General features: G+C 40.8%; 1 long non-coding RNA gene across 1 annotated transcript; it reads right to left on the bottom strand.

Moving 5' to 3' along the window:
* Positions 1-54,043: 54,043 nt before the first annotated feature.
* On the bottom strand, positions 54,044-128,276 carry LOC134350122 (uncharacterized). Its single transcript, XR_010018821.1, has 3 exons — positions 128,124-128,276; positions 87,421-87,506; positions 54,044-54,988 (listed from the first exon to the last, which is right to left on the bottom strand). It is a non-coding gene; the product is annotated as an uncharacterized LOC134350122 (long non-coding RNA).
* Between the last annotated feature and the right edge of the window lie 15,903 nt (positions 128,277-144,179).

Raw genomic sequence — 144,179 nt, 5'->3', positions numbered from 1 at the left:
CTGGATTGGGGACTACTCCTCCCACCTGTGCTGCCTTCCAGTGTTCATTTGGTGGTAGAACAAGATGGTTTGGGATAATCTACAGTTATGCCACTCAGGGACTTGGGCTATATTAATTTTTTCTTTATGACTGCGTGTTTTTTTCTCAAATTGTAATGATAGATGCTATTTGTGCTATGTGATATGTGCAGTGTGCTGTGCGCTATTGGTAATGCTTTAGGCACCTCGGCCCCAAAGGAATGATGTTTCATTTGGCTGTATTAAGTACGTATGTTTGAATGACAGTTGAGCTTGAACTCAAAAATAAAAGGATGCTTGTTTGTTCATGCACTGAAGCTTGACCGCAAATGTTATTTATATCTTATCACCAGGCACGCTTCATACAGTAGCTGCAAGAAGAATGGATTTAATCTGCACCTTGATGACAAAAATGGTTTTCTGTGTTGGTTTGGAATCTTTTTCCACAGGTGAGCTCATGCTAGAGGTTATGTTCCAGAACTGGCTGTCAGCACTGAACACATTCGCAAGTGCCAAGAATTTTCACTGAAGGCTGAAATCACCAATGACTATCATTTATCCTTGATGTACCATGATAAGAGTTGTCACAAAGCAGGAACTTTACACTCCATGAGTATTACCACAGGCTTGACTTGGTGTAGATCCCTTACGACATTTATACAGCAATGCTATCTGAATATGTACGCAGAGGTAATTCTGTGTAAAATATGTTTACGTTGGATTGGTTGTACTGTATGTAAGTAAAGGAGTTGGGAATTCGGGTGTTATAGTGTGCTATGTCCTAAAGGAAGTACTGATGTGTATATGCTGGGATGTGGATAGGCAATGCTGATGTGGATAGGCAATGCTGGGAAGTGTAAACCTTTTACTCTGCTTGGGGTTGACTTACCGATATGGTTAATGCATTGATTTAATGCCCTGTTGCTTTATGAAAGATTTGTTAATTAGAAGTGTTGAATGTAGATTAAGTTAAAGGCAACTTTACCATGAACGTTGTGCTAAAGTGCAATGAAATCATACCTGACAGATCCCAGACAAGTTTCACTTCATCCCTTGCCTGAGCTTATCTACCCCCAAACCCCCATCAGATCCAGCACTCTTTCCTCAGGAGAAGTGGATTGAGGTTGATTCCACCCCATGTATGGAGGCCAGCCTACAGCTCCTTGTAACATTCATCTGCAATGATTTTCATTTAATTAATGTGACAGTGTGGCATTCTTGCCTAAATTTATGGAATAATCATGGAGTGAGGGCAGGCATAGGAATGTTGAGTGATTAACTAAGTGAGGGACATGAACTGTGGAGGCCAAGGCATTGGGTAAATTTAAAGCGGAGGTTGATAAGATCTTGATTAATAAAGGCGTCAAAGATTATGGGGAGAAGACAGGAGAATGGGATTGAGAGGGATAGTACATCAGCCGCAATGGATTGGTGGAACAGACTCAAAGGGCTGCATAGCCTAATTCTTCTCCTATGTTTTATGATCTACTGCTAAGCCAGTTTAAATGAGTGACAGAAAAATGGCGGGCTACATAGGAGGGAAGGGTTAGATTGATCTTAGACCAGGTTAAAAGGCTAGCACAACATCATGGGCCAAGTGGCCTGTACTGTGCGTAATGTTCTATGCTTTATCTTCATTCTCTATTCATAGAAATATTATTGATTGAGGATGTGGATGATGATAATATTACGCCAGTGACCATGAAGGCAAAAAGTGGAACTGCTTTTGTTGAAGATATTCACCATATTGCACAAATTTTGTTGAGCTCTTGCAATATCTAGACACAAGAGATTCTGCAGGTATTGGAAATCCTGAGTAACACACAAAATGGTGGAGGAACTAAAGGGCCTCTGGCCAAAACATCAACTGTTTATCCCTCTCCATTGATGCTGCCTGACACCCTGAGTTCCTACGTCATTCTATGTGTGGTGTCGTGTCTGTGTCCATGGTGCCTCAGTCTGAGCTTCCATTCAATAGATTAGGAGCATCCATTAAGAGGGCTTTGCCCTCAGGCATTCTGGGAGTTTTTAGGGGTCCCCATCACTCTCGCTTCTTCCCAAGGCCATACCACCATTGACTTCGACTGGGTGAACCACACAGTCCCTCGTTTAAATTCGGTATCCAGCCCACTGCTGCCACTCACTTCCTCAAAAGCAGCTCGAAACACTGGGTGCACGGACAATGTCCCCAAAAAGCTCTCACCCACCTTCTTGCAGGCCCCCATGAGCGTCCTCACAAGAGGGGTGTTGGTCCCCACCAGAATTGAAACGCTGCCCGTTTCAACAGGGTCCAGACAAACTAGCACCACTGTATCAACAACCTCAGATGCTCCCACATCGGCCTCCGAGGACTCCAGCTTCACTGACAATTAACCATCATGTAGATAATCACCAGCACTGAGACCCCAAATCACCAGTGCATTGAATGGTGTCAGGGGTAAATGCTTCAGATACCGGTTGTAAAACGAACGGTACAGTAACGTGACCTGCGACCCGATGTCGAGTATGGCTTTAGTGTACATACCCTCTGTTCGTAGTAACACACTGGAGCATGGTCCCACTAAGCCTTCAGGAGTACGGTCTTTTGCTCTCGGTAGTTCCTTGGTACATTGCTGGGAACTTGTTCCCCAAGAGTTACCAGGCCATTCCCTCACTGAGTCTCCTCTAAGTTTTCCCAACGACTCTCTGTCATGGTCCGGTCCGTGAAGTCCGCATTCTGGTTCACGGTCCGGTCCGTGGACTCAGCACTCTGGGTCTTCCAGCTGTCCCTTGTTTGAGTTAATCATAGGCACCTGATTCCCATCTTTGGGCTTGCAATATAAGTAGCCTTGGGATTGCGTGTGGGCTGCTGGTTTGTCTTGTCAGTCCCCCTTGGAGCAACCTGCTGATGGAAGGCTAGTGACACCATTTGTGATCTCCAGGCCTGGTTGGAGGACCACTGCTTCATGGAGCCTTGTTGCCAATCGTTGGAGTGGTCTTTGCGGTATGGATTCGGCTGTTTCCCGTGCCAGCTGAGTGGCTGCCAGCCATTCCGAGCTAGGTAGGGATCCGGCTGTTTCTGTAGCCAGCTGAGGTTGCTGGCTGAACTGAGACTTGGAGCTACCCCGGAGCAGAGATGGAACTGTCTGTTCTTTGGTGTTTGTCTCTTCTTGTCTTCGCCTCTGTGGGGGAAGTCAGGCTGTTTTGCTGTTGCCCTACGGGTGGATCTGTCTGGTCTAGTCCTTTTCTCTCTTGGGTAAGTCTGGCTGTTCTGCCATTACCTGATGGAGAGATCTGTCCCACCTTGGTGTGGAGAGGAAGTTGAGTCCCAGGTTGTCTATGGATAAGTCCTGGCTCTATGTCTATGTTCTATCCTGTCTCATGTTAGTGTCGTGTTAAAGATGAGTCCCGGCTTGTCAAAGGATAAGTCCCGGCTTTGTGTTGATGTTTGGTTCCCAGTCTGTCTCCAAGCTCCAAGACCCCAAGCCTTGAGGATCCAGCAGCCGAGCTCCAAGACCCCCAGCCTCGAGGATCCTGCGGCCGAGCTCCAAGAACCCCAAGCCTCGAGGATCCCGCGGCCGAGCTCCAAGAACCCCAGCCTCGAGGATCCTGCGGCCGAGCTCCAAGACCCCAAGCCTCGAGGATCCTGCGGCCGAGCTCCAAGACCCCAAGCCTCGAGGATCCTGCGGCCGAGCTCCAAGACCCCAAGCCTCGAGGATCCTGCGGCCGAGCTCCAAGACCCCAAGCCTCGAGGATCCCGCAGCCGAGCTCCAAGAACCCCAGCCTCGAGGATCCCACAGCCGAGCTCCAAGACCCAAGACCCCAAGCCTCAAGGATCCCACAGCTGAGATCAAGACCCACGACCCCAGCCTGTCTCCAAGCTCAGGCCTCTAGACCCCAGCCACGTCCTGTCCTGTAGCCATATCATGTCCTTGCCTGGTTCCGGGGTCCGAGCCCAAGGCAAGACCCAGTCTCGGGCTCAGAGTCCAAGCCTTGTCTCCTAGTCCATGGTTCCTAGTCTTGGTCCCGCTTTCCCTAGCCCAAGTCTGCATTCTTGTCCCTGCTCCTTGCCTGAATCCTGTCATGTCCCTACTCTGGTCAAGTCCTGTTCCTTGTACTTCAGTGCCTGTGTCTTGCATTTGGGTCCATTCCCAGCACCCCATTGTGACACTCTCCCTGCTTAGATACCCGGGGGCTCACTCTCCGAGGGGCTTCCTGCCACTCACATTCCCGCCAGCAGTGTCCCTCTTCGCCGCAGTTACAGCACACGCTAACGGCCGCCCCTCTTATCGCAGAACCCCGGTCACCCGCAGCCCTCTGTGTAGTCCGTCCCCTTGGGGGAGCCGCTCTCTACCAGTCCTATCATACGGAGGGTCCACACATGCTGTTAACACCCGGGACATCTCAGTTCTCAGCTCTGTAACCATCTCCTTTACCATTTCCCAGGTTGGGCTGGCCCCTGTCACTTCACCACAAGGGGCTACTACTGAGGATTGTACCCTACTGACAGAGTCCTCTCACACCCCAATGCATTCTCCTCCTCCCGCACTTCTCTGATTAGCTGAACAAATGAGGGAGGGGAACGTGTTTTACGGGACTGTTGGAGACCCCAAGCAATCATGTCCTGGGGCTGGGCACGCTTGGTTATCTGGTCCATACTTAACTTATCCACCTCCCCCCCCAGCGCCGCAAACAATTTAGTTGCCTCTCTAGTCAAAGAAGGTATGCAGAATTCTTCTCCCCTTTCTCCTGACGCACACATTAATTACCGGCAATCCCACAGAGGCGCACCACTGCTCTACCCCAGCAGCATCCATACCAGCACAAATTTAAACAGGGCAATCACACAGCATCCAACGGAATCAATCCAGGAAGCAGCCCCCACAATTGTAACCCTCAGGCTCGCCCAGCTCGTGTTCGTCCAGGGGAAACAGCCTTTGGCCCCGCCAAACTGGGTAATCGCGTTTGTGTGAATGCTGTGTAATGTACCCCCAGTTACAAACCAACAATGCAAAATATCAGACAGTACACCATATGCAATTACATGACTGAACTTTATGAATCTTAATCTGAATATAGGGTTTGTAATGAAAAATAAAAAAAGGGCCCAATTCAAGTCAAATTTCACTTTGGAGCTCACTCAGTCGTCATTCTTCCACCATCGGTCTCCTCTGAGTGTCACTGACCTTCAAACCCTCAGATCCCAGTCCACTCCGTCCGGTGGTCTACCAGTACCCTCCACACGTGTCCTCCCTCTTCCTCTCTCCTCGACAAAAGAACGTAAAAACAACATCCTTCCAGGTACACAAGACAAAACAACGATCTCCAATTGGCTAACATGCATACTACAGTCCTGTTATCTCCAGCCATAACCCAAACATTGCTGCTACAAAGAAACCGTTACCTCAGCAGTGAATATTACAGAGAAGCCATTACCTTAGCCTTAGCAGGGAAACATTACAAAGAAGCCATTACGTTTATCATCTTACTGCATCTCATTCTAGTCTTCTTCCTTTGTCCCAGATGACCCACCTTCAGTTTGAAATCTAGAGGACATAGTGGATATAAATTACTCTGCTCAATTCCAAGCAAATTTTAAATCATGAAAGATCCCTTCAAATGGTTTCTTCCTGCTGTTCAGACTGTTTCCTGTGCGTGTCTCACTGCAGGAGGTAGAGGTACACAGCCCAGATTTACCCAGTCACAAGGATTGATGTCAGCACCTACTTCCAGCAATTGTGCATTGCAAATGTGGCAATTAGCAGCAGGTGTCTTAGTTTGGTAATTTGCAAATGAAATTGCCCACAAATGCAGACCTGCAGCAGCTAAAAAAAAGGCATGAAGTAATTCATGTTGTTTTAACTTACTCATTGCCCCACAAACTTCATTTAGCTTGTGCCATTATAGCACTACAGTGGCAGAAACAAGCCATTTGGCCCATCTAGTCCATGCCAAACTGTTATTCTGCCTAGTCCCATCGAAACAGACCTGGACCATAGACATCCATATCCCTCCCAACCATGTAGTGATCCAAATTTTTCTTAAATGTTGACATTGAACCCACATCCACTACTTCTGCTAGTGGCTTGTTCCACATTCTCACCATCCTCAGTGAAAAAGCTCCCCCCGCAGGTTCCCCGTAAATAATTCAGTTTTCACCCTTAACCTATGATCTCTAGTGCAATCTTTCCTTACCTCAGTGGATAAAGCCTGTTGTCATTTACCCCATCTATACATGTCATGATTTTGTATACCTTCATTGTAGAAACATTGTTTTGTCACTAGTTGCAAATGTTGCTAGTTTGACTTCGATAGCTTTTAATATCTTGGACAGTTTTTCTCCTGTATAAGCTTAGCCATAAAACCAAAATGTGCAGCCTCCCTGGAGAGTTTACTCAATCCCAGATTAAAAACACATTTATGTGTACTTATGTTCTCAGGATGTGGCCAATGCTGCAGGCTTAACCATTCAGCTCACCCTTCTTTCCTGTCGGGGCCCAGGGCACTGGCGAATGCTGGAGCCAGTGCTCCCTTGTTTGCAAAGGGAGTTTTGCTGTTGCTCAAAGGAGAACTACATCACAAATATAAATTACAAAGATTAAGTCAAATACCAGCACTCTCCGCAATGCCCTAAATCATGAGTCTGGCTTTGACTTCAGAGAATGCAAAAATATTGAGAAATATTGAGGAAAGAAATATTCTCAGAAACTATAACCAGCCCCTTATATTCCCAAAGGTAGAGAGGCACAGGTAGTTCAGCCTTCCTTACAGGGACAAAGGAGCAAGATAATCCAGTTCACAAGAAAAGGAGATTCATATCCAAAGACGTACTGGTTGGTGGGGTGGTAGGTTAATTGGATATTATAAATTGTCCTGTGATTAGATGGGTGGGTTGCTGGGCAGTGCAGATTGTTGGGCTGGGAGAACCTGATCGATCCACACTGTTCATCTAAATGAATAAAGTAAAATATAGCAAATTATTCCACCAGTAAACGAATACATACCTACCCCATCCTAAACCCACCTTTCACACCCAAATATATACCTGAATTGAGACTATATATGCAACACTGCATTCCCATTCACTAATTTGGGATAATTCATGGTCTAAGTAAACTTTAGTGTAACTTTTATGGGTTTAATATAGACTCCGAACATTAAATGCAATCTGCTGTGATACAGTGGCATCTATATACCTCAGTGCAACTGGAATTAAGGTTTACAACTTTGAACAAATTAAGCCATTGCATGTTGCATGTGCTCAATTCATCAGTGAATGGCTTATAATTAGGCTTAGCTTTCCCTTACACATAATAAATTGTCAGTGAAATAAAATTAATTTCTTGGCTGAAGAAATTGTATTTCAATTGCTTGATTCTTTATAGGTAAGCCATTTTTCTCCACTTTCAGACATACAGTATAAGAGGAAATATTTACATCAAGGACAAATGGATTGAGGACAGAGAGTCAAAGTTTTTGAGACTGCAGTCCTGTTTCACATGGGTCAATAGGAGGCAGAAACATTTGTAAGATTAAATCATTGTAAAAGTCAAGAATTTAATTATTGAATACCGTTAAATATTTATTGTTGCAAATAACATCCTCAGGTAACGTTATAGACCTTTTTGCAAAGTGATTGTGAAATTGTTTACTGGTTTCGTATTTCTTCGTATACACAGAATATTCCAGTTAACCACACGTACATTATATGTACCAGGACTAACAATTATGTGGATAGGCCATCTGATCTCAGTAGCCTTTCAAGTGGGTATGATCTAACTTCACCTGATAGTTCTCAGGGCTAAAAGAGGCCATGCGCTGCTTACGTGCATCATGATGGTAACCAAGAGTTCTCTTAACCTTCAAAAGATGGCCATCCACAAGATGAGGTTCAATAAGGAATGTGATAGATTCACTGAGGACTTGCACACAGTGGCACTTCAACATTGCACAAGATACTGTTCTGGGAAGCAGCACAAGGGGCTTGATTATTGGAGTATAGAGGATACCAGTTTCAATCTTCCTCAAGCCACACATCAGAAATGCAGCAGTGAAACTCTACAGGCATGACCTCAACACCCCGCGTAATGTCAAAGTAAGTAATCAGAATATCGAAATGTGTTTCAGCTGTCTCGATAGATCTGGGGGCGTGCTTCAGCATTCATTGTGGATCTCCTGAATGGTGGACAGCTTCATGCTGAGGTGCTGAAGGGAGTGTGAATGGAGCAGGAGGATGAAGGAACGTGTCCTTTATCTTTGGTGAAACCTGGAGGACAAAGAGAAAGCTGTCAAACCCAATCACTGGCAAAGCTGCTTGAATTGCTGTAATTCCACAAAGAGTCACCTCATTTGCTTCATACTGTATATGCTGAAAACATTATTATGATGCCTTTGTAAAGAGCTGGTTATTGCCTTTAGGAAGAGGAGCAGTGCACACCTCCTGTCTGCATCAACAATGCTGAGGTTACAAGAGTTGACAGCTTCAAATTCCTAGGAGTGAGCATCATCCATAGCCTGTCCTGAACCAACTAAGCAGACACCATGGCCAAAAAAGCTCACCAACACCTCTACATCTTCAAGAGGCTAAAGAAATTTGACATGTTCCTGTCAACTCTTACCAGTTTTTATTGATGCACCATAGAAAGCATCTTATCTGGGTCCTGACGAAGGGTCTCGGCCTGAAACGTCGACTGCGCCTCTTCCTATAGATGCTGCCTGGCCTGCTGCGTTCACCAGCAACTTTGATGTATGTTGCTTGAATTTCCAGCATCTGCAGAATTCCTGTTGTTTATCTGGGTGAATGACAGCTTAGTGTTACTGCTGCTCTGCCTGTGACAGCAAGACACTGCAGAGGATTGTGGACACAGCTCAGTACATCACAGAAGGCAGCCTCCTCTCCTCTCCATCTTCATTTCTCGATGCCTCAATAAAGCAGACAGTATAAACAAAGAGCCCACCCATCCCAGACATTCCCTCATCTCCCCTCTCCCATCAGGCCGCAGATACAAAAGCCTGAAAGCAGGTACCACCAGACTCAAGTACCGCTTTTAGTCCACTGTTATCAGACTCATGAACAGATCTCTTGTATGATTAGATGGGCTCTTGGCTTCACAATCTACCTCATTATGATCCTGCATTTTATCACTTACCTGAACTGCACTCTTTCAGTAGATTTTGCACTTTATTCTGCATTGTTATTGTTTTATCTTTTTCTAGCTCAAAGTACCATGTAATGATTTGATCTGTATAAACAGTATTGAAGACAAGTTTTTGGTATATCTTGGCACATATGACAATAATAAACCAATAACAATAATAATACCCTCAGTGATACACCATCTTTATTGTTTGAGAAGCTTCCCCAACCAACTCAGCCCCTCTCTGTGCCATGGAGGAAGGATCATAACCTTTGGCCTGTTCTAACAGAGGCTTAGCATTGGTGGTGAGGATTGGTAGTGAATGTGATCATGAAGTTGGAGGATCAGGCTCTAATGGGAAGCTTTGGTGTCTTATTGTAGGAATGTCATTTTTTGATGGCTACATGTTTATCCTAGGGTGGAAGTGACTTCTTATGGGTTATCAATGAGGCATAGAAAAATTGAAATTAGGCCCTGTAATGTGTGAGAGGCTTTAACTGTGATGCACTATTCTAATATCAAATCTCCTCATTTTGTATTTGTGACCAGCATATCTGCCTCATCCAATACTGCAGATGACTGAAAAAAAAAACAATATCTGGGAACTAAATTGAAGACTGAATTGTCAGTCAGTATTCTGGGGATCAATGCACCAGCATCTTCATCATGTTCCCTTTGAGCCAGGATTCAGCATATCCAGATCTGATCTGTTCTTGTAAGGGGGGCAATCTGGGTTCAACAGGTTTCCCTATTGGAAACAGAAGATTTAGTCAGCAGATTTGATTGATGCTACAACATGACTCTTGAGCATATTACATATGCTGAAAAAGCAGCAATATTTGGCCTTAGTCACCCAATAACCTATTCCTTGTTCTGCTGCTTGTGATTTTCTGGTGAAATCTAACCTTCCTCCTTTCATCCTTTCCCTAAAGCATGCATGCATACAGGAATGAAGAGCATCTATCCTTCTGAGAGAATGAACATGTTCCCATCGTGTTCACAGGAGTTCCCTCCACAGCTAGATTTTTTTTAAATTTCCCAGCTCCCTAGCTCCAGGTCTGAGTAGATTATTGATACAGATCAAACTACTGCAGAATCTTATGTAGAATTCTGCCTGCTTGGTATCAGGTCCAGTTTGTCTGAACTCACTTATGTTTATATTCTTGTCAGATGTGAGATATCATGTTCTTTGCTGAAATTAAAAACAGAAAATACTGGAGGTATCCAGTTGGTCAGATTGTATGCAGAGAGAGAAAATCAGAGTTAACATTTCAGGTCAATGACCACACATCAGAAGCTGGAAAAATTAGGAGACAGGCATGATTAAACCTGCGTAAAAGGAGAAGGGTGGAGAGAAGCTTAGGAACTAAGAAAAAAATAAACCCTATTGCAACTAGCTGCTGGAACCTCAAGATTCAGAATACAGAGCTGATGGAAAAATTAAATAAAAACAAAAGCTGGGAAACCCCAACCGGGCAAGCAGCATCGCTGGAAATATAAAAACTCAGAGAACACAGTTTCATCAGGACAGGATAGGAATTGAAAAGGAGATAAACTGCAGATGCTGGAAGCCTGAAACAAAAATGCTGGAAATTTTCCAAAGGCCAGGCTGGCCAAAATTTTCCTGGAATTGACGAGGGGTTCTTGACCTGAAATATTAGCTCTGTTTTTCCCTCGCTACAAATGCTATCAGAACTGCAGAGGATTTGCAGCAAATTCTGTGTTATTTCAGATTTACAGTTTTTATGTTTTAATTTTTGCCTTCTCGGGCTAGAGTGGATTGTGCCTTTTACTCTTTCCCATTTATAAACACAGAGCTAACCCATCTGGTCCTCCAATACACCCGACATACACTTGGGCCGGCTAGCAGAGAGACAAGAGGGAGTTTATGCAGGTAAAACAATACAAAGAGGTTGCCTTTGAATTCCATTTCTTATAAAGCTGTTCTCATTTTTAGCAGGCCTTTCATCCAGTCAATTACACAGCTGTTTGCAGTAAAGTAATAATTCCTAGTAAAGAACATAAGGAAATTTTTAAGCCATTAACTCATGCAGTCATTATACATGTCACCTTTACTATAAATCCTTGCTTGAGTCAACACCGGAACAAACAATTCTGTTTAGTGATACCATCTGATTTTCAATTCCATGTATCTTGAGCAACCAAACTTTTTGGTATGAAAACAGCTGAGTATTTTTCTTGTTTATCAAATAAACATATTACAATATTCTTAACAAGTTAAAATTATTAAAGAAGAGGAAAATACCTTGAGCTTGGAAAGAAAAGAACTTCCCAATAGCTACATCTGTACGAAGTCCTTTGACCATGCAAAGGAACTGGAGGTGCTACTCGATGACACATACAGTAAAATGACGAGGTGACAGATAGGAGCTACAGGGTGGTAGTCACCTATAAATTGCAGGAGGCATGTACCCGGATGACTGTCAGGCGAGAGAAAGGGAATTGGCAGCCAGAGCAGAGTACCCCCGTGGCCATTCCCCTCAATAATAAGGACACAACTTTGGAATCTGTTGTGGGGGAGTGGGGGGGGTCAATCTACCAGGGGGAAGCTACAGCCACTGGGTCTGGCACTGAGTCTGACTGTGGCTCAGGAGGGAAGGTGGGAGAGGAGGACTGCAGTACTGATAGGGGATTCCATTACTTGAGAAGGGAAGGTGGGAGAAGAAGATTCCATTACTTGAGAAGGGAAGGTTGGAGAGGAGGTCTGCAGTATTGATAGGGGATTCCATTTCTTGAGAAGCAGAAAGTAGGTTCTGTGGATGTGAAGATGGTATGTTGCCTCCAGGTGCCAGGGTCAGAGATGTCTTGGATCGGGGTCACAGAATTCTAAAGGGGGAGGGTGAACAGCTGGAAATTGTGGTACATATTGGTACCAACGACCATAAATAGGAAAACAGAGATCCTGAAGGGCAAATATAGTGAGATGGGCAGAAGGCTGAAAAGCAGGATCTCCAGGGCAACGATCTCTGGCTGGCAGCCTATGCTGCAAGCCAGTGAGGTTAAGAATAGATGATTTGGCAGATGAATCCATGCTGAAGAATTGGTGCGGGATGGGGGTGGGGGGCAGGGTTTCGGGTTTCTGGATCACTGGGATCTTTTCTGGGGAAGGTATGACCTGTACAAAAAGGACGGGTTACACCTGAAATTGAGGAGGACCGACATCCTTGCGGGCAGATTTGCTAGAGCTGTTGATGTGAGTTTAAACTAATTTGGCAAGTGGATGGAAGCAGGAGTGATAGGACTGAGGAGGGGCCATACATTGATGCAATGTGTAGTAAGACTGTGAGGAAGGATAGGCAGATAATACAGCAAAATTGTGGTCAGTGGGATGAGTTAAAGTGTAACAGGGGCAAAACCAAAAAGGCTGATGAATGCAGAACAGAAGACGTTATATCTGAATGCATGCAGTATACAGAATAAATTAGATGATCTTGTAGAGCATTTAGAGGTCAGCAGGTATGAAGTTGTGGACATCTGTGAGTCATGGCTCAAAGAAGCTACTAGTTAGGAGTTCGCCATGATGGATTGGTGGAGCAGACTCACTGGGCTGAATGGCCCAGTTCTGCTCCTACTTCTTACAGTCTTATGGTCTAATATCAACATTTTCAAGAATTACTCATCTCTAGCTCTGGTTATAAGCTCCAAATGATCTCATTCCTTCAAGAGCAGGTGATAAGCCTTTACACATTATAGTTCAAGAATCGATTGACTAAGTTATTACTTTTGGATTGATCTATCTGCATTGAGTATATTCCACTGTAATAATTCGAGATACTGTGTGGACAGGTGTTTGGTACCATTAAGCATGCATTGTCATACATTTCCTTTTAATGATGTTTTCTCCTAACTTGACATTAGGAAATACTCTTCTTCAGTATAAATGCTAGTAGGTTCAAGTAGCTTCCTAACTGCTAAGTATTTTCTGCTGAGATGAATGTGAAAAATAATAAGCACATCCAAGGAAGAGAACAGCAGCCTGTCCATTATTGATTGGCACAGCTTCAGTGAAGAATATACACAATGGAACAATAATACAGACTACAAGCAGCTTTCGAAAGCAATGGTAAAGAACATGCTGTATGATACTTAACCCTTAGGCAACAAGATTGAACAAGCCAGCCCTAAAGCCAGTTATAGTCTTTCACGGGATCTTAATTATTTTCAGGACATATGTATTGACTTTGAACATCAGTTATCTGAACATTGTTTGCCCGCCTATCTGATCACCTGCATACTCTAAGGTGCTTCTTTTCCTGGGACCCCTGAAATTTCAAGAGCAGTAAAGGTACACGCACAATGCATTACATAGCCATAGGGAAAACCTGGTGTGTGTTTTCCCAACTGGTCTTGACTATTCAAACAAATTGTCTATCTGAACACCCTCTGGTCCCAATTAGTTTGGATAATTGACGCTCTCTATTCTGTTGTTCCCTGGAAGAAAATTGTTACTTGCATCCTTTGCAGATAGTTTCTAAACCACAATGATTTCTGCACTTCATTTTAACAATAACAAAAAATAGGATGCAGTAGATGAGGTGAAGCAAATTATTGTTTATTATTACAACTTGTATGAATGAAATTAATATAGGCAGTCGTTATATGTAACATCAGCATTTCTTCTTTGAAAGAATATGTGATATTTTATTCAATTCATCCTTGAAGGAGCATCATTATGACACTTAAAACACAATATTTCTATGGCATTTCAACATGTAAAGTGGCATTAGGAAAAATCTGAAGTATGAAAGAAGCACATCTGTTGCAAAACTATGTAACAAACGACACCAAACACTGTGAGTTTTCAACAGCCATTTACCTGTATATTATACATACACAGCAATTTGCTTCACACTAAGTATAGTACAATCATATTCCGATTAATGCACACAATAAATATAGTCACTCATTTTTCATGGTCTATTATCCAAGCAACTGGACTCCAGACATTGGTCTTAGGGAGCTGCAAATGATCTTTACTTTCATTGGCTTAATAAAAACCCCAGGAGGGAATTTTTGAAAACGTAAGTTATTATGGTAGTTCTAGAAAGCTGTGCCTGTAAACGGAGGCCACTGTGTATTTGCTTGGTTGATCAATCAGATTCTTCTAGAGAAGCATTGGAGTTCCCAGCCCTTTTTCAGTGATTCTATTACTATGGTGATCTAAACACAAAGCAAGGAGAGGTATTTGTAAAATGTCTTGATGCTCAGGCTCCTGATGTTCGCTTTGGGAGGGAACAGTTAGAAATTAAAGAAAAACTCAGTGAAATAGTGTAAGGTATTTTCTGCACAATTATCTTTTCTATAAAATTTACTTTCTATAAAACCTCAAAAATTAGTAATCAACAAATTAAACAAAACAAGCAAGATAAAAATGTAATAAATTAAAACAATGGCTAAAAAATATATCCACTTTCCAAACTGAAGATGAACTGAAAAATCAGCAAGTAACTGTGCACCTCATACCTTAAAGTGTACTGCCTTTTGATATTGGCAAGCAAAATAGTGCATTAATAGAACATAATTTCGATCCTCAATCTTTTTGTCATATTGCAAGTCCCTAAGTGCACTTGTGATCTGGTTAAGTCCTCTATCAGATGTATATGCTTTCCCAGCTGGAAGATATGGTTTGGCATATAATTTCACAGGACTTCATGTGGGAGAACCATATCTCCTTCATTAACAAAAAGGCTCGGCAGAGGATGGACATCTTGCGGCAGATGGTAAAATGTCATCTTCCCCAGAGCATCCTGGTGCAATTCCACACTGCCATCATAGAGATCATCCTAACATCAGCCTTTACTATCTGGTTTTGTGTAACCACATCCTCTCACGATATATGAACACGAGTGAACTGCCAGGTCAGCAGAAAAGGTCATTGGCTGCAGTCTGCAATCACTACAGGACTTGTATGTGTCCAGGACAAGGAAGCATGCAAAAAGGATCATTGTGGACACTAACCCCACCCTCCTGGCCCCAGTAAACTGCCTTTTACAAAAGCTCCCTTCTGGAAAGTGCTATAGGGTAATTAAGTAAAAAGACACTATCTCAAGAGTTTCTTCCCCAGGCAGTTAAACTGATAAACAATTGTAGTTAGCACCTACCAACTCCCTCTATTACCTCAGCCGTTGCACTACCCTGTAAGATTCAGGATTCAAAATTGTTTAATGTTGTTTCCAGTACACAAGTGTGAAGAAGAACAAAATAGCTTTTACTCCAGATCCAATGCAGCACACACAAAAATACACAGTAAGGTGAAGAACACAATAATAAAAAAATATAAATACATACGATAGTTTATATGCAGAGATTGACTGTATGTCCATAAAATAAGGTTAGGCACAAGAGTATCGTTACATAGGTGACTGACAGGAAATTAGTGGTGGTGGAATGTGTGAAGGGTTGGGCTAGTGGGTGGAGGTGTTGATCAGCCTTACGGCTTGGGGAAAATAACTGTTTTTGAGTCTGGTGGTTCTGGTGTGGATGCTATGTAGCTTCTTAAGGGGAGTGGGATGAACAGTCCATGGGCAGGGTGGGTGGGACCCGTGATGATGTTACTGGGCCCTTTTTCAGCACTTTTCTGTATATACTGTATGTCCTTGATGGTGGGTAGGCCGATGCCAGTGATGCATTGGGCAATTATGACTACCCATTATGGAGCCTACCTGTCCAGCGCAGTATAGCTTCTGTATCAAGCAGTGATGCATCATGTTAGGATGCTCTCTACTGTGCATCTGTAGAATGAAGTGAGTATAGATGTGCATAGTCCAGCTCTCTTCAGCTTCCTCATAAATTAGAGGTGTTGTTGAGCTCTCTTGATTGTGTGGAAAAAAACCTTAAACCATTTTTTATACATAATACTGCTTACAATGTAAATATACATATGCTGGTATTTATGTATTTATGCATATTTTATTCTATAGCCATGCTTTAATCTCTCACTCTATTTTTATCAAATTCTTGTTCCTTATAATTATCGAATGTTTTTTTTCTGCAGGTCATGCCAACTCACCAGAGCAAATTCCTAACACATGTACAGTAAAGATATATGTCAAATAAGGTTGATCATTCATCCTTGATAATTACAAAAACATGTCATCTACCAGTTTTTTTTTAGTTCTACCAGATCCTCCACTCAAAGAATCTTTATGAAAGAAAGAACAGCCACAGAAAGAAAAGAATATGCACTTGGACTGAACTTGAATAATTCCTTCTGTTCCTTTTTATATAGATTGTACCAATTTCTAAGTGTAAGTTGTCTGGATTTGATGTGGCTTTTATTTAAAATGTTTTTCAAAACTTCACACAGTTATTACAGATGGATTTTTAGTATCCAGGGATGAGGCATTGTTTCGACAATATACATCGGGTCATAAAAAACTTCACAAAAATATAACCCTGGTTTAAATTTCTCATAGAGCACCAGCTTGCTAGAGAAAGAGTAACTTGTATTTAATATTGGGGCTGTAACAACAATTAGTAATTGTTGTTCCAGAGGTGGATGATGTGTTTTGTCTTTGATAGTCTTTAGCAGATGCTGTGGCAGTATTTATAAATGGTTTTTGCACTTTATATGGCATCATATTGGAGATACTTTCCACTTCAACTGGTGAAAGAATGGCATTTCAATTTGTTTAAGAAAGTCCTGTGCTAACGTCACTGGGATCATTCTCAAGTTTTGTAAATACTGCTCTAGAAGATCTTAATATCAAAATATTATCCTGCTGCTGTTCACACAATGGTAAGAAATTGTAAGTACTCCAAATGGTCAAAACTCCTTTATTGCTTTTGGCAGTTATTATATTCCTGAGAAATAGTCAGATTGTAAGCCTCTTTCTACATTAATGGTTTGCAATTGCATTATTTAAAGGAATTCAGATTTTCTGCTGCACATTTGCCTGGGATTTCTATCATGTCTGAACTTGCCCTATGGAAATTATTTTAATGGATGTCATTTTTGTGATACTTTCTCATCAGAAAGTAGATTGCTAAGCATTATAGGTAGCCAAGACAATGCTGGGCAGCACTGGTAGAATGCTCTCTGCTCTGCATTTATGAAATAAACTTACAGTATCTCCAATTTAAGTTGCAATGATCAACAGGAAGAAAATACTATCATGATGTGTCTCAAAATTCTTAGGTTCTCTGTTTTGATGAATATGAAATCTCTTAGAAACAAACTGTTACTGCATATAGTAGTCACAGACTGCTTGCCAATGCATTCACTTCTATTATCTGATTATGGTGCACAATTTTATCAATGTGTGATTGCGAGGTATCCACGGTACACACACAACTGCTTATCAGCCTTTCAATCCTAATTAAATGGAGCAAAGATTAAGTGCTGGAGAATAGCATTACATGTATTTTTTGTCATCAAGAAGTGTTATAATCAGCTGGTACAGAAGCAGTTTGATTAGAGCAGTCACATTAATGCGCTTCTCTCTGGAATGGTAGCCACAGTATGCCAAAGGGAGTCATTGGTTCTGTTTGCCTTTGTGCTGTTGCACAGGACCTGACTGCTTTACTCACATTTTTCTGACCTTTCATCATCTCAATTTATGTTCTTCATTTTTCGGTAATTATCTGATATCTTTTTTTAAGTAATGTTGCTGAATGTATGAACAAAATATCTCTTTAAACCTTTTCCTTTAGGACTGATTTTTCCTTGTTGGATTGTGATTCTACCCATTTGGATCCAGATAATGCAGGCAAACCGATGTCTGTATTCTCCATGGTTACAGATTTAACTATCAGTAGAAATAATCTTTCAGAATTAATCTACTCAAAACATTTCAAACTTATACCAAGCATTGGAATTTAAACCAACAAGTAAGCAGGAAAAAAATATCTCATGGTTGTTTATGTATGTAACACAGATGTTTTGTTTTGGTTGGTTTGATATATGACATATAAGAAACCTATTGTGTGTAAGACTCTAACTCAATCTGTTATGAAATTCCCATGAATAAGGGTTTCTGCCTGTCTGATATAGAGTATACACTCCCTGAAGGAATACATTTCACTTAAACAAATCCACAGACCTTTTTGCCCTGTGCGCAAGAGGGTATTCCTGTAGCCTGTGAAGTAAAACAATATAGCATTCAAGCATGAGCACTAATAAGCTCCCTGCCAGGACCATCCCATCCATTAGACATGCGTTTGCCTGCATTATCGGGATCCGAAAGGGTAGAATCGCAATCCAACAAGGAAAGGTCCAGCTTCCATTAAAGAGACAAGACTGTCAAAAACAGCATCTGCCTGGATCAGATTGTTACATTTGCAACAGAGCTTACTTTCTTCAAATTTCCCTGTAACATCATCTTGATATTGCTAACAATATCACCCACTGGGAAGAAAATTGTGGGCAATAGCCAGGAGATTATCATTTATCACCTACTTATTGTTTATTGCTGTTCTATCCCATGTCTTAAATATGGGAAGATTACAAAACACCCAATTAGCTTTTGGCAATAATGGAATGTTTGGCTATATAGTGGTCTTCTGGAGGTCTGAGGTATTGGGACAGGGTAACGTGAATAGAGAAAGATGTAGCAACACCTAATACACAGCATGTCATCAGCAGTTAATTGAAATTATTCTAACATGATTACAGGCCTGTTGATAAGTGTCTAAGCAGTTTTCTTGGTAGCTCACAATATTGTTTTCTACTTTATTTTTCTGATTCACAGATGTTTCCTTCTTAATCCTTCTCTTTTCTAAAATATAATAATTCATGCCTAAGTGCAGCTCCACACGACTTCAACAACTCATCTTTCATCCAGGTACTCTCTGCTACTTCAGCACAAATGATTTATCTCAGCACAAACCTGGTACCAAACCAGAAAGCTTGCCTTTGGTAGCTTTGGCCTGGTCATGGTGATCAGAATGCAACTCAATAATGGTGAAATCTTGGCAGTCCATCTGAAGTAAGAAAATGTCCAATTATACATGAAAATCCAAACACTGTTGTCAGTGACTCCCTGTGTGTTTGTCAGCGACTATAATCAGCAGAAGTCAGATAACGAACATGAAGTTTTGGTACTTATAAACCACTCTTAATGTCAAAATCTCTGAAAATGTTGTGCTATATTGCACAAGAAGCCAGAGTTTTGAATATAAGTTATGATTTAATTATTGATTATAAAATCTGAACCATAACTAGAACTAATTTTATGTGTGTGGATTGTTGATTTCTCAGATAATTAATTATAAATTCAATATGATTCTTAGAAATATCATATGCTTATAATTATTTTTATTAGAACAAAACATTTGCTTTTATGCTACATTAGTGCTGCCTTAATCTTCACTGCATGCTACCATCAGTAGTTTGGTAGGTAAGTTAGTTTATCATTATCACATGTACTGAGGGACAGAGAAAATCTTTGTTTTGCTTGGCATCCACACAGATTATTTCAATACATCAGTACATTGAGGTGGTAAAAGGTAAACCTATAACAGAATACAAAATAAAGAGTTGCAGTTACAAAGAAAGTGCAGTTCAGGTAAATAATAAGGAGCAAGACGATAACGAGGTAGATTATGAAGTCAAGAGATCATCTTATTGTACTAGAGAACTATTCAATAGTTTTATAACATTGGGGTAGAGGTTGTCCTGAGCCTAATGGTACATACTTTCAGGTGTTTGTATCTTTTGCTCGATGGCAAGGAGGAAAAAAGAGAATGATCAGGATGAGTGGGTGGGGATCATGTTGGCTGCTTTACTGAGGCAGTGAGAAGTGTAGACAGAGCCCATGGAGGGGAAGCTACTTTCCATGATGTGCTGAGCTACGTCCACGGCTCTCTGTAGTTTCTTGTGGTTTTGGCCAATGCAATTGCCATAACGGGCCATATTGCATTCAGATAGGATGCTTTCTATCGTGCTACTATTAAAATTGGTGAATATCAATGGGAACATGCTTCTGGGGAAGTAGAGGTGCTGGTGCACTTTCTTAGCCATCATATTTACATGGTTGTACTATGTACTACATAATACACATGAATTAAAATGTAGCTAAGTGTTGGTGCATGGCCAAGTGGTTAAAGCGTTCGTCTAGTGATTTGAAGGTTGTTAGTTTGAGCCTTGGCTGAGGCTCAAGGTGTTGTGTCCTTGAGCAAGGCACTTAACCACACATTGTTCTGCGACGACACCGGTGCCAAGCTGTATCGGTCCTAGTGCCCTCCCCTTGGACAACATCGGTGGCATGGAGAGGGGAGACTTGCAGCATGGGCAACTGCCGGTCTTCCATACAACCTTGCCCAGGCCTGTGCCCTGGAAACCTTCCAAGGCACAAATCCGTGGTCTCACGAGACTAACGGATGCCTATGTATATAAAATGTAGTTAACAATTATATCATTTCCTCCTGACTTGCTATTTGTGAGAATCCTTCAAAATGGATGGCTGCTCAACCTTTGATGACATCACTACTGCCAGACATATTTTATTTATTTTACAGGACATGAGCTTGAGTGGCAAGGGCAGCTTATAATGATTATTCCAATTACCACCGAGAACAGCAGAGTTCCTTCAGGTGAAGGTGAAGGTGTCTCCACTATTGCTGTGGATAGAGAGCTTCAGGATTAAGACTCAATGCTGATGAAAGAAGAGTGACAAATTTTCAGATCAGAGTGGTGTGCAGCTTGGAAGTGAACCTGCAGGTTGTGGTATCCCTACACACTTGCTGGCCTTGACTTTCTTAGTGACAGAGGTCACAGGTTTATGGACCTTGTTCAAACAGACTGCCAGAGATCTGTGAGAACTGATGTTTAACAGCAACTGATAATGAGATGTCACAAAGAATCTTGCGGAGAGCACTTCACCATTGACAGCAAAATCCTAGTCACATCGGTTCCATTCATATCTTATCCACCAAAAAGGTTTTATTTTACATTGCAGGTCATTTTGAAGATTGAAGCATAGAATCCCTTACAAATATAGCAGCTCCAAGTATTGTTACCTGCTGAAAATCTCTGCTGTCAGGAGTAGTAAAAGTATTATGCTTCATATCAACAAACTTCAATTTGTTTCAACATAGTTTGAATATCTGGCCTGTCGAGCCTGCTCCGCTATTCAATAAGATCATGGCTGATCTGGCCATGAGCCCATCTCCACCGACCTCTCTTTTCCCCATAACCCTTAATTCCCCTACTATGCAAAAATCTATCCAACCTTGTCTTAAATATATTTGCTGAGGTTGCCTCCATTGCTTCATTGGGCAGAGAATTCTTCAGATTCACCATTCTCTGGAAAAGCAGTTCCTCGTCATCTCTATCCCAGATCTATTCCCCAGAATCTTGAGGCTATGTCCCCTAGTTCTAGTCTCACCTACCAGTGGAAACAACTTGCCTGCCTCTATCTTATCTATCTCTTTCACAATTTTATATGTTTCTATAAGATGAAGTCACGATTTTTGTAAGTGTAAAAAACTTACCTCTGATATCCCCCCTATATTTTCTCCAGTCATCTTAGCATGCTCCCTCTTGACCTCACATCTACATTGCTATGACCTATCTATTGGCACTGCACTTTCTCTGTACTATAACACTTTATACACTTACAGCTACCACCATTCCGGTGCCCAAGAAACCAATGGTAGCTGACCTAAATAATTACTGCCCAGTGCCACTGACCATAATCATGAAGTGCTTTGAGGAGCTGGTTATAAAATCCCACCTTCCAGCTTCATTGGACCCTTTCCAGTTCACCTAAAGCTAAAACCAGTCCATTGATGCCATAGCCTCAGCTCTCCGCACTCTCCTGTCGCAGCTAGAAAATGATACCTCACACGCCAGGATGTTGTTCATCGACTTCAGCTCAGCGTTTAGCATGGTCATTCCTCAGAGGCTGGTGGGTAAACTGTTTTTATTGCGACTCAATACCCCTCTCTGTAACTGGATCTTGGACTTCTTGATGGAAGGACTGCAGTCAGTCCAAGTTGGCAGTGACATCTCAAACTCCATCATGCTGAGCACTGCTGTCTCCCAGGGCTGTGTGCTCAGTCCACTGCTGTTCACGCTGCTGACTCACAACTGTACTGCCAGATGGAGCTCAAACCACATCATCAAGTTTGCTGATGATACAACAGTGATTGTCCTCATCTACAACAATGATGAGTCAGTATACAGAGAGCTGGTAGAGAGGTTTGCCAAATGGTGTGAGAACATAGTCAAGACAAAGAGATGATTGTGGACTTTAGGAAGACGCAGGCCAACCACTCTGCATTACACATCAATGGCTCTGCCGTGGAGAGAGTGAAGAGCACAAAGTTCCTCGGTGTGCACATGATGTACAATCTAACTTGGTCCCACAATATTTCCTCACTAGTTAAGAAGGCACAATTTCTGAGGAGATTGAGGCATTTAAGGCTCCCTGCCTCATTCTAACCATTTCCTACAGGAGCACCTTCGAGAGTGTTCCATCTGGCTGCATCATTGTGCAGTATGGAAGCTGTAAGTCACGAGACTGCAATATTCTACAAAGTGTAGTAAAAACCACCAAGAATATCACTGGGGTCTCCCTTCTCTCTTCCCCTCTCCCCCCACCCTTCATTTGTGATTTTTACCGGGAGCATTGTATATGAAGGCCCGAAGCATTGTTGAGGATCCCTACCGCCCATGCAACAAGCTCTTCAGCCCACTGTCATCAGGAAAGAGGTACAAGAGCAACAGGACTAGAACTGCCAGCCTGGGTAACAGCTTCGTCCCCCAGGCTGTGACAGAAATGAATACCCTGCCACCACCGAGGTCTCATCACGAGAACAGCAAGTTGTTCACTGTTTACTGTTTCCTTGTGCTGCAGACTTCACCTGCATTTTCAGTTATATTTCACTAACTTACTTGTGGTGATATTTTATTTTACGTGCTGCATGTGATAAATGTATTGTGGGTGCACTGCAGTCCAGAGGAATTTCGTTTTGTTTGGTTGTATATGTGTACAGTCAGATTGCAATAAACTTGAACTTGACATCAGCTGACATACAGAAGACATGTACTTCAAAAGTAGCTGCAGCACAGGAAATCTGTTGCAGTATCATTCAACAATGACATCTGCCTAATAAAATAGAAAAATGTTTATCTATGTGCAGTATGGCGAAGAGGATAAATCTAACTGCACCTAATTACTATCCAAACAGAATACCTACATTCATCAGCAAAATAAGGTATTGTTTTCAATGTGATCACTTAGCTCCACAGCTCATTATACCTCAATATGGCCTTGGTCCAAATGACAAAGATCGGAATTCCAGAAGTTAGTGGGCTTGATTGACTGAGGGCCAATTCAAGGATTCCCCATAAAATTGAAATCAATTACAATTTGGAGGTAAAGTTTTGCACTCATACCTTGCATAATGGAAAATGTTGTGGTTGATTAAACTTTGGGATATTGGGCTGGGAGTTCGATCTGGCAATGCGTTAATTATTGATCATCTGCAGCTGCATCATCTAGCAGAATATCAGAAGCAGGATGCTTTGTTGATTTCTATGATTTTCCCTCCTACCCTCTCCCCTCCTACCCCTCCTCACAGTCCCCCACACTGCTCTCGTGACTATACCCCTCCCCCACACGAAACCACCACGGTGGGCTTTACGGCTGAACAGGTGAGAAGACAGCTGAAACGTCTCAACCCAAGCAAGGCTGCAGGACCGGATGGTGTCAGCATCAGGGTGCTCAAAGCCTGTGCCCCTCAGCTATGTGGAGTACTTCGCCAAGTATTCAACATGAGCCTGAGGCTCTGGAGGGTTCCTGTACTGTGGAAGACATAGAAACATAGAAACATAGAAAATAGGTGCAGGAGTAGGCCATTCGGCCCTTCGAGCCTGCACCGCCATTTATTATGATCATGGCTGATCATCCAACTCAGAACCCCGCCCCAGCCTTCCCTCCATACCCCCTGATCCCCGTAGCCACAAGGGCATATCTAACTCCCTCTTAAATATAGCTAATGAACTGGCCTCAACTGTTTCCTGTGGCAGATAATTCCACAGATTCACCACTCTCTGTGTGAAGAAGTTTTTCCTAATCTCGGTCCTAAAAGGCTTCCCCTTTATCCTCAAACTGTGACCCCTCGTTCTGGACTTCCCCAACATCGGGAACAATCTTCCTGCATCTAGCCTGTCCAATCCCTTTAGGATTTTATACGTTTCAATCAGATCCCCCCTCAATCTTCTAAATTCCAACGAGTACAAGCCCAGTTCATCCAGTCTTTCTTCATATGAAAGTCCTGCCATCCCAGGAATCAATCTGGTGAACCTTCTTTGTACTCCCTCTATGGCAAGGATGTCTTTCCTCAGATTAGGGGACCAAAACTGCACACAATACTCCAGGTGTGGTCTCACCAAGGCCTTGTACAACTGCAGTAGTACCTCCCTGCTCCTGTACTCGAATCCTCTCGCTATAAATGCCAGCATACCATTCGCCTTTTTCACCGCCTGCTGTACCTGCATGCCCACTTTCAATGACTGGTGTATAATGACACCCAGGTCTCGTTGCACCTCCCTTTTTCCTAATCGGCCACCATTCAGATAATAATCTGTTTTCCTATTTTTGCCACCAAAGTGGATAACTTCACATTTATCCACATTAAATTGCATCTGCCATGAATTTGCCCACTCACCCAACCTATCCAAGTCACTCTGCGTCCTCTTAGCATCCTCCTCACAGCTAACACAGCCACCCAGCTTCGTGTCATTCGCAAACTTGGAGATGCTGCATTTAATTCCCTCATCCAAGTCATTAATATATATTGTAAACAACTGGGGTCCCAGCACTGAGCCTTGCAGTACCCCACTGGTCACCGCCTGCCATTCTGAAAAGGTCCCGTTTATTCCCACTCTTTGCTTCCTGTCTGCTAACCAATTCTCTATCCACATCAATACCTTACCCCCAATACCATGTGCTTTAAGTTTGCACACTAATCTCCTGTGTGGGACCTTGTCAAAAGCCTTTTGAAAATCCAAATATACCACATCCACTGGTTCTCCCCTATCCACTCTACTAGTTACATCCTCAAAAAATTCTATGAGATTCGTCAGACATGATTTTCCTTTCACAAATCCATGCTGACTTTGTCCGATCATTTCACTGCTTTCCAAATGTGCTGTTATCACATCTTTGATAACTGACTCCAGCAGTTTCCCCACCACCGACGTTAGGCTAACCGGTCTATAATTCCCCGGTTTCCCTCTCCCTCCTTTTTTAAAAAGTGGGGTTACATTAGCCACCCTCCAATCCTCAGGAACTAGTCCAGAATCTAACGAGTTTTGAAAGATTATCACTAATGCATCCATTATTTCTTGGGCTACTTCCTTAAGCACTCTAGGATGCAGACCATCTGGCCCTGGGGATTTATCTGCCTTCAATCCCTTCAATTTACCTAACACCACTTCCCTACTAACATGTATTTCACTCAGTTCCTCCATCTCACTGGACCCTCTGTCCCCTACTATTTCTGGAAGATTATTTATGTCCTCCTTAGTGAAGACAGAACCAAAGTAATTATTCAATTGGTCTGCCATGTCCTTGCTCCCCATAATCAATTCATCTGTTTCTGTCTGTAGGGGACCTATTTGTCTTTACCAGTCTTTTCCTTTTTACACATCTATAAAAGCTTTTACAGTCCGTTTTTATGTTCCCTGCCAGTTTTCTCTCATAATCTCTTTTCCCCTTCCTAATTAAGCCCTTTGTCCTCCTCTGCTGAACTCTGAATTTCTCCCAGTCCTCAGGTGAGCCACTTTCTCTGGCTAATTTGTATGCTTCTTCTTTGGAATTGATACTATCCCTAATTTCTCTTGTCAGCCACGGGTGCACTACCTTCCTTGATTTATTCTTTTGCCAAACTGGGATGAACAATTGTTGTAGTTCATCCATGCAACCTTTAAATGCTTGCCATTGCATATCCACCGTCAATCCTTTAAGTGTCATTTGCCAGGCTATCTTAGCTAATTCACGTCTCATACCTTCAAAGTTACCCCTCTTTAAGTTCAGAACCTTTGTTTCTGAATTAACTATGTCACTCTCCATCTTAATAAAGAATTCCACCATATTATGGTCACTCTTACCCAAGGGGCCTCTCACGACAAGATTGCTAATTAACCCTTCCTCATTGCTCAAAACCCAGTCCAGAATAGCCTGCTCTCTCGTTGGTTCCTCGACATGTTGGTTCAAAAAACCATCCCACATACATTCTAAGAAATCCTCTTCCTCAGCACCTTTACCAATTTGGTTCACCCAATCTACATGTAGATTGAAGTCACCCATTATAACTGCCACCTCCGACCTCACTACTACTGTTAGGTGGCCTGTACACAACTCCCACCAGCGTCTTCTGCCCCTTAATGTTATGCAGCTCTACCCATATTGATTCCACATCTTCCCGGCTTATGTCCTTCCTTGTTCCTGTGCTGAAGACGCCGCGCCCCAGCGGCCTCAATGACTACAGACCGGTGGCATTGACCTCCCACATCATGAAGACCCTGGAGAGACTTGTTCTGGAGCTGCTCCGGCCTATGGTCAGGCCACACTTAGATCCCCTCCGGTTCACCTACCAGCCCCGACTAGGAGTTGAGGATGCCATCGTCTATCTGCTGAATCGTGTCTACGCCCACCTGGACAAGCCAGCGAGCACTGTGAGGGTCATGTTTTTTGACTTCTCCAGTGCGTTCAACACCATCTGCCCTGCTCTGCTGGGGGAGAAGCTGACAGCGATACAGGTGGATGCTTCCCGGGTATCATGGATTCTTGATTACCTGACTGGCAGACCACAGTACGTGTGCTTGCAACACTGTGTGTCCGACAGAGTGATCAGCAGCACTGGGGCTCCACAGGGGACTGTCTTGTCTCCCTTTCTCTTCACCATTTACACCTCGGACTTGAACTACTACACAGAGTCTTGTCATCTTCAGAAGTTTTCTGATGACTCTTCCATAGTTAGATGCATCAGCAAGGGAGATGAGGCTGAGTACAGGGCTACGGTAGGAAACTTTGTCACATGGTGTGAGCAGAATTATCTGCAGCTTAATGTGAAAAAGACTAAGGAGCTGGTGGTAGACCTGAGGAGAGCTAAGGTACCGGTGACCCCTGTTTCCATCCAGGGGGTCAGTGTGGACATGGTGGAGGATTACAAATACCTGGGGATACGAATTGACAATGAACTGGACTGTTCAAAGAACACTGAGGCTGTCTACAAGAAGGGTCAGAGACATCTCTACTTCCTGAGGAGACTGAGGTCCTTTAACATCTGCCGGACGGTGCTGAGGATGTTCTACGAGTCTATGGTGGCCAGTGCTATTATGTTTGCTGTTGTGTGCTGGGGCAGCAGGCTGAGGGTAGCAGACACCAACAGAATCAACAAACTCATTCGTAAGGCCAGTGATGTTGTGGGGATGGAACTGGACTCTCACGGTGGTGTCTGAAAAGAGGATGCTGTCCAAGTTGCATGCCATCTTGGTCAATGTCTCCCATCCACTACATAATATACTGGCTGGGCACAGGAGTACATTCAGCCAGAGACTCATTCCACCGAGATGCAACACTGAGTGTCATAGGAAGTCATTCCTGCCTGTGGCCATCAAACTTTACAACTCCTCTCTTGGAGGGTCAGACACCCTGAGCCGATAGGCTGGTCCTGGACTTATTTCATAAACACTGGCATAATTTACATATTACTATGTAACTACTTAATACTATTTTCTATTACTATTTATTATTTCTATGACTATTACTATTTACTAAGTAATATTACTATTACTATTTATTATTTATGGTGCAACTGTAACGAAAACCAATTTCCCCTGGGATCAATAAAGTATCACTATGACTATGACTATTTTCAGATCCATCACAACTGCAATGATAGGTAATGAGTATCAGTTGTGCCACACAAGAGTTAGTCAATGGTCATCTCCTTGAAGGGAGACCCAATCACCTCCCCATGCTCTTCATTAGCATCACATTCAACAAACCCTGTGCTACCAATAGCTGGCTGGCTCACATTTGACCGAAGTTGCTGTTCCTTTACTGCCAGTGGATCAAAATCCTGGAAATCACAACCCTTCATAGCTCTGGGAGTGCTTTCACCTGATGAGTGCAATGGTCCAAAAAGTCACCAAGGGCAAACAGAGATAAGAAATAACTTTATTAGCAAATGTATAAAGGATAAAGCCCAAGACCATATGGGATTTAATGTATCTTATTACAACTATATTAAAGATGCTGCAGCCATGTAAGTGTGCCCATGACATGATCTGTCACGCTGAAGACCAATGTGAGAATCCTTCCATTACTTCATATACTCCAGGAACTGAAAACAGATCAAACAACATACTCCCGGGATGATGTTTATATAATCATGCTTTTTAACTCGGCAGCAGTTTTATTAATAACAAGACGATCAGCAAAACACTTCAGAGAAATATTTCTTTTGAACTCAGAGAACATATTACTACTAAACTGTAATCTTGATCACAAATTGAACTCTACTGTGATAATGTTATATTACTTGAAAACTTTTTTTAAATGCCATGAACTTATATCATTTACAATAGAGATCAGACATAAATATTTCAATAGCTTTATTTCAAGAATATATTCGAGTTAAATGTAGCTTAACAACATCATTATTATTGAGGGATTTATAGCAAGGAATGGAGATTTTGCAGCATAAGGGATTTTAAAGTTTCAACAAAAGGTGTTTACTTATATTATTCTGTTTCTAAACAAATCTTGATAATCAACACAGACTCAGCAAATGGCGGGGAAAATATGTCATTGTGAATTCTAACTTCAGGCAAATTTTGTTTTTCATGCATAAAGCATATTACAGCTAAAATCCTTCTGAGGTTAGCAATGGCCATTACAGTGTTTTTCGATACTTAATAATAGATGTTTTAAAGTTTAAGTGCAGCCTAAGGCATTCTTGAGCATTTATTACAATTCGTTGGTTGCCCATCTTATGCAGAGAAGAATAACATTTACATACACCAGCCTATATTAATAACAGAAAGAAGGTTAAAAAAAAAGACTGTAAGAGCCGTCAGTCAGGAAGAATAACCGGTGCTAATAAAGCTGACTATATCCTTCTGAAATATCAAGTCGTCTGTTCCAATATTTTGTCTTTCCCCATGGGATCCACAATTCCAAATCTGATAACATTCTAGCAATGGCAGAGACGTGCTGCTTTGGTCTCCAGTTACACTCAGCTGAATCTTTTATTCATCTTTCAGCGAGTATCCCAAAACAGAAACATTACTACAAATTTCGATAACAATAATTTAGCTTCTACCTTTTCTTAAAAAAAGCTTAAAATTATCTCTCCCTTTCAAAGAAGAAAAATAAATGATCCAAACTCAATTACATGGTTAATTCTATCCTGTTGTCTTTCTACAAGTGCCTAGTAATTAGTTTCAGGTATGCACTGACTAGGCATCGCTACTGAAATGATCTGTACCACTAAAAAGGGTTAAAAGTCACCAAAACAATCAGTAGGCAATACTAAGTCTTTAACTGGCAATAAATAAAAATGTTCAAGAATAATTTAAAGAGACTGAGTACAATAACTAATCATTAAAATCAGACCTGTGCCTGCAGAATTATTTTAAGTGTGAGTTTACTAAGAGGCATATATTAAGCCTTTAAAGCAGAAGCTGAAAGTGAGGCTGACTATACATGTGGATGTTTCCTACATTCCTTCACTAATGCTTATGTGAATCAACCATGCCAAGCAACATGCAGATCAGTGGCTCTGTTTAAAAAAAGACAGTCTCATTACTCTTCCTTGACTCTGGCTATGCACACAATAAAATAAATCCTGGCTGACCTCTCTGAGGAACATCCTTATTGTTCATTGACGATGAAGTGACTGCAGCTGCCTGGTAACCGCAAACAGCTTCAGTAAACGCATGGATACAGACTAGAAAATGAACAGTGCACATTTTGAGATTAGGAGATTAGGTTATTCATCACTCGAGATGCTCCATGCTGTGCAGGCACTATCTGTGTGCAGCCAAATCAAAACATCTCTGGAAGGCATTTCATAATAATTGAATGCATCATAATTTCCCTATTAATACATATCTCATATTGGAGATTATGCATGAAATGTTCATATTATCTGTTACTTTTTGTTAACGTCTTGCTCCTCACAAGAAAATTGGAGAATGTGAATTCCCAGGCTGTGGTGAAAGGACACTTTACTGATAGCCAGGTTTTTTAGGAACCAGCAGAAATTAAACTTAATCGATCATTTGTAGCAGCAGTGGAATGTCTACAAGTGCACATCACTAAGAAAATGGTAATTTAAATGTACTGAGTAATTTTTTCAAAGGCCTTTTACTTAAGGCAAGACATTTGCTTTAGACACTTTATATTCAATGGGTTTCATCAGTTAGTCTCCACTGAATCTTTTAAATAGAGAAATTATTAATACAGTGTTTTAAAATTATAAGGTTTAGAATATTTTAAACCATGGTTTTCTTACTGTAAATTAACTGCATGTTAAATATTTTGAATTGAGTTCAATATGAAATGCAGGAATACAATTATCTATAGAGAAAACTTCCATTTTTCACTACCATCTCTCCACACTTGGCTTTCAGTGACATTTTACATCTTTTCTTTCACACCATTTTACTTCTGAATGCAATCTCCCTTTCTTAAAGCACAATTCTAAGGATACCAACAGTGCAATAAAGCCCTGAGAAAAATAATTCAGACAAAAAAAACGAACACCCTTATACAGTATATCTTTGAACACTTACTGAATGCTTAAGCCATTGCCCTGTTGTTAACAGATATTAAACACCTTCTAAATTTAATAAATCTGAACTGGAGCATCCAAGGTTCCTTTTTGCTTTATTCATTATTTTCTGTTGTTGGTGGTGAATATTTAAATATTTCACAAACACTTGCACATTCATCCATCTAGCTGGCTAGCAGAAGCAGTAGCTCAACCTACTGCTGACACACAAAATCCGTTATTACCATTAATGAAAAAGTTAATGGGCCATTTTCTTATATATCAATTTACATTTTACAATCTGAGTATTCAAATGATATACAAAAGTCTGAGATACTAATTTGTTTTATTCAGAGGGAAATCATTTTAATGTCTTTTTAGATGTCAAATATTGTGGATAACGATACATCTATGAAATGCAAATAGGATGGTACATCACTGGAGTGCTTTTCCATATATTGTGATCAACAGTCCTTGTATAAAAGGTCTGCAGTGAAGTGATATTCAATTTATCTCTGCAACAGAACAAAAGCCACTCTTTATACTCTGCAGTCATGAAGAAACAAATTGGTAAAAATAAGAATGACTATAAATTGATGCTGTTCAAAGGCGGTCAATGAACAAATTAGCAGGAACTTTTAGCTGACCATAATCATATTAATAATAATGGTAACCAGTACACAATTGCAATGGTCATAATCCTTCCGGATGCATTCAATCCAGTTCATATTCAATTAGAATCTCCCCCTTTTCTGACCTCTCTCACATTACTTAGTTGCAGAAGAAAGGACGGTCACTCTTCAGGGAGCTTTCTATAACATTTGGTGAAAGTTCAATAAAAGAACCCTTAGACCTCAGCAATTTTTCAAGGTAGCCAGGATCTCCTACCACATATTGTTGATGGGGAGATGGTCCCAGATCATTAAATAGAATACCAAGTGATATCCTTAGAAAGGATTTTGACTTTTGCTTAGTTTAAAAAGGAATCAGTTTGGTTTTCTAGCAATATTTTCTTGCTTTGCCATTTATGTTCTAGATTTGACTATTGTAATTCCAATGTTACATTGAATTAGAAAAGTTAGACAAACTACTGAATGTGGCTTAGATAAAATTTTCCAAGTAGTAACCTCTTGCTGAAATAACAGAGAGCAAAGAAACCTGTGTTTTATGTTGCTGTGGAATGTATTTAGTCAATAAATTACCATTTTCAATTGCTGCTTAATATTTACACCATTGTGATTTTTGAGAAAGTAAATCATAAACAAATATTATCTAGTCAAGTAAGTAATACATCCCACATCCCACTCACAAAGGTATCTACGGCAGCTCAGATTCTTACACATTTACAACCTCACTACATTTTCCATCAAGTGTCAGACATTGATGATTGGGAGGTTGGCCAAGCAGTAGCAGTTCAAACACTACAAGGTCCAGATAAGAAGAAGGGTGGTTTGTACAGGGCAAAAAATGGGAAAGAGAGGTGATAAACAAGGAAAAGGAGAGAGAGAGAAAGGGAGATTGAGAAAGAGGAGAGAGGAAGAGGGGAAATGAAAAGGGAGAGAGAAAGAAAGGGAAAAGGAGGGAGTGGGAGAAATTAATAGGCAAGAAAGAAAAGGGGAGAAAGTGAGAAGAGAACATGAGAGAGAAGTGGGGTATAATAATAAAGAGATAAATGGGGGTAGGGAGAGGGAAAATAAAAGAAAAAAGAGGAAGATAGATAAAAGGAAGAGTGAAGACAAGAGAAAAAGAGTGTGTGTCAAGAGAGAAATGAATAAGTGACAGTGGTGAAATAAAAGAGAGAGACAAATTCGGCAAGAAAAAAAGGAATCCAAATACAAACCAATATTACTATTCAAGGTTTACCTTTTAGCACGTTGAACTACTGGGAGTGTTTCTGAAAGCAATGTAAAAACAAAAAAATTAAGAACATTTATATCAGTCTTGGCCAATCTATGATCAAACATGGCCGACAACAACTCTTCCTTACCCCTCCAAAGAGCTCTCAGTATTCCACAGTTAATGAGATATGTTGCGTTATGTACGGTAGAACGTATGACTTCACAATCTCCAGCAATTGCAGAGACTGCTGACAAAGAGAAATAAAGGAATAATCATGGTGCATGGAGCCAATGTGGAGAGGTCAGAGGTCAGAGACACAGGATCTCATGGGGCTGGGAAATTATGTAGATAATTGGGATCAGAGGGCATTGCTAGTTGGAGAAGTGATGATTAGCACTAATAAGAAGTTAATGAAGGTATCTGCATGGCAGAAGATGGACACCTTGGCCCCCGTCCCCCCTGTCTACCAGAGGTCCAGTTAGTGGAGCCCTACAACCAGTGCTTGCCCTTGGAACGCCTGTCCATTTAAGACCAGCGTTAAGATCTATCACACATATCTGTATATGCTAGACAGATTTACACAAGAGATATCAAATGAAGTGATAGGTTTTATTTGAGCTAACCTGCATGCCCAGAATCCTCAGTGCATAGTGTGCCGTACATGCAGCAATGCCAGCAGCACTTGGTCTGTAATCTTCTGCGCTGTATAGAAATTGCCCCTCTCCCCAAGGCCAGGTAAGGGCTCTTTGATTTTTACTTGGACTGCTCTTGATTCGCGGAAAGGAAAGCGCTTCACAAATGTACGTAACTACATTCCGAGACCTCCATTTAAAGGTCTACAATTGCCGATGATGTTTCTAAATGTGCTCCTTATCATTAAACGTTCAAAACCAATTAAAAATACCACTCACATTCTTACTAATCTTTAATTTTACAATGTAAAAATTGGACTAAGCACCAGCTGCAGTGTGCCACTGCAGTGTGACATTCCCTCTCCCAAATGGTCTCATTACCAATCTCAAATCACCAATTCACGTGAAATTAGTCGTATTATAACTACATATTTGACAGAAGTGTGGCGCAAAGGAGCGTGAGGTATACTTTCCACTTTTGGAACTGTACTGGTCACCTAATTCAGGTGGACGCAGTGAAATTCAATACTATAAAATCCCTTGTGGTCCTTGCTACAATCAACTGCCTGTGAATTCGCAGTCAAGGTTAACAATCCTGTGCTTGGCTATTACACATTTTGATAATATTTTTATATTTAACACACACATACACATAAAATATATGCATATAAAAAGGCAGTGGGCACAATTTACATTACCATTGGACACTAATCTTCCCAATCTGTAATGGGCATTTTAAACATATTTCTTAAAGAGCAGCAGTAATTTAAATAACTGTTTCTTGTAAAAATTCACAGCTGCTTATAAATATTTTTGGATTTAACAAAATTCCCATATTTACAACATCAGGAAGAGCCTGATTTTCTTCTGTGGAAGACAAACATGAAGCTTATTTTAGCATTTACAGGACTTCAGTGTGACAGGAAAAAATTGTATAAGGGTGAACATGACAAGAGACAATTAAATACATGCATTTATTTCAGTTCAGAGAGTGCCTTGCCACTAATACTTGCTGCAAAGGCAAAACAGTTTAATTTCAACATAAATGTTGTGGTTATAATGATGACAAAGCTATCAGATTTGTCATCATTACGTGCTAAAACTGACAGCAACTTTGGGATTTCCACACATGCAGAGTTGTGCAGATCCTGAAGTTGCTGTCGGTGATTCAGCACTCCGTCACATATTGGGCTGTTTTGCATCCCTCTCCATTGTAATCAAGGGAAAGCAGTGAAGTGATGAAAAATTCAAGGAAGATTTCCTTCATTCAGTGTGTGAGATTTTAATGTCTCTATTAAGCTATAATGGCATATAAAACTTCTATTCTTCAGATCCTTAGTATTGTACCTGTACATTTTAATTCCCTCAAATAAATGCACCAAAATCTAATGGATTCTTATGATTCTTCAACCATATTACAGGTATAGTGATTTATGATTAAAAATGTTGAGGATATTTCGGCTTCCAATTTAATCATTGGTGTTTGTAGAGTACATAAGCTAAACCATGTGTGTTTCTTTTTTTCTGGTTTGCCTTTGGCAAATTGTTTCTCACCCAGCTTGATGATGCCACAATCACTGGGTGCCCGAGGTTTCTCTGACCTGATGCCTTTGGGTTAATCACCATTTCTTCTTTTCGCCCTATAAGATCCATACCATAAATAAATCAAACTATTCTTCTCAGCTACAGTAGCATAATTTGAAAGAAGGCATGCTAGAGAGTTCAGCAGTATTGGTCTACCACCAAACATACCTGGCGGTCCCTACAATAACTCAGCCCAGCTGGAACTGTGGATGTACTCTGCAGAATCCCCAGGATGCGTATGTAACTGTACCATTGTTCAAGGCCATTGGTAGAGGTGCTGCACTGCCATCTTCTGTTAGCCCATTGTGGTCTAAGAAGTTTTCTTTTACAGGACTATAATAGGAGAGAGAGAGCCAATCTTGGAGATCTGGCTTTAAGACACACTTTCCAACAAAGATTTTAGCAGAAGAAACTGACATACTACGTGTAATGTTTACCTGGCTGAACAGTGTGCACGGAAGTGTAAAGGACAGAAATGCAGTATGTTAGCTCAAAGACTGAATAGGTTCAACTCTATTTTCCCCTCCTGGGAATACAAGATGTAAATTCTGAGCTCACTATTGGCTTACATATATTCTATTTCATATTCAATTTGCTAGGTAAGTGTAGAGTTAATCTTTACATGTAATTTGAAAGGGTGCACACACATATTTCAAGTCTGCTGTCCACTATGTAGTTATGTTATGTTGTAGTGGTATAACGTGAGAGGGATATTTAGGATTCAAGTGCGCCAAGGCTCTCAATTGTTAAGTTTCAGCTATAAGCAGGTGCCCTGCTGTGGTAAGAATATGCATCAGAAGCAATACTAGAACTTTAAGGTTGTGTGACAGTGCTAAATGGGTTACAGTCTGACAGGCAATGTTTTCTAGCATGTAAATTTGTGCCATATACCTTCTGAAAGGTACTGTCGGGAAGTCTTTTTATAACAGTTGCAGCATCTACTGTTTATGTTTCTGGTTTGATAGGTAGTGCGCACCATGTTCCGCCTACGTATAACTTCCCATTAAGAATGCTTCTCTGCCATTTTCTAGAGAGAAGCAAACAGGCTGATCTCTTTACTCTCACCACCAATAGCACCAAGTGCACATTGGCATCCATCAAATAAGAGACTCAGAAATTGTCCCACTTCTCTATAGTCAGTAACTTAATGTCCTCATATTTGTTTTGACTGTCCCTGTCAGCAAATTTTGATGAGGAGTGTTTGCAAAGGCTGAAATTCCCTCATCCTCATTTGAACCAAATCATTACCAGACGGGACCATAATGAGATTCATTATTTAATATTTGAAAATCTTGCCCCACTGCAATCCTGCCTGTCCCACAGACACCATGAAATAAAATGTCTCATAGCACTCAACACTCAGCATGCACTTTAAGTTGGGCATTAACAGTGTTCGCTTAGTCAAATTATTCCATTTGTTTAATGAAACATTCTCTGATTACAACAAACACTGTTTTTATTATACCCAAATATTCTATTATATCATTATAATAGAATTATAATTGGATATATGTATTTTGTTATATCCAAATGTCTAGTAGGTGACAATGAAACAAAATGTCAAAGAAATATTGTTACAGATGAGGGAAATAGGTTCACCCCATCATTGCAAACCACCATACAATACCAATAATCTGCCCTTTGCCAAGCTCTTTAGTTAGATACAATGAACGGATGAGCATTGTTAAGTGAAATCAGATGTGGAGTTTGGAATTAAATCAAATTGCTCACATTCTTCTAAGCTTTTTTTCTCTAAGGCTACACCTGTATTCAAAGGATAGGATCAAATCTGGTTGGCAAATTCTAGCAGTTCCAAATGGAATCACACGCATTTAATTATTTAACCGCAATAACTCTTGGACATCAGCATGTGCTCTCTAATTTGGAAGCATTGAGTTTACCGAAGAAAGACAGTGATGGATTTGTGAGCTCTGCCATAGAACCTTGTTGAGATTCCTAGCATTTATACTGGTGAAATTGCCTTTCAGATCCTGCCACCAGCTCAGATCATGGTTAACGATAGTGCACAATAGGAAACCCTGCATATATCAATGGAATATTCTAGGCAGCGGTTAAAGAATTTGCAAAGGATTTTAAATCTCCAGGAAAGTCAGAGACATTTAAAGACTATTAAAGTTGCTCATATCAAAACAGGAAGTCTGTCAAAAAGTACAGCATAACTTCAGGGTCGATTTCAAGGCTGTCCTGATGGAACCCTCTTCTACCTCTTGGGTTATTTCACTCGAGTTCAGACCGTGAGCCAATGGGATTGCTTCTTCGTGTGTGAATCACATAGCATGGAGGTGGTGAGGCAAAGGGTGGTAGCTCCATGTAATAGGATCATGTAGCAGATGCAGTCTGAACACTTATGTTTTAACATTGGGAAAGGGATGACTATAAATCCTCTATTGATAGATATCAGCTGAAGAGTCATATTTCTAGATGTCTTGATTCTTATAAAACTCGAGAAATAGCTAATAAATAACATGGATTAATTTCAGCGTCTGTGAACGGTACCATCTTGTACATTAACAAACCCAACTATTTAAAGCGACCTGCTTATTTGTTTGAAGAAAATAAATGGACTCAACAGTGCATCTTTACATCTTTTATTGAATTCAATTATTTCAAAAGCAGCTCGGTAATATAACACCATTATAGGTGCAAAAATTCCCCTTCTAACAATCAATTCAATGTCACTCTAAGAGTTCAAAGTCATTAAAGGAGGTAGCATATTTTATGTGTGCCTCAATGTCACTCTTAGAGTGATATATAAAAAAAGAGTGACATGTAAAAATATGCTACCTCTTTTAATGTTGTTATATCTCTCAGAATGCAGCTGCACTGTGCCAAATATTTCATTTTAATCCGACCCAAGATATAAGAATACCTTCAGTGAAACCTCATTTGTAAGCCAACATGGTGGACTTAATGACTGGCAGCAAGGTTTCTTCAACAGATTTCATGGGGCATGATCCAAAGATAATAGGTTTTCAGCCCAATGACAATCCAATTACAATGCCAATCAAAGACAACTTTGCAGATTCTAATTATCAGATTTAGCTGTCAGTTCAAATACAAACATAACAGTTTCATTTAAATAAAAAGTTAATTTATAAAAAAAAGACTTCATCTGTGATTTATTAAGACTGAAGTAGCAGTCTAACATACTTCCTGCATAATGTAATATAATTGACGTAACATTTAGACAATCAAAAAGCCATGTTTCTAAAACATCTGTCATTCTGTCCTTTTGAAAGAAATTGTGTGAAATTCTGCAACAGAGCATAGATATTAATATTTGAATAGGCAGCAACATTTTAACCCTCCTATTTTTACAGAGGCATTTTCACACCTGTCCAAAATGATAGCATTAACAATTTTCTCCTTGATTAAGAGATCATATTAATCAAGACATATTCGATTGGTTTTGGAATTTATTCTGACATCCTATTATTACAAATGTGTAATATTCAGTATGTTATGTGCTTTTTAAATTTATTGACAGTTTATAGAGCACAGGGCGACATACTTTACATATTCTCATTTTCCAGTACTTATATATGCAGCTTGAAAGTGTAGAGCAGTCATTAACAAGAGAAAATATTATTCCTGCAATCATTTGTAATCGTGGTTATTAAACTTAAGATGTGTGTGGGGGTGGGGGCCAGGCTTGAAAGAGATCAGCCCAGTCAGTCCTGAGAAGAGGCTGACATCACCCTGAATCCCTGAGTAATTGTCTAGTTTTTGGTGCACAAAACTATTTACTTGTTACAAATTCCATTAGTTGCACAGCAACACACCAAAATGGTTCTCATGTGAAGACTATACACTCACACTACTTCGAGGTTCCAATTATTTACACATTTCATACACCACAACTGTTAGCATTTTGGTTCTATTGTAATTGCTATATCCATCTTTATTATACCTGACTATGCTGTTGCTCTTTATGATTATTAAGCATTGTGATTTCCACCACTTTCCTTCTTGACCTCCTCGAACACATTATCCTGTAGTAATCAAAGGCCATTTCTTTACCTTCTTGATCCCGGCACCTTAGCTCTTCCTGTTCTGCTTAGACTTCGTGGCCATAAAGTGCTCCTAAGCTGAGCTTCTTTTGACCTCAGTATCCACCTGGCTTGCAACTGCTCACATTCTGCATAAGAAAATAGTGTCAATGTCATTATAGTACCACACCAGCTATCCGATGAACCTGAGAGGAGAGTTTGAATATAGTGAAAATAAGAAAATTAATTTAGTTCAAAGTTCAAACTAAATTTATTATCAAAGTATATATATGTGATCATATACAACCCTGAGAAACATTTTTTAACAGGCGTACTCACTAACCACAGTAGAGTCAATGAAAGACCACAGCAACTTGGGTGTTCCAGCAGAGTGCATGAAAGAAACAGACTGTTCAAATACAAAAAGGAAGAAATTATCACAATAATTAAATGAGCGTCGAATATTGAAAACATGAGACCAAGTGTTCCTAAAAGTGAGTCCTTAAGTTGAGCGAACATTTCAATAATGGGGCAAATGAAGTTGAGTGAAGTTATTCCCTTTTGTTCAAGAACCTGATGGTTGAGGGATAATAACTGTTCCTGAACCCGCAGGTGTGAGTCCTGAGGCTTCTGTACCTTTTTTCTGATGGCAGCAGTGAGAAGAGATCATGGCTTTGTAGTGGAGGACCCTGATGATAGATGCTGCTTTCCTGAGACAGTGTTTGATGTAGAAGTGCTCTATTGTGGGGAAAGCTTTACCCATGATGGACTGGGCTGCATCCCCTACAATTTGCTGGATTTTGCAGTCAAGGACATTGATGTTTCCATATCAGGCCTTGTTGCAGCCAGTCAATATACTCTCTTCTACACATCTTCAGAAGTTTGTCAAAGTTTTAGAGGCCATGCTGAATCTTCTCAAACTCCTAAGGAAGTAGAGGCGCTGCTGTGCTTTCTTCATCATTGCACTTACATGCTGGGCCCAGGACAGGTCCTCCAAAATAAAAAGATCAAGGAATTTAAAGTTGCTGACCCTCTCTACCTCTGATCCTCTGACGAGGTCTTCTGGTTTCTCCCTCTTGAAGTCAATAATCAGTTCCTTGGTCTTGCTGACATTGGGTAAGAGGTTGTTTTTTCTGCCACCACACAGCCAGATTTTCAATCTTCCTCCTACATACTGATTCATCACCACCTTTGATTCAGCTGATGATAGTGGTGTCCTCAGCAAACTTAAACACGGCCTGTGTTTAGACAGACAGTCATGGGTCTAAAGCAAGTAGAGTAGGGGGCTAAGCATGCGGCCTTGTGGTGCATCTATGCTGATAGAGATTGTGGAAGAGATGTTGTTGCGAATCTGAACTCACTGGGACCTACAATTGAGGAAATTGAGGATCCAATTGCAGAAGGAGGTATTGAGGCCAAGGTCTTGAAGATTATTGATTAGTTTTGAGGGGATAATGGTATTGAATGATGTATGCATCTTTGCTGTCCAGATGTTCCAGGGTTGAGAGAAGAGCCAGTGAGATGGCATCTGCTGTGGACCTGTTGCTCCTTTAGGCAAGTTGGAGCAGTCCCTAGTCACTTCTGAGGCAAGTGTTAATATACTTCATCACACCCTCTCAAAACACTTGTTCACTGTGGTCGTAAGTGCTACTGGACGATAGGCACTGGTAGGCCACATTCCTCTTACACACTGGTCTAATTGAAGCCTGCTTGAAACAGGTAGGTACATCAGACTGAGTGAACGCTCCAGCCAGTTGATCTGCACAGGTCTTTAGCACCTGGCCAGATACCCCCATCTGGGACAAGTGCTTCTCACAGGTTCACCCTCCGGAAGGCTGCTTGCACGCCGCCCTCAGGGAGTAAAGTCACAGGATCATCGTGGGTTGTGGAAGTTCATGGTGGCTCCTCCATGTTTTGATGGTCAAAGTGAGCTGAAAAGGAATTGAGTTCATCTGGAAGCAAAGCCCTGTTGTCACCTATGTTGCTTGATTTAACTTTATAAGAGGTGATAGTATTCAAGCCCTGCCACAACTGTCAAGCATTCTTTGTTGATACGTTTAGTCCAGAATTGCCACTTCACCCATGAGATGGCCTTCTGGAGACCTTATCTCGTGTAACTTTCTTGATCACCAGTCTTGAATGCCACTGATCTAGCCCTCAGCAGACTATGGATCTCATGGTTCGTCCAGGGATTCTGGTTGGGGAAGACTCTGAATGATTTTGTGAGGACATTCCCATGGCTGCTCCTCTGCCTCCTGCGGCCACCTCTCTGTTGTCCTTATCTCTGGAGCTTTGCTCTTTAGCCCCTGCCTGTATGCAGGTTACAGAAGGAGAGCCAAGTGATCAGAATTCCTGAAATGTGATCTGGTTATGGAATAGTAGGCATTCCTTAACTTAGTGTTACAGTGGTGTAGTGTGTTGGGACCTCTGGTGCTACAGGTTATATGCCGATGGTAGTCGGGCAAAGTTTTCTTAAAGCAGGCTTGGCTGAAGTCCCTGAAATGCATCAGGATGAACTGTTTCTTGTTTGGAGTTTCAGTTTATTGACTAATTTAGTTTAGTCAATAAGCTGAAATAAAAACCTTAGCATTGTCAACAACAACCATGAAAGTCATAAAACCCCCCGAGTGGTTTACTAATATACTTTAGGGAGAGGGATCTGCCATAATTCACTTACTTATAACTCCAGGTCCATTGCAATGTGACAAGCACATTTCTGGCCTCTGAAATGCCTTGCAAGCTGTTCAGTTGTAGCAAATCTCTGCAATAGTAGTTCATGAGAATATAACTTTAGAGGTAACCCAACATTGCTCTGGACTCTGGATTTGGCCAAAACAAGGACAAACCCAACATAAACATCTCTAAAGTTGTGCTATCTAATACATATGGATGTACCAAAATTTGGAAGGGGTGATTCAAGGATACCGCTGACACTGGACCAGGTGGCTCTGAGAATTAGCTAACAGTTCCACGGTGAAGCACAGGCTTGTTTCAGTGCATGTGTCAGCACATTTGTGCTTCTAAGTACAGATGGCTGCCCTTTTTTTTGTTCCTGCTCCACTGCTGGACCTGGCAGCGTAACAGAAAGAGTTTTACAATGCGCTGAAAGGTCACATGAATACCAATGCAGCTCTGTTCATCTGAATAGTACTGCCAACCTTCACTTAAAAGAAAAGTTGCTTTTTTGAAGCTTAAATTGATATTTCAAGAGGATTAATTTATAAAAGCAAAGGTGTATTGCTGAAGCTTAATAAGGCATTGGTCAGTACATTTGGAGTGAGCAATTTGGGGCCCCTATCTAAGAGCGGACATGCTGGCACTGGAGAGGGTCCAGAGGAGGTTTACAAGAATGATTCTGGGAATGAAAGGTTTAATGTATGAGGAAGGTTTGATGACTCTGGGCCAATACTCGCTAGACTTCAGAGGAATGAAAGAGGATCTCATTGAAACCTAAAGAATATTGAAAGGCCTAGATAAAGTGAATGTGGAGAAGATGGTTCCAATAGTGGATGAGCCTAGGATCAGAATGCGCAGCCTCAAAGATGTCCCCTTCAAACAGAGATGAGTAGGAATTTCTTTAGCCAGATGGTGGTGAATCTATGGAATTTATTGCCAAATACAGCTTTTGAGGTTGTGTCATTGAGTATATTTAAAGCAGAGGTTAACAGGTTATTGATTTGATAGGGTGACATAGGTAACAGGGAGAAGGCAAAAGTATGGAGTTGAGAAGTATAATAAATAAGTCATGATCAAATGACAGAGCAAACTCAACGGGTTGAATGGCCTATGTTCTTATGTCTATGGTCTTATTGTCTAATATTATTAATTAACTTACTTAAGTTGAATGCAGTTTTAACTGAATTTATTAGCTTTCAATATTTATTCTTATTTTATTGGTATTTCTTCCAAATGCAACTTGGATTAACTGTACGGCCACAAGAGTTAAATGTGACATTAGGTATCCCATAAGAGGTGAAAGCAATCCAGCTCAGTCATACCTTTTGGTCATTGTCCTTCGTCACAATGTGTACAGCCGCAAAATGATTATACTACGGGACTAATAATCTGGAGACTTAAGCTAATGAACCAGAAATATGAGACAAATCCCACTACTGGGTCACTTAAAATCAGTCAATTTAAAAATCAGCAGAGGTAAAGATCTAGTGCTAATAATGGACACTATCATTTGGTTTACTGAGCTCCTTTGGGAAGGAAATCTACAGCCCTTATCCACTCTAGACCCACAACTATGTAACTGGCATTTATCAGCTCTCTGAAAGGCCTCGAATGCCCCTGAGATTAAAATATAAATATGGTCTGACAATAAATTTTGGTCTTACAAGAAATGCCCAAAGCCAGAATGAATTTAAAAGTAACATTTCTTGGGTAGGGCTTGGAGCATTGGCAAGCAGACAACCAGCAGGTGCAATTTAAACATTACTACTGGAAATCCTCAATCTATACTCATGTCCTAAAGAAATCCCATGACATCTGGTCAAACATGGAAAAGAAATGGGCTGATTACTACCCAGTGTCCATTCTCTATTACTGTATTATAAGTACCACATGTGGAACAGCACCCAAGTATTTGAATAGAAGGGGCACAGAAGGCAATTACAATCTCTAACACAAAATAATCTGCAGATGCTGTGATCAAAGCAACACTTTCAGTATGCTGGATGAACTCAGCAGGTCAGGCAGCAGCAGTCAGAAATGATGAGTCAACGTTTCGGGCTGGAACCCTTCGTCAGGACTGAAGAATGAAAGATGGGGAAGGATTTGAAGAATGCTTGTAGCTTCAGTTGAAAGACCAGTAATTTGAAAGACAAAGGAGTGGGGGAGGGGAAGCATTGACGTCATAGCCCTGAAAACAATGGGTGGTAGAAGAAGGAGGCGGAACCATGAGGGAGCTGGGGGAGGGGGGTAGAGTGAAATAGGAATAGAGGAAGGGAGGGGGAGGAAATTGCCAGAAGTTGGAGAATTCTATGTTCATACCAAGGGGTTGGAGACTACCTAGTCGGTATATGAGGTGTTGCTCCTCCAATCTGAATTTAGCCTCATCATGGCAGTAGAGGAGGCCATGTATGGACATATCTGACTGGGAATGGGAAGCAGAGTTGAAGCGGGAGATCCTGTCTGTTGTGGCGGACAGAGTGGAGGTGCTCGATGAAGCGGTCCCCCAATCTGCGTCGGGTTTCACCGATATAGAGGAGGCCGCACCGGGAGCACCGGATGCAATAGATGACCCCGACAGACTCACAAGTGAAGTGTTGCCTCGCCTGGAAGGACTGTTTGGGGCCCTGAATGGTTGCAAGAGACGAGGTGTAGAGACAGGTGTAGCACTTACGCTTACAGGGATAAGTGCCAGGTGGGAGATCAGTGGGGATAGACGTGTGGATAAGGGAGTTTCGGAGGGACCGATCCCTGCGGAAAGCGGAGAGGGGTGGAGAGAAAAAGATGTGCTTAGTGGTGGGGTCCTGTTGAAGGTGGCGGAAGTTGCAGAGGATAATGTACTGGATCCGGAGGCTGGTGGGGTGGTAGGTAAGGACAAGGGGAACTCTGTCCCTGTTGTGGTTGCAGGATGATGGGGTGAGGGCCGAAGTGAGGAAAATGGAGGAGATGCGGGTGAGGGCATCATTGATGACGGTAGAAGGGAAACCACCATCCTTAAAGAAAGAGGACATTTGAGATGTCCTGGAACGGAAAGCCTCATCCTCAAAGCAGATGTGGCGGAGACGAAGGAATGGGGAATAGGGAATGGCATTTTAGCATGTGGCGGTGTGGGAAGAGGTATAGTCGAGGTAGTTATGAGAGTCAGTGGGCTTGTAGAAGATGTCAGTGGACAAGCTTACCAGTGGACAATTGATGTAATTGACAAGCTCAGTGTGGGTGTATGAAGCAGCACCAATGCAGTCATCAATGTAGTGAAGAGTTGGGAAGCATTACCAGGGAAGGCTTGGAACATGGGCTGTTCTAAGTAACCAGCAAAAAGGCAAGTATAGCTGGGGACTATCCAGGTGCCCATGGCTACCCTCTGAGTTTGGCAAAAGTGGGAGGAGCTGAAGGACAAATTGTTGAGGGTGAGGACCACTTCCACCAGGCAGAGGAGGGTGGTGGTGGAGGGGAATTGGTTGGGTCTTCTATTGAAAAAGAGGTGGAGACTTTTAAGGTCTTCTTGATGGGGGATAGAAGCGTATATGGACTGGACATCTGTGGTGAATATGAGGCCAGGGCCATGGAATTTAAAGTTATTGAGGTGATCCAGAGCATGTGAAGTGTCTCGGATGTTGGCGGGAAGAAACTGAACCAAGAGTGACATAATGGAGTCAAGGTATATGCACATGACTTCAGTGGAACAGGAACAGGCAGAGACTATAGTGGACAGTCAGGTTTATGGATCTTGGGTAAGAGGTAGAAACGAGCAGTGCAGGGCAAGGGAACTATAAGCTTGACAGTGGATTGGAGTTCTCCAGAGTTGATGAGGTCGATGATACAGTCAGAAACAATTTTCTGATTGTCCAGAGTGGGATCCTTTTCAAGGGGTAAGTCAGAGGAGGTATCTGAGAATTTCGCTTGGCCTCAGCAAGATAGAAGTCAGTCCGCCACATTACAACAGCACCCACTTTGTCTGCAGGTTTGATGGTAAGTTTGGGATTTGTGGGAAGAGAATGGAAGTCAGTGCATTCACAGAGAATGAAGTTTGGGGGGTGCGGGGGAGAGCTGAAGTTGAGCAGAGCTGTTTGACGTCTCTCCTTGATGATTAGAGTTGCAAAGATCTAGAGCAGGCAGAGAACCAGAGCGGAGTGTCCAAGAAGAGAGGGAAGGTTGGAGACTGGTGAAAGTGTCATCAGTGCAAGGTGGGAAATTTTTGCCAAAGAAGTGGGTTAGGAGACAGAGACAATGGAAGAAAAGTTCAGTGTAATGTTGGGAATGGAACTCACTGAGGTGAAGGTGAAGGGAGACAAAGGTAAGTCCTTTGTGAGGACAGAACTTTCTGCCTCAGAGAAGAGAAGGCCAGAGGAAATGGTGAAGACAGAGCAGGGATTAGAGCTGGGTTCAAAGAAGGGAGCAGAGTTGATAGCATCAGAGAAGGAGGGAAGGGTTGGGGCATTCAGGGAAAGTAGGTTGGGAGGAAGATGGAGGCTCAGAGGAATCAAGGGGTAACAGGGGCCTGACAGACCCGGAGTTAGAGAGTTATGGTGGGGAAAAGTGAACCTGGCGACCCAGCGGCAGCGAGGAAGGTCTCGGCCTCGAGGTAGTGGCAGCTGAGGTCTGGCCTAGAGCCAAAACTAAGGGCCACCTAATTCATGGCCTGGTGGTGTTCAGGACCATCAGAACTGGGGTTAGACCTCATATTCTGTCTGGATAGCCTACAACCTGTTGCCATGAACATCGATTTCTCTAACTTCTGGTCATTTCTTCCCTCTCTCTTTTTCCATTCTTCATTCTGGTTACCTCTTCTCTTCTCCTCACTTGTTTCTCATCTCCCTCTGGTTCCCCTCCTCCTTCCCTTTCCTCCATGGTCCATGGTCTAATAAGATTACTTCTTCTGAAGTCCTTTGCCTTTTCTACCTATTGCCTCCCAGCTTCTTACTTCACTCCTCCATCCCCATTGATCTACCTTCCCCCTCACTTCGTCTCACCTATCGCCTGTCAGAATCAGAATCAGGTTTATTATCACTGGCATGTGACGTGAAATTTGTTAACTTAGCAGCAGCAGTTCAATGCAATACATAATCTAGCAGAGAAAAAACATAATAATAATAAATAAACAAGTAAATCAATTATGTATATTGAATAGATTTTAAAAATGAGCAAAAAAAGAAATACTGTATATTAAAAAAAAGTGAGGTAGTGTCCAAAGATTCAATGTCCATTTAGGAATCGTATGGCAGAGGGAAGAAGCTGTTCCTGAATCGCTGCGTGTGTGCCTTCAGGCTTCTGTATCTCCTACCTGATGGTAACAGTCAGAAAAGGACATGTCCTGGGTGCCTATTCTGGCTTCTGCTCCCTTCCCTTTTAAACCTGATGAAGGGTCTCAGCCTGAAATGTCAGCTGTTTATTTCTCTCCACAGATGCTGCCTGACTTGCTGAGTTCTTCCAGCAGTTTGTGGGTTTTGTTTTAGATTTCTAGCATCCACAGAATATTTCTGTTATAGAATATGTTTGTTACACAATATCGAAATTCCTGGGAGTTCACATTATGGATGACCTCATCTAGTCCCTTAATATCACCTCCCTGGACAAGAAGGCACAGCAGTGCCTCCACTTCCAAAGAAGATTGAGGCAAGCAAGGCTCCACCCACTCCCCCCCATCTTAACCGCGTTTTACAGGAGCACCATTGAGAACGTCCTAACAAGTTGCATCCCCACCTGGTATGAGACCGCTGAGCGTCGGACCAGAAGTCCCTACAAGGGACTGTGAGAACAACTGAGAGGATTATAGGTGTCTCCCTACCATCCATTGGGGACATTCGTCAGGACCACTGTGTATGCTGGGCCCTTATTGTTATTAAGGATCCCACCCATCCATCCAGCATCTTCTTTGACTTCCTACCATCAGGCAGGAGACTATGATACATACAAACAAGAACGGTCAGGATGAGGAACAGTTTCTTCCCTCAGGCCACGAGGCTTCTGAACTCCCGGCTGCATCATATTTGAAATGTCACTGGTTAATCTGTTCCGTACCTTACAATATTTAATATTAATGCACAATCAAAGTATTGAGTATAAGAGATGGAACGTTATGATGAGGTTGTATAAGGCATTGGTGAGGCCGAATCTGGAGTATTGTGTTCAGTTTTGGTCACCAAACTACAGGAAGGATATAAATAAGGTTGAAAGAGTGCAGAGAAGGTTTACAAGGATGTTGCCGGGACTTGAGAAACTGAGTTACAGAGAAAGGTTGAATAGGTTAGGACTTTATTCCCTGGAGCGTAGAAGAATGAAGGGAGATTTGATAGAGGTATATAAAATTATGATGGGTATAGATAGAATGAATGCAAGCAGGCTTTTTCCACTGATGCAAGGGGAGAAAAAAACCAGAGGACATGGGTTAAGGGTGAGGGGGGAAAAGTTTAAAGGGAACATTAGGGGGGGCTTCTTCACACAGAGAGTGGTGGGAGTATGGAATGAGCTGCCAGACAAAGTGGTAAATGTGGGTTCTTTTTTAACATTTAAGAATAAATTGGACAGATACATGGATGGGAGGTGTATGGAAGGATATGGTCCGTGTGCAGGTCAGTGGGACTAGGCAGAAAATGGTTCGGCACAGCCAAGAAGGGCCAAAAGGCCTGTTTCTGTGCTGTAGTTTCTATGGTTCTATGGTTTCTATAGTTTGTGTGATTCTATAGATTTTATCCTTACCTTCATAAGTTATGCTGTGTTATGTGTGTTATGTGTACCACTGTGCTTTACACCCTGATTCAGAGAGACATTGTCTCATTTCTATATACATTATATGGTTATATATGTTATATACATGTATCTAGTTAAATGACAATAAATTTAACTTGACAACTTGACTCGATTCTTGTGTCTATATTTTAATAATTGTGGCTGACAGTAACAGAACATAAGACATTCTACCTTCCAAGTAAAAAGAGAAAGAGAAAGTTTAGAGAAAGCTTCAAACTGTTATGGAGATTACATTGCTTTTTAAAAAGTACACCATACACATTCAGTGGCCACTTTATTAGGTACACCTGTTCGGCTGCTTGTTAATACAAATATCTAATTAGCCAATCATGTAACAGCAATTCAATGCATAAAAAACATGTACACTTGGTCAAGAAGTTCATTTATTTTTCACGCCAAATATCAGAATGTGGAAGAAATATGATTTAAGTGACTAGCAGTGGAATGATTGCTGGTGTCAGACAGGGTGGTTTGAGTATCTCAAAAAAAAGTTGATCTTCTGGGATTTTCACACACGACAATCTCCAGAGTTTACAAACAATGAAAAACACTACACATACAGTGAGTGGCAGTTCTGTAGGCAAGAACGCCTTATTAATGAGAGAGGTCAGAGGAGGATGGCCAGATTGGTTCAAACTAACAAGAAGGCGACAGTAATTCAAATAACCACACATTACAATAATTGTGTGCAGAAGAGTAGCTCTGGATATACAACACATTGAACCTTGAAGTGAATGGGCTACAGCAGCAAAAGGCCATGAACTTACACTCAGTGGCCACCTTATTAGATATAGGAGGTACCTTACACAGTGGCCAAGGAGTGTATAACCAAGTACCCACATTTAACAAACCAAGTAGGTGTTTGAGCTTTATCCAGACATTTTTTTTGTTTCAAGAATAAAAACAGAAAATTCCAGAAACAGTCAGCAGGTCAGACAGCATCTGTAGAAAGAGGAACAGAGATTCAGATCAGAAACCCTTATAGGAACCTTTATTAGATGTCATCATTATCATAAATTTTCAGGAAGCTGCGTGCACAGTTAAATTACATCACTCGATTATAATTTTAATGTGATTAATTGCAGTATGGAGGGCATTCTATCACTGCTGAAAACTCCAACTGGGAAGCCAGAGGGAATGCTAATTGGACAGAATTCTAGAATAATGGAACTTGCATTTTATTTTATAAGTTAAATGTAACTTGATAGAAAAAATACTCTTCTCCCTTCAGAGACCCTGAAAAGATTGCTCATTCTTTCTATTGCACAAGATTCAGGAAACTTGATTAGTAGAAATGGTCACTTCATTGGGATGGAATTAATTGATCACATCATTAATTTTACAACGAAGAGTAACTGACCAAGAGTCACAAAATAATGGTGGGCTCTGTCCGTTGCTATTGAGTAACACTGAAGGGCACTCGGGTAAGGCAAGGCACTAAATCAAAAACAATGTTTGGTCTATGATATCACATAATGTGTCTTGATTCTTGATCTGTTCACCTCTTTGTATAAAACCAATAAGATGGCAATTAAGAGATAGCGATTTAACCAGGCAGCAGATGGCTTACCTCAGCTTGGTTTAACCTTATCTATTGGATGTTACAGAATGACAGCATTTAGAGTTTATTATTTGAGAGAAGTAGATTTCTTTTTTAATCCCATCAGAAAAGAATTCAGAATAAGTCAACACTTTTGAGTTATTCACATCAAATAAGTCTAACAATGTAGACTGTGAATCTAAATGTTTCAGTTGTGACGATTCATAAAATGTCTGATTGACTATTATTACCTAAAAGTAGATTGAGTAATAGGTAAGTATTCACATTTTTTTATCAAGACACATATCAACAGATCATTAATATGCACAATTTTTTGTGAATATTAGACTATTTTTTCAGCTAATTTAGGAAATCATTAATGGTGCTCTATCACCCAGCTCCATCTAAAGCAAATTAGCATTACAATAGCTTTTGTCAACTCCATTCCATTGATAATAAAGAAATAGTAATTATAATTTTAGACAAAAGTTTCTGTTTTCTAGCAATAATTTCTAGGGATGCAATGGAACAATAGCAGTGAGAATTGGCCTAGAAAGTCACAGCACCAAATATGTCGTAGCAAAGCTTTACAATTCATTCTTCATTCTAGAATGATTACGTAGCAATTACAAAGATAAATATATTTCTATTTATATTGCTGATATTTATCACCTCATCCTTTAGGCAACTGAAGAAAAGAGCATTTGAAAATCAACACCTCTGCCCTGTTGTATGCATCTGAGGTTTGGAGGGACTACAGTAGGGCACCTCAAAGTACTGGAAAAGTACCACCAATGTTGCCTCTGCAATATCCTCCCAGTTCTCAAAAGGATAAGAGACATCTCCCTAACCAACATTCCAGTAATGAAGTCCCAACTATGGCCTGAATCCCGAATGCCAAAATCTGTTGTAGGAGATGATTACCAGATGGACAGAGGTTGTGCTCAACGTTTCCTTGAAGAAATGGGTAATTTCTACTGACTTCTTGGAATCAGGCCTATAATCACATAAAACAGAGAACAAATGTCCAGAAAGGTACTAAGAACCGCAAGGACACACATTGGGAGACCACAAAAGACCTGTGTCTGTGAAAGAAGGAGAAGACTACCTGCCTTACCACATTATTAGCCTCCTGTCCTGTCTATGGTGGTGTCTCTGGTTCCCACATTGGCCTTGTTAGGCACCCCTGAACCCACAAATCTGAAGTAGAAGCAAGTCTTTCATGATTCAGGGCTACTATCTAATAAAAGAAGATAAATAAAATTTTCAGGCAAGTTGTAAATAATGTATAAACTAAATAACCTAAAATACTTCTAATTGATATTAAAAATGATGGCAAAGAATCAAAGAGTTAATGTATGAACAGCATCTGATTGCTCTGGGCCTGTACTTGTTAGAGCTTAGAAGAACGAGGAGGGTAGATCTCATTGAAACCTATTGGATATGGAAAGGCCTAGATAGAGTGGATGTGGAGAGAATGTTTCCTATAGTGGGGGAGTCTAGGACCAGAGGGTGTAGCCTCAGAACACAAGGACATCCCTTTAGAACAGAGATGATGAGGAATTTCTTTAGCCAAAGGGTGATGAATAAATGTAATTCATTTCCACAGGTGGCTGTGGAGGCCAAGTCGTTGCATATACATAAAGCGGAGGTTAATATGTTCTCGATTATCAACCACAAGTCAAGGATGATTCCTAGAGCTGAAAGACGAAGAATATATGTCACCCAACAGTAAGTCTGAGCCAGGGGCTTTGGCCAAAGGCTTAGTTGCTCCTCAGCTCTGTTTGAAAATGGGTGGTTAGGGGAGTACAGATGGATGTTTGTACTGGGGTAAAGTACTTTGTGTTGGATGGATTGGATTTTATCTTTCATTTGGGCAAGGGGTGTAAGATGTATGGAAACCTGTGGCATGGAATAGGGTGGGATAATAAAGATCAGAGTCTGTTTCTTGGGTTGACATGGAGTGATTCATGGATCAAAGCCTGTGTCTTGTGTCAGGATGAGGTGAGTGAGAGGATCTGTGCCTTGAGTGAGATCAGATTGGAGTAGCTAAGGTATTGGATCCTGTGCTTTGGGTGAGGTAAGGCTGGAGTGGGATAAAGACTGGATCTTATGTCTTAGGTTGGGATCAGCTTGGAGAACCTGGAGCCAAAGAACAGTCAAGGACCATGTGAGTCTGGGGAAAGGAGAAGGAATACATCCTGAAGTCACGTTTGAGGATCAGGGTGGCAATGAATTTGGGTAGCAAGGTTAGAAAGCTTATAAATGAAGTCTCAACTAACATTGGCTGCCTGAGATGGTCTGACTGCTGAAGCACTATAATCTGGTGGTTAGGGGCAAGGAGGTATATTTTGTAAGATTGGAGAAGATGGTGGTGGAAGTAAATGACTATAGTTAAATCTGGGTTTTATCAGGCATGGTCCCAGCCATTGTGCTATTGGAAGGACCTGGTTATTCACAGTGTGCTGATGATGGTCACATTTTGCAAGGATTATCATGTTTCCTGTAAAAGGAACACATTTCTAAAGTGACATGAAACGATACAGAAATGACCACTGACTCGGTCTTTGCAGGAAACAAATGATGATTTTCAAGTGCATAATGCTGGAAACAGTGGTAGGAAATTGAATGGTTCACTGAGTTATTTAGAAGCATGTTGGTGTGATATTGCACAGCAGTCAATGATAGTTTATTACCAGGTATCCATGTTCTCATATTCGCTCAGAAACTTTGAATACACTCTGGAGAAGAGCAGCTTTTCTTTGAATAGATTTTATAATGCAGCTCTTTAGGCATGCATCTCCTTTTACGAAATAAACCAGGACACACACTTTTGTTTTTGCATATAAAATAAATATTTAAATGAACTATTCTAGATATTCTTTCATGCAAAGGAATCCTGTTTTTTAAAAGCCTTTTTAATACTTTCATTTTGGAATTAATGTAAAAATAACCTCTCAAAGGAGGGAGAGATGCTAGAATATCGCATAGTCCAAGGTTGGTAGATTAATGTCTGCAACAGCATGTACAAGTCATCTTTTATAATTTAGTCCAGCACTTGTATTCTTTCATTGAACAACAAGGAGAACTGATTTTGCATGGCCCATTCATTCCTCTACATTTATAGAAAGAGGAATGAAACTTGACTGATTCAGGAATTCAGGAATTTTAGGCATTTTAATCTAGCTATCTATCCTACCATGTTGCTAATTTTCCATTAGCTGCTTTTGATTTATTTTAAATTTTGAAAACCTTTATATCTAATTCCCAGAGTGAACTTTATGGTATCTTTATTTTTACACATACAATAGATGAAAAAGGATTAATTGTGCATTTGCTGCAGTGATAACATCTGTCCTATCATCTCAAAGGATATTAAGCTTAATAAATATATTTATGAGAGCTGCTTTGTATAGTTCTAATGCAATCAGCCATGCTGTGTATGATAGCCTGGGACGATGAAAATTCATTGACTTTTGTAGCAAATTAGTCTACCACCTAATCACTGAACCCTGCTAAGGTTTTGAATTATTACTAGAACCAGCAGCTCAGTTAAAACACTTGAATGAATTATATCAATTCATAAACTTGTTCATGTCCAGATTTCATTAGCCACACATTAGCAGCATTTTATGTTTATTACCGTTCTGACATAATCTAATCCTTTGCAATCATAGCGTTCAGCTGGGCATCATCATTTAATCATAAAGAGTTACATTATATGTGATAATAGATAATAACAACCCTGGGTCAATGACTGCATATTAAAAGATCACAATCACATCCAATACGGGTATGTATCTCATATGTTCAGTCATTGAGATGCTCCCTCCTAATCGCTTGCAAATTTTCCCACTGACATACTTATACTACAAGGTGACACAATTAAGAAAAATACGCATTTCAAGTGGGGAAATCCCCTGATATTAAAGTAAATACAGAGAGCAATTAATATGGAAAGGAAACAAAATAAGAAGTGACAATAGCAAAGCAACCAACTGTCTGAGGGTGGCATTGACCATCATTAATATCAAGGGATATATGTATAGTGAAGCAAGATCGAATTTGATTTAAAGATTTTATTTAAACATTTTCCCAATACAAAATGCCCATTATGTATGTGAGATTGAATACATGCTTAACTTAATATGGATGCAATATGGTTAAGGCAAAGAACTCAAAAAATTTGCTTTCAGAAGCCGTTTGTTAAGTATAGCTCAATTTTCTTAAATATTTGCTCTGCTGCTGATGTGGATATGTTCTGATTTGATTATGTGGATTTTCATTCATAGAAAGTTTCAGACAGCAAGTATCCTCGTGAAACTGAATTTATGATTCTGACTGGTCAATGTCCTGATGCAGGCCTTCAATCCAAAATGTTGACAATTTCCTTTCCCTCCTTGCTTGATTTGTTGAATTCTTCCAGCCAATTGCCTGTGGCTCCTTTTTCTATTATTGGCAGTCTCTGTGTCTCCACTCACAGAGTCTTCTAGGTGGCAGTCTAGAATAACAATCTTAGTTACCTTTCTCCTGTGCAGTGTAAGATCAATTAGGTGAATATTCAGACCTAAAATATCTCTGCTGTAAGTAGCTAACAATGTAGAACAGGTATCTGCAAAAGAATCCAGTCATAAAATAAGCTTGCTGAGCCAATAATGCCACAATCTAATTTCGTCCCTTCACAGTTATACCAGTGTGACTGGTAAACAAACAGATACCAAGCTGATCGCTACAGAGATCTCTATCCAATTGCCTATCTCTTGAACATTCTGCATCTATTTCCAGAGTTTAATTGGCCAGATAGCTTTTGTGGTAGAGAAGGTTTCAGCATAGTTCTTAAAGCCAATTGCTGGGGTTACTGTCTATAATGATTCTACAAATATTCTACTAGGCAGGATGCCCATTTTCAATTGATAACAGAACGTGAGCTGAACACAGTGAATTACACCAGCTAGCCAACAGTTGGAAGTAAACTTGTATATTTTAAGGTCAGTCAGTCAGTGGGTGCCATCCCGAATCCAGAGTTGGCAGCTATGCACTTCCATCTTCTTCGATCTTGCGACAGCACCGAAGGTACTGAGGAGAAAATAAAACTGAATTAGATTGATCCTGGCTGTGAGCCAAGAAAGATCATAACTAGAAAACCCACAAATACTTTCCAGATGAAAACTCTAACCCAACAATATCAACAATAATATGAAGTTGTAAATATTACATTGTTACACAGCAATATACTGCATTTGAATCTAAATATCTATGCATAGTGTTAAACAAAACTTTTACTAATGTATTGTGTTTCAAATTCAATTATACATATGTTCGTGCAATTATGCAGACAGTATTGTTTTGTTTAACTGATGGTCTTGGTGCCATTCAAACATTGCCTGTAAATCAATCTATCAAATTATTCATATGAAAAGAATAGAATTCCACACTTACCCTGGTATGGAAAACTTTGATCTCAAACTGACACTACAAATTTCAGATTTAATTTTACCACACAACTCAACATAGCTCAAATGACCTATTCCCAAAATATGAGTTGAACAGTTTTGAATGCATCTATCACTATATTTACAAGGTATACTGTAATTAGTAAAACCCTATCACATTTTATGCACATACTTGTCTGTTGCTTCTATTAGAAAGTTCACGGTCTACACTTATTCTAGGAAAGGTCAGTGTAAACTTACCATGCCTCAATTATACCTTCTCTCAATGGCAGTACTATGGCACCTTAACCATCAGGGAGGGGGTGATTACATTGTTGTAATTGGCAGATTAATTTCTAAATGTGGACATTATGACTCAAATGGAAAAGATGACAAAAGTTCATATGTAATTATATTTTTAATAGAATTTTAAAGAAAGAGAAGAGAAAAGCAGAACACCATGTCTGTCTGTGTTGTTTAGCTTCTACCTGAGAGAAACAACGTGCAAGATGTCAGTATGTCAGTGAGAACGTCCACACTGAAATCTCCATACACGGCAACAACAATGCATTTCCTTTTTAAAAAATTAAACTCTGCTTCTCAATACCCTGGATAGGTTCTAACAATGTAGAACCTGTGGGGAGACATGAGGCCACTTCACAGCATGATTAACAATGGCTGCATGTTACAGTCATGTCAATTTGCAAGCAGCACCAAGCTAGAATGCCACCTGTACATAAAGTAACGTGTGTTCTTAATATAAACACCCAACCCAGAATTTAGAGTTTGTGCATGAATTCACTTCCTGACAACTTTTACATTACTATATTCATATTGAGTTACATTATCAGTATCTCTTACCTTTCATGCTTTATACAATATGAAATGAAACCTGAAATACACGTGGAAATTTTTGCAGATATGCTAACTTTAACTTTGATACAAAATATAACATTTTACTTTAAGAAGGATGTCAGCCTCAATATCACTGTTACTTGTAGAATTATGAGGAGAGATTAACAGGACTGCACCAATGATGTATTGAGTTTAGAAGAATCGGAGATGATCATAATTCAGATCTTCATAGAGTAAGTGCTGGGATAATGCTTCCCTAAACTGGGATAATCTCAATATAAGGAGTAATAGCAATGGGAAGACATTTCATCAGGCAGAGGTAGTAAACCATTGATATTTTCTCCTCAAAATTAAAATATTTAAGACAAATCAACCATTTTTTAGACATCAAGGAACATGGAGTTGGTGAAGGAAATTGGCACTGAGGTAAAAGATCAGCTGTGATCTTATTGAACGGTGAGGCAGGCAGGAAGGGCCAAATGCCTTGTTTCTATTTCTTCTACTCTTAACTATAATTTGGAGCTTTGGCTTCATGTAACTAATATTTTCCTTAAGCAAAGATATGCACTTTAAACATGGATGGAATATTTCAAGGGTTCAAGATTGAAGATTGCTCAATATCGTTTCCTGTACACAAGTGTAGGGAGATCGAAATAATTGTTACTCTGGATCCAGTGCTGCACAAGAGAAAGCATAAAAGATAAACAACACAATAATAATAATAATAATAATGAAACACAATAAATAGAAACACATAAGATAGCTTATACACATAAATTGATTGCAGACTTTTGCCTTTTGATTGCTGCAGGAGAAGTCGTCTGTGGGCGGCCTATCACTGTGTGGCTCGCTGTGGCAGGGGGGTAGGCCTCTCTGCCTCATGTGGTGTCCCTCTCTTTCAATGAATGTCGGTGATATCGTAGGATGGTGTCATGGTCCTGTGTTTCTAGATTGGACTATTGCGTTTATGGACTGTGGACTTTTCCAGACTGATGGTTTTTATATTGTGTTTTTTTACTGCCAGTCCTTTTCCGTTTTGTTGAGTGAGGGGAGGGTGCTTGGAGGTTGATGTTCTGTTAGGCTTTTGTGTGGGGGGAGCTTTGTTTTTTGGGGGTCAATGTTCTTGTTCCATTTTGTGTGGGGGAGGGGGGATTTGGGGGGTTGATGATGGAGATGCTGTTATTTTTTGTGCGGAAGGGATGGCTTTGATGTTTCTCTCCGAATGACTTTCATGTTCTTTCTTTGTTTTAAGACTATCTGGAGAAGACAAATTTCAGAGTTTTACATGGATACATGCTTTGATAATAAATGAACCTTTGAACCTTTGCATGTCCATAAAGTGATGCCAGACTGTACATAAGGTGACTGATGGGAAATAATAAAATAGTAGTGGAGTTAGTGTTGATCAGTCTTACTGCTTGGTGAAAGTAACTGCTTTTGAGACTGGTGGTCATGGCGTGGTGCTATGTAACTTCTTCCCTGATGGGAGTGGAAAAAATAGCTATAAGCAGGGTGGGTGGGACCCTTCATGATGCTACTAGTCCTTTTGTATCATTGAGTACCACAGAGAGAAAGATTTACCAAGGTAGATATCACATTAATAATTGCGCCAAAAATGTAACATTTTGCTATATAAAAATATATGAAATAATTCTTAGCTATTTTATATAAGAAATCTTCTAAGAATTATTCTGCAGAAACGAATAAAATAGAAAAATATCAGTCAAGGTTCTCACTTCTGACACTGTTTCTTAATGTCTTTGTCAAATGTTTTCACATGAACATGTAGTGAGACTTTCATGTGTGCTTTCTTCACTACTCCTTGTGATAAATAGCTGTTGCCCTTCACTGTTGAGGCTCCGGTTCGAAGAAAAGTCACTTCAGGTTTTCCACTCACAGTTGGAAACAAATGAGACGATGCCTTCAGGAGAACAAATACCGGCTATGTAACAGGGAATGGGAGGGTTTTCTTGGGGATGCTCTGTTATTTGCATTAAGCTTTTGGTTTGGTTCTTTACTTAGCTCAGTGATATCCAGATTCCTCCCACTTAAGGTCATCAGTACTTCAGAATTTTGTGGACAAGTCAGGCGAATCATTGCAGCACCAACTGAGAGATGTACACTTCTGAGGTGGGTATATTAGTGACTATTACAAGTCCTTAGCCAGTTAATGTCCAACCTTTGACAGTCTATTGTTTTCTTTTTAAGTAGCACAGATTAAAGCACTGAATTTGGACAGTTGATCAGGAACAATATTTTGTCAAGTACACTGAATTAAGCTTTACAGCACTGTGGAGACACAGCAAGACATTTTGTATCTGCTCACCATCAGATTCATGCCATAGTTTGCTATTATGCCGTGCACCCTAGGTAAGGGAATATAATTGGTGTTGGCAACTTGTGCCCTACAGCTGTGCTATAAAATTCTCCATAGAATTTTGGTTCAGAAACAAGACAGATATTTATTATTTTATGATCAGCTAGATGCTGAGAAGAGCTTTATTGAACAGAATGGAGATAGAACAGAGCAGAATGATACTGTGGTATGATTAATCGAAGGAACTAACTCCTCTTTTGTTCATTCTCAGCTTTTACAGAAGTAGAGCTCTACAGTAATAACTACCCCACTTTGGAATTTTTCAGTTTGATAAAATAAGTAGAATTCTCATCTAGTATCTGTGCCAAAGATATTCTGGGTGATATAAGAAAAGAATAATGATTAATTCATTCTGTGACTACTTCAAAATCTTTGCAGAAGAAGGAAAAAGAATGAACTTTGTAATTGGAGAAGACCCCTGTAAATTCAGATTTACATTTCCTAGTGCTATGTGATTCTCTGTAAGGCCCGCCACTTTGTCCCACTGAATCCCCTGTTTTAAACAAAGATGCATTCCTATGGGATGATTTTCTCTCACCTTATGCCATTTTATTGGTGATGACAAAGTGACCCACTGCCTTTATTTAAGAACTGAGGCCAACATTATATTTGAGGGATGAACAACGCTCGTGTGAAAGAAACAATTTTTAGCAATTGTTATTTTTAATCACTCAGTTATGTGAGGCAACTAAATTTGAGTATGAAGTAAATGCATCAATTGGCATGGCAGTCACAGCCTGGTCCCTTCATTTCCTGCCCACTCCAGTCCAAGGACACGTGACATATACCACAGAGTGTAATACTGCTGCACTTTCATCTGTGAGGCGTTTTCCCTGATGTGCAAGACTCATGGAATGGGAAGAGTGGGGAGATCAGGGAAAGGGATAGTATTTGAAGATCAGAGTTCATGGGATAAAGGTGGTGTAGAAGGACCTTGCTGGGTAATGGTTTAAAGCACATTGATTTAGTGTAAGTGGGGTAAAGGCTGAGGGTTACTTGAGCTAGCCACAGTTACTGCAGCTCCCCGCAATGCAGGCAAATTTCTGTTTCCAGACATGGGCTGCTGTAATGATAAAATTAAGTTGCACACTTGGCAGTAAATGATACTGGGAATCCTGAGCAAAAATCACTGTCAGTGTCTCACATTGCATGTTTATTTTGTGGATGAATTTACTTCCTGTCCTGAACCTGTCCCCATTATTGTAAACCAGCTTCAGATTCACAGAGCTATAGTCAATTAGATGAAAGGATTAAATTTTTGTCTGGGGAGAAAAAGGTCAACATTTTTAAAACACATTTATGAAACTGGTGAAGCAATGTGAAGAAATATTTATGTCAAAGCAGACAATAAGCAGGCAGTGTCATTAAACTGAGATTAAAGAAATAACTGAAGAACTAACACCTTGTGTTAATAAATGTGGAATAGATTGCCATCTAGTGCATTGAATGTGAACACAGAATCCAGCACAATGCTCTGTCATATAGTGGAATATTGGAGACCATATTCCGGAGACTCTATAAGAATGGAGACCAAAGTAGAGAGGATTAGGAAAAAGTAAAACCATAGCTCCGAGGACAGTTCCTAGGAAATTTTTGAAGTCAAACAAGTGAAAGGCAAAGTGTGTGTCCCATATTGCCCAGAGTATGGGTATGTTGACTAATGGAGTAATGTTGACTAATGGAGTAATATTAACTTATTTATTTAGAGATACAGCATGAAACAGGTCCTTCTGCCCAACAACCCACCTATTAACTCTAGCCTAATCACAGGACAATTTACAATGATCAATTAATCTACTAACCAATCTCGTTGGACTGTGAGAGAAAACTGGATCTCCCGGAGGAAACCCGCGTGGTTTACAGGAGAACTTACATACTCCTTACAGACGGCTCCAGAATTGAACTCCAAACTCCAGAATGTCCTGAGCTGTAATGGCATCGTGCTAACCACTACACTACCATGATGCCCAGGATGAACAGATGTGGTGTGGATAATATTCTTGGACAAAATGAACAAATGGGAAGTCCATAGTGATGAAGATCAGAAGGTGAGAAAAAGAATCTTGAAATGTATCTGGGACAAGAGAACCTAGAAAAACCTCAGTTTACCAGCATGGATATGGGTTTGGACATAAACTCCAACCTGCTCAACTGATAAATAGGATGCAAGAGGTCAAATCTCATCGTACTGTTAGAACCTTCTAAGTCAATGCATGATCACCAGAGTAATACGTGACGATTAAATCAGTGGTGGATAATAAAGAAGAAATCTGATAAGTGGCAGATTTAGTTTCAATGAATAGGCCAGTAGGCAGTTTGAGAATGGAAGAAATGGCAGTACTTTATTAAATCTTCACTGTGTTGCTGAAGACTTTTCGACAGTTGCTTTTAAAAACTAGTCACTGTTATTTTCACAGATGACATGACAATCTATGCACAACATAGCAAATTAATGAATGCATTTCTTTTTGATGTTTTTGCTTAGGAGAAGAATATTATCTGGGAAACCTGGAGAGCACGCCACTCTTCCTTAATGCTTGTCTTAGTATCTTTCACATCTGCTGGCAGTTGAAAGCTCACATTAGTATTTCACCTGAAACCGATATTTCCAATTATACAGCAATTACTTGATTTTGAACTGAAACGTCAGCTTAGGTAATGTACACAATCCATAAGGGAGCTGAATTACACAATTCACATGTATTACTACCAATTGAGTCAGACTGAGCTATAAAGGTAGTGACCCAGACATCATGGATGTGACTGGAGACTTCACATTCAGCAAAGGTGTATACATCAGGATGCTCTTTATCGAATACAGCTCAGCATTCAATACCATTATCCCCTCAAAACTAATCAATAAGCATCAAGACCTTGGCCTCAATACTTCCTTATGCAATTGGATTCTCAATTTCCTCACTAGCAGACCCCAGTCAGTTCAGATTGAGCCACATCTCCTCCATGATTGCCATCAGCAGAGGTGCATCACTAGGCTGTGTGTTTTGCCCCCTGCTCTCCTCGCTTTATACTTATGACAGTGTGGCTAAGTACAGCTGTCATAAGCCAAATCAAAGATGTTGACAAATCAACATTTAGGAGGGAGGTTGAAAATCTGGCTGAGTGATGCCATAACAACAATACTTATTATCGGCAAGATAAACCAGCTGATTATTGACTTCAGGAGACATAAACTAGAGGTCCATGAGACAGTCTTTATTGGAAGGTCAGAGGTGGAGAGGGTCAGCAACTTTAACTTCCTTGGTGTTATAATTTTGGAGGCCAGCACATAAATGCGATTATGAAAAAGGTACGGCAGCGCCTCTACTTCCTTAGGAGTTTGTGAAGATTTGGCATGACATCTAAACTTTAACAAGCTTCTATCGATGTGTGGTGGAGAGGATATTGACTAGCTGCAGCATAGCCTGGCATGGAAACATCAATGCCCTTGAAAAGAAAATCCCACAAAAAATAACAGATACAGCCCAGTCCATCACAGGTAAAGACATGTACATGGAATGTTGTCACAGGAAAGCAGCATCCATCATCAGGGACTCCCACCACACAGGACGTGCTCTCTTCTCACTGCTGCCATCAGCAAGGTGGCACAGGAACCTCAGGTCTGAGGCTCAGGAACAGTATTACCCCTCAATCATCAGGCTCCTGAACCAGACAGGATAACTTCATTCAATTTCACTTGCCAAATCATTGAAATGCTCTTACAATCTACGGACTCACTTTTAATGACCCTACATCTCATGTTCTTAATATTTATTGCTTATTTATTATTATTATTTCTTTCTTTTTGTACTTGTACAATTTGTTGCCTCTTGCACAGAGGTTGAAAGCCTAAGTTGGTGTAATATTTCATTGATTCTGTTATGGTTATCATTCTATTACAAATTTATTAGGTATGCCCACAAGAAAATGAATCTCAGGGCTGTATATGGTGACATATATGTACTTTGATAATAAATTTACTTTGAACTTTAAACATTCAAGTTCACAAGGATAGAAAGGCAGAAATCTCAATTTAATCAGATGACAGCAATGTTCAAAAATAAAGTGGAAATTAGCTAATGAAGAGAGAGCGGTTGAGAGTAAAGTTACTGAATGTGGGGTGGGGCCGGAGCATCCATGGAGAAAGTTCAAATGTGTTTGCGCCCTTTTCCAGTGAAAGGTTTGCCCATCATAATATTAGAGTGTGCGCTAATGGTTGTTATCACCCTGAGGTGCAAGTGATTTTCCTTGTGTCATCAGTGCATGTGACCATACCATCAATGAAGGCAGGGTTCATCTCTTTTGTAATGCCTGAAATAAGTGCAGATGTGTGGCCAACAACCTGCATTTATTTCCAATTGGCAAATAAAGTACAAACTCCTTATTAAGTCAGCAGTCATACAGTATGTGAATTAAAGTATTCTGCTGGCACATCAATGTTTTATGTCATGATTGTGCCTGCCTGCAGATTATTGAATGCTTGAGCAGCAGATCAGTTCTCCATGCATGAGTGGCTGCAACGCTATGTAATGCAAAGAATATGTTCTGATTATGATATAATAGCTTGGAGCCATGTACAGAAGGAAACAGAAGATAGGTATGATTGCAGAGGATATGAGTGGGCCTGGCATAGTAAAGACATGTCTCTCCTCTCGAACAGTTGTTCCCTTCTTACCATGGAAGCCAACAGTAATATTGTTATGGCTGTAGTGTAATTCATTAAAGTGTAATTTCAGACTCTGACTCCCTTCCCATCAGAAACTTCAGGAGCAACACAGCAGCTGTAAGATCTGCTGCTGCTGCATTCAAGAACCTCACCAACAGTGCTTCAATGTTTCGCACATGGCTGAACATGCTAGAGACTGTTTAGAAGGTAAAATTGATGTATTCTATTTAATAGAATTGCACTACACTTTTCTGCTGAAAAACTCTGCCTCTCCTGATTATCAATTAAATATTGTCATTTCTTTAGTTCTCTAATTTGACTCCTTCCTCTTCTCTGTTGTGTTAAATGTTGTTTGTTTTCCAATTTTTCCTTGTTTTGTTGGAAGGCCATCTATTGGAAGCATTAGTAATACTTCTCTCTACACAGATGTTGCCTGATCTGATAAATAATTCCATCATTTTCTGTTTTTATTTCAAAATTTCAGCACTTGCAGTTTTGTTTAACTTTTTGTTAATGGATGAAGAGTGCTGTGAAGGTGATATGAAGAAACATCATGTGATGAGGAGAAATTGTGATTGTTATATATTTTTTAGAATAAACAATGAAAATGAAGCAACAGTGAAACTTAAAATTGTTGAGCCTTGTTAGAAAAAGCAAAGCAGGAACCATAAGATCTAGGAGCAGAATTAGTGCATTTGGCCCATCATGTCTGCTCCGCCATTTCATCATGGCTGATCCAATTTTCCTCTCAGCCCCAATCTCCTGCCTTCTCCCTATATCCCTTCAGGCCTGACCTATCAAGAATCTATCAGCCTCTGCCTTAAATGTACACAAAGACTTGGCCTCCACAGCTGTCAGTGGCAAAGAATTCCACAGATTCACCACCCTCTGGCTGAAGAAATTCGTCCTTATCTTTGTTCTAAAAGGATGCCCCTCTAATCTGAGGCTGTGTCCTCTGTTCTTAGATTCTCCCACCATAGGAAACATCCTCTCCAAATCCACTCTATCAAAGCCTTTCACCGTTTGATAGGTTTCAATGAGGTCACCCCTCAATCTTCTGAATTCCAGCAAATACAGGCCCAGAGCCATCAAATGCTCTTCATATGACAAGCCATTCAATCCTAGAATAATTTTTGTGAAACTCCTTTGAACTCTCTGCAGAGCCTTTGGGATTCATAATAAAGATATCCACACAGATAAAATATTGAAAAAGTGAAAGAGCGGATTTCTGATTTTAACATGAATACCAGTTTTTATTCCAATTCCTTACCTAGTTATAAGAAGGGACCTATACATTAATGTGTGCTGTCTTAGTATGACAGTGGTCAGACAACATATCGTACATACTCTACAATACATCTCCCCAGGAAGTCCTCACATTCCTGGTTTGAGTTTACACTGAACATCGCATTATAGATGAATACATATTGTCCTAAAACTCCTGTAGCAATGGGTTTATCTGCAGATAAAAATGTCCATGCAACATCTCAAAAGCTGGAGGAAAAAAAAAATATATAAATGCTTCATGATTGGGGCTGACCATTCTGGAATAATTCTTTTTACTGTGTAAGTTTCAGGTTTTAATTCATCCAATCTCCTTCACACAAAAAGTTTGGGCTGAATATACATGTAGGTGACAGATTTTCCAACCACTTTGTAACAGAAAACTGCAAAATCTAACAGAGACTTTGGATTGACACAAAGAAATGTATTGTCTTTTTGAAAATTAATAATGTCGACTTGAAATTGTCTTCCTATCCTTCTCCTAAAACTATCTGTCAGCTCCTGATATTCCATCTTCATTGGCATCCTGCTTCATTAGAATGGCTGACTGACTGATGAATCACCCAATCAGAAACTGGCATTTTGAGATAAAACTCTGATGCAAATAAGTTGAGATTCTGAAGCTTTTTTTTCTTTCATTAAATTATAGTGAGCACGCCAGCAAACACGTTTTATTTTTAATAACTGTCACACTAGGGGGCAGAGACAAGAATTTTAGAATGAGGTAGTGAGGGAGCATCATTTCAAAAAGGTTATATTGTAAAAATACTGAAGCTGACATTGTAAATCAGAATCAGTTTGAAGCTATGAGGGGCTCTTTCTACTCTTTCCACCAAAGCAGCAAACCCTGATTAAAGAGAATCAGGTTTATTAGCATTGTCTTATTTGATGGGAAATGTGTTGTTTTGCGGCAGCAGTGCAGAGCAAAGATGTAAAATTAGTATCAGTTACAAAATAAATAAATAGAGCATGACGATGTGTAGTATTCATGGGTTCAAGGACCATTCGGAAATCTGATGTTTAGAGGGGAAGAAGCTGTTTCTGAGTTGTTTATGGCGGGTCCTCGGGCTCCTGTACCTCCTCCTTGTCAGCAGTAATAAGAAGAGGGCATCACCTGGATGGTGAGAATACTTCATGACGGTACCACCTTCTTGAGGCTGCTCCTCTTGAAGATATCCTCAATGGTGCGGAAGCTTGTGCTTCTGACTATGTATGGAACTGGCTAAATATGTGCATCGGAGCCTCCATACCAGATTGTAGTACAACTATCTAATAGACATACATATATATACTTTAAGTAACTCAGTTGTTTTTTTCTCAGATGTTGAATATGAGGCTGATGCTTCAATACCACTCAAGCAACTGACTATTGCACTTGTATCCTCCTCGTTGCTATCTGATACTTTACCAAGATCAGCAGTGTCATCTGTGAGCCTATAAATGGCATTTGAACTGTGTGCCTAGCCACGCAGTGATAAGCGTAGAGAGAGCAGAGCAATGGGCTAAGTATGCATCCTGTGTCATCGAGAAAGGTATGTTGTTAGACATCTGTACTGCCTATGGTCTCCCGATAAGTAAGTTGAAGATCCAGTTACAGAGGGAAGCTATAGAGGCTTAGGTGATGGTGATTAATGCTGAGGGGATGATGGTATTGAATGCTGAGCTGGACAAATTCTGTATGTTCCAATGATCTCTACTGACTATGAGTTCAAAAGATGACAAATAGTTAAGTCAAACCTATATGATTTCATGAAAATATACTTCATAAGCAATGATTTTTTTTACACGGTGTGCAACCTCTGAAGACTTAATATTCAGATCAGCTAACCTCAGAACATCTGGTTCTTGAATGGCACTAAAAAAACAAGAGAGCTAATGAAAGCAACAGTTATTATCCATGCACCATTGCAGCACCTGCTAAAATTAAAACAAATCATATCTTGATTGCTGATTACATACTCTTTCTTCAGTATGATATTCTGTCATTATTTGCCCTGGCACATAATGCTCAAATTGATGAAAAGCCAACGGCATTTGAAAGAAGTTGTCAAGGTTAACGTAAGGTGATGTTCTTGAAGCAAATAATAATGAATTGCATTAGATTAATTTTGTATGATATGTCCATAAATAAGTGATGTAGTAAAAAAGCATTTTTCACCTCTTATAAGCACCAGTGGAAGGTACTTCTGAAAAGGTTCCGTGTTTATCTGCTTAGTTTGCTGCTGTGAGCCTTTGACCATTCAATAATGTGGTACAGTATATCGAAGCAGCTCCACATAGTGACATTGTGTTTAATAACTGCTTTCAACAAACAATTTGGATGATGTGTGTGACTGAAGTTTTCATTACTCTCTCTGCTAATTGAAAATCAAGAGATCATTGAGATTACCAGGACAAAAACTATTCAAACAATGACTCTGCTTTCCTCTTTCCACTTGCTTTCAAGGAGTCTCTTTTTATTTTCCTTTTCCTATATATATCTTGCATTGTCTTTTCACATTTATTCACACTGCTCTCCACCATACCACAGCCACACCTTTTTGTTTTCTCTCTCTCTTCCTCATTCCTCTGGATACCTGTTTCCATCCAGCTACCCCTAGTTCTGTTGCAAAGCCACTGAGCTGAATCATGAACTCTGTTCTCTCTCCACAGACGCTGCCTGACCAGGCAAGCAGATCCTCCATGTTGCTTTTATTTCAGATAATACTTCTCACTCCACTTATGCACCTTCTGAACTTTGACTTGTCCCCTTACCATACACTATCACAATTTTATTCACTCAATGCCCTCTTTATCTTTAGCTCAATTTAGAGCTTTTGCTCATGTCTCGTCTTACTCCTCCAACAGCCATTCAAAATTTCTGTTGATGCCTTCCTGCTGCTCTGTGAGTCTTCTTATGAAATTAAAACAAAATGGCAGATGCTGAGAATTGAATAACAGAAAATGATCAAAAGCTCAGCAGAACAGGCAGCATCTCTGGGAAGTGAATCATTGTATTGTTTTACACGGATAACTTTTCATCAGAAGCCGGAATATCTGGTAAACGAGCATGTTTTAACTTGCAGAGAAGTGGAAGGGTTGGAGAAAAGAAAGGGAATGTCTATGATCAGTTGTAGACCAAGCCAGTCAGTGTTTCACAAAAAGTGATGCTGTTATCAGAGAGGATGTTATTGTTGTGTCAGACATAACTGAGCTATGTCATTCATACTTCAGACAGCAATTGTAAGGAGCACCAGGTTCCTTCCCAAACTAAGGGGAAAGTTGCTGCTCTCTCTGATGCCAACCTTTGTTCATCCTCTCCCCAGATGCGACACCAGGCTAATCTAATCCTAGCTTTGATCATTCACCTTTTTTCATCTACTTGTTCATTAAATGGGTGCTGTGTTTGACCTTAACACCTAAACTGGACACCCAGTGAAAACTAATAAATTCTCAGAATTTACTCTTGAAACAATTATAAGCCTGAATGAATTCTTGGGCTTCCAGTCGGATACAAGTATCAATTTTAACTGATGTTTTGATGACAAACTCTGCTATCTTCAGGTGGAGATGGCGGAGTGTGTCATTGAAACGTGGGTTATAATCAATAACTGCACCTGACTGGAAGCCTGAGAAGAGTTCATTCATCATATATGCCGGGAAAGCACGCATTCCTTTTTCCTTTTTCAATTACAAGCATGTTTTTCCCGATGTGATGCATTGAAGTGGTACCTGATAGCAGCAGTAGCTGTGTTTACAGCTTCCACTGGAAGAAGGGAATACCTGGGAGGGAGGAGAGACATAACTTCATCCACCCCATTCTCCCTCACTGTGATCGTTCCCACGCACAGATCCCTTCCCTGCTTGGCCTCATGCACTCCCAAAGCTTGTACGTGCCTGTCATAATAAAAGGTAAAAATATCAAGTGTAGGAAACTTTGGTTTTCAAGAGACATTGAGGCAAGGTTAAGAGAAAAAAGGAGATGCATAGCAGTTATAGACAAACAGGAACAAATCAGGTGCTTATGGAGAACAAGAAATACAAAAGAATACTTAAGAAAAAAATCCAGAAGGCTAAAAGAAGGCATGAAGTTGCTCCAGCAGACAAGGTGAAGGAGAATCCTAAGGGACTCTACAGGAATGTTAAGAGCCAAAAGACAAAATTGGTCCTCTGGAAGTTCAGTATAGTAATCTACGTGTGGAGCCAAACAGATGTGGGAGCTCTTAAATGCATTCTTTGCATCTGTGTTTGCTCAGGAGATGGATACAGAGTCTATAAAAATGAGGCAAAGCAGAATTAACTTAATGGACTCTGGACAGATTACAGAGAAGGAGGTGCTTAGTACCCGGAAGCAAATCAGGGTGGATAAATCCCCAGAGCCTGGCCAGGTGTTCCTTTGCTCCCAACGGGAGGCAAGTACAGGAATTGCTGGGGCCCTAACAGAGGTATTTAAAACATCCTCAGTGACAGGAGATGTACAATAGGATTGGAGGATAGCCAATGTTGTCCTGCTGTTTAAAAAAGGCTCTAAACATAAACCAGGAAATTATAGGTCAGTGGATCTGACATCAGCAGTGGGAAATTTATTGGAAGGTATTTTAAGGGACCGGATATATAAGTATTTGGAAAGACATGGACTGATTAAGGATAGTTAGCATGGATTCATGTGTGGCAGATCATGTCTAACCAATCTTATAGAGCATTTTTAAGGAAGTTATCAGGAAAGTGGATATAGTCAAGGCAATGGTTTTTGTCTACATGGACTTTCGTAAGGCACTTGACAAAGTTGTATAGGAGGTTGGTCAAGAAGGTTCAGTCATTTGGCATTCAGGATGAGGCAGTAAATTGGATTACACATTGGCTTTGTGGGAGAAGCCAGAGAGTGGTAGTAGAGGATTGTCTCTCTGACTGAAGGTTTGTGACTGGTGTGCCACAGGAATCGGTGCTGGGTCTTCTGTTGTTTATCACCTATAGTCATAGTCATACTCATACTTTATTGATCCCGGGGGAAATTGGTTTTCGTTACAGTTGCACCATAAATAGTTAAACAGTAATATGTAAATTATGCCAGTAAATTATGGAATAAGTCCAGGACCAGCCTATTGGCTCAGGGTGTCTGACTCTCCAAGGGAGGAGATGTAAAGTTTGATGGCCACAGGCAGGAATGACTTCTTATGACGCTCTGTGCTGCATCTCGGAGGAATGAGTCTCTGGCTGAATGTACTCCTGTGCCCACCCAGTACATTATGTAGTGGATGGGAGACATTGACCAAGATGGCATGCAACTTAGACAGCATCCTCTTTTCAGACACCACAGTGAGAGAGTCCAATTCCATCCCCACAACATCACTGGCCTTACGAATGAGTTTGTTGATTCTGTTGGTGTCTGCTACCCTCAGTCTGCTGCCCCAGCACACAACAGCAAACATGATAGTACTGGCCACCACAGACTCGTAGAACATCCTCAGCATCGTCCGGCAGATGTTTAAGGACCTCAGTCTCCTCAGGAAATAGAGACGGCTCTGACCCTTCTTGTAGACAGCCTCAGTGTTCTTTGACCAGTCCAGTTTATTGTCAATACGTATGCTCAGGTATTTGTAATCCTCCACCATGTCCACACTGACCCCCTGGGTGGAAACAGGGGTCACCGGTACCTTAGCTCTCCTCAGGTCTACCACCAGCTCCTTAGTCTTTTTCACATTAAGCTGCGGATAATTCTGCTCACACCATGTGACAAAGTTTCCTACTGTAGCCCTGTACTCAACCTCATCTCCCTTGCTGATGCATCCAACTATGGCAGAGTCATCAGAAAACTTCTGAAGATGACAAGACTCTGTGCAGTAGTTGAAGTCCAAGGTGCAAATGGTGAAGAGAAAGGGAGACAAGACAGTCCCCTGTGGAGCCCCAGTGCTGCTGATCACTCTGTCGGATACACACTGCTGCAAGCATTCGTACTGTAGTCTGCCAGTCAGGTAATCAAGAATCCATGACACCAGGAAAGCATCCACCTGCATTGCTGTCAGCTTCTTCCCCAGCAGAGCAGGGCGGATGGTGTTGAATGCACTGGAGAAGTCAAAAAACATGACCCTCACAGTGCTCGCTGGCTTGTCCAGGTGGGCGTAGACATGGTTCAGCAGGTAGACGATGGCATCCTCAACTCCTAGTCGGGGCTGGTAGGCGAACTGGAGGGGATCTAAGTGTGGCCTGACCATAGGCCGGAGCAGCTACAGAACAAGTCTCTCCAGGGTCTTCATGATGTGGGAGGTCAATCATCAATGATCTGGATGATAATGTGGTTAAATGGATCAGCAAATTTGCAGATGACACCAAGACTGGGTATGTAGTGGACAATAAGGAAGGCTACCATGGCTTGCAGAGGGATCAACATCAGCTTGAAAAATGGGATGAAAAATGGCAGATAGAATTTAATGCGGACAAGTGCAAGGTTTTGTACTTCAGTAGGACCAGCCAGTGTAGATCTTCCTCAGTGAATAGTAGGGCACTGAGGAGTGTGGTAGAACAAAGGGGTTCTGGGAATACAGGTACATAATTCATTGAAAATGGTGTCATAGTTAGATAGGGTCATAAATAAAGCTTTTGGCACAATGGCCTTCATAAATCAATGTATTGAGTACAGGTGATGGGATGTTATGTTGAAGTTGTATCTGATGTTGGTGAGGCCTAATTTGGAGTATTGTGTGAGTTTTGGTCACCTACCCACAGGAAAAGGATAAACAAGGTTGAAAGAGTACAGAGAAAATTTACAAGGTTGTTGCCAGGTCTGGGGGACTTGAGTTATAAGGAAAGATTGAATAGTTTCGGACTGTGTTCTTTAGAATGTAAAAGATTGAGTGGATATTTGAAAGAGGTATACAAAATTATAAGGGGTATAGATAGAGTAAATTCAAAGAGGCTTCTTCAACAGAGGGTGGGTGGGACTATAAGCAGAGCTCATGGCTTAAAGGTGAAAAGTGCGAAGATTAAGGGGAGCATATGTCGTGAAAGCGTGGAATGAGCTTCCAGCACAAGTGGTCCATGTGAGCTCAATTTCAACATTTAAGAGAAGTATAGGTAGGGACATGAAGGGCTATGGTGTTGGTGCAGGCTAATGGGAGTAGGCAATTAAAATAGTATTGGCATGGACTAGATGGGCCAAAGGACCTGTTTCTATGCTGGAAATCTCTATGACTTTATGTCACGCCAACCTTTTAACCTACTCTAAAATTATTCCAACCCTTCACTCCCACATAGCCCTCCATTTCTCTTTCACTCAGTCCCAAAGAGTCTCTTAAATGACCTTAATGTATCTGCCTCTACCATCACCCTTGATAGCACATTCCACACATCTACCATTCTCTGTGTAAAAAAAAACTACTTCTGATACCTCCACCATACTCTCCTCCAATCACCTTGAAATTACACCCCTTCGTATTAACCAGTTGTTTTTCTTCTTCTTAAGCCCATCACTCCTACTAGGTCATAGGCTGCCAACAACAGCTCACCAGAGTTCTCTGTCCTAGGCTGAAGCGTAATAGACCCTGTGACTTCTGCTTTAACCACACAACTTCATATGTCTTCTCGACAAGAGCCTTCCCCTCCCAGGGACGAGGTCTTTGGAGCTTCTGTTGGCATTTCTGTAACTCTGGGTTTTTACAGGATGAGGTTACCAGTCCCATGCCTAATCCTCCTCCTTTCATACCAAGGCTTGGGACCATCATGGTGGAGTTATTAGCTGTTATTAACTGGAAAAAAGTCTCTAGCTATTCACTCTATCTATGCCTCTGATCATTTTGTAACCTCTGTTAAGTTATTATCAGAATCCTTCACTCCAAAGAGGAAAGCCCGAGCTTGCTCAACCTATCCTCATAAGACACTTTCTCTAATCTAGGCACCATCCTGGTAAATCTCCTGTGCACCCTCTCTAAAGATTCCACATTGTTCTTATAACAATATGACCAGAACTGAACACAATATAGAGCTGCAACATTACCTTACAGTTCTTCAACTCAATCTGCCAACTAGTGGACACCATTGGCCTTCTTAACAGGATTTATGGATGTGGACCTGAAGAACTCCTTGTTTCTCCACACTGCCAATAATCCTGATGTTGACCCTCTATTCTACCTTCAAATTCAACCTTCCAAAGTGCCTCAGTTCATCCTTTTCCAGATTCAACTCCATCTGCCACTTCTCAGCCCAGCCCTGCATCCTATCAATGTAGCATTACAACTCATGACAACCTTCGACACGATTCACGACTCAACCAACCATCATGTCATCTGCAAACCCATTTCATCCGTTTATAGAGATCACAGAGAGCAGGGGCCCCAGAACAGGTGACTGTGGAAGACCACTGGTCACTGACCTCCAGGCAGAATATTTATTTATTTATTAAGTAGCTGATAGGTCGAACTGGAAAACTCGTCCCTGAACAGAGGGGTTGGGGTATAACACCACCTATCAGCTACTCACAGTGCAGTCCTAACATCTCTACCCCAAATTCTGCACAACAATTCACACCTCCATTCATGCAAAGATAAGACTAATGACCCCTTCATTACCCCCTTGGACTCTTGTCGACTAGACCTTTACACAATTCACAGAGTTTAAGCTGGGAAACTACCCACCATGGATGAGAACTGAAGAAACCTCTCTAATGAGTGGTAAAATGTCTTCTAGACAACACAGCAAGTTCAGTTGCCTTGATTTACTACTGCTTGATAATCACAGGACAAATTATAATGAAAAATTAACCTACCAAACGGTACATCTTTGGTCTGTGGGAGGAAACTGGAGCACCCAGGGGAAACCCACACAGTCACAGGGAGAAGATACAAACTCTTTACAGGCAGTGGCAGGAATTGAACCCAGGTAGCGGGTACTGTAAACCATTGTGCTAGCCACTACACTACCGTACCGGCCCAGTATGTTCTATCTGCTACCACCCTCTGCTTTCTGTGGGCAAGCCAGTTCTCAATCCATGCAGCCAAGTTTCCCTTGCCTCCTGACTTTCCAAATGAGCCTGCCATGTCGAACATCTTACTAAAAGTCACGTACACCATATCCACTGCTCTACCTTCATCATGACTGGTAATTTAGTATGGAGTTTGGACCTTGTTCAACAGCATTTATTTGAACTGGTTTGGACATGAAACATTGCCTGTTTCTCTGTCTATAAATGTCTCCTGACTTGTTGAGTATTTCCTCGATTTTCAGACTTAATTAGAGGTTTCTTGTGTTGCTGACTGCTAGCCTGCACAGGACGCACAACAGCAGCTTCACAAGTACCTCTTAAACTTGCAACGTCTGCCACCCAGAATGTCAAGGGCAAGTCAACCATGAATAGTGTCTGATTTGCTCTGTTCTCAAAGGTACACCTCCCACCTTGAAAATATATCAATGCTCCTTCAGCAGTAATGGGTCAAAATAATCTTGAAACTCCCTACTTAACAGTACACAGATGCAGTGGTTCAAGAAAGCAGTTCTTCATCAGGTTCAGGTGAGGGATGGGCATTAAATGCTGGTTTGTTAAGGAAGGTCTGGATTCCCTGAAGGAATCAAACAAAAACACTTATTTTCTTGCCCACTAGCAAGCAACCATTTTCAGATAATTTTTGTGGTCATTTTGCTGGTGTTATATTGAAGTCTGCAAGCTGAAATACCTCGGCTGAGAAATAAGGAGAGTGAGAGCACTGTACACTCTCCCTAACTTCTGTCTGCCTAAAATATGATTAAACTCCTCACCAGAATAACATCACCGACATGGTTTGCATTAATGATCTTTCAGAAGCTCAGCTGACAGTGATAAACTTTGACTTATGAATGCACAGTTAATGAAATCATCCGAAGCCTTCAGTAAGAAAGCCAGCATAAAATCACTCCCACATGCTTGCTACCAATCTTTTTCCTTGCATTTTCATTTTTTTTTTGTCAGTCATGGATTTTATTGCCATTCCTGACAGATAAACATTATGTTATTCCTTTGCAGTGTAATGAATCTTTTGTCCAGCTGAGTATCATGCTGGATGCAATGTTAAAGAAATACCCTCTGAACTGAAGTAGTAATGATTGGTGGTGTACAATGGGAAGACAAAGGATGGCTGCGAGAAAGGTCAAACATCTGACGGCAAATAGCAGATTTAAATTTTCTACTTCCACCGATGCACTTGTGCTAAAAGTGAAAAGGGAGGAAGCTGAGTGTCAGCTCTGATATTTCTTATTCATAGAAACCACTGGGTAAGAATATATATTGGTGCATGATCCCACTTGGGAGCTCTGAAAATATTTACATCTGTCCCTGGTAGGTATGCAGTTAGAGGTGAATCTTTTATTTAAATAAAAGCCATTTCTCTTTAGAACTAAACCTATGATTCTATTTCCCCAGTGTTTATTAGATGCACCTGATCTCACCATCAGGTGAAAAAAAAAGCTTAAGCTCTCAAAGTCCAGAGATGCTTTTCATTCTTACATCAACAGCCCATCTTTAGCAGCCTCAGTGTGGGTGACCTATATCAACGGATATACATCAGTCACCCTAGAGTAGAGCTGAGGGGCAGATGCAGAGTGTAGCAAGTGACCCTTTCCTCAGCGAATGCATTGTGAGTCCAGTAGCAAAGGAGATAGTGACATGTGCAGGCTTTACATTGGATCTGCCAAATATCAGCCTGCATGAGGTAGTCCTTTTGAAGTTAATAATCATAGTGATAAAATGACTTTGATACTGTTCAGGAGGACAACCCACCAGGAGGGAGCTGTAGTAATCAGGTCCCTGGCACTGAGTCTGGGACTGTGGCTCAGAAGAGAAGAGTGGTGAAGAGGACTCCAGTGGTGATAGGAGATTCCATAGTCAGATGAACAGAGACAAGATTTTGTGGGCATGATAGACGTGATATAGCCTCCCAGGTGCTAGGGTCGGGTATGTCTTGGATCAGGTCTACGGCATTCTAAAGGGGGAGGGTGAGCAGTCAGAAGTCTTAGTATATTTTGACACCAATGACACATGTAGGAAAGGTGAGGAGGTCCTGAAGAGGGTTTTTAGGGAGCTAGGTAGAAAGCTAAAAAACAGGATCTCCATGATAATAATCTCTGGATTGCTGCCCATGCCACGCATCAATGAGGGTAAGAATAGGGTGATATGGCAGATGAATGTGTGGCTGAGGAAATGATGCAGGGGGCAGGGGATCAGATTTCTAGATAATCGGGATCTCCTCTGGGGAAGGTGTGGCCTGTACAAAAGGGATGGGTTACATCTGAACTCGAGAACCAAAATCCTTGCAGGCAGGTTTGCTAGAGCCGCGTGGAAAGGTTTAAACTTACTTTGCAGGGAGATAGGAACTGGAGTGATAGTGTTGAGGATGAAGTAGATGCTTTACAAACAGGTGGTGTGTAGTGAAACTGCTAGCATGGAAAGTCTGATGATAGGGTAAAACTGCAGTCATCAGGATGAGTTGCAATGTAAAAGATGGACAAAATTGAAAAGGGGGAATACAGGACTGAAAGGGTTATATTTGAATGTATGCAGTAGTCGTAATAACGTAGATGAACTTGTAGCACATTTACAGATTGGCATGTATGACATTGTGGGCATCACTGGATCGTGGCTGAGAGAAAATTATAGCTGGGAGCACAATGTCCAAGGACACACATTGTATCAAAAGGACAGGCAAGTAGGCAGATGTGGTGACATGACTCTGCTGGTAAAAAATGAAATCAAATCATTATAAAAGAGATGACATAGGTTCACAAGCTGTTGAATGTTTGTGGGTACAGTTAAGTAACTGCAAGGGTAAAAAGACCCTGATAAGAGTTATATACAGGCATTCAAACAATAATATAGATGCGGTCTACAAATTACAATGGGAGCTAGAAAATGCATGCCAAAAGGGCAATTTTATGACAGTCATGGTGGATTTCAATGTGCAGTTAGATTGGGAACATGACATTGGTGTTTGCTCCGAAGAGGGGGAATTTCTAGAATGCCTACAATATGGCTTGTTTGAGCAGCTTGTGGTTGAGCCCACTAGGGGATAAACTATTCTGGATTAGGTGTTGTGCAATGAACCAGAATTGATTAGAGAAGTTAAAGGAACCCTTAAGGGCCAGTGATCATAATATGATAGAATTCACCCTGCAGTTGAGAAGGAGAAGCTAATGTCAGATGTATCAGATTACAGAAGAGTAAAGGGAATTACAGAGACATGAGAGAGGAGATGGCCAAAATTAATTGGAAAAGAATATTGGCAGGGATCATTTCAGAGCAGCAATGCCTTGAATTTCAAAGAACAATTCAGAAGGCACAGGATATATACATCCCAAAGAGGAAGAAGTACTCTAAAGGCAGGATGGCACAACTGTGGCTGACAAGAAAACTCAAAGCCAACTGTCAATGACAGGGCATATAATATAGCATTAATTAGTGGGACATTATAGGATTTAGAAGCTTTTAAAAACTGACAGAGGGCAAATAAAAAGTCATAAAGAAGGCAAAGAGGGAATACAAAGGTAAGCTAGTCAATAATATTAAAGAAGATATCAAAAGTTTCTTCAGATACATAAAGTGTAAAAGAGAGATGAGAGTAGACATTGGGCCAGAGAGGTAGTAATGGAGGAACAAGAAAATAGTAGATGAACTGAATAAGAATCTTGCATTGGTCTTTACTGTGGAAGATACTAGCATTATGCCGGCAGTTTGAGGGTGTCAGCGGGCAGAAGTGTGTGAAGCTTCCGTTATTAGGGAGAAGATAATTGGGAAACTGGAAGTGATAAGTCACTTGGATCAGATGAGCTACACACTACGGTTCTGAAACAGATGGCTGAAGAGATTGTGAAGGCAATAGCAATGATCTTGTAAGAATCAATTTATCCTGGCATGGTTCTGGAGGAATGGAAAATTTCAAATGTTATTTTCCCCTTCAAGAAGGGAGAGAGGCAGAAGAAAGGAAATTATAGGCCAGTTAGTCTGACCTCAGTGGTTGGGAAGATGTTGGAGTCGATTGCTAAGGACATGGTTTCCAGATACTGAAGGAACATGGTAAAATAGGTCATAGTCAGCATGGTTTCCTCAAGGGAAATTCTTGCCTGACAAATTGGTTGGAATTTTTTGAAGAAGTAACAAGCGGGATAGGCAAAGAGAATTGATGGATGTTGTGTACTTGGCTTTTCAGAAGGCCTTTGACAAAGTGCCACACATGAGGCTGCTTAACAAGTTAAGAGCCCGTAGTATTTTTGGAAAGATTCTAGCTTGGATAAAACAGTGGCTGATTGGCAGGAAGCAAAGAGTGGAATAGAAGTAGCCTTTTTCTGGCTGGCTGCTAGTTACTATAGATGTTTCACAGGGTTCGGTGTTGGGACTAGTTCTTTAATCGTTATACAGTATGTCAGTGACTTGGATGATGGAATTGGTGGCTTTGTGGCCGAGTTTGCAGATGATATGAAGATAAGTGAAGGGGCAGGTATTTTTAAGAAAGTAGAGAGGATACAGAAGGACTTAGACAGGTAAGGAGAATGGACAAAGATGTGGCAGGTGGAATACAGTGTCAGGAAGTCTATGGTCATGCACTTTGACAAAAGAAAAGAAGCATAGAGAGAAAATTCTGAGGTACAAAGCGACTTGAGAGTCCTCAGGCAGGGTTCCCTAAAGGTTCATTTGCAAGTTGAGTTGGTGGTGAAGAAGGCAAATGTGATATATTAGCAATCATTTCAAGAGAACTAGAATATAAAAGCAAAGATGTAATGTTGAGGTTTTACAAACTACCTGTGAGGCCTCACTTAGAGTATTGTGAGCAGTTTTGGGCTCCTTATGTGAGTAAAGATGTGCTTACATTGGAGAATGTTCAAAGGAGGTTCATGAAAATTATCCAGGGGTTGAAAGGCTTGTCATATGAGGAATGTTTGATCACTCTGGGCCTCTACTGGAATACAGAAGAATGAGGGGTGACTTCATTGAAACCTATCAAATGTTGAAGGGCCTTGATAGATCGGATGTGGAGAGTATGTTTCCTATGGTGGGAGAGCCTGAGACCAGAAGACACAGCCTCAGAATAGAGGGCCGTCCTTTTAGAACAGAAATGAGGAGGCTAGAGAAGGCTAATTCTGTGGAATTCCTTGTCACAGGCGGCTGTGGAGGTCAAGGTATTGGGTATATTTAAAGCAGAGGTTGATAGATTCTTGATTGGTCAAGGTATGAAGGGATATGGGTAGAAGCCAAGAACTAGGGCGTAGATGGAAAATGGATCAGCCATGATGAAATGGCAGAGCAAACTCGATGGGCCAAGTGGCTTAATTCTGTTCCTATATCTTATGGTCTTATGCTCTAATCATAGCCTCTTACAGCCAATTCAAACCCCTGAAGTACCAATTAATACCAATCTTACGCTAATCCTATTTCATTCTCCTCACATTCTATCACTCATCTACATACTAGGGGCAATTTAGAGTACACCAATTAATCCACTGATGCACCTTTGGGATGTGGGAAGAAACTGCAGAGATGTACAAACTCCACACAGACAGCACTGGAGGTCAGGATTGAACCTGAATCACTGGAGCTATGAGGCAGTGGCTCTACTTGCCACACCACAGTGCCTCTCTAAATTAATTTTCATATCATACACACAAATTGGAAAAGCAGCCTTAATTGGTATCTGCATATGAAATTCCCTCACATGTCACGGATCATCTGATACATCACTGAATGCATCCATGGCTTCATTAATACCTCAAGAGAGAGAAAATTTGATTCTACAATTTTGAAAGATTTTTCTTTTAAAGGTAGCTGTAGATTTCAATGATAAAAAAGGTGAAGCAATCCAAATTTAATCAGACTTCGTTTTGAAAGGCCACCTCAGCTACTGATTATTGCAAAGAAGACCAAGGGTCATATTGCAAACAAGAGCAAATCTGCAGATGCTGGAAAAACCAAAGCAACACACACAAAATGCTGGAGGTACTCAGCAGACCAGGCCGCATCTATGGAAAAGAGAACAAGTCGACATTTTGGGCCGAGACCTCTCATCAGGACTGGAAAAATAGAGAAGTCAGAGTAAGAAGGTAGGGGAAAGGGAGGGGGAAGTACAAGGAAATAGATGATAGGTGAAACCGGGAGAGAGGGAAGGGGTGAAGTAAAGAGCTGGGAAGTCGTTTGGTAAAAGAGATAAAGGGCTGGAGAAGAAAGAATCTGATAGGAGAATGTAGAAGATCATGGAAGAAAGGTAAGGGGAAGGAGCACCAGAGGGATGTGCTGGGCAGGTAAGGAGATAAGGTGAGAGAGGGAAACAGAAATGGGGAATGGTGAAGGAAGGAGGGGGGCAATTACCAGAAGTTCAAAAAATTGATGTTCATGCCATCAGGTTGGAGGCTACTCAGTTGGAATATAAGGTGTTGCTCCTCCAACTTGAGTTTGGCCTCATCGCGATATTAGAGGAGGCCATGGACTGACATGTTGGAATGGGAATGGGAATGGGAAGCAGAATTGAAATGGGTGGCCACCGGGAGATCCTATTTTTAGTGGCAGATGGAGCGAAGATGCTCGGCAAAGCAGTCTCCCAATCTACGTCAGGTCTCACCGATATACAAGAGGCCACACTGGGAGCAGTATATAACCCCGATAGACTTGCAGGTGAAGTGTTGCCTCAGCGGGAAGGACTTTTTTGGGACATGAATAGTAGTGAGGGAGGACATGTAAGGGCAGGTGTGGCATTTGTTCCACTTGCAAGGATAAGTACCAAGAGGGAGATCAGTGGGGAGGGACAAGTGGACAAGGGAGTCGTGTAGGGAGTGATCCCTGTGGAAAGCAGAAAGAGGGAGGGTGGGAAAGATGTGTTTGTTCTGAGATTCTATTGGAGATGGTGGAAGTTACAGAGAATTATGTACTGGAAGTAGAGGCTAGTGAGGTGGTAGGTGAGGACAAGAGGAAACCTATCCCTGGCAGGGTGGCAAGAGGATGAAGTGAGGGGCGATGTGGTAAAATGGAAGAGATGTGGTTGAGGACAGCGATGATGGTGAAGGAAGGAAAGCCTCTTTCATTAAAAAATGAGGACATCTCCCTAGTTCTGAAACGTAAAGCCTCATCCTGAGAGCAAATGTGATGGAGATGGAGGAACTGAGAGAAGGGGATGGTATTTTTTACAAGTGACAGGGTTGGAAAGAGGTATATTTCAGGTAGCTGTGAGTCAGTGGATTTATAAAAGTTATCAATAGATAGACTGTCTCCAGAGATGGAGACAGAGAGATCGAGAAAGTGGAGGGAGGTGTCAAAAATGGACCGAGTAAATTTGAGGGCAGGGTGGAAGTTGAAGGCAAAGTTGACAAAGTTGACGAGAACAGCGTGGATGCAGAAAGCAGCACCAATGTAGTATAGGAAGAGTTGGGAAACAATACTGGTGTAGGCTTGGAACATGGACTGTTCCACGTAGCTGACAAAAAGCAGGCATAGCTGCAATCTATGTAAGTGCCCATGGGTACATCTTTGGTTTGAAGGAAGTGGGAGGAGCTGAAGGAGAAATTATTGAGGGTGAGAAGCAGTTCTGCCAGACGGAAGAGAGTGGTGGTGGAGGGGAACTTATTGAGTCAGTTGTCTAGAAAGACCAGCAGAGAGCTTTAAGGCCCTCCTTATGAGGGATGGAGGTGTATGGGGACTGAACATCCATGGTGAAAATGAGATGATCGGGGCCAGGGATCTTTAAGTCATTGAAAAGATCAAGGGTGTGAAGTATCACAGATGTAGGTAGGAAGGGTCTGAACCAGGGGGTTAAAACAGAGTTGAGGTATGCAGACTTAAGTTTAGTGGAGCAGGACAAGCGGAGCCAATGGGTCTACCTGGACAGGTAAGTTTGTGGATCTTGGGCAGGAGGTAGAAATGGGAGGTGCGGGGTAAGAGAACTATGAGGTTGGTGGCAGTGGATGAGAGATCCCCAGAGCTAATGTCAGTGATGGTGTGGGAGACAATGGTCTGGTGCTCCTTAGTGGGGTACCGTTTGAGGGGTAAGTAAGAGCGTGTGTCTGAGATTCTTTGCCTGGCCTCACCAAGGTAGGTCAGTCCACCAGACTACTACAGCGCCTCTCCCCCTTAATTGTGGGTTTGATCATGAGGTTAGGATTAGTATGGAGAGAGTGGAGAACAGTGCATTCAGAGGGAGTGAGGTTAGAAATGGAGAGAGGAGCATTAAAGTCAAGACAGTTGATGTCTCATCTGCTGTCAGTGATCCAGAGCAGGCAGCAAACCAGAGCGGGGTGTCCAAGAAGAGGAAGGTTGGTGAAGATGGGAGAAGGGGCATCAATGTTGGCTGGACAGTCCTTGCCAAAGAAGTAGGCCCAGAGACAGAGGCAGCGGAAGAAGAGCTCAACATCATGGCGGGCGCAGGCAAGATTGCAGCACCTGCAGTCTCGTGTGGGCGCCGGGAGACAAAGATGAGGCCTTTACTGGGAACAGAATGTCCTGCCTCAGAGAGGGTTCAGAGGGAATTGTGAAGACCTGGCACGGATGAGAGGGTTGGTAGTGCCTGAAGAGAGGGAATGGTTTTCAGCGAGGGTGGGGTGGGAGGAAGCTAGAGTCTCTGAGGATCCAAGAGCTGATGTTGAGACCTGAGAGACACGGGGTTGCAGAGCGGTGGCACGGGTTAAGCACTGTATAAAGTATACTGAATAAGATTTATTTATTTATTGTTTTCATTTTATTTTTTTTCTTCTATATTATGTATTGCATTGAATTGCTGCTACTAAATTAACAAATTTCACGTCACATGCCAGTGATAATAAACCTGATTCTGATTCTGAAATGGAGACTAGGGGTCCAGTGCAGCATGTAGAGTCTCGGCCTGGACGTACTGTCGGTCAAGGTCCAGATGAGTTGGAGTTAGAGGTTGGGCAATAGGCAGTTTGAAGGTGTCTGGGATCACAGGAACCAGCACTGTCAGTGGTGGAATTGAGGTTCTGAATCCACTCAGCATCTTATGCAGCTTGGCAGATTTTCAGTTTCATGCAGCCATCTGTGTTGGATTTCAAGGCGTTTCCTTTAGCATCAGTGATCAGCTGATACTTTATTCCATTTTTATTTTCACAATCACATTTAAGTAGTCGGCACTTACATCAATGGCCAAGTTTTTTTTCCCCAGAAATTGTCAAAAAGCTTGTAACACAATGCTAAAGAATAGGCATTGGGTTCTGAGAGGGCAATTAGGCAAACTAGAAAGGTCAGTCAGTGCTGCTGTGAAGACTGGAGGAGCATTTCCTGTCTCCAATGTCAAAACCCATGGCTTCCTTTCATCGGCTACTCTGGCGGATCCGGATGCATCCAAAGTGACTGAACTTCACCACATCTTCCTAAAGCGGACATGAGCAACCTTTCTCAGAAATTGCTCCACCGACTTCAGTTTTTTAACCTGAAAGTGTTGAATATTTCCAGCACATTTTGTTGTTCGTACAGAGGATATAAATTAGTCCCCAAAGCTGCCAAAACATCTCTTGTTTGTAAATTGGCTGCAACAGTGTTTGGAGATGATCTTCCACATTGGTTCCAACTTTAAAATTAAGGTTATTCAGTATAATAATTCACATTTGAGTCTTTATATATCTCCTTTTGATTTTGTCAAGTCAAAGGATCCCAAATACTTCCAAACTGGGCACAGGATGGTTTTTTACAAGAATTACAACTCAGTTTTACCTACTTTAACACTGTCCCAAAAGTCATTTTTAAATAGACTCCTGCATTCTCCTAGAATCCTATCTCAAGATATATAGATTAATAATTATGGCACTTGGCATTGGTTGCTAAAAAAATTGAGGAACTATCAGTTTATTTAACATAAAGTCCCCCAGTATGTAATACCTTTGCAATTTTCTGTTGAGAAAGTATATGAATTTCAATTAATCGTGATAAATTGATTGATTGCAGGTCTGAGATTAACCGTGAGACTTCTGAATGTTGAAAGTCAATTCATTATGAGTTGTGTGCATCAGTGATACGGTTTACATGAGTGAATCTTGGTAGGCATCCTAAGCCAGGGTCCAGTGCAGGAGACACAGTAAATGTGTTAAAATTAATAGCTTTCCATTATAGAAGGAACAGGGAAGATGCTGGATTTTTGAAACGATTTTCCTGGAGTAAAGGACAAGAGATCATGTTCTTACAATTGCTTTCCCTTCACCCTAACTTTCCAGCTGGACCTAAAGAATAAAGTCTTTCCATATATTTGTTTGTATGTAAATCTTTCTCTTGTTTTCAGAAACAATCTCTGCCCAATCCTCCATATCTCACCACCTATCCTTATTTTTGTCTAACTATGCCTCTGCAAAGAGCCAGGGGCATTTTTTAGATTAACTCAGATTGCTTTTATTTTTTTATTGTTCCCCATTAACGATTTGCTTCATGCCAGGTTAGTTTTGACATGTGGTTGTGTGGATGGGCTACGTTAATCTTGGGAGATAAATTTCTGTTCTCCAGTTGGCTCCTCAATGGCAAATCTTTCAGCAGAATATTGAGAAATTGTTGTGTTGATAGTCAATTTTTCACAGCACTGTAACTTTATATTCAGAGGGTATATTTCAAATAGCAATATATAATAACTAAATGACACTCAGCATCATCACAAATGTGACTTCCAGCCTCCACTGTCTTCATCCTTTTGGAAGAATAATTAGTGCAAATGATATATGAGCAGAGTAGGTCTTTGCAAATAAAATGAAGTGAGACATCTTAAGTTTAAGAAAAAACCATAACACATTTTATTGAACTCCAAAACCTGAAAACAAAGTGCACAATAAACCCTTTACATACTTAACGTCATCACGTCAGAACCAACTCTTAAAGTGAACCGCAACTCAATGTCAGCAGTTGTGAATTATGCACATCTATCCCCATTGCTTTACCCTACACAGGGTCCCCCAGAATTCACTAAAACTAGCATTGTGAGCCTGTCCAGAGCTCGGACGAGCCGCCCAGCACGGGTTCAATGTTCCATGGGTGGAGGAACAGCGGGTGCCTCTGACTCATCCAGAGGTGTGTTGACACACTCACAGTCATGTCGTGACAGCTAGGGCATGGTCGAGGAATCCTCCAAAACTTGATGGGCTGGTCTAAGGTGGTCTACCAAAACACATTTAGGTTTACCCCTCTTATCTATGATAATAGTCTTTTTTCTCCATTCAGAAACGCAAAATAGGCCATTGTAATTACACCATTACAGATCCTTCTCTTAAAGTGAACCCCAATTAAATGTCAGTGGTTGTGAGTTACGTACATATCCACGAATTACATTACCCTACAACAGAATCCTTCAGATTCCTTTTGTTGTGAATGAAGTCTTTCCCCGCGTTGGATACCGGTGCTTGTTGTCCATCAGTCAGTAGTATTATATTTAGCATAAACTTACAACAGAGCTTGAAAAATTACATTTTCTCCGTCTTCTATTACTAAGGTAGTACTTCAACACAGAGGATGATTTGCTTCCAGAGCAGGAGTAGGCCATCAGGCCCTTCGAGTCTGCTCTGCCATTCAGTAAGATCATGGCTGATCTGGCCATGGACTCATCTCCACCTACCTGCCTTTTCCCCGTAATCCCTAATTCCCCTACTATGCAAAAATCTATCTAAACTTGTCTTAAATATATTTACTGAGGTAGCCTCCACTTCTTCATTGGGCAGAGAATTCCACAGATTCATCACTCTCTGGGAAAAGCCATTCCTCCTTACCTCCGCCCTAAATTTACTACCCCAAATCATGAGGCTATGTCCCCTAGTTCTAGTCTCACTTGCCAGTGGAAATAACTTTCCTGCCTCTATCTTATCTATCCCTTCCATAATTTTATATGTTTCTATAAGATCTCCTCTCATTCTTCTGAATTCCAGTGAGTACAGTCCCAGGTGATTCAATCTCTCCTCATAGTCTAACCCCCTCAGCTTTGGAATCAACCTGGTGAACCTCCTCTGCACCACCTCCAAAGCCAGTATATCCTTCCTCATGAAAGGAGACCACAACTGCATGCAGTACTCCGGATGTGGCCTCATCGGTACCCTGTACGGTCGCAGCATAACCTCCCTGCTCTTAAGTTCAATCCCTCTAACAATGAAGGCCAACATTCCACTTGCCTTCTTGATAGCCTGCTGTACCTGCAAATCAATCTCCTGGAATTCATGCTCAAGCACTCCCAAGACTTTCTGCACAGGAGCATGCTGCAATCTTTTACCATTTAAATAATAATCTGATCTTCCATTTTTCCTTCCAAAGTGGATGACGTTGCATTTACCAACATTGTACTCCATCTGCCAGACCCTTGCCCACTCAGTTAACGTATCTATATCTTTCTGCAGAATCTCTATATCCTCCGCACAATTTGCTTTTCCACTTAATTTATTATCATCAGCAAACATAGATACACTACACTTGGTCCCCTTTTCCAGATTGTTAATGTATTTCGTGAATAGTTGCAAATCCAGCACCAACCCCTGCGGCACACCACTCACCACTGATTGCCGACCAGAGTAATACCCATCTATCCCAAATCTCAGCTTTCTATTAGTTAACCAACCTCTATCCATGTTAATACATCATCCCCAACTCTATGCATCCTTATCTTATGGATTTTTTTATGTGGCACCTTATCAAACACCTTCTGGAAATTCAAGTAAATAACATTCATGTTCCCGTCTATCCATTGTGCTCGTTATAACCTCAAAGAACTCCAGTAAGTTTGTCAAACAGGACCTGCCTCTGCCGAATCCCTGCTACATCTGCCTGATGGATCCATTTCTTTCCAAATGTCATGCTATTTCTTCTTTAATGATAGCTTCAAGCATTTTCCCAACTACAGATGTTAAACTAACTGGCCAATAGTTACCTGCCTTTTGCCTACATCCTTTCTTGAACAGTAGCATGACATTCACCTTCTCCCAATCCACTGGGACCTGCCCAGAGTCCAGAGAATTTTGGTAAGTTATCACCAAAGCCTCTTCTATAACTTCTGCTATTTCTTTCAGTACCCTGGGATGCATTCCATCAGGACCAGGGGACTTGTCTATCTTTAGGCCCACAAGTTTGCTCAGCATTACCTCTATAGTGATAGCTATTGTATCGAAGTCCTCACCTCCCATCGCATCTATATCATCTCTCTTCAGCATGTAAGATGAGTCCTCCACACGAAGACCAACACAAAATAGTCCCATGCTTGTTCTCTGAGTACTGATGTGACTGACAAAGGCACATCATAACTCTGGCTTGTACGAAGAGGAGATGCTTAATGTTTGTAAGTGGGCAATTTTGGAGATGGTGTGTCCCTACGGCCTGGGCTTCTGCATAGTCTTAACTAATTGATTCAAGGTTCTCGGTTATGAAAATGATGTAAACATTCCTGACATGATTTGAACTAAGTTCTTTTTTTCCTTACCACTTTTGATGGTCATAAATTCAGCTGTTTCATGTGATCAAATTTACAGTTTGCTACAGTTTTATGAAATGTACCATTTAACTTTTACCCATAATGCTTATCGTTCTACCTGCTGTGAATAGTCCAAAATGTAACAAATCAGCATGAAGATAATATTTGCATAACCGACCTATAAATATTTGATACCAAGGTGCACATTTTTAGTTGCCTCCCTCTTTCCATGTTTGAAATATTTGGAGGAGAGACAAGATTTCCTTGTGTGTGAGCTGATGTATAAGGTGCTTCACTGGCCTGCTGAAGGTTTGTTCAGACCACCTAGACATGTGTTAAAAAAACCTGTGGCTCCGGACAGGCTAAATTAAAAATGTAAGTCTTCTCAGGCAACAAAATAATTACTTTGAATTCATTCTCTATGTTCAGAACAACGTGAAGTCTCATGCTTTAAAATGCACCTTATCGGATACTTTTTCTCTAAAATCCTTTGCTACATTGTTTATTTTAGAAATCCATTTTGCATTTCAATCATAATGCATATAACTTACCTTTCAAGATTCAGTTGAGTGGAATCATTTGAAACTGCTTCAGAACACACCAGAGGCCACCATCATGTAGCTGTTGACTGTCACCGCTGCTGAACGAAAACACAAAATCAAATCTCCCAGGCTTCTGAATCTTCTGAGATTTCAAAGAAAATAATTTTATGAGTTGCCAGCAGTTTAACGTTTTAGGTGAAAATTAATTTTTTGAGTGCAAAAGTTTATTAGGAAAACAATAAATAAATACTGTGTTATAATGTCTTTTATTTTTAGCCAATGGTTCTCATTGTGTGAGCAGATATTTAACATTCAGTACCACTATCTGACAATATAAAGTTGCATTACTAATATCACAATGTATGTTACATGAAAGATCCATACAGTCCAAAAAAAATGGATAATGCATAATTCAAAGTGATAGCCCTTCAATTGTATTGCCTTCCTGACGAACACATACTGAAAACAGAAAGGCATTCAGACCTTATAATAAAAAATGTGTAGCAAATTTGGATTATCAATTATAATCACATTCAGATATTCCATGGAATAGAGCTATCCATAAAATTGAGAATATGGCCTAAAGATTTGGTTTTGAAAATTGATGCATTCACAGGGGGAATGTCAGAGAAGAAGATCCCAAGCAGTAACAGATAAATTACTCACCATGCAATGCACAGGAAAAAAAATCAAAGCAGGCATTGTGAGAGACAGGTAACCCACTACTGCCTGGGTAACTAGCTGGTTAAACCAGAATCAGAATCAGGTTTATTATCACCGGCATGTGACGTGAAATTTGTTAACTTAGCAGCAGCAGTTCAATGCAATACGTAATCTAGCAGAGAGAAAAAAAAATTAAATAAAAATAATAATAAATAAACAAGTAAACCAATTACGTATATTGAATAAATTTTAAAAAACGTGCAAAAACAGAAATACTGTATATCTAAAAAAAGTGAGGTAGTGTCCAAAGATTCAATGTCCATTTAGGAATCAGATGGCAGAGGGAAGAAGCTGTTCCTGAATCGCTGAGTGTGTGCCTTCAGGCTTCTGTACCTCCTACCTGATGGTAACAGTGAGAAAAGGGCATGTTCTGGGTGCTGGAGGTCCTTAATAATGGACGCTGCCTTTCTGAGACACCACTCCCTGTAGATATCCTGGGTACTTTGTAGGCTAGTATCTAAGATGGAGCTGATTAGATTTACAACTTTCTGCAGGTTCTTTCGTTCCTATGCAGTAGATCCCCCCCCCCCTCCATACCAGACAGTGATACAGCCTGTCAGAATGCTCTCCACGGTACAACTATAGAAGCTTTGAGTGTATTTGTTGCCATGCCAAATCTCCTCAAACTCCTAATAAAGAAAGGTGCTGTCTTGTCTTCTTTATTACATCGATATGTTGGGACTAGGTTAGATCCTCAGAGATCTTGACACTCAGGAACTTGAAGCTGCTCACACTCTCCACTTCTGATCCCTCTATGAGGATTGGTATGTGTTACTTCATCTTACCCTTCCTGAAGTCCACAATCAGCTCTTTCGTCTTACTGACTTTGAGTGCCAGGTTGTTGCTGCAGCACCACTCCACTAGTTGGCATATCTCACTCCTGTACATCCTCTCATCACCACCTGAGATTCTACCAACAATGGTTGTATCGTCAGCAAAATTATAGATGGTATTTGAGCTATGTCTAGCCACACAGTCATGTGTATATGGAGAGTAGAGCAGTGGGCTAAGCACACACCCTTGAGGTGCGCCAGTGTTGATCATCAGCGAGAAGGATATGTTATCATCAATCTGCACAGATTATGGTCTTCTGGTTCGGAAGTCAAGGACTCCTGCACGGCCTGCACCAGTTTTTTGTTCTGATCTGAGTATGATGTGTTTTGATTTCTGGTTGACACTCATCACTTGTAGTCCTTGATAAATGACATATTCCTGTTCTGGCTTCATATCTAATGTGGTGCCTTATGGGAAGAGGGCAGCTACCTTCATGATGATCCAGGCAGTTCCAGCACAAAATATGCATGAAAACCAAGAGTGTTGAATATTGCCACTTCCTCAGCTAGCTTTAAATTCTACTCTGGCTGGCTTCCCTTCAACATTCATCTTTCTCAGACAATTATCAAATCCATTTTTAAAGATTTTTTGAGAATTCCTTTGAAAGTGACAATACTCCAGAAGTAAAGGTTTTGTGACAAAGTCTTTTAATTAACTTTTTGTAAATACCTTAAGTCTATTCTTTATTATTACTGCCATGCTGACCTCATCATAACTCTTCGTATTACTTAAGTTCTCCCAGTAAATATACATTAATTATCTCAGTTTTAGTAAAAGAATCCCCAGTTTCATAATTATAAACCTCAGCCATGTAAGTTCATAGTCCACTTACACTGTATCTTCTGCAGTGCCATGGCATCCTTCTACTAACAGCTCACCCAGTACTCTGCATAATTTTCCAACGAGCGTTCAGTTAAAATCATCTCCAAGTTTGAGACTAACCATTTTGTTTTTGTATTCTGTAGGATTTTATCACAAACTCAATCAAGTATTTATGACAAATCCATTGTTTTTTTTAAATACTCCATGACAAAAATGCACATGGGCACAGAGGAGATTGGGCACATTGGTGATGCCAAGCAGTGTGAGATGCCCATTTTCACATAAGTTGTATAAAACTGTTCTACAAAAATGAGACCTGAGAAAGGCATGTACCTTGCACACTGAAACAGGGCTTTTTTTTTATGGAGCGTAGACAATTATCTCTCAATTAGTTAAAATGTGTCTTGTCCTTACCTAATCCACTGTCAAGGAATCTAAAGGGCCCATCTTGAAATTCCCTTTTAAACATTTTTCTTTGTTGGCATCCCTACTACACTCTCCCCTACCACACCACTAAATGACCACTGTTTCACTGACCATCCCCATATCCAAATATCAGGCTTCACCACAATTTTCTCTATGGCCAAATCCCAGAGACTGCCTCCTCAGCAATCACCTCTCTATCTATAACATATTACCTATCCATCCACAGTCCTCTCTCTTTCTCTCAAAATACCTTCTTACTATGATCCTCTTTCCCCATCATTTCAATTTTATTTCCCATGCCTGGATGGTAACCCTGCTTCACAGCAGACCTTATGGAGGGCTTCCAGTTTTGCATATGGCTCCTTGGGCTTTGTGTGCTGTGATATAAGTGTGGGAGAGCATCATATAGAGATTTGGTCCAATAGCTTTTGGTTATTATGGTATTTTTGCAAAGAAACTCTTTTCCATTGTTTCTCTCCACTTCCTTGATTTGCCTCACATTTTATTTCACTCGCTTTGATTCATGACCCTGATTTTTTTAGTGTTGTCTTTACAAGTTGTTAGTGAATGATGATACTTTGAATGATGCTAAATGAAAAATTCTTCTGACTAGAGTAACCTGATTTTGTCTCCCAAGTATTTTAGACTGGATGTCATTCACACAACTAGCTCTATGAATGGATCAACAGACACAAACAAAGAAATACAATCATCTGAAAAAAGGAACAAGTGTAAAACAAGTTAATATTTATAAAATTGCCTACAATTTCAATATGCAGGAAGAGTGACAAAATCAGGTTGGTACTGGATCCCAAGAGAGGGAGTTTGTAGAAAGCCTATGGGATGGCATTTTAGAGCAGTTTGTGGCTCAGTCCACTAGAGGAAAAATATTTCTGGATTGGGTGTTGTGTATTGAACCAGATTTGATTAGGGAGCTTAAGGTAAGGGAACCCCTAGGAGGCAGTGATCATAATATGATAGACTTCACTCTGCAGGTTGAGAGGGAGAAGATAAAGCCAGATGTATTAGCATTACAGTGGAGTAAAGGGAATTTCAGAGGCATGAGAGTGAAGCTGGTCAAAGTTGATTGGAAGGGGACACGAGCAGGGATGGAGGCGGAACCGCAATTGCTGGAGTTTCTGGGGGCAACTCGGAAGGCACAGGATAGGAACGTCCCAAAGATAAAAATGTATACCAAAGAGAGGATAAGGCAACTGTGGGTGACAAGGGAAGTCAAAGACAGCATAAAAGCAAAAAAGAGGGCACATAATAAAGCAAAAATTAGTGGGAAATTAGAGGATTTGGAAAGCTTTCAAAACCCAACAGAAAGCAACTAAGTAAAAAACGTAAGGGGAGAAAAGATGAAATATGAAGGTAAGCTAGCCAATTACTTAAAAAAAGGTTAGTAAAAGATATTTCAGATATATAAAGAGTGAAAGAGAGGCGAGAGTGGATATTGGACCGCTGGAAAATGATGCTGTTGAGTTAGTAGTAGAGGACAAAGAAATGGTGTACAAAGGTAGATAAGTTACCTGAGCCAGTTGGACTACACCACAGTGTTCTGAAAGAGGTAGCTGAATAGATTGCGGAGGCATTGGTATTGATCTAACAAGAATCATTAGATTCTAGAATGGTTCCGGAGGACTGGAAAATTGAAAATGTCACTCCACTCTTTAAAAAGGGAAGGAGGCAGAAGAAAGGAAATTATAGGCCAGTTAGCCTGACTTCAATGGTTGGGAAAAGGGTGGAGTCCTTTATTAAGGATGAGGTTTTGGGGTACTTGGAGGCACATGATAAAATAGGCCATTAGCATTGTGACTTAAAGGTGAAATCATGCTTGGCAAATCTGTTGGACTTCTTTGAGGAAGTAACAGGCAGGATAGACAAAGGAGAATTAGTGGATGTTGACTACTTGGATCTTCAGAAGCCGCACATAACGGTGCTTAACAAGATAAGAGCCCATATCATCCCAGGAAAGATACTAGCATGAACAGAAGATTGGCTGACTGGCAGGAGGCAACGAATCAGAATAAAGCGGGCCTATTCTGGTTGGCTGCTGGTGACTAGTGGTGTTCCGCAGGGATTAGTACTGGGTCCACTTTTATTCACAATATATGTTGGCGATTTGGATGACAGAATTGATGGGTCTGTGTTCAAGTTTGCAGACAATATAAAGATAGATGGAATGGACAGGTAGTGTTGAGGAAAAAGGTAGTCTGCAGAAGTGCTCAGACAGATTGGGACAATGGGCAAAGAAGGGACAGTGGAATATAGAAACATAGAAACATAGAAAATAGGTGCAGGAGTAGGCCATTCGGCCCTTCGAGCCTGCACCGCCATTTATTATGATCATGGCTGATCATCCAACTCAGAACCCAGCCTTCCCTCCATACCCCCTGACCCCTGTAGCCACAAGGGCCATATCTAACTTCCTTTTAAACATAGCTAATGAACTGGCCTCAACAGTTTGCTGTGGCAGAGAATTCCACAGATTCACCACTCTCTGTGTGAAGAAGTTTTTCCTAACCTCGGTCCTAAAAGGCTTCCCCTCTATCCTCAAACTGTGACCCCTCGTTCTAGACCTCCCCAACATCGGGAACAATCTTCCTGCATCTAGCCTGTCCAATCCCTTTAGGATCTTATACGTTTCAATCAGATCCCCCCTCAATCTTCTAAATTCCAACGAGTACAAGCCCAGTTCATCCAGTCTTTCTTCATATGAAAGACCTGCCATCCCAGGAATCAATCTGGTGAACCTTCTTTGTACTCCCTCTATGGCAAAGATGTCTTTCCTCAGATTAGGGGACTAAAACTGCACACAATACTCCAGGTGTGGTCTCACCAAGGCCTTGTACAACTGCAGTAGTACCTCCCTGCTCCTGTACTCGAATCCTCTCGCTATAAATGCCAGCATACCGTTCGCCTTTTTCACCGCCTGCTGTACCTGCATGCCCACTTTCAATGACTGGTGTATAATGACACCCAGGTCTCGTTGCACCTCCCCTTTTCCTAATCGGCCACCATTCAGATAATAATCTGTTTTCCTATTTTTGCCACCAAAGTGGATAACTTCACATTTATCCACATTAAATTGCATCTGCCATGAGTTTGCCCACTCACCCAACCTATCCAAGTCACCCTGCATCCTCTTAGCATCCTCCTCACTGCTAACACTGCCACCCAGCTTCGTGTCATCCGCAAACTTGGAGATGCTGCATTTAATTCCCTCATCCAAGTCATTAATATATATTGTAAACAACTGGGGTCCCAGCACTGAGCCTTGCGGTACCCCACTAGTCACCGCCTGCCATTCTGAAAAGGTCCCGTTTATTCCCACTCTTTGCTTCCTGTCTGCTAACCAATTCTCCACCCACACCAATACCTTACCCCCAATACCGTGTGCTTTAAGTTTGCACACTAATCTCCTATGTGGGACCTTGTCAAAAGCCTTTTGAAAATCCAAATATACCACATCCACTGGTTCTCCCCTATCCACTCTACTAGTTACATCCTCAAAAAATTCTATGAGATTCGTCAGACATGATTTTCCTTTCACAAATCCATGCTGACTTTGTCCGATCATTTCACCGCTTTCCAAATGTGCTGTTATCACATCCTTGATAACTGACTCCAGCAGTTTCCCCACCACCGACGTTAGGCTAACCGGCCTATAATTCCCCGGTTTCTCTCTCCCTCCTTTTTTAAAAAGTGGGGTTACATTAGCCACCCTCCAATCCTCAGGAACTAGTCCAGAATCTAACGAGTTTTGAAAAATTATCACTAATGCATCCACTATTTCTTGGGCCACTTCCTTAAGCACTCTGGGATGCAGACCATCTGGCCCTGGGGATTTATCTGCCTTCAATCCCTTCAATTTACCTAACACCACTTCCCTACTAGCATGTATTTCGCTCAGTTCCTCCATCTCACTGGACCCTCTGTCCCTTACTATTTCTGGAAGATTATTTATGTCCTCCTTAGTGAAGACAGAACCAAAGTAATTATTCAATTGGTCTGCCATGTCCTTGCTCCCCATAATCAATTCACCTGTTTCTGTTTGCAGGGGACCTACATTTGTCTTTATCAGTCTTTTCCTTTTTACATATCTATAAAAGCTTTTACAGTCCGTTTTTATGTTCTCTGCCAGTTTTCTCTCATAATCTTTTTTCCCCTTCCTAATTAAGCCCTTTGTCCTCCTCTGCTGAACTCTGAATTTCTCCCAGTCCTCAGGTGAGCCACTTTCTCTGGCTAATTTGTATGCTACTTCTTTGGAATTGATACTATCCCTAATTTCTCTTGTCAGCCACGGGTGCACTACCTTCCTTGATTTATTCTTTTGCCAAACTGGGATGAACAATTGTTGTAGTTCATCCATGCAACCTTTAAATGCCTGCCATTGCATATCCACCGTCAATCCTTGAAGTGTCATTTGCCAGTCTATCTTAGCTAATTCATGTCTCATACCTTCAAAGTTACCCCTCTTTAAGTTCAGAACCTTTGTTTCTGAATTAACTACGTCACTCTCCATGTTAATGAAGAATTCCACCATATTATGGTCACTCTTACCCAAGGGGCCTCTCACGACAAGATCGCTAATTAACCCTTCCTCATTGCTCAAAACCCAGTCCAGAATAGCCTGCTCTCTAGTCGGTTCCTCGACATGTTGGTTCAAAAATCCATCCCGCATACATTCCAAGAAATCCTCTTCCTCAGCACCTTTACCAATTTGGTTCACCCAGTCTACATGTAGATTGAAGTCACCCATTATAACTGCTGTTCCTTTATTGCACACATTTCTAATTTCCTGTTTAATACCATCTCCGACCTCACTACTACTGTTAGGTGGCCTGTACACAACTCCCACCAGCGTCTTCTGCCCCTTAGTGTTACGCAGCTCTACCCATATCGATTCCACATCTTCCCGGCTTATGTCCTTCCTTTCTATTGCGTTAATCTCTTTTTTAACCAGCAACGCCACCCCACCTCCCCTTCCTTCGTGTCTATCCCTCCTGAATATTGAATATCCCTGAACGTTGAGCTCCCATCCCTGGTCACCCTGGAGCCATGTCTCTGTGATCCCAACTATATCATAATCATTAATAACAATCTGCACTTTCAATTCATCCACCTTATTACGAATGCTCCTTGCATTGACACATAAAGCCTTCAGGCACTCTTTTACAACTCTCTTAGCCCTTTTTAATGCTTGCCCTGGATTTGTCGGCCTGCCACTTTTACTTTTCCCCTTTGTACTTTTTGCTTCTACGCTCACTTTACACCCCTCTGTCTCTCTGCACTGGTTCCCATCCCTCTGTTGTGAACTAACCTCCTCACACCTAGCCGCTTTAATTTGATTCCCACCCCCCAACCATTCTAGTTTAAAGTCACCTCAGTAGCCCCCGCTAATCTCCCTGCCAGGATATTGCTCCCCCGAGGATTTAAGTGTAACCCGTCCTTTTGGTGTAGGGAAGCGTATGATCATGCACTTTGGTAGAAGGAATAAAGGCTTAAACTATTTTCTAAGTGGGGAGAAAATTTTAAAATCAGAGGTGCAAATGGACTTGGGAGTCCTTGTGTAGGATTTCTTGGGTTAACTTTCAGGTTGAGTCAGTGGTAAGGAAGGAAAATGCAATGTTAGCATTCATTTTGAGAGTTTGGGTCCTTTATCTAAGAAAACTGAAATGAATTTGGAGAGGGTCCACAGGAGGGTTAATGAGACTGAGCCCAAGAATGAAAGGGGTAATGTATAAGCAGCATTTGATGGCTTTGAACCTGTACTTGCTGGAGGTTCAAAGGATGACAGGGGAGCTCATTGAAACTCATTGAATATTGAAAAATCTGGTTAAAGAGGATGTGGAAAGGATGTTTCCCATTGCGGGTGTGTCAAAGACCAGAGGGCATAGCCTTAGAATAGAGGTAAGTCCATTTAGAACAGAGATGAGGAGGAATATCTTAGTCAAAGGGTGGGAGTCTGTGGAATCCATTGTCATACTTGGCTGTGGAGGCCAAGTCATTGAGCATATTTAAAGATGCTGTTGATAGGTTCTTGATTAGTCAGGGTGTCAATGGTTACAGGGAGAAGGCGGGAGAATGGGGTCGAGAGGGATAATAAGTCAGCTATGATGGAATGGTGGAACAGACTTGATGGGCCGAGTGGCCTAAGTTTGCTCCTTTGTCTTCTGGTCCTAATATTCCATAGTGGGAAGCAGTGATAGGTTATCGTATTGGGGGCTGCTCTGAAATTATCATTGAGAAACAGCTGTATTGTTTATGTTAATCCTTGATTCCATCAGTAAAGAAATATGTACTTCATGCTCATGTACCAACAGTTATAAAATATAGTACATGACAGTAATCATGTTATTAACATTAATCATAGATTGTCATATCTGTAAGGCTGCTTGAGCAGCCCACTGCATAAAAAGAAGACAACTGTGATTACTGTTTCAGTGGAACAGGGTCAGGACAAAATAATTTAATTTTCATCTTGCCAAAACGTATATCCTTCAAGAAAGGCTGCAAAGAAATCTTGCTACTGTAGTTCCACTGACTGTAGAATTAAATGGATGAAGTCTACCTCCATTTCCTTGAAGAATCTAACCTCCCAACTCCCATTTATGTTTGGGGCTGCCTTCCATTTATTTACTTTGGGAATCAGTAGCAGTATTCTACAAGAGCTCCCTTCCAGTCTAACATTTGCCTAGAGACATTTCACCCCCATGTAAGTGTGCTTCGCATGTGATCTTGATTTCCTTAGTTGGCTAACAGAGTCTAGCCTTAGGACAGAGATAAAAACATAGAGAACTGAATCTAAAATCCTATTCCACAAGACAGTAGTAGCCCTAAGCTTTCCTAACTTTTGTGATCTAACAATGGTTATTGCATAATCATCTCTTCTTAGTAGTTCATTGTCCAGGGAGCACCCTGAAGCTGACGAGATAAGCACTTGCCTCCAAGAGGATGCTTTGATCATTGCACTCCTTCCTAGGTTTTGTGGCTACCTTCACTGATTACCTGTGGCAGGGGTTTCTCCATTATACACACAGACTATCAGCTTGCCTCACAAGGCTGCCTAAATGATATCCTCTCAACATTATTAACTAGATTGAGTGTTTCCTTGATGAGTTTACCTAACTTAATGGCTCCTGCCATTCACCTGCTTCCTATTTAGTTCCTCCCTCAATGCCAATACGTATAGGTAAACATTAATAATTCTGACATTAGTACTGTTCTCTTAAAAAGTTTTTTTTGTGCATATTTGCAATGACTGTGATTTCTGCTACAGTATGGTCACTATAAAACTTCCTAAAACCAGATCTTTACTTTCTGTAACCTTTGATGCTGGTGGTAGAATCATAATGTGGGAAGAAGAGATTGGAAGGGTTTTGCAGATATGCTCTTTGACACTCTAGAGTTCTGCTGGAAATGCAAGCAACAGGTACAGAAGATGCAGCCATTCATAATTCCCCGTATCTAATTTCGCAAGGATTAGAAAACTACCCGACCAATGCCAAAGAAGTACAGCTTTATAAAATAGCTGCATGAAGCTTATTTTAAAATTTTAAATGACAGGCTCGCATCCTGAGGGTTGATTAATCACCTGTACCCAACCCATTCTGGAAAACTGCAAACAAACGGGTTTGATGAGACAAAGTGACAAATCCAATAATGTGAAGAGCTGAATATATCCAATTCAAACCACTGTTCTGGGGGTGGAAGTAGAGGGTAAATACCTCCTACAATTTCATCATTTGGTTGGCTTTGTTTGTAGAAATGAAAATGATATGACAATTGGCCTAGGATTTTTCATCTTTACCCAAGCTGAACATAATACTTTTGTTGACTGCAGTTGTAATAAACTTATAAATGTAATAAATAGTAAAGAAATGCTGCTATTTGCAAAACAGAATCCTCTTGTAGCTTGAGCTTTATTTGATAAGGTTATGCTGTGAGGTTGGTGGGGGAAGAATTCAGGGATTATGGCAAGACTTGTGGGATAATGGGTATAAGGGGAGACATCTTTACAGAATACATAAAACTGTTGGATTGATGGGAGAATGGGGTAAAACAAGAAGCGAAGGAATTATACTTTATACTTTATTGTCGCCAAACAATTGATACTAGAACGTACAATCATCACAGCGATATTTGATTCTGCGTTTCCCACTCCCTGGATTACAAATCAATAGTAAATATTAAAAATTTAAATTATAAATCATAAATAGAAAATAGAAAAATGGAAAGTAAGTAGTGCAAAAAAACCGAGAGGCAGGTCCGGATATTTGGAGGGTACGGCCCAGATATTGACTCAACTTAGAATTGGGCAAATTATTTCTTATATCTTGCCGGAAAACATCACTCTGGGGTGTATAAGCTTTGTCATCATTATGAAACAGCTGAACACATTCTATTATAGTGTGAAGCATGTAAGGTCGAAAGAATCAAATGAAGGCTGCACTACTCTCCTTGAGGGTTGATAGTTTTCATTTATAAACTTTACTAAGTTATGGAAGTGACTTTAATTAATTCATAATATTGTCTTTCATTATTTACCGTCTATAGGGCTTTTGGGGGTAATTTTGTTTTCATTTGATAAAGAAAGTAGAGGTTTTATTTCCCAACTCTCTACACCACACTCCAGACCAGTTGGTGGCGGTAATGCTCCTTTAAGTTGGACTGCCTACTGCCATTAAAAGTCAGAGGAAGAAGAAATGTGATGCTAATGACTACTGTATCGTAAATACAGGTTACAATGCATACCATAGTGTAAACATTTGAAATAATACAGATGGCATTGCTAGATTTCTTTATTGGCCAGTCCTTTGTTCCTCAACATAAGTCAAGACTGGAACTTCTTGTTTAGAAATACACCTCTATAAAACAATATTTCACTCTCCATATTACTGAAAATATTTAATTTGGTCTTGTACCATGTCTTATTTTGCATTCCACTGAAACCAATTTTCAGATATTCTTTCCAATTTGACATCTACCAAAGATAGGTCATTTTCTAATGGTTGTACACTATATTATGTGTTTGCAACATATATGTACACAAATCAGTAAAATATCTTAATGTGCATTTACAAAACATAACCGATTGAACAGAGATTAGTACAGTATACAAGGAGAAAATTGAGGCCTTATTCCTTAAGCATTCCAGCTGTGCCACAGAAGAGCTTTATTAGTGATCTTTCACATTGCTAAGCTTCTTACATTTGCAAATAAGTTACACATTTTGAGCACAGTAAATAACTACTTTGTAACAGTTGGATAGTTAGCTTAATCATTCAGTGTGAGTAAATACACTTTTCAGGGATTAGAATTCCTGCTCTCTTTACCCCATGCATTTGCAGTTAAGATAAAACATTTGGAAAACGTTTCTGTGATTTCAATGTCTTAGTACATGAAAAAAATACCCGTTATTTTTTAATGTATTTTGTACCTGACACCAATATTAAATTGGTAAAGGAGTGCAAGTAGATTATCACTGTTTTCCAAAGATTGTATAGATAATCTATTCTTGCACTATCATAAACAAGTAAATCCCTGGCACTTTGATGACCATGATGAATAGCTTAATGAGAAACGGTGTAGCTGATGTGCAGGATGTTTTATTTCATTAAATCATCTTAATCAATTAAAATTCAATCCAAGGCACTTATTATAGTTAATTCTTCAAAAATAAGATACACGTGTTCTACTGTAGGTCTCCCAACTCCACAAAAGCTCCAATCAAGACACAAGAATTGTTTACCCTGAAATTTTCACTAGTGTCATTTTTAAACAAGTGCTTGCAGTGAAATAAAGGAGTATTTTGCATCATTTTCTCTGACTTTGCTATCAGGAATCTGATATGCTGGTTAAAACCTTTCAGTGATTGCACGGTTTAAATTTTAACATACATAATGTGGGGCATCCTCTGCTCAGCAAATAAACATGTTAATACATATTCTTATAACATTCAATGAAAATCTTGCCCACATGTAAATTGTCACCAATAGATACATGATGTACTCACTTACATATAAAAGGTATGAAATATTCAAATCTTTTATAACTTTAAGTTGCAATTATGTGGTAGTTAACGTGATATAAAATGTGTGAGCCTTATTTGCAAATATTTTCTACCTAAATCCACAGCTAATATCAACATTAGAAAAGCAATTTTAGCAGAGGGTGAGATAGGATACAAATGTATTTGACTTGAAATCTGATATATTAACTAACAACGACAGTATCAGTCATCAATTCCATCAAATGCTGTGAATGATTAATTGTAGCAACAACATTACTGCAGGCACTTAATGCAGCTTTTCAGATGATCTCTTTCATAAAATGCAAAATTTTTGCACACAATTATGAAAAAATATTTTACATCCCTTAAAAAGTTAGGAGGCTTCCTTGGTTTGTGAAACTGGTAGACAAAGTCATTCATTACTCATATCAGACTGCTTCTGATGGACTCAATGTGCTGTTATTGGAACTCAATGCATAAAAGAAACAGAAAACTAAGATTTGCCAGAAATCGTAGAAACATAACTAATCCCAGAAAATGGAGCAGAATACAATATGTAAGATCATAAATAGCTGTTGCATGACAGGCAGAAAATGAGGTGGCATTGGTCTATATGTCAGAAACATCTGCAAGTAAGGAAAATAGTTCTTGTGGATTTGAAAATTAACTGTGAAATGACTCTGGCTGAAATCTTCAAATGCAACAGGGACACAACAAGCATTAAGATTTATTACAGATTTCTTGTCTATGGCTGCTGCAAAAGTTATAAATTGAATTTTGTGTTTGTAAATCATTGCATAATCTTTTCAGAGATGAAGTTAATCTCAAAGATATCTCTAAGGAATTTGTATTTGCAGAACGTGATGATATGATCCATTGTTCGACTGGGGTTACTGAAATCACAGGTAGAGAAGGGGTTGATTCGAAGCTCATGCATTAAGTGACCACATCTCCTCTGCCCTTTAACACAGTACATTTCCTCAGATTCAGGAAGTCTAAAACTTGAGGACATTGACTTAGGGTGAAAGGGAAGATTTTAAAGGGACTTGAAGGCCAACTTTGTCACACAGCTATGTGGGATGATCTGCCAGAGAATGTTGTAGAGTTGGGTACAACTAAAACATTTAAAGGATGTTTTGATAAGTGCATGAATTAAAAAAGGTTTAGAGAGATATGGGCCAAATAGTGGTAAATGAAACTAGCTTGGACGGACACCATGGTCGTCATGGACCACATGGGGGGGGTGGGGGGGGATGGACCTGCTTCCATGCTGCATGACTCCATGACTCTAGCCAGAAAAGCCTCCAGCCTCCTTGAAATGAAGTGGCATGTTGTGGTGAAAGCTGGAAGATGTATCAGTTGGTGGTACATCCTGTTTGATCCCGTGATTTTTGGCACATCCAGTTTCTGTGCCACAATGTGCAGATTGTAGTGATGAGGGATAACACACAGCAACACCATAGGAAGTGGTTCCCAGTTTATCTCGATGATAGTGAATGACCTTGAGAGCACACAGAGATGTGAAGTCCTGGCACCCGTGCTTCACAACAGACATAACATTTAGAAAGTATTTCTAATGAGAGTCGATAAACAGATGACAAAGAAAATTTACAATAAATTGTGGTCATCTCTTTAGCTGCCAGTCCTCCATCTACTTCAGCCTACATGCCAAGCCAACGTACTCCAATGTACTCCTTATTTTTGACCATCGATTTTCTCTTGGTTCCTCTCTTATTCCATTTGTTTGCTCTCATTGCTCACACTATTTAAAATATTTACTTCCAAATCCCTTGCCATTATTCACACTAAAGTTCACCAAGGTTCGTGAAGTACTCATCAGGGACATATTGTTTGCAGACGACGCGGCACTGGCAACACACTCTGAAGAGCAACTGCAACGCCTCATGGACAGCTTCTCAAGAGCCTGCCAGGACTTCAGCTTGACTATCAGCCTGAAGAAAACCAACGTGTTCGGCCAAGACGTTGAGCACCCCCCTGCCATTACCATCAACAACTACAAGCTGGAATTTACGAGTTTACATACCTTGGCTCCACCATCACGGACAGCCTCTCCCTAGACCCCGAGATCAACAGACAGATCGGACGAGCAGCCTCAACATTCGCCAGGCTGACAAAGAGAGTCTGGGGGAACAGAAAGCTGACGACACACACCAAAGTTGCAGTCTACAGGGCCTGCGTCCTCAGCACACTGCTTTACAGCAGCGAGACCTGGAGCCTCTACTACAGACAAGAGCGGCATCTCAACGCCTTCCACCTTCGCAGCCTGAGACACATCCTGGCCATCACGTGGACTGACCGAGTCACCAACATTGAGGTCCTGGCCCACGCCCAGATACCCAGCCTCTTTACCCTGCTCCAGCAACGCCGTCTCCGCTGGCTGGACCACGTGCACTGCATGTCAGATGGGAGGATCCCGAAAGATCTGCTGTACGGGCAACTGGCCTCCGGCAAGAGAGCACAAAGGCGGCCCCATCTTCATTTCAAAGTCGTTTGCAAGAGAGACATGAAGTCACTGAAAATGAATGTCGAGAGGTGGGAGGACATCGCAAGCGATCGCTCTCACTGGAGGCTGGAACTACACAGAGGTCTAAAAAGAGGAGAAGAGAAGCTGAGGCTTGCTGCTGAAGAAAAGCATACTCGATGGAAAAACAACACCAAGATAACACTGGAGGACAGCGCCTTCAAGTGCAGTCGCTGCAGCCGAGACTGTCACTACGGTGTGGGCCTCTACAGCCACAACAGACGCTGCTCTAACACAGACTGAAGCAAGACCTTTCAGGCGCAGATCCATGGTCTCGCGAGACTAACGGATGCCACCATCATTCACACTAAATGTCAGATTAGTGAACATGCCTTTCTTCCTTGCTGGCTACTATCATGGCTGTTTCTTCTTCTCCTTTACACTCAAAATGATCGCTAGAGTCATGTTCTTCTAAAAAAATTCCTCTGCCTCTTCATCTTAAAAAAAAACAACTCCACCTGCAAGTATGTTTTCCTCTCCAAAACATGAGGTCACTTCCTTTGCAGCCTGAGTATCTCCAGCAAGCCCACATTGTACTCTTCAAAGATTCCTGGCTACTTTCCTTATCATCTAGAAATTATACCCCAATGACATATCAAAAGCCAAGGGATCTGACTCCAGCTACTTTTTTTGATGATTTTTTACTAGGTGAGAATGTTGCGGGCAATATAAACCGTTAGTACCCAGATTTAATTGCCATTGAGAAAGTGATATACACAGACATTTATTTCAAGCTACCAGAGTGATTCTGCTGAGAGTAAACACAATGTGCTGTTCGGAGTGATCCTGCTGAGAGTAAATACAGTAGGCTGTTCAGAGTGATTCTGCTGAGAGTAAACACAGTGTGATGTTCGGAGTGATGGTGCTAAAGGTAAACCCAATGTGCTGTTCGGAAGTGATCCTGCTGAGAGTAAACCCAATGTGATGTTCGGAGTCATTCTGCTGACAGTAAACACAATGTGATGTTTTGAGTGATCCTGCTGAGAGTAAACACAGTGTGCTGTTCGGAGTCATTCTGCTGAGGGTAAACACAGTGTGCTGTTCGGAGTCATTCTGCTGAGGGTAAACACAGTGTGATGTTCGGAGTGATCCTGCTGAGAGTAAACCCAATGTGATGTTCAGAGTCATTCTGCTGAGAGTAAACACAGTGTGCTGTTCGGCGTGATGGTGCTAAAGGTAAATCTAATGTGCTGTTCAGAGTCATTCTGCTGAGAGTAAACACAATGTGCTGTTCGGAGTGATTGTGCAGAGAGAAAACCCAATGTGATATTTTGAGTGATGCTGCTGAGAGTAAACCTAATGTGATGTTCGGAATGATGGTGCTAAAAGTAAACCCACTGTGATGTATGGAGTGATTGTGCAGAGAGTAAACCCAATGTGCTGTTCGGAGTGATTCTGTTGAGGGTAAACCCAATGTGCAGCCTAACGCCTTCACCATCGTTTTGGGAGATCTTAACAAGGCCAGTCTGAAAAAATCACAAGGCAATTACCATCAACAGATCACTTGCAATACCAGAGGAAACAACACACTGGACCATTGCCACACCACCATCAAGAATGCCTACCGTGCTATTCCACGCCCTCACTTCGGGAAGTCTGATCACATGGCTGTACTTCTACTCCCTGAGTATAGGCAGAGACTGAAGACTGCAGCACCAGTGGTGAGGACCAAGAAGGTATGGACAAGGGAAGCACAGGGGCGCCTACAGGACTGCTTTGAATTGGTGGACTGGACTGTATTCAGGGATTCATCTTCGAAACTGGATGAGCATGCTGCAGTTGTTACCGACTTCATTAAAACCTGTGTGGATGAGTGTGTGCCTACAAAGACTTTCTGTACATTCCCAAACCAAAAGCCGTGGATGAACCAGGAGGTACGTCATCTGCTGAAGGCTAGATCTGTGGCATTCAAGTCTGGCAACCCAGGCCTATACCAGAAAACCAGGTATGATTTACAGAGGGCTATTTCAAGGGTGAAGGGACGATTTTGAATGAGGTTGGAGGCTCCATCAGATGCACGGTAACTCTGGCAGGGACTGCAAGACATTACTTCCTACAAAGAAAAACCCAATAGTATGAATGGCAGCGATGCTTCACTATCAGATGAACTCAACACCTTCTATGCATGCTGTGAAGATCCCTGCTGCACCTGATGACCCTGTGATCTCCGCCTCAGAGGCCGATGTTAGACTGTCTTTAAAGAGAGTGAACCCTCACAAGGCAGAAGGTCCTGATGGAGTACCTGGTAAGGCTCTGAAAACCTGTGCTAACGAAATAGTGGGAGTATTCAAGGGCATTTTCAACCTCTCACTGCTATGGGCAGAAGTTCCCACTTGCTTCAAAAAGGCAACAATTATACCAGTGCCTAAGAAGAATAATGTGAGCTGCCTTAATGACTATCGCCCGGTAGCACTCACATCGACAGTGATAAAATGCTTTGAGAGATTGGTTATGACTAGACTGAACTCCTGCCTCAGCAAGGACCTGGACCCATTGCAATTTGCCTATCGTCACAATACGTCAATGGCAGACGCAATCACCATGGCTCTTCACACGGCTTTAGACCACCTGGACAACACAAACACCTACGTCAGGATGCTGTTCATCAACTATAGCTCAGCAGTTAATGCCATCATTCTCACGATCCTGATTGAGAAGTTGCAGAACCTGGACCTCTGTACCTCCCTCTGTAATTGGATCCTTGACTTCATAACTGGACGACCACAGTCTGTGCAGATTGGTGATAATATATCCTCTTCACCAATGATTAACACTAACACACCTCAGGGGTGTGTGCTTAGCCCAGTGCTCTGTATACATATACACTGCCATATACACATGACTGTGTGGCTAGGCATAGCTCAAGTACCATCTACAAGTTTGCTGACGATACAACCATTGTTGGTAGAATCTCAGGTGGTGACGAGAGGGCATACAGGAGTGAGATATGCCAACTAGTGGAGTGGTGCCGCAGCAACAACCTGGCACTCAACGTCAGTAAGATGAAAGAGCTTATTATGGACCTCAGGAAGGGGAAGATGAAGGAACACATACCAATCCTCATAGAGGGATCAGAAGTGGAGAGAGTGAGCAGCTTCAAGTTTCTGAGTGTCAAGATCTCTGAGGATCTAACCTGGTCCCAACATATCAATGTAGTCATAAAGAAGGCAAGACAGCGGCTATACTTTATTAGGAGTTTGAAGAGATTTGGTATGTCAACAAACACACTCACTCAAAAACTTCTATAGTTGTACTGTGGAGAGCATTCTGACAGGCTGCATCACTGTCTGGCATGGAGGTGGGGTCTACTGCACAGGATTGAAAGAACCTGCAGAAGGTTGGAAATCTAGTCAGCTCCATCTTGGGCACTAGCCTACAAAGTACCCAGGACATCTTTAGAGAGCAGTGTCTTGGAAAGGCAGCGTCCCTTATTAAAGACCTCCAGCACCCAGGACATGCCCTTCACTGATACCATCAGGTAGGAGATACAGAAGCCTGAAGGCACACACTCAGCGATTCAGGAACAGTTTCTTCCCCTCTGCCATCTGATTCCTAAATGGACATTGAATCTTTGGACACTACCTCACTTTTTTTAATATACAGTATTTCTGTTTTCGCACATTTTTAAATAATCTATTCAATATATGTAATTGATTTACTTGTTTATTTTTTAATTGATTTACTTTGTCACATGGTGTGAGCAGAATTATCTGCAGCTTAATGTGGAAAAGACTAAGGAGCTGGTGGTAGACCTGAGGAGAGCTAAGGTACTGATGACCCCTGTTTCCATCCAGGGGGTCAGTGTGGACATGGTGGAGGATTACAAATACCTGGGGATACGAATTGACAATAAGCTGGACTCCTCAAAGAACACTGAGGCTGTCTACAAGAAGGGTCAGAGCCGTCTCTATTTCCTGAGGAGACTGAGGTCCTTTAACATCTGCCAGACGATACTGAGGATGTTCTACGAGTCTGTGGTGGCCAGTGTGATCATGTTTGCTGTTGTGTGCTGGGGCAGCAGGCTGAGGATGGTAGACACCAACAGAATCAACAAACTCATTCGTAAGGCCAGTGATGTTGTGGGGATGGAACTGGACTCTCTGACGGTGGTGTCTGAAAAGAGGATGCTGTCTAAGTTGCATGCCATCTTGGTCAATGTCTCCCATCCACTACATAATGTACTGGGTGGGCACAGGAGTACATTCAGCCAGAGACTCATTCCTCCGAGATGCAGCACAGAGCATCATAGGAAGTCATTCCTGCCTGTGGCCATCAAACTTTACAACTCCTCCCTTGGAGGGTCAGACACCCTGAGCCAATAGGCTGGTCCTGGACTTATTTCATAATTTACTGGCATAATTTACATATTACTATTTAACTATTTATGGTTATATTACTATTTATTATTTATGGCGCAACTGTAACGAAAACCAATTTCCCCCTGGATCAATAAAGTATGACTATGACTACTACTACTTATTTATTATTATGTTTTATTTTATTTATTTTTTTTTCTCTCTCTCTCTCTCTCTCTCTCTGTTAGATTATGTATTGCATTGAACTGCTGCTGCTAAGTTAACAAATTTCACATCACATGCCAATGATAATAAACCTGATTCTGATTCTGATTCTGATGTTCGGAGTGATCCTGCTGAGAGTAAACCAAATGTGATGTTCGGAGTGATTCTGCTGAGGGTAAACCTAATGTGATGTTTGGAGTGATTCTGAGGGTAAACCCAATGTGCTGTTCAGAGACATTCTGCTGAGGGTAAACCCAGTTTACTGTTTGGAGTGATGCTTCTGAGAGTAAACCCAATGTGATGTTCAGAGTGATTCTGCTGAGAATAACTCCAATGTGCCATTCGGAGTGATTCTGTTGAGGGTAAAACCAAGTGTGCTGTTCAGAGTGATTCTGCTAAGAGTAAACCCAGAGCGATGTTCAGCAGGGATTTCAAACATCTAGACACAGCAGCAAGATATTTCTAAGGCAGACTATTCACAGCTTGGTAGGGAATAGTGCACTCTTGCACCTGCTGCCTTTGTCAACTCATGAATTTGGAAGGTACTGTCAAAATGCACATTCCAATAATATCACAAAGTTCTTCATCACTCAAAAAATGGACATGTTAATGAGCATCTTTACTAATTAAAATATAATAAACTGTAGATACTCAAACAGCTGATCGATATAGTAGTTTACACTTGTGTCATTTGTCAGAACTGTCGTCTACCAATAAACCCTGCAGAATGTTTAAAAATTTTTATTAGGACTATAATCAGACTGCATTTTATTCTTGACAAGAGAAGTTTGGAAGTAACAGAACATGTTCCAATGATAAAGGTACTGATTTAATAAAAATACATTTCTTCCTCAAGGATAGTGTGTATTAGCACTTCATCTGGAGGTCACGTTCTAGTAACATACATAATCAACAACCAGAAGAATGTGCTCCAATTACTAGAATTATGGTTATGCAAATTAGACACAGGTAGAAGAAGTGGTTGCATATTAGTGCTGCCCTAAAATTAATATCTTAAAAATGAAGTAATGACAAAGTTGAGGGGATATTATCTTAATCTAGGGAATGTAACATTTAATTAGATATTGAAATGTTGAGCTTCTACCCAATATTTGACCTCCTATAGTTTTTTCAAATAAACATAGATCTCAGTACCTCGGACAATTACACTTACTTATTAAAATGCATTATGGTTCTCTTTTCCAGAAACTTGTTGGAGGTGGAAAGTTTATAGGTCCTATACTGAGAGTCTCAGTAATTTTACTGCCCAATTACAGTCAGACAACAAGCTACACATTTAGCATTAAGGATGAGTTTTTGCATTTTTATTTGATATTCTAAGATGGTGTCAACAGATTAACAAAAACAATTACAACTAGTGAACTTAAAACACAACCTCGGTTACTAACAGGGACAATTCAACAAATTTAACACTGTTATTTTAAAAATTTACAATGGCAGAAACCAGATGCCATTACCACCAACAGGTTTAGGTCAACTGACTATTTTCTTTATAGATAGATAATGATACACATTAAAGATTTTAATTAAAGCATTTCTTGTCTGTTTCATTATCAATTGATTCCTTAAGTAGGTATTCCATTGCTTGGCCAGTGGTTGTTATGTGTCTAAAGCAATTAAGTAGTATTTATGCATGAGTCATCACAGTGGGAAAACCAGACTATTCAACTTTAGGAAGACCAATGCTTGGCCTATTTGTGTTTCTGTCACCCCATGTCCATTCTCTTCCAACACTAAAGCAAAATACTGCAGGTAGTATAAATCCAAAATAAAAATTGGGAAATTCAGGCTCAAATAGCACCTGCAAAAGTCAGCATGGAATATTAATTCTGTTCCTCCCTCCACAAATGCTCCTTGGCATGCTGGGTATTTCCATCAATTTCAGTTACCATTTCATGTTAGGGTAATAATCAGGGCCTAGGGTGTTGCCAATCCTTTGCTCTGTCTGATAGAGCTTAACGTGATGAGAATGATGATCAAATGTGAGACTTCCTTTTCAGGGTGATGGTTCCTCATTATAACTGATTTTTTAAGTGAGATTTAGACTGAGTGTAAAAATCACAAAACCAACACAAGAAAATAAGAGCAGATGTGGGTCACCTCAGGTTCACAAACTGAGTATAAAAAGCAGCAACTCACAGCAATGTTTTGGAACTTTGATCAGCAACCAGTTGACGTTTGGGATTGATTAGCAAGAACAAATTAAAGGAAGGCAGAGGTAAGTGGAGCAGCCATTGTCACAGTGGCCAGCATCTGAGTGGGCTAAATTAGAGTGGAGATTTTGAAGCTGTAGCTCCAAGGCTTCAGTCAGAGAAGGCAAAAAAGATAAGATGTAGGTAGAGTCCACCCCCCTTTACATTTGATCAGTTAGGACAGTAGAGATGCATGGCAGGAGAGCAGAATGCTCCTTTTACAGAATGTGGGAAGGCAGGGAGACCTCCAATGTCCCCGACGACTATAACTGTGAGAAGTGCATCCAGCTGCAGCTTCTAATAATCCATGTTAAGGAGCTGGAGCTGGAAATGGATGAACTCCTGATCATTTGAGAACTGAAGGGATGATAGATAGAATATATAGAGAGGTAATTACACCCAAGGTGCAAGGCACAGAAGACTGGGTGACAGTCAAGAAGGGGAAAGGGGTTAAGGAGCCAGTGCAGAGTACCCCTGTGGCCATCCCCCTCAACAACAGGTATATCACTTTGGATACTGTTGAGGTGGATGACCTAACGGGGAGAGTCACAGTGGTTTAGTCTCTGGTACTGAGTCTGGCTCAGTGACTCAAAAGGGAGGTGGAAGAAGAGACACGCTGTGGTGATAGGGGATTCGTTAGTCAGGGGAACTGAAAAGAGGTTCTGTGGGCAAGAACAAGATTCCCAGATGATACGTTGTCTCCAGAGTGACAGGTCCAAGACATCTCAGATTGAGTCCTCGGCATTCATAAGTGGGAGGGTGAACTGCCAGAGGTCATGGTCCACACAGGTACCAATGAAATGGGTAGGACGAGGGATGAGGCTCTGAATAAGGAGTTCAGGGAGTTAGGTGCAAAGTTAAAGGGCAGGACCTCCAGGGCCATGGGGATCTTTTATTGTGATTTTTTATTATTTCTGTTTCTGCACTGCTATTTTTAGTTTGATTATTTAATATACATGTGTGCATGTGCATATGTGTGTGTGTATATATATATATATATACACTGTAATTCTTTTATTGGATATTTATCATGTATTGCATTGTACTGCTGCTGCTAAGTTAACAAATCTAATGACATATACCAGTGGTATTAAACCTGATTCTGATCTCAGGTTGCTACCTGTGCCACGTGCTAGTGAGGCCAGAAATAGAAAGATTATACAGTTTAACACATGGCTAAGGAGTTGGTGTAGGAAGAAAGGCAAAAGAGTTTTGGATCATTGTGCCTTCTTCCAGGGAAGGTGGAACCTGTACAGAAGAGACGGTTGGCATCTGAAATGGAAGGGTACTAATATCCTAGCAGGAAGGTTTTCTAATGCTGCACAGTGGGGCTTAAACTCCAGTTGCCAGGGGATGGGAACCAGTATGCCAGAACAGTTACTGGAGAGGTTGTGGAGACAAATGTTGATATGACCTCAGACAAGTCAGGAATCAAAAGGTTGAGCATGGTACAAGTTGTGTCCCCAGCTGTGTATATTTCAAAGCAGGAAGTATCGTAGGAAAGCCAGATGCATTTAGGCATGGATCAACACCTGGAATTATGATATTGCAGCCATTAGTGAGACATGGATTCAGTAGGGTCCGGACTGGCAGCTCAGTATTCTGGGGTTCCTTTGTTTTAGATGTGACAGAGTGAGAGGGATTAAAGGAGGAAGGGTGGCATTACTAGTCAGGAAAAATGTCGCTGCAATACTCAGTCAGGACAGACTGGAGAACTCATCTTGTGTGGCATTATGGGTAGAACTGAGGAATAAGTCCACATATGACCATGTTAATGGGGCTATATTACAGACTACCCAATAGCTGTAGGGATTTAGAGGTTCAAATTTGTAGAGAGATCAGACTGTTGCAAGAAACATAAGGTTGTTATAGTAGGTGATTTTAACTTTACACATATTGACTGGGAATCCTATACTGTAAAAGGACTAGACAGGTTTGCCTCACAGGCCACAAACAGCCTTCATAACCCCCTGGGGCTTTTATGAGTGGGTTTGAATCACCTTTGGGCTCATGAATGCACTCGCAGCCTACCAACATTTCTCAGAGGAGTGCCTTGAAAGATTGAGACAAAGTCTTTGCACCATATGTGGATGACATGCTGGTGTTCACTAAGGCCTTCGATGAGCATGTTGATGTGGTGAGAAGAGTGCTACAGTGAATTTGGGTGCATGGAGTGAAACTTAGACCCAGCAAGTGTGAGTTCTTCAAGGCAGAGTTCACTACCTGGGGAGAATTGTGTCAGCAGAGGGAAATCGGATGGATCCTGCAGACATCGTGGCAGTATCAGAGACCAGGTGCAGTGGGAGACTGAGAAAGATTTTAGGTCTATTTTTAGATTATGAAGACACGTGGTCCTCATTTATTGTCATTTAGTAATGCATGCATTAAGAAATGATACATTATTTCCTTTGGTGTGATATCACAAAACACAGGACAGACCAAGACTGAAAAAACTGACAAAACCACATAATTATAACATATAGTTACAACAGTGGTTCTATTGGCAGTACATTAAAGATTTCTCTTGAATAATGACCCTCCTCTATGACCTGTTAAAAAGCACAGATGACAGTGACCAAAATCACCTCAGTAGGGGTAGCATCAGAAGACAAATTAGATGTGCCCTCTTGCAAACCAGTTGCTTGAACAGAGACACATCAAGAAACTTTGGAGAAGCCGATTGACTGCCTAGTACAGCCACCTGTGCTGGGATTCCCAGACTCTGCACAACCATTCATTCGTCACATTGCTGCCTCCAGTCAGGGGTTGGAAGCAGTCTTGTATCAAAACCAAAATGGCAAATTGAGAGTAATAGCCTATGGTTCACGAACATTGAAAATGCAGAGAAAAACTACCAGCGACACAGTGGGAAATTGGAAGTGGGCAATTACTGAAAAATTTAGGGATTACCTGTACTACGTCCCAACATTCACAGTTTACAATGACAACAACCCCTTCACGTATGTTCTGTCTTCAGCAAAGTTGAATACAACCGGATATAGATGGGTTGTGAACTGGCCGGTTTCTACTTCACTATCCGTTATCACCCAGGAAAAGAAAAGCTGATGCTGTCTCTTTGTTCTGAATGCCAGTAGCCATGGAAATGACTCTGAGTGAGCAGATGGAAGAAATCTCGTTCGATTCAGTGGGAACCACAGTCCAGGCCACTGAAGTGCAGCAAAGTGCAGACATACCCTGGTCCATGGCAGCATCTATACTGTTAGACACAGCAAATGTCAACTTGATGAACACATCGGTTCCACCACTCTCCAGGAGAGAGGTCTGGCAAGCAAAGGAAGAGAATAGTGACATCAAAATGGTAATTGACTTTGTACACTCAGGTTTGAAGCCTACTTTTCAACAAATACAGACATTAAGCAAGCGAGCCAGGCACTTTCTGTGAGAGTGGGATAAATTAGTATTGTATGATGATAGCATCCTTCATCAGAAAATTACCCAACAGACATAACTGGTGGTGCCTGAGAAGTTCAAGAGTACAGTCCTGAAAGAGCTACACGATAAAATGGGGTACCAAGGCATCGATTGAACAACAACTCTGGTAAGAGGGAGATTTTTCTGGCCTCATGTGGAGAAGGACATTGAGCACCATGTGCTAAGAGTCTGTACCTGTCTCAAGCAAAAGAACCTGTGTCGGGAAACAAGGGCACACCTCAAGAGCATCGTGACAATGCAGCCATTTGAACTTGAGTCAGTTGACTTACTTCACTTAGACAAGTGCAAGGGCAGATACGAGTACAGTTTGGTGATTATTGACCATTTTACATCATTTGCACAGGAACATGCCACAACCTCGAAGTCAGGAAAAACTGTCACTGATAGTCTTTTCAATGACTTTGCCCTGAAGTTTTGGTTCCCATCTTGAAAACACCATGACCAAGGGGCCGAATTTGAGAACCAACTCTTCATGCAACTGAGAAAACAATTCAAGAACTACACTATACCACCCCCAGGGAAAATGGATAAGTTGAGAGGCTCAACCGGATTCTTCTGCTAATGTTGAAAACACTAATGGAAAGACAAAAAGAAAATTGGAAAAAGTCATTGAATAAGATGGTCTATGCTTACAACTGCACAAAGTCAGAAGTGACAGGATTCTCTCCGTTCTTCCTTCTCTTCATAAAAGTTGGCCATAGATATATTATTTAGCCTGAACACTAACAAAAGTCCCACAACACACAGCAAATACTTGGAAAAATGGAAAAGAAGCATGCAAGAAGTCCATCAAATTGTCAAGGAGTTTTTACAAAAGGTCTTAGGGAGAAATAAGAGACACTATGATAGCAGAATGAGATTTACATGGTTCCAATCTGGGAATTGCATCCTCATAAAGAACCTGACACCCTGTGGAGGTCCGGGAAAGTTTTGAAACTATTGGGAGGACAGCATCCGTATTGTTGAGTGAAAAGTTGAGGAGGATGTGCCAATCTATGAAGTAAAACCTGAACAAGGAAAATCACAGTCCTCTCATGCCATGTGAACACCTGCCTTTGGATGCTGAACCACAAATGGATACCACAACAAAGCAAGCATGTCTGCCAAAACAGAGCACCAGAGCTCAGCCACCTGAAGAAGGGAAGAGAGTGAACCAGCCAGTGATGTGAGGTTTTGAAGTAGAGCCTATACAACCTGCTGAGCAGTAAATAAGGGTTGAGGACTCACAACATTTCCATTGAAAAATGCCTGAGAAGGACAGATGTTGAGCTTACCTGCATGTGAACCAAAACCAGTCCCTGAACCTTCATCTATACCAAGTAACCTAGATGACTTACCCAAAGTACGAATCATTACCAATCCCTGTACCTTCATCCAAACCAAGTGACCCAAGTGATTTTCCTGCATTTACTCCTGAGAATGTTAAGCCAGACAATCAGATGGAGCAAAGACAAGAGAGCTCAAAATTTTCTTGGAGGGAATGACAACCACCAAAATGTTTTATTTACTATAGGGTTAGGACCTCCACATGTCACAACATACTGTAGACTGTAGGCCACATCAATATCAGGCCTTATCTCATAATTGTGTAAAGTCAATGACTTCATGGCAACCTGTGCTTCAGTTCCTACATTAACTACCATTTGCCTACTAGAAACCAAAAGAATATTTCTTACAAAGAAAGAAGTGATCGCAAGTCTAACATGGAGGAGATGTCAGGACAACATCTACTTTTGAGGGGGAGTATGTGACAAAATTGAAATATGTTTAATTTAGTTATAAATAATTGCTCAAATAATTTTTGAAAAGAGTTAAATTACAAACGTAATTTATTTAAAGTGAGTATCATTTCTTGTTGAGAAACAAAAGAGATATTACTTTAAAAACATGCAAATGTGTTCAGTTGAAAATTCTGAGAACCTGTGTGCAAGGAATTCTTTTATAGTATTGAGCACTGAATGTGCCATTGACTTGTAAGGGCTTGCATTCAATCTTCAGTACGCGATTGATCGTTCATTCCTGCCAGAATTCCTGGTTGGGGGTGGTGGGAGGGACAGCACATGTTGTGTTCATTCACCATAAAGTTAATGATGTATGAACGTTCCCATATCCCTTTTTCAGGGGTACTACACTAGCACAGATACTTAAATCATCCTTAGTGACAGGTGAGGTACTAGAGGACTGCAGGATAGCCAATCTTGTATAGCTGTATAAAAGGCTCTAAACATGAATCAGAAAATTGTAGGCCAGTGAGTCTGACATCGGTTGTAGGAAAGCTATTGTAAAGTATTCTAAGGGACTGGATATGTAAGTATTTAGATAGACATAGACTGATAACTAATAATCAGCATGGCTCTGTGCATGGTAGGTCATGTCGAAACAATTTTATAGAGTTTTTAAAGGATGTTACCAGGAAGGTGGATAAAGGCAAGGCAGTGGATGTTGCCTACATGGACTTTAGTATGGCACTTGACAAGGTCCCACATTAGGAGGTTGGTCAAGAAGGTTCAGTCACTCGGCATTCAAGATGAGGTAGTAAATTGGATTAGACATTGGCTTTGTGGAAGAAGCCAGAGACTGTTGCCTCTCTGAGTGGAGGCTGTGACTAGTGGCATGTCACATAGAAACACAGAAAACCTACAGTACAAAACAGACAGGCCCTTCCACCCACAATGCTGTGCCGAACATATACTTACTTTAGAAATTACCTAGGGTTACCCAAAGCCGTCTATTTTTCTAAGCTCCATGTACCTATCCAAGAGTCTCTTAAAAGACCATATTGTATACGCCTCCACCACCGTTGCCAGCAGCCCATTCCACACACTTACCACTCTCTGCGTAAAATACTTACCCCTGACATCTCCTCTGTACCTGTTTCCAAGGACCTTAAAACTGTGCCCTCTTGTGTTAGCCATTTCAGCCCAGGGAAAAAGCCTCTGACTATCCACGCGATCAATGCCTCTCATTATCTTACACAATTCTATCAGGTCACCTCTCATTATCCATCGCTCCAAGGAGAAAAGGCCAAGTTCACTCCACCTATTCTCATAAGGCATGCTCCCCAATCTAGGCAACATCCTTGTAAATCTCCTCGACACCCTTTCAAACGTTTCCACATCTTTCCTATAGTGAGGCGACCAGAACTGAGCACAGTACTCCAAGTGGGGTCTGACCAGGGTCCTATATAGCTGCAACATTAGCTCTTGGCTCTTGAACTCAATCCCATGGTTGATGAAGGACAATACACTGTATGCATTCTTAACCACACAGTCAACCTGCTCAGCAGCTTTGAGTGTCCTGTGGACTCTGACCCCAAGATCCCGCTGATTCTCTACACTGCCAAGAGTCTTACCATTAATACTATATTCTGCCATCATATTTGACCTATCAAAATGAACCACTTTACATTTATCTGAGTTGAACCCCATCTGCCACTTCTCAGCCCAGTTTTGCATCCTATTGATGTCCCACTGTAACATCTGACAGTCCTCCACACTATCTACCTTTATGTTATCAGCAAATTTACTAACCCCTCCCTTCACTTCCTCACCCAGGTCATTTATAAAAATCATGAAAGAGAAGGGGTCCCAGAACAGATCTCTGAGGCACACCACTGGTCACCGACCTCCATGCAGAATATGACCTGTCTACAACCACTCTTTGCCATCTGTGGGCAAACCAATTCTGGATCCACAAAGCAAAGTCCCCTTGGATCCCAAGCCAATACTTTCTCAATATGCCTTGCATGGGGTACCTTATCAAATGCCCTGCTGAAATCAATATACACTACATCTACTGCTCTACCTTCATCAATGTGTTTAGACACATCCTCAAAAAATTCAATCAGGCTCGTAAGGCACGACGCGCCTTTCACAAAGCCATGCTAACTATTCCTTATCATATTATGCCTCTCTATATGTTCACAAATCCTGCCTTCAAGATTTTCTTCATCAACTTACCAACCACTGAAATAAGATTCACTGGTCTATAATTTCCTGGGCTATCTCTACTCCCTTTCTTGAATAAGGAAACAACATCTGCAACCCGCTAATCCTCCCAGACCTCAACTGTCTCCATTGATGATGCAACTATCATTGCCAGAGGCTCAATAATCCCTTCCCTCGCCTCCCACAGTAGCCTGGGGTATATCTTGTCCAGTCTCAGTGATTAATCCAACTTTATACTTTCCAGAAGCTCTAGCACATCCTCTTCCTTAATGTCTATATGATCAAGCTTTTCAATCCACTGTAAGTCATCCCTACAATTGCCAAGGTCCTCTTCCGTAGTGAATACTGATGCAAAGTATTCATTAAGTACCTCCACTACCTCCTCCAGTTCCATACACACTTTTCCACTGTCACACATGATTGGTCCTATTCTCTCACGTCTTATCCTCTTGCTCTTCACATACTTGTAGAATGCCTTGGGGTTTTTCTTAATCCTGCTCACCAAGGCCTTCTCATGGCCCCTTCTGGCTCTCCTAATTTCATTCTTAAGCTCCTTTCTGCTCGCCTTATAATTTTCTAGACCTCTATCATTACCTAGTTTTTTGAACCTTTCGTAAGCTTTTCTTTTCTTCTTAACTAGATTTTCTACAGCCTTTGTACACCATGGTTCCTGTACCCTACCATCCTTTCCCTGTCTCATTAGAACGTACCTATGCAGAATGCCACACAAATATCCCCTAAGCATTTGCCACATTACTACTGTACATTTCCCTGAGAACATCTGCTCTTAATTTACGCTTCCAAGTTCCTGCCTGATAGCTTCATATTTCCCCTTACTCCAATTAAACATTTTCCTGACTTGTCTGCTCTGATCCCTCCCCAATGCTATGGTAAAGGAGATAGAATTGTGATCACTATCTCCAAAATGCTCTCCCACTGAGAGACCTGACACCTGACCAAGTTCATTTCCCAATACCAAATCAAGTCTCCTCTTGTAGACTTATCTACATATTGCGTCAGAAAAACTTCCTGAACACACCTAACAAATTCCATCCTATCTAAACCCCTTGTTTTAGGGAGATGCCAATCAATATTGGGGAAATAAAAATCTCTCATCAGGACAACCTTGTTATTATTGCACTGTTCCAGAATTTGTCTCCCTATTTGCTCCTCAATGCCCTGTTACTATTATGAGGTCTATAAAAATCACCCAGGAGAGTTATTGACCCTTTCCTGTTTCTAACATACACCCACAGAGACTCAACAGACAATCCCTCCATGACTTCATCACAGGGATCAGTGCTGGGTCCTTTGTTGTTTGTCATCTATATCAGTGATCTGGATGATAATGTGGTTAACCAGATCCACAAATTTGCAGATGACACCAAGCCTGGGGGTGTAGTGGACAGTAAGAAAGGCTATCATGGCTTGCAGAGGGATCTGCATCAGCTGAAAAAAATGGGCTAAAAAATGGCAGATGGAATTTAATGCAGACAAGTGTGCGAGGATTTGCACTTCGGTAGGACCAACCAGGGTAGGTCTTACACAGTGAATGGTAGGGCACTGAGGAGTGTGGTAGAACAATGGGATCTGGGAATACAGGTCCATAATTCTTTGGAAGTGGCATCACAGGTAGATAGGGTCATAATGAAAGTTTTTGGAACGTTGGCCTTCATAAATCAATTTATTGAGTACAGGAGATGGGATATTATATTGAAGTTGTATAAGAAGTTGGTGAGGCCTAATTTGGAGTATTGTGTGAGTTTTGGTCACCTACCCACAGGAAAAGGATAAACAAGGTTGAAAGAGTACAGAGAAAATTTACAAGGATGTTGCCAGGTCTGGAGGACCTGAGTTATATGGAAAGATTGAATAGGTTAGGACTTTATTCCTTGGAACATAGAAGATCGAGAGGAGATATGATAGAAGTATGCAAAATTATAAGGGGTATAGATAGAGTAAATGCAAGCAGGCTTTTTCCACTGAGGTTGTGGCGGTGGCGGGGGGGTCTTACAGGCAGAAGTCATAGGTTAAGGGTGAAAGGTGAGAAATTTAAGGGGAACATGAGTGGAAACTTCTTCACTCAGAGGGTCATGAGGTTGTAGAATGAGCTGCCAGCACATGTGGTCCATGCGAGTTCAATGGGAGTAGGCAGTTTAAAAGGATTCAGCATAGACTAGGTGGCTGAGGGGTCTGTTTCTGTGCTGTACTCTGTGACTCTATGACCTGTACCCCGTGGCCCTCGACAAACTTATCTTTTCATTCAATGTAATCATGCTGTTCTACCCCCCAGGCCTCAACGCTTCTTCAGTGCATGTAACCTGTAGCCTTCAATTGCATGATCTGTCAGAACCATATCTACTCCTCTTGAAATACTTTCTCCTCAACACTCCAAGATAGAGAATTCTAGATATTCACCACCTGTTGTCCAAAGTAATTTCTATGTACCTAACTTTAAAATAACTGCCTTCTTTGCTTCTAAATATGGCATAGCATTCAAGATTCTCCCACTGGTGAAAACATCTTAACATTAATCTGTTAATACTCCCATAGGAAATGATGTGCTTACATAAGAAATGTACTGTATTGATGCTTTTTAGATGCTATAATACTGAATATTGATAACTCTGACCATTACGCTCCTCTTCAATGAGCTTTCCATTGCCACTGTGTGTGAGAAAATGTGTAACTGTTGCTGTTCAATGGAGAGATCCTTTTACAGATCTCTCTTCACTTTTGACAGACAGGAATATGCAACAAGCACTGAGAGATCCAGGTTGCTTTGATGATGGCATTTTATTTATATTTCATTGGTTAGTGATTAACAATGACCTACATTCCTGGGCAGAGTATTGGTGGTGAAGAGATATGGAGCTGCTGGTGGCACAGGTTTTGGTGCAGGTAGAGTGGTGTAAATAGATTCATGTGGTCACTTTGTTAGGTGCACCTGTACTTGATAATGCAAATATCTAATTATCCAGTCCTGTGGCAGCAACTCAATGCATAAAAGCATTTAGACATGGTCAAAGATTTCAGTTATTGTTCAGCCTAAACATCAGAATGGGGAAGAAGTGTGATATAAGTGACTTTGACCGTGGAATGATTGTTGGTGCCAGAAGGGGTGCTTTGAGTTTCTCAAAAACTGCTGATTGTGTGTATTCAGGAGCTATGCAATATAGCAAATATTAATTTCAAAGCAATCAGTCTTTAGATCTGAATATGGATAGTAAATTGAATTTTAAATGCAATTTGGAACAATAGCCTTCCTGAAGCTGCATTGTAGAGTAATTTGCAGTCCAGGAAACACCCAATTGACTGAGATGTCTGCTTATGCATGAGTGCAATCAACATCCCATTGAACAAAGATTCTGCAAGGACATGAATACAACTCATTTTGGATGTGTTGGTGGGAAGATGCACATATTTGAAAAATTACATGTAACTGAAGAGAAACATTATGAATGCATTGTAACTAAAGAAAGTGTCCTATTACCTTTGTTCTTTAGCATATAAAAGGGTGTTGTAATGTTGATGGGACAGTGAGTAACTCTAAAGGCTGTCAGCTTGTGTGTGTTCCAATTAAAGTCTTTAATATATACCAGCTGCATCTTTCCAATGGCTTCATTCCCAGTCACGACACTGATCTCCTGTAATTTTCATGTATAACAGTCTCTAGAGTCTACAGCAAATGATGCAAAAAACAAAAATCATCCAGTGAGTGGTAGTTCTATGGGCAAAAACGTCTTGTTAATAAGAGAAGTCAGCAGAGAATGGTCAGACTGGTTCAAGCTGACAGGAAGGCGACAATAACTCAAATAACCACATGTTACAACAATGGTGTGCAGTAGAGCATCTCTGAATACACAACATGTTGAACCTTGAAGTAGGTGGGACAGAAACAGATGACCATACACTTAGCCACTGTATTAGGTACAGGAGATATCTAATAATGCCAAAGAATAACAAACACACACTACATGTATATATCTACGGTGAAGAAGCATTGCCCAAACTGCAAATTGGAAGAAATCATTCAAAACAACAATAGGTATATTGGGTGTATTAAGAACATTTTAACTCACTCCACCAGTCCCTTGTCCTTTTTATTCATTCTTGTTGGTTGGAAACATCACAGCTACCCTCATGGTTTTCTGGCTACGTTAATAACATTAAAAAAAGAAAAAATGTATAACTTATGCTAAAACCTGAATGAATATTTGTCCTGCAGACAACTCACCTGTAATTAACACATACACTGTGCTTTTTCATTTCGCACCTCCAATATTTTTATTATAGTCTCTCTTGGTCTCCAGCCTATCACAGACAATTCCTTTGTAATCATCCTTTTTCTCCCTCTGTCCCTCTGAATATACCTCTTGCCCATCCTCTGGGTCACCCCCCCTCCTTGTCTTTCTTCCCGGACCTCCTGTCCCATGATCCTCTCGTATCCCCTTTTGCCTATCACCTGTCCAGCTCTCGGCTCTATCCCTCCCCCTCCTATCTTCTCCTATCATTTTGGATCTCCCCCTCCCCCTCCAACTTTCAAATCCCTTACTTACTCTTCCTTCAGTTAGTCCTGACGAAGGGTCTCGGCCTGAAACGTCGACTGCACCTCTTCCTACAGATGCTGCTTGGCCTGCTGCGTTCACCAGCAACTTTGATGTATGTTGCTTGAATTTCCAGCATCTGCAGAATTCCTGTTGTTCTCATTTTTCTCCTCTCTCTTCCTACCTCCCTCCCTCCATCTCACCATCCCTTTCCCTCTCCCTCTCTGCCTCCCTCTCCATAGATGCTGCCTTAACTAATAAGTATTCTTTGCATTTTCAGCTTTTATTTCAGAATTCCAGCCTCTGCAGTTCTTTGCTTTTCATTAGATATAATAATGTTTTTAAAAGCGAAAGAAAATCATGAATGTCTGATTGCTTTATAGATAGGCCAAACAACTACATAATAAATCTTATTATAAGATTCATAATTTAGATGTTCTGAAATGAGAAAGTATTGAATACAATGGATAATTGATATGAGGTGGAATAAAATATCACAATGAACAAATTTCCGAAAATCATCATAATTGCCACTGGCTGAGATATCAGGAGAGAACTGTTAATATTATTTGATGAGCATAGAATTGCAAAACATTACAGAGAAGTAATAAATCAATATGTCAAACAATATAACTAACAAAAATAGACAATCCCTATCAGTCAAGTGCTCTCACTGAAACTAAGCTCACAGAAACTAATCAACATTTTACTTATTAAATCAGTTCTGAATAATGCCATTGGTTGTCTAAACAAAGGTTAGATTGAGTGCATTCTGTCTAATATGCATTGAATTAATGTTCATAAAATATTTTTAACCAAGTATCCTGATATAACAAATGGGATGCAATACCAATAGCAAACAAGAAAGCAGATTAATACCTTTGCCATAGGCCAAAATAAACAATGATTTGGTAATTCCTTCAATGATTGTGTATTCATTACAATCTCAACACTTGAGTTTTTTAAAATGATTCAAAAGTTAAAATTTATTTGCTCCACATATCAACATTCAAAGTAAATTTATTATCAAAGTACCATATACCATATACACCATATACAACCCTGAGATTGAATGGAAGACGGCACCAATACAGTGACAACCAGTGTGCAAAAAGACAACAAACTGTGCAAATACAAAAAGAAAGAAAGAATAAAAATAAATAAATAAATATCAAAAACATGAGAGGCAGAGCCCTTGAAACTGAGTCCATAGATTGTGGGAACATTTCAATGATGCGGCAGGTGAAGCTGAGTAAAGTATACCCTCTGGTTCAAGTGTCTGATGGTTGATGGGTAACAACTGTTCCTGAACGTTGTGGTGCGATTACTAAGGTTCTTTCCCATGATAGACTGGGCCATATTCACTACTTTTTTTCCATTCAAGGGCATTGGCGTTTCCACACCAGGCTGTGATGCAGCCAGTCAATATACTTTTCACTGGACATCTTTAGAAGTTTGTCAAAACCTAAATGTTATGCCGAATCTTTACAAACTCCTAAGAAAGGAGAGACACTGCCATGCATCTTCATAATCGCCCTTGCATTTTGGGCCCAGGGCAAGTCTTCTGAAATGATGACGCTGAGAAGTTAAAGTTGCTGACCTTCTCCACCTCTGATCCCCTGATGAAGACTGGCTCAAGGACCTCTCGTTTCATCCACCTGAAGTTACTAATCAGCTCCTTCGTCTTGCTGACATTGAGTAAATGGTTGTTGTTATGGCACCAGTCAGCAGATTTTCAATCTCCTCCCATATGTTGATTTGTCACCACCTTTGATTTGGCCTACGACACTGGCGATGCCAGCTAACTTAAATATGCGCTTAGTGTAAAGCAAGTAGAGCAGGGGGCTAAGCACACAACCTTGCGGTGCACCTGTGCTGATTGAGATTGGGGAAGAAGTGTTGTTGCCAATCTGAACTGAATGTGGTTTGCAAATGAGGAAATTGAGGATCCAATTGTTCAAGGAGGTATTGAAGTCAAGGCCTTGAAGCTTATTGATTAATTTTGAAAGGATAATAGTATTTAATGCTGAACTGTAGTTACTAAAGGAAATCCTGATGTATGCATCTTTGTTGTCCAGATGTTCCAGGGTTGAGTGAACAGCCAATGAAATAGCATCTGCTGTGGACCTGTTGTGCTGGTAAGCTAATTGGAGTGGATCCAATTCTCTTCTCATGCAGGAGTTGATATGCTTTATCACCAACCTCTCAAAATACTTTATCACTGTGCATATAAGTGCTACTAGATGATAGTCACTGAGGCAGGTTACCACGTTCTTCTCAGGCACTGGCATAATTGAAGCCTGCTTGAAGCAGGTGGGTACCTTAAACCACCAAAGTGAGAGTTAACCATCTCTCCAGCCAGTTGATCAGCACAGGTCTTTAGTACTCAGTTAGATACCCGATCTGGGCTGGATATTTTCTCTGCATTCACCCTCCTGAAGGATGCTTTCACGTTGGCCTCAGACACTGAAATCACAGGGTTATTGAGGTCACTGGAGTTTGCGATAGTTCCTCCATGTTTTGATGGTCAAAACAAGCACAGAAGGCATTAAGCTTATCTGCAAGTGATGACCTGCTGTCACGTATACATACCTGCATACCATCGGAGATTATAATTTTCATACAAAGGATAAAACTAGATTAATTTCAATTAGGTGAACCACAAAATAAAGTCGAAGTAAAAGCCAATCCTTTCCACATGCAGGTACATTCTACGTATAAAGTTAATGTAACCTCATTATGCTGTTTGTGTAAGGTCAGAAGGTACAGTGGTTCACTAAGTCGGAAAAAAGCACCTTCCATATTATGGAATGCAACAATATAATGTCAAAGTTGTTATTGTTGAACCTAGTTTCTACCTGTAAAGGATGGACTAGTGTAGAGATTTATTTTTTATTCTAATGTTGATCCATAGGTTAATTGTTGGTCATAGTGGCTCTATTCCCGTTCGAAACCTTTCTTTGAAGTGCAGCTATGAAAGCCAATTAGAATCTATGTTCAACTGGGGAGAAAATTCACTGCATAGTGGAGATTATAACATTATAAGATGAATGCAGACCATTTTAAGAAAGGCTTTGTTGGGTGGCATTGCTATTCCAATCTTTGCTTTGCTAGCGTCAGTACCAGTTTACCAATAATAACTACAATGTTCTCATTGATTGAATTATTGTTGTGTTGTACTACAACTCTGCTTCTTAACCAACCACAATAGATAAAACACATCATATAATTGTATCTCCTTCTTTAATATTTCATTTTCTATTGTAATTATATGAAAACTATTGCAAGAGCCTTAAGGAAATGGTATACATGAATCAACAAAGGAATGAAATAGCATTAACAACAGAACCCAATGTAATTTAGTTCATGACACTGTATCTGTTTAGGCTTTTTCATTACTTCTCTTTTTGAGTTTGAATGCAAGAGGTGTATTTTCCTTGCAAATAATTAATGTTTAGTTTTTTACTTTTCAATATATGAATATGAGAATTGTCAAAAAGATCAGCCAAGTTTAAGAAATTATATCTTTTTTTCATGCATTCAATTTAGGATCCTTTACAGAAAATAATTGAAATTACACAAATCATTCCAGAAAATGTTTAAAGACCATATGCCTGAAGAGACTTGTTTACAGAAAAACTATTCCTCAGTGTGTAGGAAGTATCGGCTTGTAATGGGGACTTGGTTTCTAAGGCTATAGGATACCTGTCCATTCTCTGTAGGGAACCCAGCCTGGTTCCAGCAGAGGAGACATCAGGGCAGGAAACCTTATGAGTAGTGCCATGGTGTTGGACTGCGGGGGGCAAGTGACGCAAGATAGACCGAAGGGATTAGAACAAGAAATTGTAGAGGTAGACAAGGATCTGAGAGGAAGAATACATTCTATGATCTTAGGGAGACCAGGACAGTTAGAGTTCAAATATTTGAGAGAAACAGGTGGCCCTGAGAGAAACTTAACAGAGCAAATTTTGAGGAGGAGCAGGGGAAGAATAGGAGCATAGTACAAATTAGAAAACACAATCCTGACAGATCAGGGCAATCTGAAGAATACTAACATTTCTCATAGGCAACATTACTAACTTACTTGTAATATGCCTTTCCTTGCCTCATAACATCCAAGGTTAAATAATTAATAATGTGAGAAAAACCATTGGTTTGGCCAAAGGTAGGCCACCGCACTCAGTTTTGGTTTCTCCAGTATTAAAGTAATTTCAGAACCTTTGGAAATGTACAGCATAGAATCACTGAGATGTTGCCAAGAAACAGAAATAATGATTGAGATTTTGAGATACTATAAATATTTCCAATAGACTGGAAAAGACTTAATATAGTTTTAAAGCTTGATTGTTTTTGATAGAGTGAATAGGGACTGACCATTTTCTGTGATGCAAAGGTCAGTGTCAAGGGGTTATAAGATTCAATATTGTCACCATATGAGAGAAAAAAGAACAGATTATTTGAGTGTAGATTTATTGAAAGATAGAATGTTCTGCTGAAGGAAATCTTCAGACTGCATCACTTAATAGAAAATTGAATAAATATTTGAATGAGGGCATTTCTACACCTTCTGAGGAGAGGGAAAGTCAATGATTTCAGCATACTTAGTTTGGTGTAGGAAAAGATTCATCACAGATTTGAGGGGCTGGAAGATCTCATTCTATGATGTAAACTTTATGAACAAAATTAATGAATATTTAAGTTAGAAACATGGAAAATGAAAACATATTTCCTGGAACAGTTATATTTGCCACAATGGCACCTGAAGCAACGATGCTCATGGTTTGGATGTTCCCTGCAAAAAAAAAGCTTAATAATACTATACTAATTCTGAGTGTAATAACTTCAAAAATGTTGTCACTTCATTTCAAAACACAAAATCTGGGATGCTTGCAGTTTCTGGGTAAACATCCTAGTGACTGTGAACCTGACTCATCCATCAAAGTTCTCCACCAGCAGTGAAGGGGAGCTAATAGTCTACCAACAGTATAGGGGTGTTAATAATCTACCAACAGTGAAAGGCAGCTAATAGTCCACTAACAGTACTCTACCAATAGTAAAAGGATGCTAATAGTCTACCAAGAGTACAGGGGTGCTAATAGTCCACTAACAGTACAGGACAGCTAATAATCTACCAACAGTGAAGGGCAGCTAGTAGTCTACCAACAGTAAAAGGATGCTAATAGTCTGCCAAGAGTACAGGGGTGCTAATAGTCCACTAACAGTACAGGACAGCTAATAATCTACCAACAGTGAAGGGGAGCTAGTAGTTTACCAACAGTAAAAGGATGCTAATAGTCTGCCAAGAGTACAGGGTTGCTAATAGTCCACTAACAGTACAGGGGAGCTAATAAGTGATGGGCAGCTAATGGTCTACCAAGAGTAAAGATGCGCTAATAGTCTACCAAAATTACAGGGGTGCAAATTGTCTACCAACAGTACAGGGATGCTAATAGTCTTCAAAGAGTAAAGGGGTGCTTATAGTCTACCAACAGTACAGGGGCACTTATAATCTACCAACAGTAAAGGGGCGATACTTGTCTACCAACAGTACAGGGGTGTTAATAATCTACCAACAGTAAAGGGGTGCTAATGGTCTACCAACAGTGAAGAGGAGCTAATAGTCTATCAACAGTGAAGGGGTGCAATACAGGGGTGATAATAGTCTACCAACAGTACCATGCTGCTAATAGTCTACCAACAGTACCATGCTGCTAATATTCTACCAACAGTACCAGGCTGCTAATAGTCTACCAACAGTACCATGCTTCTAATATTCTACCAACAGTACCATGCTTCTAATAGTCTACCAACAGTACCATGCTGCTAATATTCTACCAACAGTACCAGGCTGCTAATAGTCTACCAACAGTACCATGCTGCTAATATTCTACCAACAGTACCATGCTGCTAATAGTCTACCAACAGTACCATGCTGCTAAAAGTCTACCAACAGTACCATGCTGCTAATATTCTACCAACAGTACCATGCTGCTAATAGTCTACCAACAGTACCATGCTGCTAAAAGTCTACCAACAGTACCATGCTGCTAATATTCTACCAACAGTACCATGCTGCTAATAGTCTACCAACAGTACCATGCTGCTAATATTCTACCAACAGTACCATGCTGCTAATAGTCTACCAACAGTACCATGCTGCTAATAGTCTACCAACAGTACCATGCTGCTAAAAGTCTACCAACAGTACCATGCTGCTAATATTCTACCAACAGTACCATGCTGCTAATAGTCTACCAACAGTACCATGCTGCTAATAGTCTACCAACAGTACCATGCTGCTAAAAGTCTACCAACAGTACCATGCTGCTAATAGTCTACCAACAGTACCATGCTGCTAATATTCTACCAACAGTACCATGCTGCTAATAGTCTACCAACAGTACCATGCTGCTAATAGTCTACCAACAGTACCATGCTGCTAATATTCTACCAACAGTACAAGAGAAAGTAAGCACAGTAGTGTCATTACATTCGCTTCACTTTTGTTCACTAGAGATGGTTAGGTATCGTCATTCCCGTTGGAAGGAAACTAGTTTGTAATATGGCTCTCTAGTAAGCAAATCGAAATAAAGCCCAGTCTAAGAAATAAAAAAAGAAAAACTCTAGCTTGATTCGTAAAGACTCACTGACCAGTGTCAAAATCTACCTGATATTGCTTCCATGGAATACTGAAGACTGATCCAATGCCTCCATCGTGCACATAAGCCTCCCCTCCATCAAGAACATCTTCAAAAGCCGTTGCTGCAAGAAATAACATCTCTCATTAAGGACTCTCACCATCCAGGACATGCTCATTACTACCATCAGGAAGGAGGTACAGGAGCCTGAAGACACACACTCAATGTTTTACAAACATCTTCTATTCCTCAGCTATCAAATTTCTGAACGGTCCATGAACCCAAGAACACTACCTCATTATTCCTGTGTTGCACTATTTATGTATCTATCAGTCTATTTAATTGTTTGTTCATTTATCTATTTAGTATTGTGACTTAACATATTTTAAGAGTGAATAAACCTGATTCTGTTGAAATGGTGCTGGTGCTAAGGGGCAAGGCCCTGTGCAGTGGCGGCAATCAAACAAGGAAACAGGGTAACAATGACCAGCCAAGGAAAACCTTTGGTAGCCAACAAAGCCCAGTTCCCAGTTTTGTCAAAGAAGGCAAGGTTTATGAAACGTTGGCACCTTTAAATAATTACAAGCATTCAACATATATTTCAGTTTTCATGTCAACCTTATAATTTTCATTGAAATCATTGGGATTCCCGACCTGCTCCCAGAATAACCAGGCAGGGAACTGACAGCAGGTTCCCTGGTGTAGATCTCAGCACAGCCATAATAAAGCCTGGACTATTACTTAATAAAGCCTGGCCAGTGAGTTTAGTACTTTCCTGTATGCACAGAATGACTGAAAATTACTGGCACTTGTACAATGAGTATTGGCAGCTTTGCTCTGAACCACTGGCATTTACCAAGAACGTTGGACCCAGCGCTTTAGTTTGGTGATGATTCATTCATCAGAAATGAGACTGTAAGGAAAATGAAAGGCAGGGAGTGGAGGAGAGATCAAGAGGAAAGTTATGTGATACATTCAAAGGCTGTAAAGGTCAAAGAATATAAAGGGGTGGAAAGAACAATTTGAATGATGTTGATGGAATGTAACTAAGATTGTTCAGGGAGAGGAGAAAATGCAGTTATCTGAAATTACCAGAAGAATGTGGAATGAATGCTGGAAGTTTGAGATAAAACTGCTGGAAATGTTGATTATCTGAAATTGTTGACTATAATGTTCTGTGTGTTGAGATACATTGTAGAAGTCTGACGACAAAGATGTCTGCACGAGTAAGGGGGAATATTAAGGTGTAATGTGACTGGAAACTTGAGGTCATGTAAATATAATGAAGGAAAAGGTTTCATAAAGCATGGTGAGTAGAGATTACGGCATGCTAAAATGAAAAGTGTTCAAATAAGTTACTACTTCTTGTGGATTGGGGCATCCTATTAGTGGTGAAGATAAAGGATACAAATGTTTATTCTCCTGAAGTTGTGTGGGAAGATGCTGAGAAAAAGAGGAGTACTAACAGATATGAAAGGATATCTATCCAGAACAAATGATTTCTTCAGAAAGCTGGAAGGGGAGAGGAGGGGAAGATAGACTCATAGAGTCAGAGATGAACAAGACAGAAACAGGTCATTCAGCCCACCTAGTCCATGCCAAAACCATTTAACTGCCTACTCCCATCGATTTGCACTGGGGCCATAACTCTGCTTCCACATGTACCTATCCAAACTTCTCACAAACATTGAAGTCGAGCTCGCATGCACCACTTGCGCTGGCAGCTCAATTCACACTCTGACGACTCTCTGATGAAAACATTTTCCCTCATGATTCCCTTAAACTTCTTACCTTTCACCCCTAACCCATGACCTCTGCCTGTAGCCTCACCCAACCTCAATGGAAAAAGCCTGCTTGCATTTACCCTATATATACCCCCCCAATAATTCTGTATAACTCTATCAACTCTCCTCTCAATCTCCTACATTCTAAAGAATACAGTCCTAAGCTATTTAATCTTTCCTTATAACTCAGGTCTCCAGACCCAGCAACATCCTGAAAAATTTTCTCTGTACTCTTTCAACCTCGTTTACATCTTTCCTGCAGGTAGGTGACCAAAACTGTGGAGAATGATCCTTTCAATGTGGAGGCTACTGGGGCACTAGAGGACAATGGGAAGGTGAGAGTGGGAGTGAGGGAAATGTAAAAGACACGGTTAAAGGCTCTGTGAATCATGGTGGAAAATAATCCAGGCTTGAGGAAAAAAATACATACCATATGCATTAGTATAGAAGGTGAGACCATTGCTTTGGAGAATGAAAAATGGGAAAAAGGAGCGGGGACCCCTTAGAAAACAAGGTGGAAGGAAGTGGTGTCAGAGTAGCTGCATACTTGTAGTAGATACCAGTTACTAACCAATGCCCTGAAATGGAGATTGACAATTCAAGGAAGGGGAGGGGATATCAGATATAGTCCATGCAGTGATGAAGGTCATCTCATAACTGGCAGGTGGCAATGGCATTTTATTGTTCAGGGTGACAACTGGACACACCAGTGATATACAGTCATCAGTACAATGGGTAAACAGGAGAGGGCAGGGGTTAAGTAAACATTCCTTGCTGAATGTCCTGGATTTTACATTAATAACATTAATCTATTAGTGTCTACACTCAGTGCTCTGTGAAAGTGACAGTGAGATTTGCATTTCTGATTTTAAGCCAGAAATTGCTGTCATTGGTACAGCTTTCCATCACAATGTATGCTATACATTCATTCTTCTCCAATGTAATTAAGGTAAAATCAGTCGAACTGACAAGAATTTATGTATACAAAACAGCCCTGTTTTAAAATACCGTGGAAATCTTACACCTCATTACATAAATTCCATGTGAGCTTTTAATCTCATTCTGACCCATGATTACTGCGTGGGAAACTACCTGGCCTTCATAAACTGATTTCACATATGCATATTATAATTCACATAATTATTTCAAAATATGAAGGTTTTTTTAAATATTTGATTTCTATAAAAGCATGTTTGTTATTTCATCATCCATCTTAGTCAGATGTTTATATTGGTGCCTTAAATTAGCTTTCTGATTAATGTATGTTTTGGTGCTTGGATTGAGACTGTGCACATTTTTGAATGTGACTGGCTCAATATCAGAGCATTTGCGTACACAGGATCACTTTAACACTTTGAACTGATCCTGGGCAGTAGATATAGTGCATATAAAAAGTATTCCCCCCCACCGGAAGTTTTCATGTTTTATTGTTTTACAACATTGAATCACAGTAGATTTAATTTGGCTTTTTAGACACAATTAACAGAAAAATGACTCTTTCATGTCACAGTGAAAACAGATCTCTACAAAGTGATCTAAATTAATTACAAATATAAAACACAAAATAATTGATTGCATAAGTATTCACCCTCTTCAAGTCAGTATTTAGTAGATGCACCTTTAGCAGCAATTACAACCTCGAGTCTGTGTGGGTAGGTCTCTCTCAACTTTACACATCTGGACACTGCAAATTTCCCCCATTCCTCTTTACAAAACTGCTCTACTCTGTCAGATAGTATAGAAATCATGAGTGAACAGCCCTTTTCAAGTCCAGCCACAAATTCCTAATTGTCTTGAGGTCTGGACTCTGGATTGGCCACTCTAGGACATTAACTTTGTTATTTTTAAGCCATTCCTATGTAGCTTTGGCTTTCTGCTTGGAGTCATTGTCTTGCTGGAAAACAAATCTTCTCCCGGCTCAGTTCTCTTGCAGACTGCATCAGGTTTTCCTCCAGGAGTTCCCTGTATTTTACTGCATTCATTTTAGCATGAAGCAGCCACCACCATGCTTCATGGTAGGGATGGTGTGTTCTTGATTATGTACAGTGTCTGCCTTATGCCAAACATACTGTTTGGTTTGATGGCCAGAAAGCTTAATGTTGGTTTCATCAGATCATAGAATCCTCTTCCAGCTGACTTCAGGATCTCCCACTTGCGTTTTGGTAAACTCTAGCTGAGATTTCATGTGAGATTTTTTTTAAAAGTGGCTTTCTCTTTGCCACTCGCCCATAAAGCTTCAACTGATGAAGCGTCTGAGCAAAAATTGTTGTATGCACAGCCTCTCCCATCTCAGCCGCTGAAATTTATAATTCCTCCAGAGTTGTCATAGGTCTCTTGGTGGCCTCCCTCACTAGTCCCTTTCTTGCATGGTCACTCAGTTTTTGAGGATGGTCTGCTCTAGGCAGATTTACAGCTGTGCCATATTCTTTCCATTTCTTGATGATTGAGTTAACTGTACTCCAAGGGATATTCAGTGACTTGGAAATTTTCTTTTATCCATCTCCTGACTTGTGCTTTGCAATAACCTTTTTGTGGAGTTACTTGGAGTGTTCTTTTGTCTTCGTGGTGTATTTTTTTTGACAGGGTACTGATTCACCAGCAGTTGGACCTTCTGGATACAGGTGTATTTTTACTACAATCAATTGAAACCCCTTGGCTATACACAGGTCTCCATGAACAGATCTCAATTTAACTAGTTATGTAACTTCTAAAACCAATTGGGTGGACCAGTGATAATCTGGTATGTCATTTTAAAGGGGGGGGGTGAATACTTATGCAATTATTTTGTGTTTTATATTTGTAATTAATTTAGATCACTTTGTAGAGATCTTTTTTCACTTTGATTCGAAAGAGTCTTTTTCCGTTGATCAGTGTAAAACTTTTAACTAAATCTATTGTGATTCAATGTTGTAAAACAATAAAACATGAAATCTTCCAGGGGGAGGGAGTGAATACTTTTTATAGGCAATGTATATTAAGCAGCTAAATCCTGCTGCTGAGATAGGTAGATCTTTGAAAGGAACTCCTGTCAAGATCAACCCTTGGCTGCAGATTCTGGGCCATTTTTAACACCTAGGCAAATACCACTCTGCACTGTTAAAAATTCAGAAAGGTATTCCTCCTCACTTTTCCCATTTGCACGTCCCCCATAATTGGCCTCAGTGATTGCCAGCATTTGTCATTTGAAATTGCAGACAATTTCTTCCTCAGTTCTGTATTTTGCTGTATAATGGCATGAAGGTCTGTTATTAAAGGTAAACTTCATTTTCAAAGTGGAAAACAGAGATATTGTGCTAGCTGGAATACATGGGGTTCTCTGCGGTACAGACTGATGAGGTAAGAAGGAATTATTGCATAATGTGTTTGCATTGAGAAGTTTCATTTTATCTGTAGAAGTGAAATTAATAATAGAAATAACCAGAAAGGAATGTTTTGTACAGTGTGCATCCATACAGCCCTTTAAACTACAACAATGATCCAAATTTGCAGCTTTAGCAGCACGAATATTATACATGGGAATAAAAGAATATTTTTGTACCATCATCACTCTTCGCATCTCTGTCTTCACTTTGATTATACACAATGATGTAATCACAGTTTACTGATAATCTTGGCATTTGATCATATAATTGATTGTTATTCAAAGCTTCAAGATGGTTACCTACCACAGAGCTCAAATTGTAACATAAATCATGTGGATTTAAAGGTGTCATAAATAACAAACACAGCTGTACAAGTGGACTGATTTCTCCAATTGCTGAGTTTTAAATAAAATTCAATCAAACTGAATTACATCCAGATTCTGATGATGTTCCTTTCAAGGTTTCAACCCGTGCTTCAAACTCAGCATGTCACTTTATCTTTAGTAAAAGTATAACTCAGCAACTGACCTTATCTTGATCATAGAAATTCAATGGAACTGAATCAAAGCCAGAAACGAATCTTAAAGTAAGACAAAAAAAATTGAGGGCCTTCATTGGTTGGGGTCAATCATGGATTTTGCTCCCTAATTATGTGGTAGGTACAGTAAGTCAGGGCAGTAGGATACAGAGAGCAAGCTGTCGCCCATGCAGCACGCTCCACTTTCCTTTCCACACAGCTGATGAGTCCATGGCAGAGACCAACACAGTTTGGCATCAATAATGTCACAGGAGTTTCCAGTCAGCATTGAACTCAATGTAGGACTGCCTTAGGGACTCCAGCTCCAGATTCTCTCTTGGGCTTTACTTCTGAAGCCTTCCCAATGAGTATAGTTGCAAGGCAGTGGAGGTTTGAGGCCAGGCTTTTCCTTCCAGATGAGCTACTGACCACAAATGAGGAGCTCCATCTGCACGAAGCAACTGGTTTTAAGGTGGTAGTAACCCACCTTTGCCCCTTCTCCTGTCAGAAAAAAACAGTTCAGCTAGGCTTAGTAGCTAAGCCTCATGTGAAGGCCAGGTGCTGGACTTGGCTGTCAGAGGCTATTTGAGATGCCATTGGGAGTATTTAATAGGTAGTGGGGGGGGGGGCTTATCCCACTATCTCCCCTGGCTATGACCATCTCAAGGAATAAGCAAAAAATAAAACTTGCATTATTAACTATCTCAATTCTAACACCACTGACTTTTTATACAAAATTACAATACATTGATCCCAATTTTATTGTACAGAGCTAAATATATGCAAATTTCTTTCTCTCTAATTTACACCCCCCCCCACACACACACACATACACACTCACGCACACACACCTGTAACATTTTGAGACCATTGTTGGTTTAAGCAAGAGCATGAATGGCTCAAAATCTTTAGTGTATTTTTGCCTCAACAGAGGGTACTTGACCGGAGCCAAATTAAACATTCATATCTCAGCCAGCTTACCCCCGTCAGACCACAGTCAGCATCAACAGATTGAGATTCAAATGTAATGTTATTTTTTTTGGGAATAATTGAGTAATTTATCAAAATGACCTTTAGCGCCAAATAGTTCCTGATTAAACTTCCTAGCTGCAGCACCTGCACTTGATCAGCAAAAGAACAATTTATTTAAACAGTGGAAGGAAAGTTGTTATAATGCACCCATAACTAAATGGACCATAAATCTCCAGTCTTTTGAATGTACAGTTTGCTTGTGGATGTTACACATTGAAAGAACTAATGAATCAAAGGGGAGATGTACCTAGGAATGATCTGTTAAACAGCTGGAATATGAAAACGCAAACACAAGGAAATCTGCAGATGCTGGAAATTCAAGCAACACACACAAAAAGTGCTGGTGAATGCAGCAGGCCAGGCAGCATCTATAGGAAGAGGTACAGTCAGTCGATGTTTCGGGCCGAGACCCTTTGTCAGGACTAACGGAAAGAAGAGATGGTAAGAGATTTGAAAGTGGAAGAGGGAGGGAGAGATCAGAAATGATAGGAGAAGACAGGAGAGGGAGGGATGGAGCTAAGAGCTGGAAAGTAGATTGGCAAAAGGGATACAAGGCTGGAGAGGGGAGAGGATCAAGGGACGGGAAGCCTAGGGAAAAAGAAAGGGGGAGAGGAGCCCGGAGGATGGAGAGTAGGCAAGGAGTTATAGTGAGAGGGACAGAGGGAGAAAAGAGAAAGAAAGGGAAAAAAATAATAATAAATAAGTAAATAAATAAATAAGGAATAAGGTGGATAGACATATCAGAACGGGAATGGGATGTGGAATTAAAATGTGTGGCCACTGGGAGATCCTGCTTTCTCTGGCGGACAGAGCGTAGGTGTTCAGCGAAACAGTCTCCCAGTCTGCGTCAGGTCTCGCCAATATATAGAAGCCCACACCGGGAGCACCGGATGCAGTATATCACCCCAGCCGATTCACAGGTGAAGTGTCGGCTCACCTGGAAGGACTGTCTGGGGCCCTGAATGGTGGTAAGGGAGGAAGTGTAAGGGCATGTGTAGCACTTATCCCCTTCCCCTCCACTTCCAAATCTCTTATTATCTCTTCTTTCAGTTAGTCCTGACGAAGGGTCTCGGCCCGAAACCTCGACTGTACCTCTTCCTATAGATGCTGCCTGGCCTGCTGTGTTCACCAGCATTTTTTGTGTGTGTAGCTGGAATATGAATCCAGATATACAAGTTTGGTGACTGTGTGATGATTTCTTTAGAACTTTAATTTTTCTTGTTTATCACCTCCAACTTTGACATTCTTATTCCCCTCTACAGAAAAATATTTTACTTCTCAGCACCTGAGTGCCCCATACTCTTCTTTCCCATTTAATTAACACAGTAGATTTCACCATTGACTTTGAAAATAACACCCTCTTCAATCGGAACCTGCAGAAACCAATGGAAGGATTCTCTCTGCCAAGTCTCATGTACTGAGAGAACATTGGTATTGTAAAGGGCATCATTTGAGTTTGGTCAAATCAAGACTCAGCAACAAAGTAAGAAAAAAAACTGACAGCCAGTAAAGTCACATTGCCAGGTTTTGTCAGAAGTGTTAATCTCTTAATTTTTCAGCATAACTAAACATCCCTGAGACATTCAAAAACATTCACTAACTTTCAAATACCAAAGAGCCTGAAAACTGAAAAACTTAAGCTCAAAAGCCTTAAGATCCTGAAACACTTCAAGTAAATGATAAATATTAACAAACATAGATTTAAGATAAAATCTTGGAACTGTATGCATAAGAATTTCTCAAACTAAACAACTATCTAGAAGTCTTTTTAAAATATTGACTTCTGCCCAAAGTTTGGCAACTATTTCTCTTTCACAAAACAAGAAACAAACCAAGAAGAGTTTTTATAGAATTACAGAATTATTTATGATGTAGAATGAGGCCTTTCAATTCATTCTGACTATGCTGATCAAAAATGAGCTACAAAGTTTAACCCCATCTTCCAGCACACAGTCCTGGACATCCATGTACATCTGTGAGTCTCAGATATTCAAGTAATATCCCAGTACTTTGTAAATGTAATGAGGGATTCTGCCTCTACTACATCTGAAGGCCATGACTTCTAAAACCCTCTTGGGGGAAAAAAGTATTTCCCTCATCTGAAAAGCTGATACCACTTTCTCCGCACATATCCTGAGTATTAACAACATATTTTTTCTTTGCATTTGCAAAAAACATCCTTTATAGTACTTATGCATAAAAGTCTGGCCCCAGTTTTTAGACAGCTATTTTTTTCACTCAGACAGGCCACAGGTCAGTTAAAGAAAAATGCCTATTTGGTGAAGTAGAAGAATGCTTTTATAAAATCAAAGTTAAAATAGCTAAAATGATTAATAATATCTGTATAATTTTACATAGAATAGTTGGGAGTAAGAGTCTAAAAACTGATGAACAAAATTTGCAACACGAAGAAAATAGATTTGTAACCCCATGATCATAAGCAAAACTGTTATCTACAGAATTTCAATAATTGACATTTGTTCAACTTGTTTCCAGATTTCTTAAAGTAGTGGTCCCCAACCTCCAGTCCGCAGCCCAGAGGTTGGGGACCACTGTCTTAAAGATGAAAAGTTTAGCAGAGAAATTCACAATAGGGGAATGCACCAAGATACGTAATGAATGTATTTTCAGATGTTTCATCCATCAAGGTTATTACCAATCATTGTGCCCTAAAGCAAATGAAAATCTTGTCATTTTGCAAGAAAAGACTAATATTAAAATTAAAATGTATCACTAAAATTAAAGGCCACAATTAAGCACAAAATGTCTTAAAGTACACGCAATGTCCTATTAAGCTCTGCACATATGATAGGCAATTTGCACACAAAAAAAGTCTTCTGTGAAAAGAACAATTAATATTTCTGTTCAAGTTTATGAATTTTGCAAGAGTTTGTGACTTGTCTATCCCAAGAGCTTAGGTGTAAGAAACAGAAATAAAGCATTTGCATTTCAAACATCTTGCTTGCAGAGATTGTCCAGAATATGTCTCTTATTTAGCCTAAGAGAAGATGGGGATGACTTAAGTATCACAACCACACTATGTTAATTTCCTGGATTTCTCTTCCCTTTTTTTATTCATTGCAAACAGAAATTAAAAGTGGACTACATAGGTAGACTGATTGATAAAAATCCTCTACTTACATAGGGTCCACAGTCTTTACTGAGGATTTTCATCTGTTCTATAAAGGCTAAGAAATCTCTTCTACCAGGCTGTCTTTTCTTGTCTCTCCCTATTCAGCAAGGGAAAGTGCACGAGCTTGAAAATGTCACAGCCGTATAGTGTTTAAAGAAAAAAATTATAAAAGCAAAAAGGAAATAACAGAGAAAACTAGGTCTGGAGAAGAGAAACCTGCAATTAAATAGCACTTTTGCTAAAGAAAAATACATGCTCTCACCAGAACATGTAACAAACTTGACTTCCAGCCATCAGAGCAAATGTTGGGGCTTAGAACAGGCAAGTGAAAAGGAGGAAAGAATGCTACACTGAACATTTTAAAGAGGAAATTCTGGAGTTTAGGACCTTGGGAGCCGAATCAATTCAGTAGATGATAGAAAGGCCTGGCTTGGAGCAGAGAAGATAGAACAGAGAAGAGCACAGGAACAGAACCTTCAGCCCATAATGCCTGCACTGGACACAGTTACAAATTGAACATTGTGCAGCCACCAGCCACCAGCTGGCCTATGGAGGGAGTATTGGAGGACAATCTTGCCATGAGGTGGTCTTGGAAAGAAAAACAAGAGAAGATAGCTTACAAAATTATGTCATTTGACTGTTTGCTGATGCCCTTGTGATAGATGCAAGATTGTGAAAAAATGTTGGTGTAAATTAATAGCACAGCTATGTGGTTCCAATGTTGACAAGCACATCCATAAACCACATATACAGATTGTGCTATTGAGGGACCTTTAATCCCTTGTGGCAAAGTCTTATAACTATCAGTGTGCTATATGAAGGTAATAGTAAATCTTCATAAAATGTATCAATATCCAAATCTCAACAATACAACCACACCTAGTTATATTCCACAGATATGTTACTTTCTATAGTTTTCCTTTTGCACTTTAGCAAAATTTAAAGTTTGATCTTTGGTATGGGATGTTTTACTGTGGCACTTTACGCACTAACAACATAACACTTGATTCCCATAACATCCAAAAATCTTCCAGTCCTTTTTTCTTGAGTGCATTCAACATCTGAACTTCCACAGTCCCTTCATGTAGAGAGTTTCAAAACTTCTCTGAGCAAAGAATATTTTTCACATCTATGATATTACCCATTTAGCTTTAGTCTCTACTTTCTACACATTAATGTATCCCAAATCCATATCACCATATTATATACTTTATACCGTATTGTCGCCAAACAATTGATACTAGAACGTACGATCATCACAGCGATATTTGATTCTGCACTTCCCGCTCCCTGGATTACAAATTGATAGTAAATATTAAAATTTAAATTATAAATCATAAATAGAAAATAGAAAAATAGAAAGTAAGGTAGTGCAGAAAAACAGAGAGGTAAGTCCCGATATTTGGAGGGTACGGTCCAGATCCAGGTCGGGATCCGTTCAGCATTCTAATCACAGTTGGAAAGAAGCTGTTCCCAAATCTGGCCGTATGAGTCTTCAAGCTCCTGAGCCTTCTCCCAGAGGGAAGGGGGACGAAAAGTGTGTTGGCTGGGTGGGTCGTGTCCTTGATTATCCCGGCAGCACTGCTCCGACAGCGTGCGGTGTGAAGTGAGTCTAAGGACGGAAGATTGGTTTGTGTGATGTGCTGCGCCATGTTCACGATCTTCTGCAGCTTCTTTCAGTCTTGGACAGGACAACTTCCATGCCAGGCTGTGATGTACCCTAGAAGAATTCTTTCTACAGTACATCTATAAAAATTAGTGAGGGTTCTAGGGGACAGGCCAAATTTCTTTAGTTTTCTCAGGAAGTAAAGGCGCTGGTGGGCCTTCTTGGCAGTGGACTCTGCTTCGTTGGACCAAGTCAGGTAATTTGTGATATTGTGATATTAATGTCAAGACTATGCACTCCAGCTTTCTTTCATAATCTCATGTGTCACCTTATTGAAAGTTCAAATACACCACCTCATATGTTTTGCTTTAATCTATTCTGCTGTTGCAAAAAATTCAAACAGATTTGTTAAGAGCAATTTGTATTTCATAAGCCTATGTTGACTCTGCCTAATCATGTAATATGAAGTTACATGGAGACACACAAGACTACAGATGTTGGAATCTGAAGCAAAAAGCAATCTATTGGATGAATTTACTGGAGGCATTTGTGTGGGGAAAGGAATTGTGGATGTGTTGGGTCAAAACCCTGCATCAGGTCTTTATGTTAAGTTATACCAGAGAAAAGAGACACAGACAATTCATCTTTTCCTGATATTTATGTTCTTGCCTTTCAGATATCATTCATGTAAACAGTCTCTGCATCTTCACCACTACCTCTATATCTTTTTAATAGTACAGCAATCATCACAGAATATGGAAGTTCTAGTGAGGTCTAACCAAACTTCAATAAAGATTTAGCATATCTTTCCTGCTTTTCAGTTCTAACCCTTTCGAAGTAAACCCTAGTGCTTGGTTCGCTCTTCTACTTTGGATGGCACTTTCCAGTCATGCAACTTTTAATGATTGATTTACTAGTACTTTAACATCACTTCATTCCTCTTGCTCTTGGGACTTACATTTTTATAAGTAATTAATAACCTCTCCATTCTTCCTCTCGAAATCCACAACCTTACATGTAAACATATTGAACTTTATTTACCAGTTATTTGTCCTTTCTGCAAGTGTTCTACTGTGATTTGCTAGAGTCTTCCTCAGCATTGATCGCGGAGCCCCACACCACCATCATTCACTTAACTAGAAATATTGCTTTGATTCCAGAGTGAATATAAATAGTGACCAGCAGTGGTCCTAGCACCAATCCATGTGAAACACTAAACTTACCTTCCACCACTGCAAACAGCTTTTCTCTACTCTCCCCCTCTGCCTATCACCCTAAAATTAGAAAGCTGTCCATTCTGCCCCTTCTCCTCGGACTCTACATCATCTGATCATATTTATTTTTCTATTTGAGTACCTCACTGAAAGTCTTTTGACATTAAAATTAATTATGCTGTCATCTACTCATTCTGGAAAAAAATCCCACTTTGAAAACCCAGTTATCTGTTCATTGTTGTACTTTTCCTTCCAGATATTCTTTTATTTTTCCTGCGATTTATGTTGGAATGACAGGTCTATGATTACCAGTACATGCTCTAATCTCCTTCTTGAAGGGCGGTGGCAATCTGGGAATCACCATATTAGAAGGTGGTGAGGCATGGTCTTTCACATGAACAAGTGTAGAGCACTTGAATCTTAGTTAACTACACAGACTAACTTCAAGAAAATGGGATTAATATTGATAGAACTTCTTGGTTAGCGTGGAGATGTTCAACCAAACAGCCTGATCCATACTGTATGAACCTAATTCATTATTTAAAGAAAGAATTTCCATTATTATCAAATACTCCTCAATGTCAGAGGCATTCAACTCTTCTGACCAGGTGGTTAAACCAGGGTCATTTCATAGCCGGCTCTAATCTTCATTAGTGTGGGTTGTTGTGATCGCACTACCCAGCTCTTTCCTGTAACATGCAGCACTTATGGGCACAAGGCCATACCAGTGCCCAGCACCTCACTACTGAAAATTCGGTTGGCACTTTGCAAGAGACTGAGACCTGGAAACCCTTTAAAGGTAAATGTAGCCTTACTTTATAAGTTAGCAATGAATGTTCATGTTCATCACTGGCAGGAATTTCTGGGCCTTTGTTACATGCCTCAGTCATGATTAATTGGGCCAACTTTTTTCACAATTTGAAATAATTTTCTCATTAAAGCCACAGGTATCCAATCAAAGTGAAGTTCTAATCCTATTTGGTGAAATGACAAAAGCTTTACTTCTTTCCCTTAAAAGCATTTCTCTAACTGATATACCTTATAATATCTTGATCAGGAGTTGATAGAAAGCTAAACACAAAATACTCTGCAGATGCTGGTTTTTCACCTGGCACCTACCAGCCTTCTCCTTCCCACCCTCTGCCCATCTTCTTTATAGGGCCTCTGCCCCTTCCCTCTTCAGTCCTGAGGAAGGGTTCTGGGCCGAAACGTTGACTAATCATTTCCACAGATGCTGCCCGACCTGCTGAGTTCCTCCAGAGTGTTGATGGAAAGCTAATGTTTATATTTATCTAGCTAATCTATAGAAATGTACAAAGATATTTGTAACTCATTTCACTCTATCATTTATATCAAGAGACCTTGATGTGCTTCAGATGGGCGGGGTGGTCTGGTGCTAAAGGGAGAAGCATGCTTAGTTTTTGATATTTTAAGTTACACGGCCCAACACCAAGAAACAGCATTCAAAAACAAAAAAAATGAATTGGAAACACTTGTGTAAGCAATGTGAAACATCTATTTATTGATTTACTTAGATATACAGAGCAGAGCAGGCCCTTCTGGCCCAGTGAGACACTCACCAGCAACCACCTTTTTAACTCTAGCCTAATCACAGGACAATTTACAATCACCAATTAACCTACTGACTGGTATGTTCTTGGACAGTGGGAGGAAACCAGAGCACCTGGTGGAAACCCAAGCAGTCAAAGGGAGAACGTACAAACTCCTACCAGACGGTGGCAGGATTGAACTCTGAACTCCAGAACAACTCCTGAGCTGTAATATTGCCCTGCTAACCACTATGTAATGGTGCCCTGTAATCTTGTCCTGCTAACCACTATGTAATGGTGTCCTGTAATATTGTCCTGCTAACCACTATGTAATGGTGTCCTGTAATGGTTTCTTGCTAACCACTATGCTACTGTGGCACCAGAAGCATAAGCAGGTGCAGCAATAATTACATGCTGTTTAGAACATAGAACATAGAATAGTACAGCACATTACAGGCCCTTCAGCCCACAATGTTGTGCTGACCCTCAAACCCTGCCTCCCATATAACCCCCACCTTAAATTCCTCCATATACCTATCTAGTAGTCTCTTAAACTTCACTAGTGTATCTGCCTCCACCACTGACTCAGGAAATGCATTCCACGCACCAACCACTCTCGGAGTAAAAAATCTTCCTCTAATATCCCCCTTGAACTTCCCACCCCTTACCTTAAAGCCATGTCCTCTTGTATTGAGCAGTGGTGCCCTGGGGAAGAGGCGCTGGCTGTCCACTCTATCTATTCCTCTTATTACCTTGTACACATCTATCATGTCTCCTCTTATCCTCCTTCTCTCCAAAGAGTAAAGTCCTAGCTCCCTTAATCTCTGATCATAATGCATACTCCGTAAACCAGGCAGGATCCTGGTAAATCTCCTCTGTACCCTATCCAATGCTTCCACATCCTTCCTATAGTGAGGTGACCAGAACTGGATGCAGTACTCCAATTGTGGCCTAACCAGAGTTTTATAGAGCTGCATCATGACATTGCGACTCTTAAACTCGATCCCTCAACTTATGAAAGTTAACACTTCATAAGCTTTCTTAACTACCCTATCCACCTGTGAGGCAACTTTCAGGGATCTGTGGAAATGTACCCCCAGATCCCTCTGCTCCTCCACACTACCAAGTATCCTGCCATTTTCTTTGTACTCTGCCTTGGTGTTTGTCCTTCCAAAGTGTACCACCTCACACTTCTCTGGGTTGAACTCCATCTGCCACTTCTCAGCCCACTTCTGCATCCTATCAATGTCCCTGTGCAATCTTTGACAATCCTCTACACTATCTACAATACCACCAACCTTTGTGTCATCTGTAAACTTGCCAACCCACCCCTCTACCCCAACATACAGGTTGTTAATAAATATCACGAAAAGTAGAGGTCCCAGAACAGATTCTTGTGGGACACCACTAGTCACAATCCTCCAATCTGAATGTACTCCCTCCACCAAAACCCTCTGCCTTCTGCAGGCAAGCCAATTCTGAATCCACCTGGCCAAACTTCCCTGGATCCCATGCCTTCTGACTTTCTGAATAAGCCTACCGTGTGGAACCTTGTCAAATGCCTTACTAAAATCCATGTAGATCACACCCACTGCACTACCTTCATCTATATGCCTGGTTACCTCCTCAAAGAACCCTACCAGGCTTGTTAGACACAATCTGCCCTTCACAAAGCCATGCTGACTGTCCCTTATCAGACCATGATTCTCTAAATGCCCATAGATCCTATCTCTAAGAATCTTTTCCAACAGCTTTCCCACCACAGACGTAAGGCTCACTGGTCTATAATTACCCGGACTATCCCTACTAACTTTTTTGAACAAAGGGACAACATTCGCCTCCCTCCAATCCTCTGGTACCATTCCCATGGACAACGAGGACATAAAG

Source organism: Mobula hypostoma, chromosome 8 (genome assembly GCF_963921235.1).
Source record: "Mobula hypostoma chromosome 8, sMobHyp1.1, whole genome shotgun sequence".
NCBI classification, from domain to species: domain Eukaryota; kingdom Metazoa; phylum Chordata; class Chondrichthyes; order Myliobatiformes; family Myliobatidae; genus Mobula; species Mobula hypostoma.
This window is presented reverse-complemented; position numbering and strand designations above follow the sequence as displayed.